This window comes from Ammodytes marinus (assembly GCF_949987685.1).
Source record: "Ammodytes marinus genome assembly, chromosome: 16".
Taxonomy (NCBI): Eukaryota; Metazoa; Chordata; class Actinopteri; order Uranoscopiformes; family Ammodytidae; genus Ammodytes; species Ammodytes marinus.
Genome location: NC_137220.1, coordinates 10178860 through 10323038, shown reverse-complemented (window position 1 = coordinate 10323038; position 144179 = coordinate 10178860). Strand labels below are relative to the sequence as shown.

The following is a 144179-nucleotide window of genomic DNA, read 5'->3' as shown; positions in this document are numbered from 1 at the left end:
TCCATGACGTAAAACCTCTGGGCGAGGCCTCTAAACTGAGAATATATAGGGGCGTGATAAGATTGTTTTCAGCCGCCGCATTTATCAATAATGGCCTGGCTACGCTGAGATTGGCGAGATACGACTGTTTGATAAATCCCACGCGATACCTGGCGTAGGGATAGCCTGGCTCCGCCCGCCAACCTACTTCCGCTCAATTTTCATTTCACTTCAGTAGTCAGTCTGGCGGTGGGGTGTGTTAGTGGGATTCTGCTCGTCCAAATTTTTGGCGGTCCAATCAGCGATTAGAGCGAGTGGCTGAGAACGATGACGTCGAAGTCGCGCTCCAGTTTCAGTTGAATGCTGCGTTCCTTTATACTCAGAACTCGGACATTTCCCACTTGGTAGTTCCGACCTGTCTGTGTTCCAGTGCTGCTGTCCTGACCTGTCTGTGTTCCATCTGCTCGGGAAAGTATGGACGCCTACAACCTTTCTCATCCAAATAACTAAACGTTAGGCTCTAGCAAGTTACCGTTGCCAGGTACCGGTAGATCCATAGACTACAATATAGTGAAGTCGGAAATTTCCTATTTCCCTGTACAACTGAAACGCACCGTGAGACGCCGGCTCATGACATACGTCTGACCAAACGTGATGTGATTGGTTTGCTAATCCAGAGTGGCACTGGGCAGATCCATAGTTTTAAACTTCAACAGACACCCACCTCCAAGTGAGTGAACGTTTGCCAATTACAGCACTTCCAGACCTTCTGTACAAATTAAATGAAGTACGTAGGGAGGTATTTGTGCCAGAATCTGCACCAGTTTCCACGCAAGTTTGATAAATGAGGGCCAATGAGAAATTGCTCTGTTTTGAAACCCTTGTGGCCACCTGGTGCAACTGCGATTTTTGTCACTTATGCATGCATCGGTGCTGGTAGAACTCGCTGTGGTTGGGGCTTGGTTTGAACAAAAGAGTCATTTTCACCATTTGTTAAGAGTGTTTATGGCACTTAATTGTTTGTTCTGACAAAGGCCCATCACAGTTTTCTAGTTGAGGGTGATGTCATCAAATCACAGTCCAAAATCCAAATACTCTATATTAAATTTAATATAACTGAAAACAAAGAAGAGCAAATCATTTTCAATACTAAATAATTAAACGACTATACTTGCAGCCCAAGTCAGTTTTCTTGTTTTGTCCAACCAACAGTCCAAAACCGGAAAGATATTCACTGTAAACAGGCAAATATGTTTACATTAAGAAGCTGAAACCAGAGAATGCTGGGCATAATGCTCCAAAAATAATCAATCCACTAACCGTTGCCGCACGAGTTGCTGCCCTAGTGTACTGTATGCTGAATAAGATTAATAAGGTAAGACTGTCTCTGCAGACAGTAACACACTGGAGTGCAATGAAGAAAAACACAAACAAAAGCTCTGTGTTTGCCTGCACGAGGTAAGACCTCACTCCTACCGAGCTGCATTTTATACAACAACTGTTTGTGGTTAACATGCTTACACACTGAACCACAGCAGACTACTAATGCAGGAAGGATCAACTTCAAATAAAGATACTCTTCCACCTCTCAGTGGAAATGCAAAAACCTCAAAAGGGCAAATAACTTAATGTCCTCAAACTTTTCGTTTCCATACTGACGATTCAATTGTCTATTGCATTGTGCTGAAAAAAAACAATAGTTAATTATAACCCAGTGAGCTAGAATGTATTTCTTAATTTGTGCAAGACTCAACTTTTATTAACCACAAATCACATCTTATGTCTCATGAAGGCTCAATTCACTTACCAAAATTATAATATTAATTGTGCATGCCAATATCTTCAATATAAGTGATCCAAACAGTGTTTTATTGTATATAGACTTATAAACACAACACACAAGTTCATAGGTTTACGCCAACATGAATGCTCATGATTATCTTTTCTCCCAGCAACGCTTCTAACTGTACCCATGGCTGATTTTCTCCCCTCAAAATGTGGCTTCATTGTTCTCAAGTTGCACTTGACACATCGACGAACCAAGTAAGCAGTTGTGCAATTTCAAAGACAACACCGGGGAGGAAACAAAACAATAAGTGCAAGTCCACAGTGGCTTCAGCAACCCTTTGCCGGCATCTTCCATTGCTTTGAAACAGAAGGTCTTAATGAAACTGGTAAAGTAAAAACTCCTCCTAGACTGCATGATGTATAAGAAAAATCGGAATATTTGTTTTAAGGCAAGTTTCAAAGAGTCAAAAAAATTAGTGACTGATGCTGGTAGGAGCCTGCATAACCTGAGCAGGCATCAGATATGGGCAGCCAGGGAAGCAATCTTATGCCTCGTTTCCACCGAGTAGAGCGGGTCGGGTCGGAGCGGTTCGGCCCGGGTATTTTGGCTTTTCATTTGCCAAAAGTTGGGTAGGGTACTGATATAAGCGCACCTAACCGCTCTAAGCCGCTCCTAATTTCGGTATTCCTCCGTTGGGGTACCAGCCGCCTGAAAGGTTGCCGAAAAGGCGGAGCAACACATGCCGTCCGTTTATTGGTCGAAAGAATAATTTCCGCCATATGTAGTCACCTCGCCAAGAGTAAAGAGAGTTTTGTGTTTTGGCGAAAATGTGAGCGCAGCACTGTTTATTGTGTGGTGTTTATTCCTCGTCATTAAATGAATCAGTTGGCTACACTGTGTCCCACTGCTGCGATGTCACGTAGCTGCCGCAGCCAGCGCTGTTCGCTCACTGTCTCTATCAGTTGCACCGAGCCATCTCTGTGCGTTTTACGCTCACAACAACACAGGGGGAATAAATAAAGAAGCGGCTGGTTTGACCAAGCAAAAACGAGAGACCGCTGGCTTGACCACAGTTGTTCCAGAGCCCGATAGTTTGACCCTTATTCTGGCGCCGGCTATCGCAGTCCAGCCTAAACCCTGGCCTACCAGTAAGGGTAGGGTCGGCAGTGGAAACACCACCGAGAACTGAGCTGTCCCGCTCTGAGCCGCTCAGACCCGACCCGCTCTACTCGGTGGAAACAAGGCATTATAGGGAATAAATGGATAATAAATAGTGTCTTCATATACCCTGGCCTATGACTTATCTCTGACACCACCAACCTGCACCACCTCCATTTAGAAATTACATGTCTGCATGTATTACTGAAAGGGCCCAGGGACATCCCAAGTGTAACACACACAGGTAAACCATAAAAAGGGACAAACTAAAGAACCACAGAAAATGGAAAACAACCTAGAAATTGGATAATATTTCAGCTTATATTGGCTTAAGGCAGATTTGAGGATAAAAATACCAAATATGTTTTAAAACAGTGCCACGGTTTGAAGTTTTTTTCACCAGAGAAAAGTGATACATTTTAACTGTAAAATGTACAGCACATTGCATTTCTTGGTCCGACTCCCTATTGTTGAAATAAATGAATAAATGACTGAATGATAGACAGCTACCCATTTTAGAGTATCTCTTTGGCAGTGTGAGGGAGTGGGCCCGGGCTGGACCAGTCATGCTGCCAAACCCTGGAGCTTCTCCGTGCAGCCCAAATAGCCAGTGAGTGCAACATATCTACTGCCATCTAGAAGGTGGAGTTAATATTTTACTATGATGGACTTAAGCGTCTTTTGGTGTGCCAAGAAGAAGCGCCCTGAACAAACAGCTAGCCAGCACAAACGCATCCACCAAACCAAGAGAAGAGCAGGCTGAAGGAGCCACACAGCCGCACCCACCTCTCTGCGGAGTGTGAAAGATCGGAGCTGAAGAAACACTGAAATCGTGAGCTACCCACGCAAAAACAAAACAAATGCAGGAAAATATACACAAACACCCATGCATCATACATAAAAATAAACAAGCATTTGCAGATGAGCGTGCACCAACACAGAGACAGACATTGTCAGACTGTCAGGACTGCTGCACTTTTAAACACCTGCTGGAAGCTTGATGTATGTCTGGCTGAACATAGCATGCATGCTCAATGAGGTTAATGCATTCTACAACATTTATCAGCGTAAAATAACTGGTAAGTGGGGTCATTTGGGATGTGGACCCATTTATCACAAAGGAGATAGCGTGATAGCATGTGCAATGCCTGAAGAAACTGTGAAGGTGTGGTTTTAAAGGAAAATTTTAAGCAAACACAATAAACTGACCAAATGTATTTAGTTTAAGAGGTGAGGAATTGAAGGAGATCATGTGTGAACTTGTGTGTACGTGCAATAAAACCTTATGTATTCACAGTCAGTGTGCAAGGCTTAAGTTTAAAATAGAGACTAGTGCAGCATTTGGTGTCAGTGCAATCATGTCAACAACATGATCGCATGATTTTTAATTTGTGTACAACATCTTGCATTAATATAGCGTAAAACCCAGAATAGTTTTGAAAAAGTCTTGTTAGCCCTTTTGCTGTCAGTCTGATTCCTCACTGCATCTCCACAGCCTCAAAAACCTGCTCTGTGAGCCTCTTGTTTCCTAGTAACTGTGGGAAGGATGCAGGGCTTGTTGAAGTGAGAGGCTTTTTTCATTGTCATGTATCTATCTATCTATCTATCTATCTATCTATCTATCTATCTATCTATCTATCTATCTATCTATCTATCTATCTATCTATCTATCTATCTATCTATCTATCTATCTATCTATCTACTGTATAAAGCAAGAAACGTCTGTCTGTCTGTCTGTCGTCTGTCTGTCTGTCTGTGTGTCTGTGGCTCGCATATCTCTCTGACTTTTAGTCAGATCGGACAGAGCCGGATATGGTTTGCGCATGGCACAAAGGTGTGCATCCTTAATTTTGAAGTTTTTTGGACCAACTATGTAGAAGTTATCATATTTATATTGTGCTGGTGGCGAATATGTGCGCACACTGAAGGCCACAGTCAAAACGGGCATGAAGTAATCCCAGAGTGAAACACGCCACCCTCTGATTTGATTGGCCGCTGTGACCAAAACTTACATTGACAAGTGGGAGTCGGGACACGGCAGGCACAGCCTTTTGTTACTGCCTCATTTCAAGTGAACAGTGACTGCCGGGATAACTTCTAAAACAAAACGTTCTTAAACCTTTCCACAGACATCACCAACACCTCACACCTGTCCGCTTTATTGTTAAAGATCGCACTTTACGCTTTTTTCACTGTAATACAGTTTTTGTATAGTTAAACACTACCGCAACAGTGATGCTAATTTCAGTTAGCATTAGGGCTGGCCCGAATGCCATTTTTCAGGCTTCGAATATTCGTTGGTTTTTCCGAGCGAATATTCGAATATTCGTTCCAGAAAAACACACCATCAAAAACAACATTAAAAAAAAATAAAATTAAAAAAAAATTAAAAAAAAACGTTAATAATCCCTATATACTCCCTGGAACCGATTTTGACAGTATCTGCATATTTTTGCGATTCTGCGATTTACGCGCTCGGAGGTGAAGTAATGGATGCGCTATGACACTTAGTGATGTAATATCCTCCTAAATGAGCAATACTACTACTACTACAATATTACTAACTTTTATATCCAAATATAAAATTATTTGATGACATTATATTGCAGTACTAGCTTCTTGCAAAAAATAATTTTGAAAAAAAATAATAATAATTATCCAAAAAAAAAAAAAAACAAAGCTCCGAACACTAATTTAAGCTCCGAATACTAATTTTCCGAACGAGTATTCGAATATTCGAATAATTCGGGCCAGCCCTAGTTAGCATGTCACTCACACACACACACACACACACACACACACACACATACACACACACTGCGTGTGTCACAGCTGACTGCCATTGACACGTTAACGTTATTTGACAGTTATCCAAACGCTTATCTTTTACATGTATTCTGTAGCTGGCAAATACACATAATCCATTCTCCTTGCTAATGTTGCATCCATCCAGCTTATTACAGAAAGACCAAAAGTGACTTTGACGAGCGATGCGACAGCCAGTTCAATGACTGTGTGACACTGTGTGCAGGCTACACCTGTTACTGTGTCCCACTTTCATATACAGGTTACATGTAAGTATGCATAAGCTAATAACTGCTTCCTACGGGCACTGCTAGTGATTTAAAAGCATGAATTTTTGTGGTAACATGGGGTTACATACTCAGTGGCTACGACATTATTAGGCTAATCTAAAACTAAAGAAGTCTAAAACAATAATCCTGCAATATATTCTATCCTCATGAGGTGTCATGCTACATCGTCAAAAATGTCCCTAAAGTTTAACCAACACCTCTCAACACCATGGTAACAAATGTATTTATTTATTTTTTTGTCATTGGCCTGTTTTTGCTTGTGGGGTCTGACCATGGCACATTGAGGGGAGAAGAAAGGAGAATAAATATTGGCTCTTATCTCCACATGGGGGAAGTATCTAGATGTTTCTTATTATTTTACTTTTTTCTTTCTCTATTATTATTATTATTATTATTATTATTATTATTATTATTGTTACTATTTTTATTTATTTTTTATGTCACCATGAAAACAATAATATGGAAGCCATGAAACATGAAATATGACTTTGTATTATGAATTTGTATTATGAATTTGTATTATGAATTTGTATCAGATGTCCCTGTATCTATGTGACCACCTGTGAACATTTAATAAATATGTGAATTACAAAAAAAAAAAAAAAAAAACCAACACCTCTCAACAACACAAAATTAACATTAGAATGCAAGATTTTTGTAGTAGAGTACAGTGAACATCATGATCCCTGGGAAAATTTGTCTTCGGCACAGCACAACTGTTTGTTCCTCTACAGCTGTACAAGTTGTTGTTGTAATGAATTGAACTGTTAACTTATGGCTACTGTTAAGCTAGTTGGTCATTTAATAAACGTGGAACTTGTTAAAGCTATTTATCAAAGTAATTAGCCAAATATTGTCTGGTTTCAGCTTCTCCAATGTGTGATTTTACAGTTTTTTATTCGTTTCATATGCAGATGTAAATGTTATTACTCTGGGCTGTGGACTTTTACTTGAATAAAACACGCAACGTTAAGCTACAGGATTTAAATTATGAAAAGTATGGGTAGTTAAAGCTATGAGAAATTTTATAAAACAAAATTAACAGAAGCCCAAAAAATAATATTTAACCACATCATAACAACCTTCACACATCCTTGTAACCTAATATCAGAGCTCAGGAGTTTGGCAGTGATTATCTCTGTGTGCGGTCCTTAAAAGAGCTCTTGCTATTGAACAAGGTCAAACATTAGAAAGCAACTCCTTACTGCTCATATTATGACTCACTGCCATGAGCCAACAATAACTTCTCCCCTCTTTCTATTTCTCGCACGCTGTTCGCTACAGGCAGAAAGCCAATCCATCTCAACACTTTCTCTGCTCATAATCTAAGAAAATCTCAGCACAGTGTTCATATATCTCCTGCCTGCCATGTACCTCTCTAGCACACTGGTCATGTTTCAAAGCTGCCAATGACATTGTCATACGCTGTGTTAGAGCCCTTGCTTTACCCGTTAATGCCGTGGACTGAGGAGATGGATGCCAGCCGGCTAATCGATCAGGACACATATAACACAGGCAGGATCGGATAAACCGGAGAGATGCAGGACGGTCTCCGGGGGTGGAGAGACAGAGCTGACCTTTTCATACTCGCTGCTCTAATAGTTTCTGGCAGTGGGTTTGGGTTCATCCATGGATTTCACATGCAATGTTTATGGCGGCAGCCCTTCTCTGATACAGAAAATCCATCTTTTAAGCTCGGCTCGACTGCTGGATGAATGCCAAGTCCGTATCAGCTTCCCAGCCGTTTATAAGGCATCACATGTATATAATTAGGGGGGGATAACGTGGAAATTGGTTTGCTTGTCAGCGGCTAGCTCGTAGTGGGCAAAATAGGGTAGGAATTGAAAAGTGATCCACAAGGTTGCAGCAATAGAGCACAGCCTTTCTTAAAGTCCCTGGAAAGCTGGTTTAAAATAGTACAGATCTATAAATGATATTATCAAAGTTGGGTGTTTCAATAAGCTTTTACAAAAATCTGAATGGAAATAAATGTTAATAAATAGGCCTATTATAAAACTTAGTTTAAAAAAAAGAAGAAGCTTTTTTACTGTCTAGACCGTTTGACAGGATGCCGTCTCCATCGCACAGTCATTGTTTTGAAAGAACGTTCTGGCAGAGAACGGCAGTGATTGGTTCAACATACTTAATGTGTCATACAAAACAGAGCATAGCCCTTCTCATGTAAACCGAATTACTGTAAAGTTTATCAAACTTAAATGACATTATCTTTCATTACAATTGATAAATATGCCTAACTCTTTTCAGATGCTTACTATCATGCAACTAACTCCCCAAATTACATAGTATGAAGGATTTTGTGAATTTGGGTTTATGGGGCCAAAGGCAAAGACTTGCAATGGAATGAAAAAGTGCAACACAGAATAAACAAACAAGGATGTGGACAGACTGAAATGATATAGTGATTTGAGAGATTGGGACTAGTACACAACTTAAAACCTGTTTAAATGTGGACTGGGATGGAGTAAAGATGGAAATCTAAATTGCAGCTGAGCCCTAAGGCAGTGCAGACTTATTTGATGTTTCAGTTCACAAAGTGATGCTAAATCTCTGGTTACAGTTTGATGAATCAACCTTTGGTCTGCGCGTACAGTGTCACGCAGAGAAAAGGGCAAAGACAGTTTTGGAAGGAGTCTATGGAGACCAGGTCCAGAATTAGATGAGGGATATTTGGATCCAGTAAGCAGCAGAAGGAGACTCATTTGCCCAAAATCATCAGAGCTTGCGCTGCCTGCTTTCTATTCCTGCCTGAGCATCTTGGGAATGAAAATGAGAAGTTATGGGAGGAGAGCGTAGGAGGAAACGGTCTGAGGGAGAAGAAAGTAGACTAATACTGCTTCTTCTAGCACTTCACTTGCACCACCAACTTCAGATTGTACTATGCTCCCCCTTTCTTCCTGCCTCTCTTTCTTCTGGGGAAGTTTTAAGAAAACGCGTGTTTCCCCCTTTCAGGTTTCACGCTTGCTTCCCAGCTCAGCACACTGTGTGAAGTAACATTAATACCAGAAATAAGTCTTTAGCCCAGAGGTATTTAAAACTGAAATGTAGGCTAAATCAGGCTCCTCCTGATATGAAATTCACCCCAACCTACACTCGGGAGCTGACATATTTGTAAGTGATTCAAATCAGCTCTCTGAACCCCTGTTAAGGCATTCACCTGGCTTTAAATGTTTAATAATAACCACCTAACATGTCCACGAAACAAAACACAACCTTGCGGGAAGAAGAGCAGTGCAACATGATCTTCATCTCCTATGTTTAGACTGCTGCTTTCCCGTGCAGATGTATTTGTATCAGACACTGTGTGCCCTATTTCGACTGAATATTAAACAGAAAGAGTATGCATGCTGCTATTTCAGGAATGACAAAGCACCAGGTGAGGCTCAAATGGATGTTAAAACTTGTTGTTCCACAAAAAAAATAGATACCATCTGGTTCTGGACTTGAAAATGTTGTACTATTGGAATGGAATCATGGAGAAAGTAGTATTTTGGCCTTGCCTTGTCCCTTTTAACTAAACTTAAATGCTTTATATTAGGAGGTATTGAGTTCAACCTTTTTAGTAAAACGCGTTTATTCACTTTAACCGAGAGTTAATGAGATGATTGCTAATGTGTGGTAAAAATGTAGTCAATTAGCATAACGTAGAATAACAATCTATTACGTTTTAGATGTCTAGAAGGCAGATTTTATTAGCTTTGGACAGAGCCAGTCTGTTTCCCCTCGTTTTCAGTGTTAATGCTAAGTTCAGACATGAGAGTGGTATCGATGTCTTCCTGAGCAAGAAAGTAAACAAGTGCATTACCCAAATTGTCAAGCTATTCCTTTGACATGGGTGAAGCTAAATTATTGATGACTAAACCATGAGTTATGTAGATAGTGACCAGAATGGCTTCAAGTCAGAAGGTGTGGTTATCTCCAGTTGAGAGCCTGTGTTTTTAGTACAGCAGGGCTGACTCAGGAGGATGATGTAGTGAATTAATGTTGAGACATAAGAATGTTTTCACAAAACTAAAATACACTGAGAACAAAATTTGCATGCAAACAAATACTTTTCTTCAATGATCCTCAAGTCTAAATTAATGGTGCCACAGGCAGACTAAATTCATGAGATTAAATAACAACCCACAGGTGAAATCTATATTTCAACATAAAATCTAAATATTTGCTATCTAACTGGTGCAGTTTCACCTGAAAGATCCCAAAAGGACCAAAAGTGTGTTTTTTAAATTAAGTTCTGAAGCCAACCAACTGTCTTTTGCCAACCATATTTTAATATGTACCTCATTATCTTAAAAAAATGCACAAATTGATCTGCAATGTACCAACTGTCACTAAAAGCAGAAAACAGCTGCTGCCTTCAAATACTGTCTGAGATACTGTCATCTTTTGAAAGAGAACATTTATACCAACTAATAAACTGTCAAATAGTCTAAACAATTCAGATATGGTTGAATTTTTGCATGCATCCTTAATATGGACATGGTCTCATTACATACAGTATAACACCACTTGCAAAATGTGGATATTTTCCTCCTATTGCTCCTGCTGCAGTACAAATTACCACTGTACCACTCTAGCTTTGAAACAGTCAGCAGAAAGCTACTTTTGATTTAGGGTCCATTTTGTTATGTCTCAATACAGAACACCTTAAAAACACGACAAGTTGTTTGTATGACTCACAGCCTGGAGCTCTCAAGGAGCACATTAGGTCAGCAAGACCTAATGTGGTAACATGTTATTCAGGCTGCAATATGAAGACAGTTTATGATCGTTTTCTGCCAATTTTGGAAATATAACTAACCAGCTTTGGTTGTTAAAGAGCACTTTGGGGGAAAGTGACAAACCGGTACTTTATTTATGTTAGAATGAGTTGAAAGCCATGCAAGGCTGTCGTATTAATGACTTACAACATGTTTTGTAAGAGAGTAACAAAAGCATCAGCCAATTCAACAAGTGCCACACAACAACCTACAGTACATTATATTCATGTGACAAAGCCCTCCAAGATGGGAGCAAGGGGGTAGACAGGTGATTTCATACAGCACATTTCACAGGTCATGGTGGGAGGTGACTGTTTCATGTCAACATTGTTTTGTTGTTGCTGTTTTAAGATGACCACAAACGTTTCCTGACATTAACTGCTTGGTTATTATAGTATCCATGATGACAAAGATACTGTAGCAAATTAGTCGTTTCAAACCAAAACCCAATCTTTTCTTAAATCTACGAATAACGTAAGTCCTTTTTGTGCCTTAACAAAACCTTAAAAATAGCATCGTCCCCGCTTGGGAGTCAGATCATAAAAAAACGTATTTGTGTCATTCTAGAAGGCAGATCGTATTTTGACCTTTAATTTGGAGGTACTATCAAACAAAGGTTTTTTTTTCATGTAACATGTTGGTTTCCCAATCACAATAGTGGCTCCATGACTCTGTTTAAACTTTAAAGGGATGCAACAATCTTTTAAAGAGCAGATTATTCAAGCATGACATGTGTTGCGTCATATTATTTTAGATAAGTACAAAAATAACTTTAGCATTTAACAGAGTGACCAGTGTGCTTGAAGGTAATTGGAATTCTGAAAAACACAGTTAAACTGATGAAAACAAGGAGCTTTGATAAATGTATGCAATATTTAATTGCTAGTTTAAATCATTTATGACCTTGGGAGCTAACTCGTGTGCTTACCAGTGCAACTCTTAGAAGCTCATCATATTGGCCACAAGCCACTGGAGTAAAAGCACAAACTATTCACAAAGAGTTTGATTTTTAACTTGCAAGCTCGGTGCAAAGGCTCTTGAATGAGATGTGGAGACAGTCCCAGCTCTGTCCTGATAATTATCCCAATTATGTTCCTTTGAAGCATGCACCCATTGATTTACTCCTAAAATGCCCAAATGTTGCATGTGTATCATCACTCCTCTGTGCATTAACACAACATGCATGTGCGTGCACATATGTGAACTCAAGCCCTGGTGCATTTACAACTAGCTGTGACAAGGACACTGCATGAAGCAAACCTAACATAAGGACAAACTTGCTGGTTTGAACAGGGAAGTCTGGCATTTTCCCCATCACACAATAATTATAAGCTCAGCCCCATTTAATGCATGAGAGGTTGAGCCCCAGAATGTGCAAAGTCAATATATCATGTTAATATTTTGTTTAACCAATTACCAGAACATCAGTACAACCCCAACAACACTATTCCCAGCAGGGTCAATTATTTCATAAATGCCCTCAAAACATGCAGCATGCTCCTCTCTGACATAAAGCATTGCATCATCATCAGCCAATCACAAGGCAGCATTCATGGGGCTTTGTGTGGCACAGACCTAGGGAATAAGCAGGTGCATAAGTACAAAACAATGATATACTGAGAGCCACACACAACTGCATAGTGGTGCTGTCAATAACAGATGCTTCAGTGCTTTGTGGATTTGGACATAGACAAACATTTTGACCAGAATCTCATATTACTTGTGATCTGATTCATATTTAATATATAGACTTCCACAAAGGCAAGAATATAGCATGGTTCAATTGAGCATCAACATGTTAGATAATTCTCAGGCAGGCACATAGGAACATGACCCGGTACAATGCACCTGTCATTTGCTGTCAGCATTGTCTTTCTGAAATTCAAGAAGAGTAAACAGATCAGTAGGGCTCAGCTGCTTTAAAACTAAATCTATTACGGTCAGTAAAGCCTTTATCTGCTTCTTTGTCTTAATGCCATCTCTGTGTAGATTATATAAGTATGGTACTTTGTACTGTAATATAAATATAAATACCACTACCACATTCTAACCACTACACCCCCATATTACTGCATACTTTCTTTCTTGACAAATCCAAACATCAACTTTATCATGTAAATCACAGCATTTAATCATACAGATACATCCTATTCTTCATCACATATTCATCTACACCCACGCCATGTTTATGTCTTTTCCAGTATTCTGCTTTCATACAGTAATTTATATCACTTCATGTAGAATAACAGCATATCAGTCACTGCAAGCTTCTGCCGGTTCTGGCTTTGCCTGGCTACAAAGGATCAGCAGATAGACAGACATGTGTGTTGACATAAACCTCAGCTAAACATACTAGGTATAACATGGAGGCATAAAGCTACCAGGATCTGCAGTCACAGCACAATGGCAACATTACGATAAGCATTAGCTCCTCTGCAGGCTAAGACTGGGTTTACTGCTTGACTCTACTTAATCTATTCTTCACGGTTTAGCCTAGCAGTGTGAACTGGTACAACTCTAATGGGCTTATAAAGAGGCTTCAATTTACCGGGATAGGCACTGATTAAACTGTGACTACCGAATGTAAATGGTTGGTATACTACTTAACCGGCCAACTTGGGGCAAAGCTTAGTCGGATCTGGGACATTTCTGGCTCACTGGTGGCTTGAATGCATGGCCTGAACACAAGCATGGCCTGTGGCAGTAATCACTGGCTGCATTAAGTTAATCTAGTTCACCGAATTGTCGACAACAGCAATGGTTATGCTGAACACTACAGGTCCATACAGCTAGAAATCTTCATTCCAGCATAATATTAAAAACACATTTGTTTCTATAAAAAAATGAAACTCATTGCTGTAACATTCAGTACTCAATTCTCTGTTTTCAGATAAATAGACACTGATGGCTCAGTATTCAGCCTAATCCATGGCAATCCTTCTGAGATATACACTGATTCCACACAGAACTCCAAGGACAAGCTTTATGGTGATAAAGAAAAATAATCCGAGAGACACACAGACCTCTGTCCAGTGCAAAAGGTCTCATGACACTGGAGCTTGTGTCTGCCTTCACCTGAGCCTCAAACCGCTTCCCTCTGCATTAAAGGGAGCCGATAACACCGTCTGACAAGAGAATTCTAAAATCAACTTGGATAAATGAGAAATGAGACCTTTCAAAGGTCATCCGACAAAAAAGCTTCGCAGAAAAGTTGAAGGCATCAATATTTTACACTGAACACATCTGAGAGGGAGCTCACAAGCAAACAGGTTCAAAGAGCTGTTTACTATTCTACTGTTGTTGAGCTTCAGTTGGCAATCATTCAAGTAATGACCTCATTTAAGCACTGTTAAAGAGAATTATGTCGCTGCGTTAGCCACCACAAGACCTCAGCACAGCAACTTACCTGTCCATCTAAGTGCCAGCCCCTGTTCTTTCAAACTTCCTCTTATTCTTTCCTCGTCTTTCAAGTCCTCTGTCTCTTGTTGCCCTAACTCTAACTATGAGACTGTCCCCGGGTGGGAAGGAAAGCAAGGGATGAAGAGGAGGGGACAAATATGTGATGGAGAATGTCGGAGTGAAATGAAGGATGGATGAATTCCTTGAACTGTACCGCATAACCCTTTTCTGTAAAAAGTCAGTGTTTGCCCCTTTCCTCTCTGTTTTACTTTGTGATTTCATAGTATACATTTTACCTCTGCTGCCTGTCAGAACAGCATGTCAATCCCAGGAGTGCCCCAGGTATATTTTCCACCAATTGTTTCTTACTTTAACACCCGTATCCTTTTGCACTCTTTATCATATTGTTTGTTACATTTACATTGCTTCTTCCTGAAAAACAGGTGTCACACATAGACACAAATGCATATATACAGCAGACTGCATCCAGAAATATAGTACGTACACATCTACGGGCAAAAATGCTTGCTCTCACCAGGAATCAGAAAGCTTCAGTTCAGCGTTTTTCTGTCAAACTGGGATTTTACAGAGGGGTTCGTAAAATGGTGAAATAGATAGATTAAAAGAAATACAGAGGGATTGAAATAAAGAGAAACAGAGATATAGAGGCCCAAAGGGAATAGAGAGAGAGAGCATCACATGAAGTGGTTGACCCACCCGATCATCCATTTACAATACCATCCCCCATCCTCACTCAAGGCAAAGCTGCCTAGGCTATTCCCCTCATTAAGATATCATTGCATCCACCAGGTATTTCATTGGTCTTGCTATTATTTGTTTCTTTCCATTATCTTGTTGTCTTTCACACACACACACACACACACACACACACACACACACACACACACACACACACACACACACACACCCCTTGGAGCACTTCAGTTCCCAGAGGTCGTCCATGTGGTTGACAGCGGCAGTTGCAACCACCAATCCAAACACACAATACACACACAGACAAGCAAAATCACACTTTCACACTTTGCACACAACTACACACATGACAAAAAAAACTCTCTCACTAGTCACCTTCCTCCCTCACACACACACGCACACACTGCTCACACCCTCCTTCACCACCTGCTTCACTGCCCATACTTCCAGTCTACACCAGCCCCCTCCCATTTCTTGTTGCTCCCACAAATGGTGCCTCCACCCAGTGTTTCCAGCACCTCATCCTTGTATTCAACATCCTTGCAAACCTCTCCCAAGGCGCCTCACTCCTAACCTATTAGCTATTTACTGACTGTACCTCACAGCATCGCTCTTCTAAAGCGTTTGCCGCGCACCGCGAGCCCCTCAGCTCAACCCCCATCCCCTTGCTGTCACAGAGAGTGACAGGAGGACAGGAGCCAGCTGGTTGGACAGCACAACACACAGAATCAGACAGATACCTGCTACACACACACACACATGTATGCAAAAGAGATAGGGTTGACATGCCTTGGGATGGTGCATTGCCCATGCTGCGACACAGACCGCTGCAGCTGAAAGTGATCGCGTTTCCTGTTTCCTCCTCCTTTTTTTCCCTCTCTCCTCCTCCCGCCTCCTGTCCCTGGCGTTCTGTTCTTCACAAAGCGCTGGGTCTCTCCGTCCCCGTGCCGGTGCCCGCGCTCCTATTCGCTCCTCTGCTTCTACCGTCCTCCTTCCCTTTGTCTCCCTCTCTCACTGTGGCTTTCTCTCGCCTCTGCTGGAACCTCCTTCTCGAGATGGCTGTGGTCCAGCAGCAGCGGCGGAGCTCCTGACAGCACTGCGCGTGTGTGTGACGGCGAGCACGTGCGTGTGTATGTGTGTGAAGGAGAGGTGGAGTGGGAGAGTCTGAGTGTGTGTGTGTGTGTGAGAGAGAGAGAGAGAGCGAGAGAGAGAGAGAGAGAGAGAGAGAGAGAGAGAGAGAGAGAGAGAGAGAGAGAGAGGGGCGTACTCTTCAGCAGTATGAGCCTTGAGACGGTGTGTGCATGCCGGTGCAGGGATGCTCAGCACACAGCAAATTAGGATGCAAAAATGTTGCCCATGATAGATTCACACTCCCTCATCCACTCTCTCTCACTTGCTCGCTCCATGTCTTATTTCCTCCACGTTACACATTATACTCTCTCTCTCTTAAAGACACAGGCTGCACGCTGCATTGCTACACGCCTAGGGCATCTCTCATGATATGGTAATAAAGGGGAGTCCAGGGACACGGTCATGTGTGGGGCTCGGCAGCTATAAGCAAGAAGGGGGGGGCGGGTGAAGAAATGCTTGAAGCATCTACTGTACTGGGAATGGGAGAGGATGGGGGAGGGTGTTGCTGGTGATGTGAGGAGAGAGAGAGAGAGAGAGAGAGAGAGAGAGGATGGGAGAGGCAAGAATGAACACTTGAAATATCCCCTAGTGACAACAGCAGCTAATGATGAGGCTGTGTTGGGCCAGAGGCAAAGTTGCTAAGGATTGGCATGGCAACCAGAGCGTAGTGGCAGGTGAGAGTGACGGGAAGGACGCCACAGGAGGGCAACCTTGGCATCATTGTTGCCTGTGGCTCTGCTCCGCTGGATGTTTGTATACAAGCATAAATTACAGCTTTTTTTAATCCTAGTGACGATAAACCTTCAATTCACCAATAACCACCGTCCAGAAGTAGGACAGAGTCTAGTGTTATGTCAGCTATTCAAGAATGCCCTTGAAGCACAATGGGGGGAAAATCCATACTGAAATCAATCATGAACAATACTGTATCAGATAGAGGACAAGAAAATAGCTACAAGTAGCTAAGAGAAGCAATAGACAGAGTTAAATCAAGGACACATAGTAAAAGACTGTGGGAGCTGAAGCCCTCGCAGACACTTGACGGAGTATGGCTGTCAAACAGAGAGAGGCTACCCTTTGCCTGGAGTAGCTAATGGGTTCTGATAAACTAAGAGAGTAAACGTGCGGTGAGAGAGAGAGGGAGAGAAAGTAAAATGCCAGGAGATGGGAGAGATAAAAGAGGAAGGAGGGCGATGATGAGAGGGATGAATAATGTATGGTCAGGCTGCACATGACTTACACAACACACTGGCCTGTCCGTCATGTCCAGCTGGCTCTCGGCTCACAGAGAGGATACATCAGCTTGTCAGCCGGCGCCTGTCCACATGAGCCAAACAGAGCCGACGAAACCCTGCAACAGCAAAAAGTTCAGTTAAAATTTAAAGGAAAAATTAAACTTGAGGTTACAGTAAGGGATGTTTTCCCAGACAGTAAGACTCTTTCCCAGATGTCAGTGTCTACTAAAGGCTATGCAAAGAGGAATATCCTTTTCAAGTGCCATGGAATGCATCAGGCGTACTGAAATGTCATCATATTTGGTTAAAACTGATTAAACACAGGCATAACAGCACAAAATCATGACCTTATCAATGGATGGATAATCTTAAATAAAACAAATAAGGTAATAGCCCAAAAATTATAATAATAATTCTGAACTTTTGACAAATGTCAGTACACAAATGACAACATTTGGACATAATATAAGATGTAATGTTATCCAAGTTACCAACAAGGTGAAAAGAAAAGAAAAACATTTAATGTATGCATGTATCCAGAGGAGCAAGGACATGAGTCATGACACACTAATGTACAATGTGCCTAACTTAATTTGGAAATATCTCATTTTAAACCCTGGTGTTCTGTGTGCTGGTGATGAAAAGGAAGGTGCTCATCAGGAGGTTTGGTACTATTTATAACAAAGAATCCCACAGAAAGACTGGAACATTTTCAGCATTAAATTAATTTTAAGGTGGCAACAAGTAAGATTGTACTCCCCCTAAAGCACAAAATGACATGGCTGCAGGGTGCTGATTAGTTTGGTACCAAGGTGATCAGTATCTTAATCACATAACAGGTGTTTTAATTTCAACAAATTATACTCCCAATGGCACCAAAACTCTAGAAATGGACTATCACAACTGGTGCAGGATGAGACGCTATGAATGTCAGGTCACCACTAAAAAACAGTAATTGTCCAGTAATGTGTGTGTGTGTGTGTGTGTGTGTGTGTGTGTGTGTGTGTGTGTGTGTGTGTGTGTGTGTGTGTGTGTGTGTGTGACTATATTAGATTTTTTTATACAACTAATAAATAAACAAACATGAACTGCAGTAGGTCTAATTCATTATCAGTCAAAGGCTGTTGTAGTCTTCATATTGAGTTATTATTAGCGATCTGTACCCTTTGTGCAACAGCTTACCTACTGTGTGAAACATTATTCAAGACATTTTTTTTCCATTTTTTTTTGTGCTGATGGCATATCTTGCCTCAGGGCTTCTATATAACCGAAGAGGGAAGCTGCTCACTGCAAAAGTGCAATTTGCTGAGTAAGTAGCTCTATGGAGATGATGAGCACGCTATGCCACTGTTCTCTAATAAAATGACATCTGCTGTCTTAATTCTTGGCTCCGGAACTGACCAAATTGCAGTGTGAAATACCAGGGCACTCCATCTTAAAACTATTTGGCTTTTGTAGTTATCATTTAACAAATTCTAAATTCTAAATTCATGTTCTTGAAATACATTTGTGGCTGTCCCTTCGGAGTGAGAAGGAACCTAGTTTGTCCTGGTTGCCCTCCTTCCTTCTTTCCATCTCAACTGCGTGAGCTCATCGACCCAGAAACCCTTCAGCACATTCTGTGGCACAATGGATCTGCCCTCGCTTCAGTGGAAACTAGCCATCTGAGGTTATTAGAGGGGGGGCTAGGGGGGAATGTCAATGACAGTGTGTGACTTGGATGCAGGGAGACAAGACAACCTGGAGAGACAGGAGGCAGAGGTGCTCTTACTGTATGTGAGAGACAAAAGGTAACTCATAACACATCAATCATCTTTCAACCTTCCCTTCACAACATGCAGAGACACTCCATATGCATGCACATGCACTTATGCACATAGTCTCATAGTAACCTTCAGGGCACCATCCAATGACACTGTACATTCAGAGCCACTGGTGCAGCGTGAAGCATCCCTGGGTACAAGGAGAACAGGAAAGACGAAGTATGGGCCTAAATGTCCACAAGGATGGATATCACTCACCTTCATGTCGGCATAACCTACAGTACACAGTGAACCCAGACTTTCCAATTACATGACAAACATTTTTCATTTAACCATTTTAAACTTTACAGAAATCCAGCAGTGTTTCTGCTGCTACAGCAATTGTGCCCCTTTGCCCAATGGGAACAATCAAGAAAAATGTTTATTGGATCCAATGAGCCACATTCAGTCAGCCAATTTACAAAGAACGATATAATACATGTCTAGTAAAAACTGCATTAGATACAGAGCCTGACACCAGCCATTATGTGGAATCTATTATGTGTGGGCTGGCCAGACTAGTGTGAGGGGGGACGGAGAGTATAAGGCTTCCACTTTCAGCACCTTATACTGTATGTGAGGAGCGGGCATCAGCTTCCCATTGAGATGATATGTACATCTTATGGCACTATCTATATGTTAAATTATTTCTAATACATCAAATGTTTTTGTGTTATAGAACATGGACATTACATAAATTATATCACAAGGATGACGGCATGTGAAGAAACTGCTCTCCTGTCTGGTAGTTTTCACATACAGTGCTCTTTAGTGCCTACCAGAAGGGAAAAGTTGTAACCAGTTGGGTTGAGGGTGTGGGGAGTCTCAATAATTGGAGGCCACCGTTTAGCTAAAGTATTTACTTAAAGTAAGTTCATGGCTAGGAGCAGACCACAAATGATAGGAATGAAAGAAACCATAGAATTGGCTGCGTGTCGGCCAACAAGTGTCCCGCAAGCTGGACATTTTAAAGATATTTAAAGGATGTTTTACATTTAAATAAAAGTTTTAAATAATTTTAAATACATTTTCGAATTAAAGGGAAATCTTAAATGACAATATTGGAAGTTCATGGTGATTTTTTGTTGTGTTTGTTGTCCATCTGTCTATTGTCTGTCGGCGTGCGGCCCTTAAATGTAATGTGAAGTGGAAAAGAATTTCCCCTTGGGGACAATAAAGTCTAAAGTCTAAAGATTTCCTAAGTAGGCCTATTCATTTTCTGCAAATGCATGCTTTTGAACAAATATATGTTCAGAGGGAAAATTTGTATCTGCAACTCTATTGCTTACTAGCTATTCATTCATATTTAACAGAAGAAAATATGATATACAAATTTGATTCCTTGTTGGAGATTAACCTGTCTAATAGTCCTTAACATTAGCTCAACCTGGACCAGCAGCAACCGAAATAAAATGCTGCTTACATGTTTATGCATGGGTACAAAATGATTTAAAAAAAAATCAAATATGACAAGGGCAATAAAACCGCATAGTGACAACTTTTTGTACTTTCACTGCATATTGCTGATAATTTCGTGATTCTGTTCAAGTGATATGCAGTTTTTACTAGTAATACTTGAATGCAGTAATGTAGCTCTTTCCACACTAACTATAATAAATGTTATAACAACTGATACAAAGGTAAGGTAGATAAAGGCAGCATTATAGCTTAAATGAGCTAGGCCTACTAGCCGATGTCAGCTAGCCAAAGCTAGCTGGTTTAGCCCGTGGAGGTTTAGCCCCATGGTTTAGCCATGCACTCTGTTAACACCATTATTTTTCATGCAGCACAATTAGTGAACTTACGTTGTGCAGGTAGTCTGCCATTTTACTTGAAGTGGGTTTTTCGCGGTTGGGATAAACAGCAAGAAGTTTTCACAGCTAGACCGCCTCATACTAAAAGGTGAGCTGGATACACACGACAAATGTCACGTCAGGTGAGATGGGGTACTCCTTTTCCCGCCTTTTTCGTTAACAAAAAGTTACAGGCACCTGTGTGTGTGTTTACGTTGTCCCGGTCAAAATAGAAAATTGACTGCATAGGCCTATAGATTTTTTCAACCTGAGCAACAGTAACATTATTTTTGTCTCAAGGGAGGCTAGCCTGCCACAGCAGGTGAAGTAGAAGTAAGAGTAGCTTTGCCTAGAAGTAGGTTCAAATTGAAATGCTTAATAATGTAGGCTAGGCTAGGCTACCTCGAAAAGGAATGCCTAATTAGGCCATGGACATATAAAGAGAATTAGGCCTATAGTTACTTTCTGCAACTAGGCTTACCAATGGCATTGTGATTGCCATGCAAAGTGCTGGCCTTCTCATTGGGAGGAATTTGGTATTCGGTGTCTTATTGCTCAAAGAAACATTTGGAGCTGGAGATTCCGCCCCTTACATGCCTTACGATTATTGAGCAACCATACTGTAGCCTTAGCCTATACACACAATATGATGCATTAAACCTCAACATCAGAAGATAAAATGAGAATAGAATTTAGATGTTATGAACACATATCCTACATTTTATAAACAAACCAAGAGCTTATAGTCCTGCAATACAGTGAGTGGTGGCAGAATTAAGCACTTTGGAAAAGCTTCATACATATTAAATTATCTAGTTTGTGTCATTTTTTCCCCCCACACACAGCAGACATCTTTCTTCACCTACTGGACCAAAGATTCAGCTGCATGGTGAAATCAAAGAGTTCTGCCTCAGCATCAGTCCACTGCCAATCAATTGGACAAATCCTGTGTTTCCATGGCGATGGGAAAGGCTAGGGATGAGATGACTGTCTTTACAGAAAGGTGCAGTTACAAGTGAACTCATTTTCCTTTGGCTTGTGTGTGGGTGGAGGGACAGGATTTAAAATGCCAGCCCAGCCACAGGCACACTGCTGAGCACCTTCTGTGACTTCTGCATGCCAATAAATCCAAGTGACCATAATGGTAGACAATACACATGCATGCATTGGTTATGTAGATGGCAAATGTTGTAGCCTAGTGGATAGAAAAGTATTGACCTGCTTTGTCGGGAGGGTAAATCACTGCAGTAACTAGGCTACTACATATTTTTATTGTATAATTCAAGTTCTTATGTGAGCATATATCTACATTTAGGCCTACATCAACCTTTTACACTTTTTTCTTTGTTTATTGTTGCTCAACATTCACACCAGGTATAGGCATAGGTGAAACTGAAATGTGATGCTGGATGTTGTTTGGGCCAATGTGTCTACTTCTTTATTTAGGCTACTCCGTCCCAAACTTTTACAATTTGGTGTAAAGCATTAAACATTCACATACATTATTCTGTGAACAAAATGCATATATAAAATGTGCTTAAACAACTCGGGAGTTCATGGGTAGGCCTATGTAGTAACTTTATTGGTGTATAGAGGGATGCAGAAGATTCTGCATCATGGTCGGGTGAGCGGGAGGGAAAAGTGCTTAATGTGAAACTACAGTGAGATGTCACACATCAAGGTGAGATTTAGTGGATCCCCCAGAGTGCACATGCTAAAGGTCAAGTGCTGCACGGTGTGTCTGAGTAAAGACTGTGATTCTTCATATCTTATTAGGATCATTTCAGCTTTATTTGATAGTCAGGGCGTGTGAGAGAATGAGGTAGGTTATGGCAGGATAAATGTACAAAGGAAAATCTGTTGAACCAGCAAAAGTAGTTCAGATACACAGTGCTGTAAGAAGATGATCTTGTCAGCTCAATGCAGGATCTCATGAAGAATCTTTGTAATTCCAATATAAAGGAAAACCGGCAGATAATCTAAGGTGAGGGATGGTTTGTCTACAAGGACGTGATCATAGACAACCCTCAGCTCAATTACATGGGACCTACATGCCCCATGCTTCTGCACCCCAGCATGTGCACTTCCTGTCTCACAGCCCATGCCGTGTCTCCTGCTATGCCCTCTTCATGTCTACACAGCAGCTCTCTATAAATACACAAGGTGCTGTTTCCAAGGTAACAACTCTATGGAGAATTGGCCACCTGAAATCTAGATGGAGTGGATAAAGGAGGGTGAACAGTGGTCTGCTGGCTCTTTCGATTGTCAGGAAAGACACTGTCATCTTCACTGCTTCACCATTGGTCCATCTCTGTCCTGTGGGACAGTCGGTCTGACCAATTATTACCTCATCCTATGCTATTCCTTAGACCTGTGAGGAAGAGGCATGTTTTAAAAAGGTTCCCCATTGGAGTTAGGATGTATTTAGTTGCCAAACTGTGTGTGCTTAATTTAGTATTAGTGGTAATATTACAACAGTTGCATCAGCATTGGTAATAGTTGTAGCTGTTTTAACAGCTTTCAGCTGTGGAGATCAGTCTACCTGCGAATACATGATGATAGTAGGCCTATATTAACACTCCATAAGTACCTGAATCGGTACCTTTTCACTTAATTGTTTTATGAAATATTATTCCATAAATGTGAGTATCTCCTCTCACAGTCTCGCAAAGCCAGACCAAACTACAGCAAGTAGTGACCTCTCACATAACCTAAGCGTATCACAATCGTTAGTGTTTACTGCCCTCTTGTGGTCAAAGCCAGGAAATGCAATATTACATTGCATTTCACAAAAAAAATAAAAAATTAAGGGGGAAAAAACAAAAGCACATTTCTGTGTCAAATTATTTTCTAAATGTTCTATGTGACTAAAAAATTATTATTATTATTTTAAAATTATTTTCACTGGAAAAATCATAAATGGCAAAAAAAAAAAAAAAAACTCCAGTTCCGAAGTTGAGGATTTGCTGCTTCCGTTTTACATGATGGTAAACTGAATATTGATTTTGATGGTGGACTGTTATTCAGACATAACTACATATTTGTCAATTTCACATTTGGCTTAAAGACATTTTGAGGCTGCAACATACCACAATTTCAATAATAATATCTTAAGCATTATTCTCTCATATGAAAACCTTCAAAAAATTCAAATTCAATTCAGGCCAGTAAGGAGATGTACAATAGAGATTCTCTTTATTATAGTGCATTTATCAGATGTTACAAGATGAGTTTAAAAAAGCGTAAAAGGTAGTTAAGAAATACATATGCACATACCTTGTCATTTGTACAGAAACAATCTTGATAATTAAAGCTTCACATCTGAACAAAGGTAGGCGAATGATGTCAAGTTTAAATACATGTTCTCAAAGAATATAATAAACATTTGTATTTCTTGCTGAATACCAGATGATGTCACTTATCCTATAACCTCTACAGATGTTTAGAAATACCAATACCAACAATGTCCGGACAAAGAAAGCCCAAAAGAATAGTTGATAAGTCACTGTTCAAGAAAATACCTAAAAATGTCCAGTTGTAGAAAAACACAAAAAAAAAATGGGAAAAATGAATTTCCCTTTAGAGGTCAGTGTGATATTATGACCTTAGCGTCATCCTCACTCAGAAGGGTCGTGCACAGTTCAAGATTGGTTTCTTAGTAATTGCAGGAACCTTTGGGATCAATGGTTTTGTGGGAAACTATTGTTACTGGGTTAACTGATGCACTTGCACATTTTATCTGTCTGCTGGTGTAGAGCAATGGGAATGGTTATTGTCTGTGAGTTAGTTGCAAAGGCTGATGGGTAAAATGCCGTCTTCACATAAGCCGGTGCAGGCTGATGGGGCCATGCAAATGGCATTAGAGACTTAAGGTAAATACCTCCAGGGGGAAGCGCCCAGGCTACATGCAGGAAAAACACCATAACGCCTGAAGCATTGAGGAAGCATTTACAGTGCTGAGTCATACAGCGGTCCAGTACAAACACTTCCAATTCAACTGTACCGTCTATTACAGCGCTGACAATTTGTTCAAGAGCATGTGTCCTCTGGAAAACAGGAGCGGGCGGCCAAACACAATGAGCCCTTTCTGAACTAATTGGTCCAATTTCACTCAAAAATACTGCACACCTGGTTACGACAGCTTATGCCAAAGTAAACCAGGTCATGCGTGCATCAACAATAACGTTAAAAAATAATAATATAATAATAATAAAATAGAAAACAGACCCTAAACCAAAGAACTACGTACAAAAGAAAATAAGACTATCAGTAAATAAAGAGCTAAGAGTAGGAGCAACTCTAAAAAGGCCTCGCTGTTCCAATGGACTGGATGTAGCTTAAACCCACACATCCACCAACGACATGGTAGCAATACTCAACACATCTCCACATACGTAAACAGGACACAATTATTGCCTTTTCTAGACCCAGTCAAGATGGATCTTTTAATCCTGTGGGTTTGAAAAACAAGGCCCCATGAAAACAAATATCCATCAGAGGGATATATTTCAGAGGTGGCACTGAATCAAATTTTTAAAAGCTAAAACAAAAAAGGGAAAAGGACCTATAGTATACAGACTTCAGAATTGCGACTCAAAATTCAGCTAAATTAAACAAAGACAATTATCCGGTGGTTTAACTGTAGCAGAGAAAACTCCTAATTATCAAAAGAATGAACTTATTTGAGGTGTCAGGTATTTTATTGTATCAAACAAGACATGGGTTACACTGTGGTATACGCTATGTCTTTTTAGGGTAATTTATTATTTGTTATATAAAAAGGCCTTATTGATAATATCAGATGTAAAACCTGTGGAGACCAGTGCCTTTGTGCTGACACTGAAGGAATGAGGTGCTTGAGAATCGACTGTTCAATGCACAGCAGGGTTGCTCCCACTCAGCTCTCTCTCACACACACACACACACACACACACACACACACACACACACACACACACACACACACACACACACACACACACACACACTTACTCATCCAAAAATACTTGTCCAAACACACCCATACAGTACACAGATGCAGGGGAGCACTGGGCTAAGGTCCAACGCTCCTGATGAAAGAGGGGAAAAACGAGACCGGGACCAGTGCAGTGTTTCCCATCACACTGCAGACCGAGATGACAGACAGGAGGTGGAGTGACGCTTCATTTTGCGTTCTTTAACTGGTTTGACAGCCAGTCGAGACCCTCGTAGAGACCATCTCCACTGGTGGCACACGTGGCCTGGATATACCAGTTACGTTGGCGCAGGGTGTGCAAGCCCAGCTTATCTGTGAGCTCAGCGGCATTCATCGCATTGGGCAAATCCTAAAAGAGCCGAAAAACACAACACTTAATTAACGAGTAGAGAAAAAGGCAACCAACATCCTCTGTTAAGGTTTGCACAGATCACTTTAAGACTACTTGCAAATCAGCAATTTCATTATTTAGGGTGGAGTAGGCCTGTAGGTCCACTGAAAAAAAATCTGGTATTTTACACAGCTTACGGCCTCCACACATATCCTGCGTCTACCTCTGGAGCGCGTCGCGTTACCTTACTGCTGCCTCTCTCGGACTTTTCTCGGACACACATGCAACGTCTCAGCAGTTGCTGCTGCTGCAGCGCTGCTTCTAAAAGCCCTATCTTTCTACATAGAGTTTTCATAGATAATTCCCATTAAAAATGAAGTTCTTTCATGTCATCTATGATGCATATGATTTATATTGAGTCTGGACAGTAATCCGTGCGCCCCATTGCCATTTTTTTTCTTTTTTTTGGCCATATTTTCGCTTGTTGGAAGTTTTATTTTGAAGGGGACACACCAGGAAATGGTGAAACTACAGCGAAAGATGCCAGTATGAAGTCAATGCGACTCTCAGCAGAGTATTTCAAAAATCACTTTACTGATTTATACGGGAGAGAGAGGGGGGTGTGGTCGGGGAAGAAGAAGGCCGTAGACACAGATAAAGCAACGGAAAACTGTTGCGCTCATCATGATCTTTTTTATTTCTTCACTATATTGGATCTCTATATGTGTCATTTATCCAAAAATGAAATGCCAGAACTAATTGAAAATTAGGTTTTAAATCCCTCGGATTTTGATTGCACAATTAAATCGTGAAATAAAGGGATTATTCGCGTATACGACTGAGGGATGTTTTATTTTGAAATAAACACACCGGGTAAACGTGTAACTAGAGTGAATGCTGCTGGTATGACTGTCAGCAGAGTATTTCTCTATCAGTTAAAGCAAAGAGACGCGAGAGAGACGCGCTGCTCTCAGAAAAAAATAGGCGAGCCTCCTGAGGTGAAGGGGAGCGTCGCTGCAGACGTGCCTCCGACGCGCCTCAGCAGTGCGTCTGAGGTTGGATGTGTGCTCGCTCTACGTTGATTTCACAGTCTGTGACAAAAAGTCAGACGCAGACGCGAGGTAGACGCGCAGTAGAGGTAGGATGTGTGTGGGGGCCGTTAGGCTGTGTAAACAGTATTGTTGCTAGCTACGGTGGGCCCTCTTTGTCTACTTATCAGTTTACAAAGCCTAGGCTGTGTATTAAAACTGGATTTTTTTTTTCTCTCCAGCACACAGTACAGATGGTTAGCGGATCGTGAAGAGATATTCAATGATTTTGACAAGCACTTTCAAGAACCAATGACTCCACCTTTAAATGGACAAAACACAGTAGAGTGCAGAAATAGTAGTAGTCAAATCCTGTGAACATAAACTAAAGGCCATTGAAGGGTTCCAGGGTTTCCCATGGTAATGATGCGCGATTATTTAAGGAGAGTCGCACAAATTCACCTGTTTGTTGGCGAACACAAGCAGCACGGCATCCCTCAACTCATCCTCAGCCAGCATTCGCATCAGCTCGTCCCTCGCTTCACCAGCTCGCTCCATGTCATTACTGTCTATTACAAAGATAAGGCCTGGAAATAGAAAGGAGGAGAGCTTTGTTTGAAGGAAGTGGATACAAATCTCTACATGTAACATAAGATGCAACCAACAGTGGGCTTAGCAGGGTACCCCAAGGAATCTCCAAGTTACTTATTTAAGACTTTGTAATGCCATTTAAATTGAAATCTTATGCCAACATCAAGGCCATACTGGCAAAAATAGGAAGAATATAATGGAAAATTCTGAGGCATTTAAGGTACTTTTACTCTTTACTGATATTAATATACTCACATTGATATACTGTACCAATAGCTTTGTGAAGTGTATGTATACTCTTAATAAGAACATGTAAAAGTGCTTTTTGTCACGTTACAACCTTTATCCAAGTATTTATTTCATCCTACAAAATGGGGCAATCAAAAATGTAAGACCTTTGTAAAGGATGTTCAATATTTTGTCAGTTAAATTCAATGCTTTTAAGGCCTGATTTTGAGAATATTATATTCAATGCTTTTTTAATGCTTTTTAACAGACTTCTGAGAAGCGTCAAGAAGACTCCCACCTTGTGTGTTTTGGTAGTAATGTCTCCACAGTGGCCTGATCTTGTCCTGACCGCCGACATCCCACACTGTGAAACAGATGTTCTTGTATTCTACCGTCTCAACATTAAAACCTGGGGATGGAGGGAAAAACAAAGAGATAGACAAAAGAAGAAAGAATGATTATTTGTTGTTGTTGTCACGCTGCATGGTCTTGCAAAGATATATGGCATTGTTGGTGGTAAGCTATGCATTTCTCATGCAGGAGAGGACTCACCAATGGTTGGGATTGTTGTAACAATTTCTCCCAGTTTGAGCTTGTACAGGATGGTGGTCTTTCCAGCCGCATCAAGTCCGACCATCAGAATCCTCATTTCTTTCTTGCCGAACAATTTAGAAAACAGACTACTGAAATTCCCCATTTTGGTTTACCTGCAGAAGGACAAACAGTATTGAGTGAGCACTATACAAAATGGGGATAACACATTGTAAACAATGGCACAGATATTATCAAAGGGTTAATGTTCCAGATTTTAAAGTTAATGTTGCCTGAACTGTGACTTAAAGATTTTAACTTTAAGTCTCACTGTGTTAGGAAAAGCTTGCAGTGTTGCTATAGACAGCAGGGGATTGAACCACCAAAGAGTGCCCTACTCGCTTAGCCACAGCCGCCCAGTGGCTAACTACAGTGTGAAGAGACTTTAACTCCTAATAACATCTTTATTTTGCAGAAGTGGTCAGTGAAGGGATCACATATAAGCTTTATGTCACAATTCTGTTATGTTTCTCAACCTAACACCACAGGCTTATAAAAGGTATTTAAAGATGTTTACACAATGTCTATTGTTGACATGCCTCAGCTTGTTCTTCTCATTTGTGTGTTAAATGTGCAGGTTAAGAGAGCAATAGAGATAAGCACCAGTAAAAAAAGAGAGTCATTTAGAAAGAGGAAGATGGTTACTAAGAGGACAAAATGTCCAACAGCGTTGGATACTGGACAATTGCATCTATGGTCAGTGAAAAAAATGTATATCACTGCCCTTCCTACAACTTCCGCTTGCATAATCTTGGCTGACAATGCAAAATGACCAGGCTTAAACTTCACTTGTTGAAGCTGTATAGGAAATGTTATCACAGTGTCCACTGTAGTGCAGAAACTAACAATGGATTTCTTTATCAATTAAAAATCAATTAGATAAACAATGTCTGCGGTAATAGCCATCATTCTGTGCATCAGAAATTTTTTGTTTTTGAAATCATCAAAATGACATTGTTGCAGACAATTAAAGAAAATGAATGAAGGCTGGTCCGATTATTTTATTTGAACTGAACTGCACAAGCAAGTTAAAATTGTGAAAGTTCCAACACATTTAACAAGTACACAACTGAACTAACAGTGTTTCCCCTAACATTATACAGGCCTGGCGGCCGAGACTCCCGCCAGGCCAACAGCAGCCTGACTTTTTTTATTTTATTTTTTTTATAAATCAATCTTTCATTGATTCCGTAATAATCATTTGCGCGCGTCTGCGCGGCACTGTCAGTCTACCCCTCCTGTGCGGCTGTCTTTACAACCTCTCGTTTGATCATCCCATCAGCTGATCTGTGTGTCTGCGCGCGGCGCGATGCACGTGTGCATTCGGTGCGCACTTGTTAAACACGGAAGCCAACGAGCAGGAGCATGACTAGCAAGCAAACGCTGAACTAGTGGCGAAAATAAAACCAGCGCCTGCGCTATGGAGATATTAAGGACTCAGTAACAGGGACGTTGAACAGGAAAAAGTGCTGAGCAAAACTTAGAAAGTTAAAATCGCTACGTCGCCATGGCAACACAACCAATCTGTATCAACAGCAGAGACAGAGCAGAAAAAAACGGCATGCACACGTTTCAGTAAGTTTACAGAAGTGCCACACTGCTACTGCCTTTGACATTCTCAGAGAGAAAAGCATTAATTTATTTTCGAGGGAAATATTTATTTATTGTTTAAACTGTTAAGTTATCTTGAAAACAGCAGGCTATTGTAGACCTACAAGCTTTATTTCTTTGTATTTTCAATTAGGGATGTCCATGGTTAACTGGTTAACCGTTAACCGTTAAGAAGATCTTTAACCGGTTAATACTAAAGGTTAAACGGTTAAAAAAATTAAATAATCTTAATTTCTCTGAAATCCGGACTCTTATTTTGATATCGCTAAACCGGATGTAAGAATGCCAACTGTCGGTAAAGAATGAAACGAGAAGTGTAGGCTACGCTCAACTTTATAATAGGTCCATATGGTACGCTCCCAGTCACGACTTATGGTCACATTACAACACTCCCGTGTCATATGTTTCTATAATTTAATTAACAGCGTGGGCTCCCGCTATCTTAACATAGCGCTAGCATTAGCCTTCTTGAGGTGGATGCTGTCCTGCATCTATCACCGTCTCAGTGAGTGTGTGAGGGAGTGACAGACAGCCAGACAGTGAGTGTCCGCCCCCTGCACAAACATAGGTCTGCCATGATTGTGTGCCAGGATCAATAGCGAAAATCTGTCATAAACAAAAGCGTTAAGGATCATTATGCAGTACTGATAACATCGGAGCTTATCAATATTACGGTCTTTCAAAATGTTGCCCCGTGCTCAGCACTACTTAGCACCGGGTTTCGGTGGGCTACCCATCCCCTAAGCCTGTGTGTGTGTGTGTGTGTAAATGTCCCTTTCAGTCTCTTATTGCACTTTCTGCTCCTACATTCGCATACTAGACCTCTTCTCACAACAGACAAAGGTGCCGTGTGAATGTCAAAATGTAGGCATTTAAATTGGCTACTGGTGCCTGAATTGTTTTTAAATTAATATGCCGGTCCTTGGAACAAAAAAAGGTCGGGAGCACTGCTATAATGCTTCATGTATTTCACTATAAATAGGCTACATTAAATCTTAACGGTTAACCGGTTAATAACTGTTAATTCTGGTGGTTAACCGGTTAAAGAAAAAATTCTAAATGGCCATCCCTATTTTCAATTCTACTTTATTTTTATGTTTTAAATTGAGGAATAGGCTAGATGAAATATAATGGTTGGAATAGGGAATTTGCCTTATGTAGCACACATGTTGATAGGCTAATCATGATGTGTAGCCTATGTTAATTAATTTATTTTCAACAAGGCTAATTGCCTAAAAAATAAATAAATAATTTTTTCGGTAGGCTAGCTTCAAGGTTAGGTGATTCAGATTATTCCAGAAATGAGTCCTAAGGACCTGTCTATATTAGATCTTAGTGTTTATTGTTTTTTATTGAAATCCACGTGTTTTTCTTCAATAGTTTACATGGCTTGTGTCTCCAAATTATTACAGGAAATAATTATAGGCAGGACATATGACATATGTTTATAGAGCACAACATTTATCAGATTTCGCCTCTCAAAGTGCACCAGATTGATGCATTTAACTTTAAAAGGATAAAGTTTTCTTCTGCAGGGGCATGCCCCCAGAACCCCCTAGAAGGTCCATTCTCACCCAGCAGGATTAGGGCCCTATGATTTCCGCGATAATGAAAACGCGGACGGAATCGGGCAATAAAAACGGAATCTGCTTGTTAACACGGAATGTCACGGAATTCGCCATTATTTTGGTGAAATTCAATTTCTAAGGCAAACAACACGGTTGAAATTAAAGCAGAACTAGGGAGGAATTTTGGTTTGGCGACATCTAAAGACCAAACTACTGCCGTGAAAAGTAGAGCCTGGCTGCAGGATCGCTAATCTGTCTATTCAATGTTTACTTATGAATGTATCCATGTACGTAACTCTGACATGTACATAACTTAATTTATTGTTAATAATATGGTCAGTTTATAAATTCGGCACATGATTAAAGCATCTAAAAGCACGTAATCATGTTAAACGTTTACTGTTTTTAAGTTATTAATGCCACTCGCTCCCGCAGATACACAGCACAGGGAGGTCTTATATTCAGCCATTGCTAAAGGGAGTGTTGTATTATGGAACGGCCGCTGTGGTACGAAATTCCAGTCTCAACAATGTTTCCTACACGCAATTATAACTCTAGCGTCTACAGCCCGTTGTTTTCATGTAGTGTAACTTGTGTAATGTGTTACATTATTCAGCTGTTGCCGTGATGTCGGCTAACGCTGATGCTAATGTTAACTAACTCTCCGTCGCACAATAGACTGTAGGTTGGTGTTGCAGCCCGCTGTTGGGTGAAGCGCTGTCCCACAGGTAAAAGCCATGGACTTATAGAGCCTTGTCCAATTTTCACTCAAGTCCAGCTTCTTGCAAAGTTAATAAGGATTTTATTATTTATGTAAAAATAATATTTAATGTTTCACTTGAAGCACAAAATGAATGGCTTTATTTTCTGTTATAGCCACATTTGTTTTTTCGCTTTTTTTAAGCACTAAAAACAGTGCAATGTTGTGATGTATTTTAAATTAAGCATTATATCTGATTAAATTGTTAGAATATTATTTGTTCGCAATAATTAGACACTCGTTCTGATGACGAAATGAGTGTTAATTGTAAAAAAACGGAAGTCATGAGATTAAAACGGAAAAAACGGAATTTGTGAAAATAAAACGGAATTTGGAAAAAAAATTAACGGATTTCCTAGGGCCCTACAGGATCTAAAAATCCTGTGAGAAACACCACACGTACTGAATGTGAAAGCATAACCCTATACCCTCATTCTTAACGGGCTGTCAAAAGAGGCTCATCCCAAATGGGGTTCGTTTTGGTCAATTTCTTCTAGAAATTTGATACGCACGCGGCGCGCATACTCTTCATCAGCTCTTACCACCGGGCCTAAAAAAAAATCTAGGGGAAACACTGACTAACTTGTAGGATCCACGGCTAGGACGGAGCATTGAGCATTATGTTATAATCTGAAGCAATTCAAAGGTTTTGAAGAGAAAAAAAGTCTAAAACAAAAGCATAGTCTGCTATTCTTGTTCCAACTTTCTGAACAGTGCAACTTATGCCCACCCTAGGTGGCAAGTAAAATACTGTCGTTATACAACCAAACTGACTCCACCCGAATTATACGTGGAGCACTCAACGTTTACCTCAACAGGGCTCACAGTGTGTCACTCACAATGCAAATTTTCATGGATTGATTGAATCCTTGTTCATTGTCAACTTCATACTTGGCAGTTGGCAGGCATTCAGACCTAAGATTCACCTCGCAATGAGACGCAGCTACAACTGCTCGCATCGAGCTGGCCTGGACGTTCTAAAACTGGACCTGACCTGCCGATTTGACATGTCAAATCTTTGGTGACTGCTTGCAACGCGCTGCAACGAGCAGTTCACTCTGCTTCGACTTCTCCCCCGCGACGTTCTAAAACCGTCTTTCAAACACAATGGTATCATTGCTGGCATTCCCCAGTAATTATTTGAAAGGAACAATATAAAAGGTCAACGATAGAGGGGAACAGAAAAAGAAAAGAGATCTTGGAAACTTTGACACAATACTTGTAAGCAGAAAGTGACTTTCTGAATAAATTAGAGAAAAAAAGTAATAATTTCTTCTGTTCACCTGAAAACAACTAAGGTCTTAATGAAGACAACATGTTATTCTCCTGCTACCTAGCATGCAGCGCCATTACCACGTAGTACCACAGCAATGAGACAAAATGAGAAATTTTAAGAAATTAATATATTTTAATCTATAATATTTTACAGTTTAGCCTCTTAAAGGGTTTTCTGAAAATGTGTTAAAGCAATATTTTGTTGTTTTATGACCTGCATTAATATTAGAATACATGTCTGTACTGGTACAATCCTAAAAAACTTATGGGTTAGGCTAGCCTCCAGTTTCAGACAAATGATGACATGCTGCTGTCAAATAATTGCTTCCGTTGTGATTAAACAGGAATGACAGGTTCCTTCATTCTGACACAGCAAGGCACAAGAGGCATTACTTAACGGTTTTAGGAAAATAAGGGAGAATGCAATATGGAAGAATATTTCTTTGGTTCAACATGTATTATCAATGAAATGTAAAATTGACAGGCTGATTTTGTTAAAAAATTGCACTATAGCTGGATTATAAGAGCAGATACCCACAGGTAATGCCAATTGACATATGGAGTTAATACAATAAAGGACATCATGTGTTTTGCAATGCACTAATCAGGGTTCCTACAGCGTAAGGCAAGTTAGATTTAAGACTTTCTAAGATGTAATAAAAACAAAGACTGATTGTACAATAAAACTGATTGCAGAGACAAATGATTGGTAATAATAATAATGTGACACATTAATGTCGCCATGTATAATAATGAGATCACGATCTGTGATGTTATTCGTTAATTATTTAAAAAATTAATTCTTAACAATTATTTCTGAACTTTTTAATGTTAAAGTGACGTCAGAAACAATGACTGTCATAGCATTTTTAAGAATTTTAAAGGATTGATTGAAGACATTTTAATACAAATGTAGGCCTTATTTTTAGATGAATGAATGACTTGTTATGTGTCCGTAAACAATTGACACGAAAATAGTAACGTTCGCGTGTTTACTATGTTCTTATTTTGAGTTGTCTGAATTCAATTGTACGGATATTCAAAGCGATCTTTGCTAAGTAAATAATTGAATAAATACTGATTATTAATGAGCTGACGTTAGCCATGAAGCAGGAAGGGGTGTTCGGCATTAGCCTGCTAGCCCGGCTATGTTTCAGGAATCATAGAAGATGAACACTAACTCTACAGCGCAAAGAAGAAAATAAACACAAAAGTCGAGCCTGACGGAAACATTCGCCGGCAAATATTAAGCAGGAGTTTATAGTCAGAGATAAAAATGTTTATACGTGTCATAAGCTAACATAGCCGTGCTAAATTTAAACTGCTAAGGAAACAGCTAGCGTACTAGGTCCAGGATTCAAGCATAGACAATTTACAACAAACTAACACTGAAGACGTTAACAGGTGCTTCCTCTACACCCGTATTGACATGAAAGTAAGACCTTTGACACACTGATGTTATATGTTTTTAAATAATTGCCGTACCTTTGCTTACGGTTCTCGTCCCTTTCTCACTGCTGCTGCTCCGAAAACAAAATGGCGTTTTTCCGGCGACGTCGTATTCTTCTTCGTCATCAGTTCTGCATCTTCTTCTTCATGGTATTTTATGGCGGTTTCAAATGTCGAAAGGTTGCATTGGCGCTGGCAAATAGTGTGGATAGGTTGCAAAAGTGCAGGGGTATCGAACAGGCTACTAAATAATAATAATAATAATAATAATAATAATAATAATAATAATAATAATAATAATAATAATAATAATAATAATAATAATAATAATAATAATAATAATAATAATAATAATAATAATAATAATGATAATAATAATAATAATCAGCTGAACTTCTCAGCAAAGTACCTTTAAATAATAATTGCTATCATTATGAAGTATTTGAGTTTGGGGGGTCATTCAAGCTGTAGGTTAATTATCATAGGCTATAATCGATATTTTATGAGAAAGTAGGCTACTTTCTGTGCATTTGATTTCAAGGTTCCGACAGAACAAACACGTGTAATGCCTTTTTTCATTGAACTTCTACCTATAGGACCTACTTACTATTCCTATAGGCTACTATAACCTACCTACTATACTTCAACTTCTTATAGGCCTATCTCATAGGTAGCTTACATATTTAATTAACTGCTTACAAAAGTGTCTTTGACCTGGATGTTTGGAAGATGGACAGTCACAGGGCACTGTCTTAATTATGGTCACAACGTGTCAGGCAAATCTTTTTGAATTTGATTAGCTGATCGTTAGAATTATTATCTCCAACTCATTTTTGTAATGGATTAGTCCTAATCGCTGTCAAAGTCATGCTGATACTCTGACTCCAATATCTAAATTGTGAGGATTTGCTGCCCATCTCTGCTTGATAACATAGTAGAGTGAATATATTTGGGTGTTAGTTAGAGCAAAACAAAATATTTGAATACATTTGGCCTTTTATCTATGATGTAGCCTATTTGTATAGACCAAATTATTAATAAAGCAAAACTCTTTAGATTCGTCCATAATGAATACAATCCATAGCTTTCACCCATAGGTACAAGTCTTGTGTATTCTTAATTGTAAATTTCTTCAGCCTTGATCTGACATTGTTTCACTCCATAGGCCTAAAATCCATTTGTGTTCCCAGATTGAATTTCTGTATTAAATCCACTAGATGGGGCTCCATTCATTATTGTTTTTTCCATTATGTTTGAAAGAACATGGGGTTTGTAGTCATTTTAGAATAGGCTACAGGGCGTTTCATAATATACAGGTTTACCTATGTCCTTTAATCTCAGACTTAATGGATCATTTACTTCTTGACTAAAGGGTTCTCTGTTTGGATTTTTTTTTTCAAAATCTAGCTGCCTAGGACTATAATTTTGCATTTTATTTTAGCATACTTCTCAAATAAAAACATTTTCTTTCTGCTTTCTCCTCTGTCAGGGACCACACCTGTTGGTCAAAGACACTTCAGAGTGGATGTATGCCACTGTGGGTTAAACTTGGGGTCTTCTTGGGACAATGCATAAATGATAGGCTATCTGAGTGGAAAGTATAGGCCTATTAGTGGATAGGCTACGAGTTGAGACCGACTGACAGACTGAAATAAGATATTTTTTTTCAAATGCCTGCAGTTTCCCTGAACAGGGCTCGAGCTGAGGTGTGGATTCCAGTTTGTAACCAGGGCGGCTGGGCACCTGGACATCCTTTTGATTGGAACCCAGGTCTATTCTCAATATTATGCCTTCATCAGGTAAACTCGCTCGTTTTGCAGCTCCGACCACCTGAGTGGTGTAACAGTGGGAGGGAACAGAAAATAACATTATTGAGAGAGAATCCAATGAGGGCGCAGCAGGATGATGATGCCCCCCCTCCTGCTCAAAGGGCCCTGCCTCCCAGCGGAGTGGACCACTGGGCCTGGTGCACTGGATTGAAAGTCTGCGTGCATGTAGGGCCCCTTAAAGAGATGCGCCGAGCAGACGGCACAGACTTTCTCCGTTGAAGAATCAGCGAGATGAAGAGCAGCACCAACCCGGCATCATGCGCTCCAGGCTCCCACGGACCGCCTGCCTATTGCGACTGATAGCCCTCAGCATCCTTCTCTCACACACTGCAGCTTATTTTGGGTCAGCCGATTTTCTTTTCACTTCTGCCAATCACATTCAATGATTGCATTTGTCCTATAATTTCAATACACCGCTATTCCACCAAAATTAGCAGGTAGGCCTAGGTCTTATTCGCGGGGTTTTAAACGCAGGTAAACCCGCGAAAAATAAGCGAGAAGAGATAATAACAACAACCTTTAACAATTTAAGTCAAACTTCGCACGCCTAATTGTGCACAAACTAATTATTTTACCTGGATTCTTTTTATGTTGCCTAACTTTAATTATTTAAAACGTTCTTCTTATAGCTTGTAGGCCTATTATTTATTGTTTAAAATGACTGACAGACGAAATAACATTTTCAGGTGGCAAGGATGAGTAAGGAAAAGTGTCCACTCGTAAATTTGGTAATTGTCACACATTTTTGTTAGGTCTAATGGCAGCAGCTTAATGGCTGGAGAACATTTCCCGTAATAGCCTGCGTAAATCTAGCCTTTAGACTCTAGACTCTAGAGCTAAGTTTATTTCATAGGAATAGGGTAGGCCTATAGCCTACATTCCCTTAGTCCACGGTTTAGGCTACTTAGTCTACAAAAGCAGCTCACCTGAATTTTCCTAAAGTTTTTTTCTTCCTTTTCACTCCCAGGCTGACAGGTCGTGAACCCTTGGTGTTTTTACCGGCTCCGTTTTCAAATGAAGCTCCGACAGGCAAGGCGCACCTGAAGCAGTGCGAGCAGATGACCCTGACGCGGCGGCAGAAGAGACTCTGTCGCAGGGAGCCTGGTTTGGCCGAAACGCTGCGGGAGTCGGTGCGCCTCAGCCTCCTGGAGTGCCGCTATCAGTTCAGGAATGAGCGCTGGAACTGCAGTATGGACGGCCGGGGAAGCCTCCTGAAAAGAGGTAAGCCATAACTTCAACTCTAGGGCTTTTTGCAGTTATAGCACCCAGGTGAGCAGTCATACAGAGAGCCCAGTGCAAGGTTCGAACCCGAGACTATCCTGCTATGCGTTTTTTAAATCTTTATTTCTCTGTATTCCTAGGTGAAACAGGTGCATATGCTGCCCGATTTTGTCTCATACTCACTTAGATGCATTATACGTTTGATGGGTGATTTGGTATCTATCTATCTATCTATCTATCTATCTATCTATCTATCTATCTATCTATCTATCTATCTATCTATCTATCGTTTATATTCAGTTAAGCTGTTACAAAAGTTATGGGCCAAGACTGGAGACAGTCATATATCATGATTCTGACTCAATCAATACAATCATCATATTGATAGTTTATTATTATTATTATTATTATTATTATTATTATTATTAATAATAATAATAATAATAATAATAATAATAATAATAATAATAATAGTAATAGTGAGATTCAAAATAGTATTTATTTTGTCAACAGTCTCACACAGGGATGTGATCAAATCTCTCACTTCTAAAGTAGCCAAATGTTTCAAACATACATTTTCATAAAATCATGTTAACTCCAATAAATATATGTTGTCAGTCTGTTTAAGTATAAAAAGCAAAATACATTTTAGACGTTTTATTTTTGTTTTTATTGGTCGTTACCGCCCTATAATCACAAAACCTTAAAGCAAATGTATCGAGTATTTCCTTGCCGCTTCACTGATTTTCCAAGATGGAAATGAGCTTTAACCAGTGTTTAGTCGTGCTGCATCTGGATGGCTGTGTGACGAATCGACTGTGCTCTATGTTGTTTAATGGCAGTCATTCCAGCAGCTGCATCATCAAAGCATTTGTGACAATGACACGAGGCGAAACTCCTTTCTCTTTAATTTTCTGTTAAATAAGATGTTCTGCCTTGTCCCTTTACGTAGCCTTATACATTGCCTGAAAAAAGTTTTCCAAAAGTTGTATACTTGGATACATTTTGTTGTTGTTGTTGTTACAACCATTGATTAGCTAAACTTAAAAAAAGGGTTAAACGATACTAAGTTACCTTATTGCATATAGTACCACGCAGGTCTGCTGTGCACAGAAAATGCTTTAGGATCCTCCTGGCTTTATGCATATGGATCTGTGTGTGGGTGAACACGAACAGGTCAGCATAGAGATAATGAGGGAGTAGAAAGCCCAAGAAATGTGGTGTGGTGCAGAGTGCTCAAGCCCCGTGGTTATTTTTATCTCGGGAAAGCGCCCATTCCCAGAGGAAAAGGGTGGCGGTGATTACCCACTTTCATCTGAGAAAATCCTTCCTAGTCAAAATAATAATTAATTGGATCAAAATATACCCTGGCGACGGCTCTGGGTGAAGCAAATAACAGTGTGTAACCAAAAGAAAAAGGTCAGAGGAGGAACTATGACACAAGAAAAACTTGCAGAATAATGCTGAGGTTGTAGTAAACCATGACAACGTAGTGAGCTCTTTGTAAACATTAAGCCCACAGTGGCGCAGGCAGAAGACATTTTGATGTTTAAAATGAGGAATTAATTCCCGAATCTAATCAAAAAGTATGCACTCACAACACATTGTATTTTATACCACAAATACTTCCTGCATTCAAAGCTGTATATACATCTCTTCCAGCATTCAAGGAGACTGCCTTCCTACTGGCGGTGTCCTCTGCGGCGCTGACCCACGCGCTCGCCAAGGCTTGCAGCTCGGGCCGAATGGAGAGGTGCACGTGTGACGACTCCCCCGGCATCCAGCACAGAGAAGCGTGGCAGTGGGGGGTCTGCGGTGACAACCTCAAGTACAGCACCAGGTTCCTCAAGAAGTTCCTCGGCCAGAAGAGGGTCAGCAAGGACCTGAGGGCCCAGATCGACGCACACAACATCAACGTCGGAATTCGGGTGAGTGTAGTAGACCCAAATAAAAGCAATAACATTATTATCAAACTCGCTGCATGACGAAGTTGCCACCCAGGCCCAAAGGCATCGAAACCAGCACCTACACCTAACACCTGAGCCACACTTTGCCCAATTAGATGGGCTGCAATTTTTCACAACACAATTACACCTCTCTGACACACTCCCGCGCCATCAAGAGGATACAGAAATTGTAATCCTCACCTGCATTTTTTTCTAACAGTGCCAGCCAGACAAACACAAACGCCCCCCTTATAACGCTGCCGTCGTTGGCCTTGGTGGATAATACGGAGGAATGGAGGGGGGTGAGGCAGTGTGGCGGGGAGAGACAAGGCGGCTGTGGGATCGTCGGGAGCCAGGTGTTCTCAGGCATGATAAAGCTTGCTGTGCGGGCCCAACAGAAAATTAAAGGTCTCTCACGTCGTAGAGAACGATTATAACCGTGGCCTCTTTTTTTTAATATACGAGCGAGCGTTTTTTTCCACTCAATGGATCGCTGCGTGCTCTTCATAAATCCACCTAATGTTCATAACCACCACTGTGTGTATGTGTGTGTGTGTGTGTGTGTGTAGCTCTGAAATAGCAGGCCCCAGGGTCCCACTCCTTGTAGCTCACACCTAGACAGAGCCAGAGACGGTGGAGACACAAAGAAAGAAAGAAAGAATAAAAGAAAAAAAAACGCAACAGGAAGAACTTAGAGAAACTATCTTATCTCATCTTTTACTGAGTTAAATGTTTCCTTCAGTTAACAACAATGTGGCCAAGAAAAAGACCACAAACCGCGTTAACAAAACATGAAGTGGTCGGCACCCCCACTCACCTCTCAATAATGGTGTTTGAAGCCCCTGAGGGGTTCATACCTGCAAAGGGAGGAACTGAGCAGAACTTTTCAACCCAGAAGTACCCTCTGGCTCCCTCTGTATGACCTGTCTCCGGCCCCGGCCAAGACAGCAGCTCTCAAGCTGAGTGATCGCGTATCTCATCACTGACCACCATCAAACCCGGTGAACTTTTAACCTGAATTAAAGGGGCACCATCACAAACCGCTGCTGCTTAATTTCTCTTGGCACTTCTTTCTTGCACATAAATTCTTATCAATGTTTTCCATGAGCAGGCATGTACAAAAACAGGGTGGAGAGATTCCACCGTCTGCACTGTTTGTCACCTCTGCCTCGGGCTTTAGGGAAGAGAGGCAGGAGAGAGAGGAGCAGACAGCAGAGCTAGTTTCAACACATTTTGGTGGGGGGGAGAGAAGAAAAAAAATTGCAAAGAGCTGTCCAAGTGAGAAATGGGAGGAAAATGAAATACGACATGCTGAACACTAGTCCCTCCTCCCCCCCCACCCCTCAATCCATTATGTCAAAAAGTTTTGACTGAGTTGGGCTAAAGGCACACTATCTGCAGCAGACCACCACCCCTAACCCCCCTATACCCACCCCTGTAGGAAACTGTCTTACTCCTGTCCAGATAGACCTCCCAGATAAGAGGGCCAGGTAATGAATCAAACTGAAGGAACTGACATCTCATCTTCTCCTTTTTTTTCTTCTCTCTCCTCTCTCAGGCAGTGAAGAGCGGGCTGAAAACCACCTGCAAGTGTCATGGCGTCTCGGGCTCTTGTGCTGTGCGGACTTGCTGGAAGCAGCTGTCTCCCTTCCACGACACCGGGCGGCTGCTGAAGTTCCGCTACGACACGGCGGTGCGCGTGCTGAGCGTCACCAACGCCGCCACCGGGGAGACGGAGCTGGCGGGGCCCCGTCGCCACGGCAACAGCCTGCGCACCACCGACCTGGTGTTCCTGGAGGACTCCCCCAGCTTCTGCAGGGCCTCGCGCTACTCGCCGGGCACGGGCGGACGCTCCTGCGCCAAAGACACCAGCTGCCAGAGTCTGTGCTGCGGCCGCGGCTACAACACCGCCATGCGTCTCACCAGCCTCTCCTGCCACTGCCAGGTGCGCTGGTGCTGCCACGTGGAGTGCCAGACGTGCGTCCGAGAGGAGGAGGTGTACACCTGCAAAAACACATAGCGAAATGGACCAGATAGGAGTAATACAGGGCAACTGTGCTCAACAGACCTGGGGATCACCTGACACATCTGACATGGCTGCACTGTAAGCGCCCATTGACAGTCCACTGAGGAATCTCCAACATCAAGAGAAAAGATCGCCCAGTCTGACCCCGCATGTTATTTTGGGGAGGAACCATACACTTGTAACATTATGATATTTGCTAGATGGTTATATGCTATAGTCATCGATTTACTTGCTGTAGATGAGGATGCTTTTTAAACTACTCCGCTTCTCTCTCGCTGGATGCACTGAAATGCCCACTCTGCTGTGGACGGAGGGAAATGAGCTCTTAAAAAAAAACTGGTACTGGACTGAACTGGATGTCGCCAGCAGTGCGACATCAAACCCCACGTTTGAGGGGGAGCAATGACTGCAACTTTATTGTATTATAATTGATTTGGCCCCTTTCCACTTGACTATTTATTGTATCAGTCATTGTGTCTGCCTGTCGTACTGCTGCTTTATACTTTAACCTTCCTTTAATGCAGTTTTGCCACTGAGGCTAAAAATGGCCTTGAAAGCAATCCACCTGTCTGTCTTTCTGTCTGCTGTGTTCAGTTCATTTTTGATTAAAAAAGCACTTAAGTTGCTCTTGCTACATATGATACAAAGCGTATAATTATTCATAGAAGTTAAAGAGACAAAGGTTATGTCTAAATATATGTTTAAATAGAATCACTGGAAGCTCTAAGGGGTGGTCGATGCCGCCGATATACATTGTAACTCTACATGCATTAACAGGGTTATTGTGTAAAGAAACAAGCTGGGTTTCAGTTGCTCTTATGGAAATGTCTATGGAAATGTCTACATGTAGCCTAATGTGTGCTCTACTGAACAAAAGGGAAACACCCCGGGATACTAGTGAGGGAAACACCAAACAATGTCTTTCAAAAGGCAAAGAATGAAAAACCCTTAATTTCCTAACATACCAGCCGTCCCCTTGTGTTTTGTTCTACTCATAGAAGCCCACACTATGTTATACTTTCAAGTTTCAAATTGCCCGATTGAACCATTTGGTATAATTTAGCCACATCTTTGTTCCGAGCCTTGCCTTTGAAGTAGGCTAATCGTTCTCCTTATTTTCCCAAATGGCTAATCAAAGAAAATCGCGATGTTTATTCCCTCATCCTTACATCTGAGACAACCCTTTAAGTGTCCATGTGTGCGGGTCGAAAGTGTACGTGGGACCCAAAAAGGTTATTTGTTTTGTTTGAGTGGTTCTGAACTGTACACAATATGCATATAACTCATGTCAGGGCTCCAGGCGCATGACAACGGGGAATCGGAATTTTTCTACCTCACTTAATCTTTTGGCAAATATCAGTAAGATTTATGAGCTGTGCAGAGTTATGTCCTATCCTTTTGTGTTTGTTTTAAAGATCATATGTTAAGATTGTTGTACAGTTCTTTTGAATTTGGTAATATATATATATATATCCATATTTCAAAAGCAAATGTGTTTGTTTTTGTTTGTTGCATTACGTTCTTATTTAAAATAAATAAGATTAATAAATGAACCCACATTTGTAAGAACTATGTGTTTTGTTGCGCCCTCACACACGTGCACACACACACACACACACACACACACACTCCACACGCAGGCGAGGGCAATGCACCTGCCTCTAAGCCCTGTGCCCTGCGTGTGTTGAGCAAAAATTAAAACCCACTTCCTGCTGATACTGCCCTGCCCTCCTTTTCATCTGAAAGGACTGTGGTCTCACTGCATCATCCCTAAACCGCCCCAGTAAAAGGCAAGGGCCGGGTGGGTGGAGGGCACGCTTACAGGTGTTGTGCCTCCAGCCAGTACACCAGACCGCATTTACAAATCATACTGACGACGATGACAAAAGTGATGACTCACAAGCGTGATGTGTATTACACAGAGTTTGACCCCCAATTCACCATAAAGAAAGCAACGAAGAAGAGCAGTTTACGTGCTATTATCCCTGAATCATAACTTTCCACTTATGTGCAAGGCATCAGTGATCCTACAGAGTACAGAGGTCCATTGTTTGAAGTATTTAGAATGTGTGTACCGCCGCTTTTGATGTTGCTCTCTAATTACCATGATTATACATTATTATTCCTTATTAGAACATCAACCAAAGAACCAAAGTATTCCAGTGAACTTATAGGACAATTTCAATTTTGTTTCTGTTTTTTCTCACAGGTTTAATGACCCTAAAAATAACCATAATGATTGTACAGCATGTGGTATAGGTGAAGCACATTATCTCTCAGTGTGATGAGTATCGCTGCATGCCTCGGGGACATAAATCTGCCAAATTGATTGCGAAAAAACTTTAACTTTCGGGGGCGACTGTGGCTCAGTTGGTAGAGAGGGTCAGCTGATGATCAAAGGGTTGGAGGTTCGATCCCCGCCCTGCCACCTGTGCCATGGTTGTTGTGTCCTTGGGCAAGACACTTCACCCACCTTGCCTCGTGTGAATGTCGATAGTTAGCCTGCTATCGGTGTATGAATGTGTGTGTGAATGGTAACGTGGGAAAGGAAAACAGGTCTCCCTTGTAAAACAGTCTTCGGTCTCAATGGGATTTACCTGTATAAATAAAGGTTTAAAAAAAATAAAAATAAATATGAGATGATCTGAATGTCACTCAATTTCAACCATATTCTTTCTTTCCACATTCATGTCTGTACCAAACATTTTCAATCATGTATAGAGAAATAGGGTTACTAAATTTAATAAATACTAAATAGTCCAACTTCTAAAGTCAAATAGGCCATTTAAAAACCCACTCGATTGGCTGAAAAGGACATGGACACAAACTGAGAACAGCTGTTTTTGAGATACATGCTTTTCACTGGATGGCAGCAATATGTTTTCGTCTGTCTTTTAACAACAACATATGACCAATATAAAACTTTGCTCATATCCCTTCGCTTGCATATGAATTTCCTTTCTTAGGCAATAAAGTTGAAACCTTAAGTTCAGCGATTCATAAATACCTCAGCCATTTTTCTGAGGTCAAACAAGTTAAACACGTTAAACCTCCTGACTCACAATATCAACTCGTCATAATATAATATTGTGGATAAATATGTAACTTTATTCAAGCTATATACATTTTTTTAAAGCCACCTTCTTCTCCGCAGAGCTACGGGATAAGGAATGGGTAAGAGGAGTGTGTCGCAGGGAGCAGGGTGGACCAGGGTTGAGATATTGAGGGACATAAAGGAGAAAGATGAGGATGGAGGGATGAGATGGGATAGTTTGTGGCCCCAGGAGGCCTATCCCCTGCTGCTGCTGTTGTTGTTTTATAATGAACTCCTAAAGCCTTCATTTCCCTCACTGCCCTGAGTAGAGGGGGTGCAGTGATGGGGGCTGCTGAGTCCACAGACGGATTCGCACGCACAAGCCCCGAGGGTGGCTGCTTTGAGCAGTGTGGGGGGTTGGACGGAGCAGGGGCGCAATATGCAAGCTCCTGTATGTGTGTATGTGTGTGTTTGAAAGAGTCCTGACAGCAGACAGGCGAGGGCAGAGAGGTTTTTTGCATATATGTGCGTGCATACTTGCCATGTGCACACCTGTGGTCACTTCAGGTGGGAGTGATATGTGAGTGCGTGTTTGTAGTCTGGGTAACCTGTGCGGTGCGGGCCGTTGTATGCTGTTGCTGTTGCTGCTGGAGCTTCCCCTCTGCCACCCCGACACACTGAATGACATAGATAATGTAGGGTGACGACGCTGGAGGTAACACTATCTCTTGAGTCTGCATTGGCCTGGTTCAGGTAAAGGTTACTATGCCGGTCCGGGCTGCAACCGTTCATTGTGCTCTGATAGATGAAGATGAATTGACGAACACTGTGGCCAGGGCGTCTCTTGAGATATGTATTATTATTTGCGTTGCCTAGCAGAAAGATATTATCAAAAGCGACTTACACAAATGAGTGATGTATAAACCTGAAAGCTATGTACGAATGGTAGATGTTAACTGAAGCGGTAAAAAGGCTTGGTAGATACTTTGCTCAAGGACACAAAACGCAGTCCCGTCCTGTAATAGGAACCTCTGTGGCCCGGGGTCAAACATCTAAACTCTACAAGACTTCCATCTCTGTGGAGAAAGTACTAAGATCAGCATCAGTGCTGAACCTTAATCCCCACACCCACACATTGGCAGAGAGAAAATGAAATTATAAAGAGGATGATGAGGGGAATGGATTTGGTGCAGTTAAAAAAAACGAGAGAGAGTTGTGAATACGGCATGGGGTAGGAATTTGGAATGTGAAATGACTAATGCCATTGCTCAACCCACAACAAGAACATGCACTGCCTAGAGCTATGACAAGGCTGAGTGCATACCTCTATGGGGGGGCCAAACTCTGCAGGGCTGAGGTGGACTGGGATGGTGGCTGAGTTCCTCACAATAGCTGATGAGACGCGCGGTTGTAGAGGAATGGTGTATACACTTGTGATGCTCAATTGAGCGGGCAGCAGGGCTGAATTGATGGATTTCACCTGAGAACAGAGGGAAAGATTAGAGAAGAGCAAATTATTACAGTATGAACAGTGGTAAAAATGTAAAGCACAAGATTAAAGCAGACATTGTCTTTGGATTGAGTTAACCATTTATCTGAACAATTAATAACTTTTTATTCATATTCTCTGTTACAATATGCATCCTATGTTGGGTCTTATTTAAGCAAAAATGCTTTAATTCTTCACTAATTTAATAGTGACCATCTTTCTTTCTCTTCTACGATATCTAGCAAAATATCACTTGGTTTAGGCTGCTGGTCACACAAAACAAGCACTTTCAATATGTTGAATTTGGACCTTCATGGTCCCCAGAGGATGATAATCCTATGCCTTTTGTGAATTTTCCTTTAGCGCCATCATCAGGTCAAAAGGTGAACTTGTCCAGACACTTATAAAATTACCAGCAGTCAAATCAGTCTCAGCTGAACTTTGTATAGGCTATTAACAAATGCGTGCATGCTAACATCCATCAGCATGTTAGCTTTGTATTTGTGGGCATGTTAGAATACCTGACATTAGCATTTCGCTCCAAGCATTGTTGTGCCTGATTACAGCCTCACAAGTTGAAAATAATTTGCAAGACCTTTCAACAAACAAGCATAAAGTGAAGCAAAGACAAAAACTGAAAGTGGGCTGGATGCTTGAAGATGTGGCTTACTGCTATGGCAGCAAGATAGAGCATGGCACAGAGGACAGGGCAGCATGCTGCACAAGAGTGTTTGTGAATTGATTTGACAAAGATGCCCTGCAAATATACTGGCACCCCCCCTTGACCAGTCCATGTTGCCCTCCCCACCCCCCACCGGGGAACTCCTGGGGGAGGTTGTTCCCATGCCACTCACAGAAACACCTGGAGCACTAACAGCAGGGTTTACATTGCAGCCACTGTGATAGGACGTGATAAGACCATGCACTTTCATAACCGACTCCCCCTTCTCAATATATGGTACTCCTCTGCCTTTCTCTCAGCTGCGCACACACACACACACACACACACACACACACACACACACACACATACACTCTGTCTCTCTCTCTCTCTGACCTCCATTACAAACAAAACAAAACCTTCCCAGATCAACAATGTCCACAAGAGCAAAACACAGATAAAGGGCAGAGCAATGTGTTCTCTCAACTAGCAACAACTCTAAGAAATAAGTCTGGAACATTGTTTGTGATGATTTGGAATATCTGCAGCTACACAATTATGCCATCTGTTGGCTTCATTTTTATTTCCACAAGTCAAGTGCTCTCACTTATTAAACCATCGCTGTCATTTAAGGATTCAGTTACACGATAATGTAACTTCAAAATCTATTATCTTCAGAGATGTGGGAACTGCTCACTTTGGTTATCTGACACATGCGACTTAATCATGAGCATGTGGTCGAGAGTGGGTGCATGACTGTGCACAGTAGGCTGTCAGGTAGGGGAAGTCCAGTGTATCGTGCTCCGTGCCATGGGGCTGTTTGTGTTCCCGTCCCAGCTGAGACGTCACCCAACCACAGAGGTTGGACAGCATCTCTGGGTGTCACAGGTGGTTAAGGCTGCAGGGCAGGGCAGGGTGTGTGTGTGTGTGTGTGTGTGCATGCGTGTGTGCGTTAAGAGACAGATTCAATTAATGTGGGCACAAAGACTAAGTTTTTGGTAATAATAAACTGCACAATAAATTAATAGTTACAATATTAAGTCTGCCATTTTGCATTTGTTTGTGGTGGTTTTGCATCACTTTGTGTAAATTTGATTCGAAATCTCTTTGGAGTCATTCCGTGCATCATTTTAAGTCTGTTTGTGTTCGTTTTGCATCAGTTTTTGTAGTTGTTTTGCATCTTTTTGTGGTAATTGTGAATTTCCTCGCTGTAATTTTATGCCTCTTTGGGGATGGTTTTGCCTATCTTCTTCATTCTGTGTATCTTCGGTTGTTCCATTGACTTGACAATGGACACTCTTTACAGACTCAACATCATTAACAGGCTCTGATACTAACAAGACAACTACATAACAACAATTGCTTGCGGGACCACCTCTCTGGCCCCACCTCTGGACCCCCATTCCCACCAGAACCCATTGAGACACTGGGAGCTTCTTCTGAGTTTCTCCTGTCATCTCTGACAGGCCCTCGTTTGCTTTCATTCAGCGTCTCATCAAGGCTTCAAAGACAGGGTGGCTCATCTCCCTCGGGGGGGTGAGTGAGAAGATCAGCGTGCCTTCAAAAAAAATGACTGGTATCCAAAAATTGTTGACCCGAGGCGATTTTTGCTCCTCGTAATTGGCTTCTTGGCTCTGTCTGTTTTTGGCAATCATTGGATTTATGATGTATTATATTGCCTGGAAAACACCATTAAGTACATGGCGTAGAAGTGATTCAATAACACTATATCACTTTCTTTTGATGAACAAAACAGTGTTATTGAAGGGGTTAGTCCCTGAGTGCTTCTTCTACCAAACATTCACTCTGCTGCCAAGTCGTCTAACCGGGACAGGGAGACTGATCCGGTGCTACATTTTGTTTGGTTCCGGCTCAAGCCCTAAAAAAAGAGAAAAAACATGGCGCCAGGAAATAGCATTCTTTGACGATCCAGTGAGGCGGCCACACACACACACACACACACACACACACACACACACACACACACACACACACACACACACACACACACACACACACACACACACACACACACACACACACACACACACACACACACACACACACACACACACACACACACACACACACACACACACACACACACACACACACACACACTACCTACATGAGATATTTTTACACAGCGGAATTATTGTTTTTAATTCAGTAAAGATCTTAATAATGTTCCACTGTATCACACTAATCCATGAGGAAAATCCATTCAATTGTTTAAAATGGTTTTGTTTTTTAAATAAACTGATGACAAACACACAAACAAATGGGACCTACCTATCATGTACCTTCCTCTGTGATAACTGCAGAACTTTGCAATGTGCAATCAACTACGGTAGTGACATTTCCACACTTAACTAGGTGAAGCCGAACGTGATCTCTCGGTCAGTCGGGGTGGTGTGATCGTGCTCCACACCTGGAGTCTGGATTCCAGTGTTTTGCGCCCGTGGTGCTCAGGTGTGGAGGAAAACCAGTAAGCTCATCTCATCCCATCCTCAGGGCTGAAAGATAAAGGACAGACAGACAGACAGACAGACAGACAGACAGAGAGAGAGAGAGAACCCCACGACCTGAGAGAGAGAGAGAGAGAGAGACAGAGTTGAATTTGCCTCACCTACTGTTTAGGAATGGTTTGAGCGTGGGGACGATTTCTACCTTTATCTCGCTTCTTCCTCTATTCTGAGCAACAGGTTAGAGCTGTGCACAAACCAACCGCTGCCCTGGGGATGTGTTATGACAACTGAAAACAGTGCAACAGCTAGAGCAAGAAGTGGCATGAACAGATCTCCAGGTTTCTTGACATGTGGGGGTGGGTGAAAAGGAGGACCTCTGTCGAGAAGTGCCTAGCCTGGAGATACAACCATCAACTCAAGTACCATCAGGCAGCCGCGGAAAAAACTGCATGGGCCCATCTCTTATTGCTGAGGTAAACAAACCCTGGCTGGCAAAAACGGGAGCTCCTAACAGCTCACTGCACATATTAGGGATGAAAGATGCTTACATTTTCCCAGTGTGTCACTGATTCCTCCCCCTCCCAGTTTAATAGGCGGCACAGCGATGGAAGGGGTTTGTAGCCAGGTGATTGATATTGTTAAGGTGCCAGGCATGGGCCTCGGGATGATTTGCCTGCCATTAAATCACCAAGGAACTATTGTGAAACGTTCCCTGCAACTTTCTGGGAAATCCAATCATGCCACGTTCACACAGTACTCACAGTACGTGACAAAGTTTCTCAACCTGTCTCCTTCCTCAGACAATCACAAAATCCTCTTTAAGTTGTTGTGTGCCATGTACCCTCACCTTGCCCCCATGCAAAGTTTGATATCATTAGTTTCTCCTCTGAGCCGAAGGCGAGAAGGAAGCCTCTGGATGGACAGACAGGAATATTCCGACACCTATCTGCTGGAAAAAAGAGGATAGCCTAATTAGAGCAAATCAGGGTGAGCTGACAAATGCTAGCCCTAGGACATGTCTGACAGAGCCCTTCCTGTCACATGTCTACATGTCAACACATTGTGCTACATGCTCCCACAGCTCGTCTTTGGTTAGGGGAAAAGATCCTCTGCCATCAAAGCTGTCAGCTATTATGTTAAAGAGAATATCAAATATAATGGGAAATATAGCCTACAGCCTTGATTTATGTTTGGGAAAGTTTAGCATCAATTGAATAACCTGAAGTGAAATGATGTTGACATGGCCATTGTTTGGGGATTGTTGTGAACCATCAAGGATTTATTCTGTATGTGCCTCACGTCACATTCACTGCTGCTGGCACAGAATGTCCTTGTTCATAACGGAGATGAACAATTCATAAGGTTGACTAAAGGAGGGAATTTGTATTTGGTTTCTTACCTGATTGTTTGCCACTGAATGGTAGCCTACAGACGCTAGGTGGTGTTTTTTTCAGCTTTCTGTGTGAGCCAAAGATCGCATATCACACGCAGTCAAAAAGAGGGAACGGTAGGCTTACGATGGGAAATAAGCCTTTCTCTGTAGGTCTACGTCTCACAAAAATATCAGAGATGCAGCTGCAGCCGAAGCAAATCCTAAAACAATCTCATCACATTTTCAACGGCGGTGAGCAGTGATCTAATGGACCTAAAAAGAGTGAGCCCTCTTTTTTCAATTTGCCTAACTTTATTGAAAGTTCAAATAGCCTTTACAAATATTAATATCAGACAGCTATAATACATACATGAATAAATGATATATATATAGGCTATTATCAATTAAATTAATAATATCAACGGAAAAAATATCTTCGGAAATATCAGTAGCCTAGATTAAAGTTTGGTTACTTTTATTTTTGTTTCAGTATTCTAATCGTTCTATAAATTCGTACAGGAAACCTTTAAAGTTGTGAGAAATATGTAGGCCTACATGTGCATAATTAAACATACATAGCCTAATTATTAAGTTCATTATAAAGTTAATGGTCTGTGTTCAAAGTAGAAGATGACATTTTTACATGTAATTTTAATAACATCTTTAATTTTACACAGTATATAATTTACTAGTCAAGCCCATAAAGTGGTTGAGTGTGTATACAAAAGAAAAATAAATGTGTGAAAGATTTTGGTTCCTCATTACAAAAGCTGCATTTGTTGTGGCAGAGTGAGCTCTCTTCGTTATTTTCATTCTCTGATGTGACGCAGCTCGGCTTCCGCTTTCCTATTTCCGTACACAAACGCAACACCGATGACGTGTACAGTCCGTACAGTCCAGTCCCGTTAGCTAGCTAGCTGCTAGCCTAGCCACCTGTCTCTCACTCAGAAGCAAGGTGTTTTAAAGTGAAGAGACGCTAAAAAGAAAACGGGGAAACACAGCGTCTCGGCACAACACGTAAGATGGAGGCGGTCTACCATCAGACGAACAGGTGGGTTTGTCTGTCCTGATCGCTCAGACTGTCACATCCAGCTAACAAGTTTAACTACATCAGCTATTCTAATCATCTGTCTGACTCTAGCAAACTTTATAATTTGGCTCTAAAAACCTGTTGATTCCCATCCAATAACGTTATCATGTTTATTCTGGATTAGGCAAATCCAAGAGGTGCAGTCTCTTATGGGCAATCTGGAGAGGACGGATCGTGAGTCAGTTCACTGTGAGTATTAACTCAATGAGCAGTAACTGCATGTCTGTGTGTTGATGATGGCAGTGCTTTTAGCCCATTCCTTTGAATGGCTTCTTTATTTCCATTCAGTACAGCCAGGCTCCTTGTTATGACTGCGTTGGTATAATAGCAGAGGGGGAGGGAGGGGGGAGGGAGGCTGGTGGTGGTGGTGGTGGTGGTGGTGTCTCCCTGGTTGATTGTTTGACTGTGGTGGGTGCCCCTGCCCAATCAGTGCTGAGCCAGGCTGGTGCCAGGACAGGAAGACGCGGGTGGATGGGTGGGTGCAGTGACAAAAAGCTGGGTGGGCTCCTTCTAGATAATGGTGGGAGCCAGGCTGTAGATGATGACATCAGCTTGTGTTTCAACCCAGAGGAGGATGTAGAATGGAACTGCAGCTTCCTCCTCTACTGCAGCTGTACAAAGTATAGAATGACCCCCATACCGAATACATCCATATGTAGCCTATGCAAGCAAAATATTTAAGATGTCCCGAAACATAAATGTCAAACGCAGTATCTAAGCCAAAACTCCCCGGATGCCCTAATATATCCAATTGCATCTAGGAGTATGCAAACCAGCATGCAGTATGTAGTAAAGTAAAAGAAAAAAGTATGTGATTTGGAACGCAGGGTGATAGTTGGGTCTGGGTCCTAACCATTGTTGTCAATCTTCTGCTGTTACAGTCTCCTCAACCTGAAACACAAATAAAGTTGTAAGTTGTAATACCTCATTTGAAACAAATGTGCAAATGTATTATATTTAGAAAGAGGATCAATTTTTGCTTCATCAGTTGGAATTGATTCACAAAGGAAATATGATGTAGTGTCTTCATACCAAATGAATCACCTTTTTTTGTATTCTCCCATTTCATTTCCCTTTTCTTCCCTTCTCGTTATATTCTAGTGGTTGAAAATGAGCTGCAGGCTAGAATCGACCAGATCTTCAATCATTTAGAACGGCTGGAGATCCTGGCCAGCAAGGAACCGCCGAACCGCCGCCAGAACGCCAAATTGTGAGTTTTTGGGAGTGAGTCAACCTATCCAAGGTTAGCCAAATGTAACTCATAGAGGGGTGAGGGGGATCAGGGTGTAGGAGATGAGACGGGCAGCCCTGTAGCGACGTGGATCTATGAAAACATTTCCCTTTGGACTCCCCCGTCATCACCCGCATTCCTGCTGCATTGGGCAAAAGATTTGGTCTTGAGCTGGGTAAACAGGCCTAAGGGGACACACACACACAGCCCACCGCATCTTACAGTACTCGTCTGATCTGTGGGGAAGGGGGGTGGACTGTGAGACACTCTTCATTCCTACCGCATGACATTTGAGGGGAAAAGAAGCATTTACCACAGACCAGGACCATTACGAATACTTACAAACTAACGTATGAGATCAGGTGCAATCATTTTAGCATTTAGTCTTGCAAATACGTCAAGGGCTCTGAGCAGGTGTGTCTGTATTTTGTTTAGCCCACGTCACAACAAAGATTAATCAAGTCTACTGTGTTTGTTTGCTTTCCCCAGGCGAGTGGACCAGCTCAAGTATGACGTCCAGCACATTCGCTCCGCCCTGCAAAACTTCCAGCACCGACGCTACGCCAGAGAGGCCCAGGATAGAGAGAGGGAAGAACTCATGAGCCGCACCTTCACGACCAACGTACGTCAAATCATGTATCATAAAAAACATAGTGGAAGGTAAAGCCGGATATTACTGTTGTTTGCAGACCAGCACAGCACAGCACAGGTCAGGGCTAGGGATGTTGGCAGTCACTTTCTTGGGGCATTCAGAGGTTTAAGTCTTCCGACTAAAGAGGTTGAATTGGTAAAAGTGTTCCATGAACTTTTTTTTGTTTGCTCGGAGACATCTCATGTCCTTAGTGTAGGTTTTAGGGTTGCTGAATTGGGGGCGCCCTTAGCTCAGTTGGTACGGCGTCCCCCCCGGCCGGGCCCAGCAGCAGACCTGGGTTCGATTCCTGCCCGCGGTCGCTCTCTGCATGTCACTCCCCTCTCTGCCCCATTTCACCTCTGTCTCTCTGCACTATCAATAAAGCATAAAAATGCCCAAAAAATATCTTAAAAAATAAATTAAAAAATAGGGTTGCTGAATTGTATAGAATTAATTGTTTTATGTTTGTTGTTTATGATGCTGTCTTACTGTCTAGACCTGTATAACATCATGGACCACAATGGAAATAAGTGACTGTATTGTGTAGGTCAATGACGGACTCTCCAAATGAATCTAAAAGCTGTGTTTATGTATTTTTTTCCAACTGCTAAACTGATAGCAGTTCCAACTGATAAAATCAGTGTAACATACAAATGTCTCAAACTGAATCATTCAAATACATTTTTTCTTGCATTCTCATTCAACAGGACGCAGATACCTCCATCCCCATAGATGAGACACTGCACTTAAACAGCAACTTGCACAACGCACACAGAGGCATGGATGACCTTCTGGGCAGCGGCTCTGGCATCCTCAACGGCCTCCGAGATCAAAGATCTACACTCAAGGTGTGGTGCATATGATTTATACATGATCTTAAAAAAGAAAGATTTACTATCTTTAGCAGGACCTGTGACTTTTTTTGTTTTTGCATTTGAGTTTTTTTGTAGAAAAGATACACAGGTTAAAAATGACGTTCCCATTGATAACAATAGTCTCATTGTTAAGTGTGTATATGCTCGGCTCAAGGGTGAGTGTGTTTCCTGGCTTCAAAGTGTTATCAGGGCGTGTCTGCTGATCGGCACTCATAGCCCGGTTGTCTAGCCGTGAGAAACATCTGACGGAGTGGCGCGTCAGGGAGGGGCGTTGGCTCCCAAAATTAGATGAATTAGTGTGGATAATGACAAAGTTGTCACGGAACGCCGGGATTTTTTTCAAATCATATTTTGTACAGGTACATCTTAAAATATTAAATATCAAAACAGCTTTCATTTCACTTTGTGTAATGAATCTAGAATAGATTTTTTAAATTAAATTAAGGAACAAAATTCACTTTTTCTTTCAGATGCACCTGTACATACACATGGCTGTCATAGCCTAATCAAACACACGTGATCATTACTGTTTAACATGGTCCTGTTTGGGCTCTATGCAGGGGACCCATAAGAAGATGCTGGATGTGGCCAACATGTTGGGGCTGTCCAACACAGTGATGAGAATAATAGAAAGGCGAGCCACCCAAGATAAATTCATCATGATCGGAGGCATGCTGGCCACCTGCGTCTTCATGTTCCTGGTCATCAGATACCTGGGCTGACCACCATCCATCCACAGCAGCGGTTATTGGACATTTCTGCAGCCCATCATCCCTCATGATATGAAACGTGGCAGAACTGAATTTTTAACAGCAGACTTTAGTAAAAATGTTTCACCATAAATTGTGCCATTATAGTTTATCCACGATTGAAATTATTTTTGGCATGTGTTAAATGAAAAGGTTGATTACATACAGTATTTAATTGCGCTTAAAGTTCCAAGATAGCATTGGAGTATGATAATATAAGTCTGCTGTCTCTCAGATTATTGCCATACTTCTATCATTTTCTCTTTCTGATCACAACCACTCAAACTGTAAATCACTCCTGTGACTGCCCAAATGGCTTTTGTAACGATACTTCAAGCAGATATTTATACTCATCTAACTGCCTCCACTGAAAAGCTATTTTGTTTTTTAATCTTTGTGTCATTTTGCCTTTTTCAACATGCTTCTTGGAGAAGTACCATTGTGAAAATATACTCATGCTACATGTTTCATTACATTACAACTGTTTTCTGTGTTGTGATTTACATGTAGCTATACAAAAGAGATAAACAGAACGGCAAAAAGGATTTAGAAGCAGCAAAATATATTTTGTAATTGTTATACACTTTCTGCTAATTCATGTTTGAGGCTAGTCTCACTATGTGAGTGATTCTGTTCTCCTAATAGAATAAAAGATGTTTAATTTATTTGATTTCATCAAATGACTCTTGCTAATAACGCAAACAAATTTCAGTTAAAATTTACTTGTGGCAGGTTACGCATAGCTTTACTTTCACTTTAAGCAGCATTACTGGGAGGTGGGGTTAACATATTTTAAAAAGATTTACTGCTTTCACAAGTCTATTATAGGTAACTAGCGCACCATCTAGTGTTTCATTGTCGACACCGACCTCTGCAGGGAGCTGATGCCTGTGGTTTCATTCTTGTTGTGACTGCTGAGTGAATTTAAATGTGAATTTCTATCAACCTACATATTATGGCAAAAGACACATGAACTCAAGGTTTTATTTGCAGCAACGGTAAGTTTTTAGAAAATACAGAGTTGCTACTGTTTGACAGATCACTATTCCTTTGCCATCCTTACCCAGGCCCACTTAGAAACAACCTTGACATTTTGCTTTTACTGATACCAGTCTCAAACCTCTCCATGTTTTAAGGTTAATCTACAGCAATTTTATTTACAAAATTACACAAAAGCAAAACACAGCCCTTCTTTTGAAGAGCATCTGGAAAATAATTTAAAAACAGAAAAATACAATTATTGCAGTATACTACAATCTTATTGTTACATGATGCACACGCATCGTCTCGATGTACAGGTTTCAGTGCAATTCATTCAGGTGTACCCTGACCACAGGGAACGTGAGCTTTGCCTCAGAGCATCAGTGATGTCGATCCCCTACATCACATTTCCCCCTTGCTCAGAGAAGGGATTCTTATGCGACTATGTCATACAGGTTTGGACACCATAGCTGTAATTTCACATGGTCATCATTGGTGGGATTCTTCACATTACACACTGATATATGTACAAGTTTCTGCATTACAAATTATTTGAGACCAAGGATCCAATAGAAAGCAAGTAGTCATATGAGAACATTAACAGAGTATCAGTAATTATGCAGTTATCAACCACTGAAGGTTATGTGACAGAATCAAAGAAGTTTATCTTTAGAACAACACCACTTAGTCCTTCTCTTGCTAACATGATTCTGCCTACAGTTTGAGGCATTATATTTCTGCCAAAATAATATTTTTATGTGAAAAACAAAAAAAAACATAATGTTTTTGGAAAAAATAAAAAAATCTCCAGTGGGTGGTGTTAACATACCTCAAGTTGGAATATAAACCAATGTCTTGAGGAAGTATCTTTAAATCTACACCCTGTTTAAAAATTCAGGGCAATACATGAAAAATGGAAAGCCCACATGAGCCACAAGAAAATGTTAGGTGTCAATTTTGAAACCAACACAGGCAGCACCACTTTGTGGCTACAACTTGCTGCACTGTGTTGGCCAGTCAAACGGTTGTTTATCGACAGCTTCCTGTGTTACTGTCTGTATGCCTGCAAAGACTTCATCTCAAAACCGTAAACCAGGCCAGTTTAGGTTAAGTCTTTCTTCCAGTGGCTGGGTGCTGTGACTACACTCCTTCACTTGCATCATTTCTCAAGAGCCGTGGTTAGGTGGGTGCTGGAGGTCCTGCCCTGAGAAGATTGGGTGTAGCAGTGGGTGGAGCTGGAGAGCTGCTGCTGCCGCAGCTTGTGAGGGCCGTTGTGTGAACAGTGTGGGGTGGTAGAGGGCTGTGTGTGGAACGTGGTGGAAAGCTAAGGGCGAGTGGTGAAGTGCAGAAGCTGGGATGATATGTATAGGCTGACCAGAGAGGTGACCAGAGAGGAAGGCTGTCGGGTGGCCATGGATCAGACCAGCATGTCCTAGTTGATGTCCTAGAGAGTGACCGAGGGAATGGCCCAGATGGGACAGGGAGATGGGGGTGAGGTGGTGCTGGGGAATGTGGTGAACCTGGGCCAGCTGGGCGTGTGCAGGGTGTGGGTGGTGGTGGTGCTGCTGATGATGCGCTGGGTGGATGCCCATGGCTGCAGCATTGGCAGCATGGTGCTGCAGGATGGCGTGTTGTATGGTGGTGATGGATGTGCCTTGGGCGACAGACACAGTGGGCTGCTGGATGTGGATCTGCTGCAGGGCTTGGGGAGGGTGAGCAGGGGCCATGTTGGCGGCGGCAGCAGCAGCTGCGGCTGCATGGGCGGCAGCTGCGGGAAACGCTTTGACCTGCTTTGCCATGAGCTGCTGCTGGATGTGCTGCTGTGCTGCCTGCTGCAGCTTGCCGTATTTCTCCATCTCCTCTGGTGTGAACGTTATAGGCTGACTCTCCAAAGGAGCCAGCCCGTCCTCCTCTGCCTCCAGGCACTCCTCCTCAAGGCTGGGAGGTGGGTAAGCAGGGTATGCATGCATTTGTGGTTGCTGCTGCATTTCTGGCATAAGGGACTCCATCATGGGGTTCTGAGAAGGGTCCTGTCCCGTTTCTCCTTGGTACGGGACCATCATCATGGAGGGATCCTGTTCAAACAACGGCCGGGGTTCTTGGTGCACTGGGGCTTCTGTAGTGGGGAACTGCATTTCCTCTTGCACCACTGTGATCTGCGGGGCCTCCTCAACCTTCTGGACCGGTGGGGCTGGAGGTGGTGGTGGAGGGGGGAACTCCCTTATCTGTTCTACCAGGATAACCTCTGTATCAGTATCTGAGCCCTTCCCTGCTCCTGACTTCTGACCCTCACTAGGTCTGGTTAGGGGAATCAATGGTTTCTTCCCTGCCTGCAACTTCCCAAATAGCGGCAGCATGGCTTTGCTTCCATGGGTCGGGGGTAGTTTGGGACCAAAGTAACCCTGTGGTGGGTCCTTGATCTTACCCCCAGACTTTGTTCCTGTGGCAGAATCATCAGAGCTCTTTTTAGACTGAACCCTCTCCAGCAGCTGGCGTGCAGTGAGGCTGTTCTTCTGATCCCCTGCGTCCCGGGAAGCCCCTGGCCTCAGAGCCTGCGAGCTGGATGAATGGGAGTTGCGGTTAAGGGCTCGTGAACGTGGAGACTGGGAGCGGTAGATGCGAGAGCGGTTGAAATCTCTGCGTTGAGGGTCGCTGTCTGCCCGAGCTCTGGTGGGGGCTCGCCGGCGAGAGGAGCCTTTGGTAGAACTGGAGGAGCGGCTGGCAGAGCTGTGGCTTCGGCTGTAGCTGCGTCTCCAGGATCTGGCGCTGGTGCTGCGGCTCCAGCTAGTAGAGCTACGCGAGCTGCTCCGCTGGTGGCGCCGGGGCCTCTTCCGGTTGCGGTTGTAGCTGCGAGAACGTGAGCGGGATTCTTCAGACGAGGAAGAGGAATACTGGTGTCTCCTGGATCGTCTGTGTCCTCCTCGGCTTCCCCTCCGCTCGTACTCAGAGTCCGACGAGCGCTTGGAGCGCCTGCGTCTGCGACCCTCGGTGCTGTAGTCGCTGTAGCTGTCAGAGTAGCTGCGGCTGCGGTGGCTGTATGCGCTGCTGCCTGCAGAGGAACGCTCAGAGCTGCTGGAATACGAGTGACTGCGGGAGGTTTGGCCTCGGTGACGTCGTCGACTGCTGCCCCGTCGTTCCCCTCCTCGTCTTGAAGAGCGGCTGCAGGACCGTCTGGACTCCTCACTGTGGTGGCGGCGTTGCTCTCGAGGACTTGACCTATGGTGACGCGAGCGCTGAGTGTTAGAGCCCCCTTCTTCTTCACTCTCGCTGCTTGGAGGTCGACCGGGACCGGGACTCTTCTGGGCTGAGGTGGAGCAAGAGGCACTTTGAGGTGCATTGGACTCAGTCTTTCTTCGCTTAGCGCCGCTGTGCTCCTCTGAGGAGTTGGCCTTGTCGGCATCTGCTTTCGCGGCTCCTCCTTCCTCCGCTCCAGACTTGGAAGGCACTTCCTTAACCGAACGTTTCCTCTTCCCCGGTTCAGTTCCTCCATTTCCAGAAGCCCCTCCCCCTCCAGTCGTCAGCTGTACAGATGAGGCGACAGCTTTATCTTCCGACTTTGGTTTTGCTTTTTCCTTTTCCTGTTCCTCACCTGTCGCCTCATTCTGTTCTGGAACCTTGTTTTTACTCTTCTTCCGTTTGTGTTTTTTCTTCTTCTTGGGTTTGTCTTGCGTTGTCTCGGTCTCTCCCTCCACCTCTTCTTTTGCACCCTTTTCTTTTGCTTTGCGTTTTGAATGCTTGGCAGACTTCTTGTGCTTCTTCTTTTTCTTTTTCTTCTTGCCACTACTGCTGCCAGCAGCAGGATTTTGCTCATCACCTACTGATTGTCCCGTCTCTCCCTTCGTTGCTGGCTTGTCTTTGTCAGTGCTGCTCCCAGATTTTGTAGGCGTTTCTACTTCAGCTGTTAAGGAGGCCTTCTCTTTGCCCTTGTCGTCAGACCCTTCAGAAGTCTTCGGGGATTTTGCCGCCTTTCCACCACGCACACCTTTGTTGCGGGACAGCTTGAAGTCAAAGTAGAGGGGGTTACAGCTGTACGAAAGGGAAGGCTGAGCTTTGGTAAATTCGAGGAGCTCAGAGGGCCACTGCAGTGTAGTACTCTCATCTTTGCTCAGAACAGGGAAGAAGGGACCTGTAGGGATTTTAGGACCTGGGTTGGTATCCGGAGTATCCTGTGTGCTCTCCACTTTTTGTATAGGGGAAGCGGTCGCCATGGTAGCCGTGTCCACTGCACATGAGGGGATTTCCTCGGTCTTGGTTTCAGGCGATGGAGGAGTTGGCTCTGGGTCAGGAGTTGGGGTGTCATTACCTTGTTCTTTTTCAGTGGTGCACTCTGTAACATTGGGCTCTGTCTGATCAGAACTATCTTCAACCTTTTTGTCCTCCTGCCCGTCTTCCTCATCCTCCTCTTCCTCTTTGCTGGAACACTGATCAGTCGCCTTCATAAACAGCAAAAATTGGAAGTGAGGCTTTACTTTGCAGTGAACTGGAGGCATGTAGTGATAGTACTCGGGCTCCTGTCCGGCATATCCTTCCTCTTTCTTCATCATCATCTTCAGTTTGTTGAGAGTTGAGGCTAAAGAGGCTCCTTCGTCAGCTGGCGGAGCCTCTTCTGTCACTGCCACACTACAATCCTCTCCTCCTCCTCCTCCGTCACCTCCTCCTGACTCGCCCTTAGGACTTTCTATAATGCAGACAGACGTCTCCTCTGGCACTGCAGCTTTCTCTCCCTCCTGGCCCTCCTCTTCCTCCATAGCTTCCTCTCCAAGATCAGCAAACACTGCTGCAGCCGTCTCCAGTTTGACTGGGGCTTTCTTGGCAAAAGAGAAGGACACACTAACTTTGGACCCACCACTCTGGGTTGGCGAGGAGGAGGAGTTGTTGTTATTGTTTTTCCCCAAAGAGAAGCTGAAGGTTGGGCCTGGCTTTGGGGAGGCTTGCTCAGGTTTATCTGCCACGGTTGCTTCCAGGGCACAGTCTGGCAGCGCAGGGTTTTCAGGCGTTGTGCTGTCACTATCTTCTATCTCTCCATCCACAGACACTGTGGTAGTTTTGAACATGGGACCAATCCCCGGAGTACTGAAACACAAAAGCACAATGACAATATGATTAAAGGTGTTGAAGTTCCTCAATTATAAAACAGGGTGTAGATTTCAGACCGCGATGCGAACGTGAAAGATGCCAAGACACAGCATAATCGATTGTTTGCTGCCAACACTAAACATTAGACTGACATACTAACATTGAATATTTGGTCTAGGCTGAAGGGACAATAAAGTTAAGACTAGGGATGTAACGATATGAAATTTTGAGTACGATACGATTATTGCGATTGATATCATGGTACGATATTAAGCGCGGAATTCATTTCTACCCCCTCAAATTAAATGGTGTAACGCTGATTTAAATAAAACATAAATACAAGAATAATTAAATTTTTTTATATCTTATTATTAAGAAGAGATTTCTGAGAGGAGATTTAAACACCTTATCACCAAAACAAAGACACTGCTTCTCTACAGCTTTACACCTATATTTTTAAAACTGAAATAGGAATTTTAAATCTATACTTAATTTAGTCACTTGTCTGTAACTGTAAAAGTATGTATAAAATAAAAATTATTTAAATAGTGTGGTAATTTCCCCATTTATTTATGTTTTATTTGCTTATCAACTCTATTTTTACAAGCCATGTTTTTACCTTAAAAGGCCTACATTATGACAGGCACAATGAACTCTGTAAAATATTTATTTATGATTTTTATTTGTTATTAACTTAAATTGCAGTCTCAAAATCAATGTTTTTGCAGTGCACTCCTCTCCCCCCTCCCTTCCTCACACTTTCGCAACGTCACCTACATTTAACCAAAGTAGTGTCACCTAAGTTTGACATAGTAGGGATTCCATAGTATTGCGCAACATGCTGGTATAGCTTTTATATACTGTCTATGCTAGTTCACGTGAAGTTGTGATGAACATATCAAGGATCTTTGGACTGACTTACTTCCTTCATCTGCCTTTCACGGAAGCTCGCCGACTTTACCGGGGATTTAACGCGCGGTCGCGGTGGATTCGATTCTATTCTATTCTATTTCCTCATGTTCACCTGGATTTATAATGATATAATTGACCCGCGAGCAACTTTCTCTTCAGTCTGGTAAGCTACTCTGTCGATCTTTTTCTCTATCTCTCCCTTTTCTCTTTCTCTCTTCTTCTTTGCTGCTGCATGACTCAATGTTGTAAAGCTGCACGCGCTGCTCTGCATAGTGTATACAACGGCCCACGTGAGACGTGACTGTTCAGTTTAAAGTTAGAAGTCATGTTTCAGTGATAAGATGTTGTGTCAATGTGTTATTGTTTGGTTTCCAATGTTGGTGTGGCCCATACAGTGTTAGATTGAGTGCTATGTTGCTCACGAGACTCTCCAAAATGACGGAGCGCATTTAACATGCAAGCTCGCCTGTAATACCTTAACACGGTATTACAAGAAAAAACTTACGGTTGACATTCGTGGCCTTTTCATATCGCGAACGACCGTTTTGCGTTATACCGTTACATCCCTAGTTAAGACCGGAAGCAACGTGACTTTCATGCCCAGGGGAAAACATAGTTTTTCCTATGGGGCGAAACTTGGTATTTTAAAAGAGGTAATTTCTCCCATTGCTGTCTGAGCTTGTGCTAATAAAATACTGCGCTTACACACCGAAACCAACTGCTGCTCAAACGGCAGCTAGTGGGGCCCTGATTGTATTCAGTATCATAATTTAGTTTTATCAACAGAAAAATTAAATATTCTACGAATTAAGAAGCTGTTGACATTTCTGTTTTCACTTCTGGAAATGTGTCTTCCAGAAAAGTCTAAAAATGTAATTCTGGAATGTTTTGACCTACTTAAAAAGCAAAATATATTTAAGTAATTAATGAATGGGATCCTTGTTTGGTGGCACAATGATCCTTCAAAACACAATACACATGCAAACCAACTGATAAATTCAGCCAGCAGGGGGCACTCCGAGAAAGAAATTCTTACAGGTCCTGTTGTTTTCTCTGTTCAGCCAGCTCATGCAATCGGCGCAGCATCTTTTCATGCTTCTTTCCACCTTTCCGGGAACGGGATGACACATTACGAGCAAACTCTCTCTGCTTTAGCTCCTTAAGCCTCTGGAGTACAAGAAAGTGAGACAACAACAAGACAGTGAGAACCAAAGCACATCAGGATCTCTTCTCTCTGCTCTCACGGGAAAAAGACAAGACACTTGTTTTAATGTAAAGCATTTCTCCATTAAGAGTTCAAGACTTGATTATCACAAGTACCTGCTTGTGAGCGTGGTCATAGGAGTTAATGTGGTTATCAAATTCCTGGTGTTTGGTGTACTGTTTGTCACAGAGCTCACAGTAGAAATTGGCTCTCAGGTCTTCCAGTGCCTTTGCAATAGCTTTCTCCTTCTCCACTTGGTCCTGTTGCGATATGAAATACAGTTGAGTGAGTGAATCTTAAGCCACATTTCCGCCAAAAGTACCAGGAACCTTTTAAGTGCTCTTTAAGGAAATTAAAGGTTCCTGTGGTAAATTCTTGTCTGCGTTTCCACCGCGGTCCCTGGAGGATTAATTTTGATATAATTATTTAATATTGAGTTTCGACAGAAATCGGTGTGCCTAATTGTATAAAAAAATTATATATATTTGCACATCATGAGCTGACGTGTTGTGCCACTGTGGACGCACGTGAGAAGTGCCTGGTTGCTGCTCTAATCTGTTAACCAGGGGGCTGGGGAAAAAAGGCGGACAAGCAAATAGGGCCGCACATAGAATGTGTGGCACGGGTGTAAGCATAGATTTTCTGTTGCTTCATTAAATCCAATAAAGAAAGGAGATGAGCGCGTGTAGCAAGCCGCGTTTTGTGTGCAATAAAACACTGCGAGTGCTTGACCAATCATAATTCTTCAGCACCCAATGTTCCTTAAGTACTACCCCCAGAGCAGGGACTTTTCCTGAGGGTAAATCAAGAAACACAGGAACTTTATTAAGACCCTGGTTCCTGCGGTCGAAAGGTTGAGTTCCTATAAATGTTGCTAGTTCCTGGGGAAAGTTCCTACGGTGGAAATGTGGCTTTAGAATTGTGTTCAAAGAGTAGAGAAAGAAATATAATTACTGAATCAATAGGACTTGTCTTCTTTCTTTCTTTCAGATGTATTTTACCACAGCAGCTGTACTAGTACAGGTTATAGAACACAAATTAAACAAGGGACTCACCTTGTATTTCTGCCGCAGTTCTTCTGTGTCCTCCTTCTCCACTTCCAGCACTCTTCTCTTCTCTGTGGCATCCTCGGCATAGTCCAGCTGAAAAGAACAAACACAGCAGTTACACTTTACTGTTACTGTATTTTCTGCTTTAAAGCCTGTCCGTCTCAACGTTTTGATGGGTTCAAGGTCCAGACTTTTTTGCATAGCAGCCAAGAGCTCTATCAGAGATTACCACAGAATCATGCAGTATGTCACACAGTGCTGTAGCGTTGAGACTTCCCCTCAATTGACCTAAAGAACCTAAACCAAACCACAAATCGTTGTCTAGAGACCTATTTGCAGGGCTGTACGCATTTTTTTAGGTGGTAGCACTGGTGCTAGCAAGCAAAAAAATTCAGTAGCACAAAAATAAATTTGGTAGCACACAAAGTATGATCGAAAACTTGCATAACCTTAACCCTTGCATTTCGCTCTAATTAGGCCTACCTTTGAGCATGTTATCTTGGTCTCATTTGAGATTCTCAATTAATATTATATCCTAGTGTGTGCAGTAATAATTATGGAAAAATTAATAGGGGTGCACTGATTGCAATTTAGACAAAAGAATCTAACCTGCCCATTGCAATTTTATGCTGATTCAGAATTATTATTATTATTATAATGTCCTTCTGTTAATTAAAACCAAACTTTAAAACATTAAAAATAGCCTATTAATAAAAGTAAAAAAAAAAAAAAAAAAAAAAAACAGAAAGGGGAGTATTAAGGTTTTGCTGGTTACGATCATTGATTGTTTCACTTGTACTGTTTTTTATTTTCAGTAATCAACAACAAGAAATAACTTGTAAACAATGTTTTGATGTATGCAATACTCTATAAAAAAAAAAAAAAAAAAAAAAAAAAATAGCCTATTAAATAAATAAGTATACATATTGGTACAATTTAGGATAAATTAAATAGGTTGTTGTGAATGTGTTGGGAGTAACTTTTCAGTGGCTTATTTAAAACTTTGTTTAAATAGACTAGGCTACTGTTGACTGCTCGCTGCAGCTGAAGGAGTTGCCTTTCAAGCTAGAAAAAAGCGCTAACTTCCTGTTCTTACCGGCTTCAAAATAAAAGTCAACTCACGTTTGGCTAGTAACAGGCTTTTAATGTGAAGGCGCACAGGAAATGTTCTGTTTGTACACGCGCTAACTTAACTGCGGTAATGTGCCTTCTCCTTCTGGTAATTACCGTTGGTGAAGTTTTTATACCTAGAATCGCTGCACGAGCACAGATCCCGAGGACTTATATCTTTCACCAGCCAAAGTGGAGGGTGGACTCAATAACTTACTTGCCTAAGTCTACACTTACCCCCATTTGGAGTGTTAATGTAGAGCCCTCTAAGCAGTGTTGTGCATCTCTCTGTGTTTCAAAGACAGCCTCTCCTCATTAGCAGCCTGTCGCACGAGTGCGAATGGATTTGTATTCAACATCGCACGTGATCAATTTCAGTAGCAAATGCGATCAAAACTGTCGCACTGTACAGCCCTGCTATTTGTATTTTGAGCCTGTTCATTCGTTGGGGTAATGTCTCCTGGCACCAACTACACTCAGGTTTGTCTGCCAGACTGCCAGTCGGTGAAGCGTGATTGATAACTACAGAGAATGTTATTCGCTGCTCAGTGAAATGCTGCTGTCATTTACACGACTCCAGCTGAAACCTGGCCCTTGTCTCTTGGCTTACTGCCAAGGAAATTATTTGAAGCACCCAATGAGACTGTTTGGAAGTCAGCAGTGAGCTTTGAAACTGAGGACAGGTTCAACCGATTTAAATATAAATATATACATTTAAAATATATATATTTAATATATATATATATATATATATATATATATATATATTTAATATATATATATATATAGCTTTAATACATATGTATATATGTGTTATAAGCTTAAGCCTTTGGTAATCCTTTCCTGTGACCTTGAGTCGCAAAGTGGCCCGAAACTTGAAGCTTAACTGCTGTTTTTGTTTTTCACTGACCAGTATATGAGCGAACCTTTCTCCAGGGTGGCTTAACAAGGGTAGAACGTTGAAAAATAACCTGTTCTTCCTCAGTGCCATGGTGATTTAAATATTGCCTGATGCTTCAACTATCCAAAATAAAATAAAAGTGAAACATCCTCTTAATGAGAACACCATATTAACAGGTGATGTGTAAATAAATAGCATCTTACCTCCATCTCCATCCGTCCCATCCCCATGACATCATATTTGAGGGTGATTGGCACAGGGTCGGTGCGTCCTGAGGGAGAAGAGACAGAGAGAGGACCAGGTGAGTGTTTGACTCTGGGACAGTGGGCCAGCTCGGAGACAGCCTGCTTTTAGAGCATAGGGTGCTGGGGTTAGAGAATTTTGCCTTGAAGTGCAAAGAGACCAGAAAGCTACAGTGAACCAAACACCAGCCATTCTCACAGCTTACTGCAGCCACCAGGTATAAATCAATGTATCTAGCCTTCCTGTTACATTTGAACCTGGGCTGACATTTGCATTTTGAATGAGTCAAATTAGCTGCAATTATTGTATTAAATGAAGTCAAGGACATCAGGGTTATTCAGACAGTGTGTCTTACTAAAGAAAGTACACTTCAAACAAGACCATCAGCTTTAAGCCAATTTGTTTCTATATATTTTCATTGTAGTGTCACCACCCCCTCCTCCACCCGTTCATTGCAGCAGTCCTGTTAAACCAGAATGCCAAGTTTATCAAGGACACTACAGCTTGAGGGTGGGTGGGTGGGTGTGTGTGTGTGTGTGTGTGTGTGTGTGTGTGTGTGTCTGTGGAGGGAGTTGCAACAGGCCTGCACAGCTGCTGCCACTGCGACATCCTCTCTGAGGGGAACAAATCGGCCTAATATTATCAAAGGCCCACTGCATCATTTTTTTCTGATATATCTGCAGGCTGGCTGACCCTTGCAAGCCCCCTCACACTGTCCTAACGTCCAAATCTGTTCCCTTGTCCAAGGCCCCCTTCCTCATCATGACTGAAGCTGAAGGTTATTTTCCTCTGTAAACTATGTAAGCTGTGAAAAGAGCTAGATCGGAAGGAAATTAACTGTAGAAAAATAAACAAACCAAAGACAACCAAAAAAACAAACAGAATGAAACATTAACGATATAAAATATATAAAAATCAAAACTACTTTGGAGATTGACACAGAATTGCTTAATCCACTCATAATCAGCCAAACAAAGCAGAGAGAAAGACAGAGTAAAAATTAAAAAAAGGACACAAGCACTGAACTACAGCAGAGTGATGTCACAGGCCAGGTATCGCCATGGTGACAGTGCAAGGGATGGGGATACTTACCTGGTAAAACATGGGTATGGGTAGGAGAAGGAAGGGGAGGACAGACAGACAGATAGATAGACAGGGGAATCTCAACACAAAAGGCATACAAATAATTTGGACTAGTCTGCTGCTCCTGTTGCCAGCCAGATACAATAATCGATCTTACTGATAGTGATCATCAATTCAGTTTGGTTTCAGTTTTTTCCTCCCACATATTCAAATTTTTCTCACAAATCAATTGTGATATGTATACCATTGGGCATATGGAATATGTTTTATTGTTATGATGTCGCAAATACATCAGGTGGTTTAAATTTCTCAGAAATTTTACTCAAAATTAAGGCTAATTCCACTGTCATGCTAAAATAATAGTTTGAGCCAAAATAGCCCACAGCCAAAATATATAAATGCACTAATAATATAATAACTTGAAATGGGGCTAATTCCTAGAAAATGTTTACCTTTCTGGTTAGAGAAAGGTAACATTATTTGATGTTAATATCTGTGTCATTCCCGTGCTTTCCTTGAGTAATTTAGTCATCACAGCCCAATGACATATTAATTCTGAAATCATAGATGCATGGGCATTGTAACATAATGGCCTGCCTGGACTCTCAGCCCCACTGCAGTGTCTGGCAGCTGGGTGGGCTTTAAGCTGAAATTCTCACTCTGATTGCATTATAGTGGAAGCTGTTTTTCCACTGATGAAGCCAGAGAAGAGGAGTGATTGTGTGATGTCTAGATCACAAGACTAGGTAATGATAAACAAACATGTGTGTGCTCACGCTCTTTAACCTACAGCGGTCGAGAAGTGAAACCAGAAAATGGGGAGTTGGTCGGATAGCCAGCCACTGCAGTGGACACTGTCTGAATGGAGTCGCAAGCCAGGCCCAGAATTAAAGATTTATGAACAATTACAATCATCCCAAACTATCACCAATCTTTAAACACAGTGACAATACTTCCACATTACCCATTCCAGTGGAAAAGAAAGGGACCAGACAAAAACAATGTGCATCTAAACCACAGGGTGTGAATCACAAGGTTTGAAAAAAAAACTGAAAACAAACAAAATGACAATGTTCTAAGAGTAATACATATGCATGATAATATACAAGCAGCAGAATGAGGACTATTACAGAGAGAATTGAAAGCCTATGTAGCATTGGTGCTCTGATGAGAGGAAAACAAAAAAATGGGAGAAATTAAAACAAAATAAAAACAATTCAATTTGGGGAAAAAATAACATTTACCACTAAGTTTACCATCAGCACAACATGGGCAGGATCAAATCGCTGTAAAAAAGAAACACCAATTGGTTAAGCAGGAAGATTGAGGCACATAGAGAAGGGAGGGTGGGGTTGGGAGTGTGGTTGTGGGGTTTATTACCAGAGGGGTATCAGTGTGCCACCCCCCTTATCCCTTCACTCAGGGCTAGGTGCTTACAGGGATTAGCTCTCACCACGCACTCCCAACCACTCGTCCCAGTCCCCAGGCTCCTAGACTGGCGTCATTTTGCTCTCTCAACCAGAATATGCCCCCAAAGGTACAAAACTACGTCCCTTAAAAATAGACAAAAATGCCGGTATGCCCGTGACATTTACTATTTAACCGTTGCAGAGCAAAAAAACTACAAACCCCATCAGATAAGTACTTGGGTGAAGGAATTATATATAAAAAAGAGCCTAGTCTGATAGAATATTAACTACGACAGGTAAAGGAAGAAAGGAAGTTGTGAATCAAACGGAGCTTTTCCATTACATGGTACCAGCTCTAATCTACTTTACTCCTCTTTTTTGGATCCAACGTAACTTTATCCAAAAAAACAAAATGTGCAAATAATCGCCCTGATCCAGACTGAGTAAAAAACATATTTACTTCTCAAAATTGCTATGAAGACCAGCTACACAGAGGCGGTAGAGTACAGTAGAGACCATGTAATGGAAAACCGCTAAAAAGTTACATTTACTTAAAGAGTTTCTGCTAAAGGAAAATGACTGTTCCCCTTTTACTATATTATACTTGTCGAATATCTAGTCTGAGTTGATAAGATGCCTTTAGGGACGACCACCATTTCCCCCCCTTTGAGTTTTTTGCCTGGCAGACGCTTGTCAACCCAGATTGCAAAATCTCCCTGAGATTCTTTCCTTTCCCTCGCTAGCTTACAGCCAGCAAGCTTGTTTTGGGATGTGCTTAACCCCGGAACATGTGAACACATGACACACATAGAATGTACCTGAGGAAAGAGCCAGCAAGGCTTTGAGCAGTGCTTAGAGTGGGTTCTGCATTGCCATGTAGCCGCAGTTTTACCAAAGTACACTTTATAATGTAAACCGTACACCTATCTCGGTTGTTCCACTTCACTCCATTATGTGAAAGTAGTAGATGAGAATTTTAACCTCCAACACTGCTTAAAGCCCCAGGTAGGTGTGACAGTTTGAGGCAGGCAGGAGTGCACCCCTGGGACAAACATGCTGTGCAGGAGGGGCAAAGAAACGGGGAGAGGACGGGAGCATGTAACCATGGGGACAGAGACATTCGGGGTGTAGAAGGGTGGTGAGGTTTTCCCTGTAAGTTGACTCTATGGCCCGGTCAGTAACAGACACACTTGCACACATATCTCAGTCCCACATAATGACCAAAAAACATCCACACAAGTTTCACAGGTTTGGAGGTAGAAAAACAGGCAAACAAGCAGAGGGGTGGGGGAAACTTGTCTACTCTGCAAGCCATTCAAAGTCTGAGCCGTGGTTACAGCCAATCAGATTCCCGACAGCAGCAACGGAAACTCAAAGAGGAAATTTAAAAAATCTAACATACGTGGTGATGATGATTCTAAGGGATGTGATGGAATCATGGCTTCCTAAATCTATCTTGATTTCGAATGGATTTTTGTTCTTTGTTCAAATCGAAGCACATTACGCTTGTGCAGATTGAAATAAAGGTTTAGTGATTATGAAGCAAAAAGGAGGAAGCTGACAGAGGCCATTAGCCTACAGTACACTGTAAAAGGGTTGTTACATTGAGGTCAACTGCAGAGTGGGAGAAAGAAAACACACCCACACACACACACATACTGACATACAGAGGGGATCCAACAAACCTTACCTAAAAAGGGGCAAAAGGACAAAAGAAGAATAAGAACAAAGTCAATACAGTGAAAAACTTAAAAAAAGGGGACACAATGCTTTCACTTCAAACTTTAAAAACCTTCTCTTCCGGTGAGGAGGACAGGAAAGGAGAGGAAAATTATGATGATTATCCAGCAGACTTCAATGTGAAGCAAGGGTGTGATTGTGTTGAGTGAGCCTACTCCTAAATGCATTAGCAAATTTGAACAAGAGATAATGGGCTCCAACACAGGGCCATTAATTCCTACACAACAACTGGACACTTTGCCGCAGTCTCATCTGCCCACAAAGTAGGATGCTTATATAACCACGCATCAGTGGTGCCAGCGGCAAAGACAAGAGCACAGTCAGCCCCTGCAACTTGTTCTCTCCTTTACAGAATGCACTCATCCTTATCACATCTAATTAGAATGTTATTCAGCTATCTGGGGCCATTTTGTCAGACCAAATGCTAATGACGCTGCTGTTGTCGCTTTTATCCATACTCTTGTCAACCTGCCCAACATAAAGCAGTGTCCTGGTCTACTCTGGTCCATGGCCATTGTCTGGCAGTGAATACCTATGAGACAACACAGGGAACCAAGTCCATATATGTACATGAACAAGAGTTGCTACTCAAGCAGCCACGACAGTCTTCAGATCGGTGTGTTTCTGGAAGCACACCAATACACACAATCAACATTAAATGTCTAAACTTCAGACCACGACATATTATGGCTGTTCAATCAGACACAAACCAATGTACACAGATATAAACAGAGATGCAACTGATTTAAAGCTATAGCTGCCTTTATGACTATTTCCACACTGAGGCAAAATAATAATCACCAATTATAGGTGAACATGACTTCTCAGAGAATACCTTATTACTAGAAAACGGAACACATTTCTTTAACAACAAAATCAAACAACACAGCAATAATCTGGTGAAGTATAAGAACAACCATAGTCTGTTTACTCTGACAAGTATTAGCATGGTAAACCTTGGTTTTGTCATTATCTGCTCCAAATAAGCAACTATACACTGGTGCATGTTTCAATATACTCAAGATGAAAATTCCACAAACACAGGGAAGACAATAATCTAACTATGCTGCCTACAAATCCAATTATGCAGCACAAGATGGATGACTTTCAGTGACTTGTGTATTTTGCTAGCTCTGCACAGGCCCCAATATGTTCAGGCTATAACTTGTATACAGTCTGGCCATGTACTGGAGACTTCATTGTGCATAATGGGTTGTGATTCTCATTAGAAATCCTGATATTTCTGCCTGGTTACAAGAAGAGCGATGCACCTGATCAAGAGTTGCAATGAAGTAGACGGAATAGACTGCATGAGAGTTATGTTGGCTATGTTAGGTAGATTAAAATGGTATGGACTAAGAGGATAGAAAACTTGTTTGGTGGAGGGGTTACACAAAATGACATGCCAGAAATGATGTGAGAAAAAAAAAAGCTCCATTCTTTGCAGACTGAAAGGACTCATTTTGCCTGCCAGAGATGACATCACTCATTGACAATGTTACACATCATCCTTTTTGGAAAAAGAGCAGGAAAGGGTGAGGCGATGAAGAGAGAGTTAAGAAATGACTGAAGATAGAGTAAGTAAGATACTGATGAGGAGAGGAGGAAAGAGTGAGAAGAGACAAGAGGCGCGTTGGAAACATGCCAGGCCTCTGCACCACTGCCTCTGAGCCAATGAGCACAGCAGGGTTAGGCTAATGAGGAGCTGACGTATTAGCCAAGAACCGGCCCACACTCTCAGCTCTGCTCAGCCTGCTCCCTCCTACAGCAAGTCAATATCAACTAGGCCATCCAATTACAGCTGTCTTCAGAAAGTGAACCTCTTTTAACGCAGCGTTCTAGTAGAATGCTTTTTACATCCACATGCTCCTTTAAATCAATGTGCAGAGCTTACAGAGCATTTGTGGTATTGCTTTCACCACACTCAATAAGTAAGCATCCTTTATCTTAAAACAAAAGAACGCTTAAGAGTGCAGATATGATGTTTCTACATTTTCAAAAGAGTATGCTATACAGACAATGTTAGACTTTCAATGTCTAACATGTCTCAAACTATGGTCTGTATGGCATTCACATATCTTCACTAGTTTGTGTCTCCAGAGTCAACTATGTGCTCTTTGTTATCATTTCTGTGTCGCTGCCTTGAAAGAAAACAAACTAGGACATACACCTGCTCAGAGGATAGTTGCTTTTAATCAGGAGTTCAAAGTAAGATCTGGACTAAATACAAGACTTTCATGTCGGCACATCAGCAATCTATAACCACATTTTTTTCAAAGCTGGTTGGCTAATACAACTGTATGTATACAAAACGGCATCCAATTAAACTGGTATTTTGAGTGAGAACTAAATGCATCACTTGACGACAAATAAACACTTGCCTTCCTAACCCCAAGGGGTCCCCCCTGCCCTCTGTCTTAATCCTTTACAAGGCCTCGACAACATTCTTCTCAGCAGCATGAGAGCGACAGGAACAACTGGTATGACGGATGAGTAAATAAAAATCCATTTATCCAGCAACGGACACATAGGGAGAGATCAAGAGAAATAATTTAAAGAAAAGAAAAACTTGCCGATAAAAAAAATAATAATAAAAAGAAACAAACATGAAAACCTGTAATTGTGAGGGAGGAAAAAAACAGCTTAAGGTAGTGATCCAGTACCACCGGCATACATTGAACATAGGTGTAAGTAAAGAGGAGGGAGTCCTTACCCTGCATGGTCTTGCCAAGGCCTTGCCCCAACTTCCAGCCATGTTTCTGAAGCAGCCGGTGCCCGATGTTATCCTAGAAGAGAGAAGAGAGGAGAAAAAAACCAAAAATATTCCAATAATAAGAGGAGCTTGAATTAGTTGTCACTGGTCAAAAAACAAACAAACATAAATCATTCAGATCACGCTATCATCATCAGCACAACCACCACCACCATCAATAGTACCATCCACATCACCTACAGCATGTAACATCAGTGTCTTCCAGCACAAGGAGTGGTAAGGGCAGTTGGGGGTTTGTGGGGGGGAGGGAGGCTGAGAGGAAGGGTAGGTTTTCCACTATGATGAATACATGAGGCTATGTGAAGCCTGTAAACTACACAATTACTTCCTACAGTGGGGGTGCAGTTTAAAAACCTTTTTTGAAAGGCGGAGAAATTGTGCATGAGAATTTCTATTTATTTTATTGTATGATACAAATAAAAAAATCAAGTCACATCCACTAACTGATAAATTAAGGAGGAGAAGGAGAAGGGAGAGGGCAATATACTGTATGTATCACACGCATACATATATGAACCACTACAGAGCAAGATCTTAGTACACAAAGAAAAGTGACACAGAACAGGTATGGAAATCTTGCAAAACAAAGACCAGAAAACTCCAAGCTTGCTGTGATTCTGTAAATATGACAAGGGGGAGCACTATGAAACATATATACAGCTGTCACAAAAATATATAGCGAGAGGAAGAGACAGAAGTGGAGCTAGTGGGCCTTGGATTACCATTACAAGGCCCAGGGTGGAAAGAATGTGCATGTGTGAAGGGATATGTGGGTGTGCAGGTGAAGACAGGGGGACATTGTGTGCATGGAGCCACATTATATATACAAGAAATAGCTATTGTGCATGTTTTTGGAAATCTCCAGCATCTCTGGTTTGTTATCAATGGTCTGGTCCAAACCACTTTCAACAATTTAAAAAAAATATATAATTAAGTCTGTTGTTAGCATGCCTCTAATTTGATTGGTTTTGTAGATATTATTAAAAAACACTAGAAGAAGCATACCTTGATGGCCAAACATGTTCTTACAGAGGCTTCACAACAATCTGAGAGACAGTTGTCTCACAGTGAACTCCAACAATAATGCAACAACTGCAATTAATTTTCACTTTTTCTTAATACTTATGGTTGCTATGACAAAGTAAACAAAAACCTTTGTGGAGAAGATCAGGCAACTGATAATAAATCAAAGAGGCTAGAGAGGAGTGCAACATACACAACAGGAATTCCTAGCACACTCTGGGGTAAATTGGGCATGTCTGAGAACGTTATATCACTAGTTTGGGTCAGCAAGAAAACAAAAACATTAAGTGAAATGCAAGACCATCCCATCACTACACACTACAGAACATCCTCAAGCACAAATTAACAGTTAACAATGAGATTTCTTAATAAGCGGTGTGTTTTTATCTGTTGTGATTATAACTATTCCAAGCTTGTCTAACATTCACCAGAGTGCTGCATTCTACAAAAAAAAACATACAAACCAAACAAAATGGATATTTATAATCACAAAGAGATAGACATCAACTTTCACAAACAGAAAGTGAAGGGAGATGGGACAAAACCGCATGCAGCTTTTTGTTAAAGAGTTTTAACAAAAATAATCGTCGGTGTTAGTAGCGCACTGTGAATGGTACACATACAGAGAGGGGTGGGGCGGGTTAACAAAAGTCCAAGTGTGTTAGTCTCAGGTGGAGCAGGCACACAGAGGAAGGTGATGGCTCAATTAGTTCTCTTTGAAAAAGAGGAAGTCGGGACGGGGGGGGGGGGCAAAACAGAGCAGGCTGAGCCATGGTGGGGTTGAGTTTCTAAGGTGGTGGAAGTGAGCTGGGTTTGTATGGGTTAGTGCATGTGAAGGGGAGTGGTAGTCACACACACAGCACACACTGCATCTCCGCCCACAAGGTCTCATTTGGGATATATTTGGTCGTAATCCGTTTGTCGTCCACTATTGGTATTTCAAAGCAAACAGTGGCCTACATTTGCCCTATTCAAAAAATAAATATAAATAAATGCCGGTTGTTAAACTGAACAATGTTATATCAATACAATATATATATCCAAAACATTTGGCTGATGTCCCAATACCCAAAAGAGATAACCTAAACTGCTTCACTTCCTGTTTCTGTTTGGCGTTTGCTTCCTCCATTTCATGGATGTATGAGCGTGCTTACTCTGTATGACTGTCAGATCCCTTCTGCTGTGGGATGAGATAAGAGAGGAATCTGTGTTGCCTGGGCCCCACATGGTGGGAGGAGAACGGGAGACAGCCTGCCTGAATCAACTCATATCTGGGACATTAAAAGTGCCATCGCTGTGATTAAGATGTCCCTGCCTTGCCGTTTACTAGACATGTCATAACATACACAGAGTTAGAGGCTGTAAGGCCCTAGAGTGTGTTGCCTTCTCCCTGGTGGATAACGTTTCCCCTGACTTCACTGAGTAGGAAAACACTACAGAGTATGCTGCAGTGAACACCTCCCCTCTAACCGACATTGAGTATGCTTCTGTCATTTGCTGCAGTATTATGGCGCAGTAACACTCTACACATGAACACGTATATTGATTTAGAGAATTAGCTGGTCTATGAGGCTCATAAACATAAACTACAAGCCTGAGAAATGCTTAGCCTCTAATGCAATCCCTGTTAGCTGACCTGTTTATTTTTCATCACAAAAGTCTGACCAGGGGCTGCACAATGAAATGTAAACCTATGAAAGCTCATAGAGCATATTGCCTTACCTTATTTATTTATTATCCCAGTGAGATTTAAAACATAACAAAAACAAGAAGGGCAGGTTGGATGAGGCAACTGCTGATAGTTGTGTTTGAAAATGGGCTCAGAAAAGGTTAGAGGGCGGAGATGAGGCGCAGACTGCGTGCTGAACAACAGATGAGTGCACCAAAAGAAAAGACAGACAGACGGATGAAGGCAACGACGGCGAGTCCAACAGCAGTGCAAGTGGAGTGAAGGCATTTCCATACGAACCTGGCTTTAAAATACTGGGCTGTCAAAAAAACAGTCACACGTGACACAACGTAAGAAACCGGCCAACGCTTTCAACTGCAAATTCTGCTAGCTTCTCTAATTCGTAAAAATGCAAATCTCTCTCTACTTTTAAACAAACATAATACTGTATACAAACAGAAAAAGGAAGGCATGTCAATAAAATCCACCAACTGACTGTTAATACAGGAGAAAGAAAAAATAGAAAATGTTATCCAAACAAGAGATCTACAAGAGGGGGTGCTTTTAAAAGGGTGTGCACTGTGCTGTCATTGGCACAGTGCATGGTAAAATAGATGGTTTAGGGAAGTGATATGCAGGGGACCCCACCTAGAGACCTCAGAGTAATTATACGTTTATACGTGTACATTATGGATAGGTTTGTGTGTCCCGATATTGCCCTGGCTCAGATAACCAATGAGGATGTAACACAGAACAGGCATTCAAATTCACACATAGTGAGTCACTTAACCAAAATGAACCCAAATTATATCATTTTCTTTGGGTGACCTTTTAAGACCCTTTAGGGATCTGTCGTGCAAAACATGAGCTGCTGATACTCATCACCCTCTCTGGCGTCCCTGAGGAATGTATTTTGGCACGAGGACAGGACCTAGTGTCTGCTATTCCTCATAAACTCTAGCAGCTCCCTTGTGTTTGGTGCTTTGTACATTCCCGGTCCATCTCAGCAACTGCAGGTGTGACTAAATGGAAACAACTGTCCGAGGGCATCAAGAGCCAAATGACTACAACAGACAGATCCGGCTTCCCAGTAAGTTGGAAGCATGTTGTGCAGATACGGCAGATTGTGAGAAGATTAAATATTTTATTATCTCAGGGATGGGAAAGCATAGTCCAATTAATTTAAATGTTATATATATATATATATATATATATATATATATATATATATATATATATATCAATTTGAAAATACCTACTTACCTCATAATTCCGTGGGAACAATTCATCAACTAGAAGTTTTTCAAAGTGTAGTTGAGTTAAAAACATGTAGTTGAGTTAAAAACACTGAAGGCCACTACTACTCCAATGTTTTTAAACACAGACTCTGTAAATGTGATCGGACTGGTTAACTGACAAATGGCTTTGGATGTTTTTTTATATCTCCACTCTTACTGCAATGCTGACTTAAAGTGTTAAAATAAAATAAAAATTGGTCAGGTCTTATACCAAAGTCCTGTCAGTATATTACAGATATTTTGTGATGACTAAAACTTGGATAGAAAGAAAACTACATAATAAACGATTTACCAAGAAGGTGAATCTCCCTGTGGCCGGTACACATGTGTTTCTTAGATTTGTGGTGTGTATGTGTGGTTTCTGTGGCTCTGAGGCTGCCCGCTGCATATCGCTCTGGGACAGGGTCAGGTGGGGGAGGGGTGGGGTTTTTGGAGGGACTGGTAGGGGCAGGAGATGAGGGAGGAATGATTCTGGGGGAGATAATTGTAGTAGTGATTAGGACAGAGTGTTGAGAGAAAATTGTACTTAATGCTACCAAGTTAAACACATGCAATGCAAAAACAACGTTAGAGAGAAAGAGAAAAGACCAAAAGGGAAAGGAAGAAAGAGAAAAAAGATCCCAATAAAGTACCACAGACCTCTAGCTGCCTATAGATCACACACAATAAGTGGCAAGGGAGGGGCTCCGAGAAGCTGGGCCGACGCATTCACTAACAGATCATTGACACACCTGTATACCCAACAACATGGTTACTTGTTTCTTGTCTTCTACTGACATTTTGAGTTGCTGGGAGCCATTTGGCTGGTATGTTGGGACATTTTGCCTTTCAAAATAGGAAATGTGTCATTTGTACTATGAAAGCAAAGCTGATATAACAACAGGTGTCACCAATCCTCTAGTAATACCAGGTTTAATTGGTGGCAAACCTTTTATGATTACTTGCCTGCGGATAAAAAGTCTGCCACCTTCATCTTTGGGGATGCACTTTCCAAAGGGCATATGTCAGGTGTGCAACTTTAATTATTGGTGAATAAATTACTCTGATGTGGTCATTTTTTCTCAGCTGTGTTAAGAACTGTGTGATGCTGCAGCGCAGCCCTCAGGGCCCCTCCACAAATAATAGCGCAGTAGCAACAGAGCCACTAAAGCCAGGTGAGCAGGCCACCTCTCTCCCTTCTTTATTCCCTCTCCAAAGCCCACACACCATGGAATGTTTGTATGCCCGTGAGAAAATACGTCATACATAAAACTGAACCAGGATATTACGTTTTAATGTTCTTGGTTCACTAGCTATGGAAAACATTATGTGCAGGCTACATTAGTTTTTTTTTCCAGTTGAATTTACTTGGGCTTATTCATTATTCAAATTTTCAATTTACACATTTATCAAAAAGGCCACGGCAGTTGTTTAAATATAGCTTTCATCAAGGAAGAAACTTTCTATTGTATAAGCTTTTAATAATTAATAAATTATAATTATTGAAACAGTTGCCTGCTCCTACAGGATTCATTTTTTTATATTGTATGCCTAATGGTTATTTTTATCTGGCTGCTGATCCCTTTCGATTGGCTCAAATAGCAAATCAATGATGCTGAGGCGAGGTGACCCGACAGTGTAGTTTAGAGGAGTTTGGGCCTGCTCACCACAGGGCTTCAGAGACAGAAAGGATGGAGAGAGTGAAAAAGACAGAAAGAACATTGCTGCCTGCGCTATTATCCATGTGCCTCTTCAGCGAAAAAATGCAGTCCCAGTTGCACAAGCACCATGCCAGCACAGAATGACAGAGGGTACTGTACACCGAATCACTGTGTAGTAGGGAGGGAGCGAGAGAGGTAGAGAGAGAATAGATATAGTCGAGTGTGATAGTAGTGAAACAGAGAGAGAGAAAGACAGTCAGAGAAGCGTTACAAGGACCCTAAAGATAGGATATAAGAAAGCAGAGCGTGCAAATACAAACCGGGTCATTGCTGCTTAGCTAATAGGGGGCCAATTCGCTGCAGGAGAGAAATGTCGAACACCCCAAGTTGTGTACAATAAGATAACTGTCCTATAGACACAAACACATCAATTCTAAAGCTACATTTAAAAACACACTCATTCAAACACAAATGAAGCCATTCACACCATCTGATCTGCACTCTCTAAGTTGCTAAATGAAGTGGAATAAGCACTGCCCACTTTTTATTAACGAACTAATTCTAACCACTGCAAAATCCAGATATTCAAATTGTAAACTCTTAACTAATTTGGCTGTAATCTGCCCTGCAACATGTTTGTTTTTGTTTAAGAGGGTCTCATTTAGGGTCAACCTTCCTCTGACTACATTTAAACCACAGAGCGGTAAATTATGTCAATCACAAATGGCTCATAGAAAGAAAAAAAAACTAAACTAAAAGGCAGTAAATCATGAACCAAATAGTCTGTTCATTACTTACAAACTACACAAGATAGTTTAAAACGGATGAACTACAACTTTTCAAAGCATTCATAAATGGCAGTGCTTTATCCACTCCAAGCTTTCAGACTCATCTCATCTCATAGTGCTAAGATGACTAACAATGGGTGACTGATTCAAAAAGCAAACGTATATCTGAAAGCTCTAGATAAGACAGGAAGATCTAGCATTTATTTATTTATTCTAAATGTCACACAGGAAATGGAGTAGGCAGAGGACATGGGAAGTGGAAGGGGATTTAAGGGCATTAATGGACATGAGACAAGTGATTCTACAGGTTAGATGTCAAATGTGTTCAAGAAAACACTGGATGCATCTACATGGACAGGAATGAATGGAGTAAAAAAAAGGTGTGGTTCTTATTCCTCCCTGGACCAATCATCCACTCTCACAGCGGGTCCAATGGTGCGGGATGAAAGATTGCAGCCTTACCGATTCGATGGGCTTGTCCAGGGACGCCTGCTCCAGCTCCAAGTGGCCCTCTTCATAGGCGTCAAAGTGATTCCCACCCTGAGTGACACACGTAGAAAAGCTCATTTTAGATTTGTATATAATTATGACCTGCTTGGGTTGGTGGTAAGAGTTGACACAATTAGTCAATTGACAGAATAGCAGATTCATTTGGAATGAAAAATAATCATTAGTCCAAGCCCTAATTAGTAGCAATCACAGAAAGCGAAAGGATCCACATTAAACACTTACCTACACCAGCAAAATCAGCATTTTACAACAAGACACTAACCGAGTTTATTTTTCAAAACAATTTGACAGCACTGTGCAAGAAGGTGTGCACACTGCCTATCATTTGCAAAGGGTAATAGTAATTCAAGCTGATTCAGACAATCACACAAACTGAATAGTAGAACTGGGACTTTGTAGCAGGTATATTACCCACAACTCAAGATAGTGTTGTATTTGGGAGCCAAGAACTCTCAACAAGAGATTAAAAGTACTGTTTGTGTCACCCAATCTATTTGTGAAGTAGAAATGTTGGTTTTATCATGCCATATCTTGGACAAATTATAAACATATCTATTATTATAATAATCTTTATTAAGGACTCAGATGGTCCACTCACATCCAACATACACACACACATTATTGATGAAAGCAAACCACAATTTACCTGAACCATGTGTGGAACGCATAAGGTATTTATGAATACACAATGTTTAAAAGATACACAGAGAAACATTTGCTTAAGTGCAGCATAGATGCAAAGCTCCATGCACCAGAAGAGAAAAGTACACACAGCAGGTATATGCTACGACCGGAAATACAAAAGAAAAAACTATGTTAGTCCCTTAGTTTGTTTTTTACCTTTATTCATACACGTAATCTCAGTGAGACACGTGGTCTTATTCTCAAGAGAAACCTGGTCAGACAACAACAATACACAACACAAAGTTACAGGCAGACAAGACATTAAGTACAGACTGAACGAATAAAGTTGTTGTCTCTGTAAAACATATATATATATATTAGGTAAACCTTAATTTTCAGATTATCGGCATTTGGTGATCCCTGCTGTCAAGAGACCGCAGGGATCAAATAATGTCCGCAGACACTGCAGGCAGCCTCAACGGTGTGGCTGCTGTGGAGCAATGTTAGCGCTTTTTTCATTTTATACCCACATTTTTACCTTGTATATTTTATTTTAATAATTACAGACCATTAACTCGTCATAACCCATCCCATTTTGCACCCCCCCCCCCCCATTTAATATAGCCTTCAATATGAAGATTAGATTACAATTTATGTTTGTCAAATTCATTAAGCATATATGGTTCATACCTTGCCCTGGTTGGGACAGAGAGTGAGTAATGAGCTTGCTACCTAAACCAAAAGGAGTGTGTTTATATAGTAGAGCAGTTGCTGCCCTGAGACAGATGGCTTCCTCTCTTTAGCAGCAGAGGGGAGAAGAAGGTCATGTTTGTGTGCTTGTTTTCTAGTGACCTTCACGCAAGCAAAAATCTGAGAGATTCCAAAAATAGTTGACAGCTCATATATGTTCTAGTTGTTGACAGCTGCTTATAATAGGTCATGTGTAGACAACTAAGTCTTATATAACTACACAGAAAATATACGACTTCCTGAGGTTTCATTTCACCGTTTCAGGTCTATTTGTGGGACTGGACACGCACTGCAGGATATTTACTTTGCCTCTCTCTATCATTGAGGACTTCTTTTATACAGTACAGCGACAGAATGAGCAGAAAACAGATGTAACATGGGCTGAGCCATGCAGGAGAATGAAACCCCCACACTCTCTACGGGAATCTGGATTTACAGCGATAGGCAACTGCTCAAATCAGCCCACAATAACCAGGTGATTTGATGCCACACTGGCAGCCCTTAATTCAGACGAAACAGGAGCCGTCATCAGCATGAGTGAAGCTGGGGATTATGTGAGGGGAGATGCGGAGAGGAAGAGTAAAGTAATTATTTACGAACAAATCGATGGCTCCCTGCTCCCACCACTGCTCAGCACATTTAGGGACAGTTTCGCAGACATGGATTGCTTACCTCTGGACTACCTTGTACTTTTCGATGGAAAATCTCCATTCAAATTCCATTTAGTCCGGGAGTAGGCATAAATCATCTCTGCGAAACTGGCCCAGTTCAGTACAACCCAAACCTTTTTTTAACTGCTGCTTGCTTCCTCATTCCCTCTGCATGCTACAAAAATGCTGCAAGAATTATCTTCACTTCAGTACATTTCCATTTGTACTACAACATTACAAAGGAAAGGATGATCCATTGCACCCCACATTGGACATGTTAGAACTTCTGCTGGCCAGCTCTGGGGAGTTTCAATTGCCTGGTTGTGGTGTGTTTCTGCAACTTAACATAAGCAGCATTCTATTGTTACGACAACAATCTAAATCAATAGAGTGAAGAGAGCTGTTGGACTGGTTGGGCTGTAGATATTTAGGTAGACAATCTGTGGTTGTTTCCTGCACCCTGTTGCTTGGCAGCAGGATTTAAGTCCAGGGAGGGAAACTTTCTGAATACTGAACATATGAATGTGTTCACAGCAGAACTCACACACAGACATTCACTGTGCTGAGCTGGAGCTGCCTTCAACAGGCTCATTCAGACCACACAGCAATTCACCTCTTACTGACAAAACAGCAGAATACTGAGTTCCCGGTGGACACCAACACAGCAAGTGTGGAGGAAAAACACAAGCAATTTCACAAACTTTTTCACAAAATATGCATAGACATACAAAGGATTTTATGGCATGTCTGATCATTTGCCTAATATTTTACCACATCACTGCTACAGCTACTGACTACTTTGAAAACAAACTGCTGCAGTAATTGTAGCCAAGTTAAGGGACTATCCTATACAATATTTCATAAACCAAAAAGACCCAAAACCAAGTCGGATCACTGGGGTGACTGTGCTTGCCATGTTTCTCTAAATTGGGACATTAATGACAGAACAAAAGTGTATGGAAGAGCAGCTGGGTTGGTGTTATTGTAAACCCTCTCTCTGTTCATAGAGCGACTCTCCTCTTCCTTCACACATCACTGGGGGGAAAATGATAGTAATGTCTATGTTTATACAATAACATGATGACATCAGTACTTTTCCAATGGAGCAATGTGATGTAGGAAAAATAGCTCCTGGAGTAAATATTTTGAAGCTGCTCAATAAATGACACCCGTGCTGTGCATAATCGGGTATCATCCCCTATGCATTTTTTAACCTTTTTACAGAAATTTGAGGTTGGTTGTTGATAAAAAACACTTCAAAACTACTGCAATGTTTTTTTTAAGAAGGGAAGGAATTTGATTCATTCACCTTCTTCTGGAGACAAGATGTCAAGCAGAATGACATCTGGTTACAGAGATAGCAGATCATTCAAAAAACAATTATGCCAAAGAATTAAAAACCTATTAGGTGGCTTGAAAATGTGGAAAGATACAAGGTATGACTGATGCTGGGTAAAGCAGGGAGATGAATTATTATGTAATCTGAGGGATTTGATAGAAAATAAATTAGATTAATAACAAAGAAACTGGAAAATATGGCTTAAAATGATTTTATAGTTTTGTCTATATTGTGTTAGGACTTGACTGGGTGTGGTCTTAGATCACAGATAGGCAAATGGAAGAAACAGCTCATACAAGCATTGTGCAATTCAGCAACTCAGCTCTGGAATGAATTGGAATATACAGTTGAAATAACGCCATGTTATTCACTGTTGAATATTAGTATTATTAATGCAAAATAAAAACCCATTGTGTGTTCAGCTTAGCCTAGGCTACTTAGCTTCCAGTCAAAAACACAATTAAATAACAATTAGGCCTATAAATATACAAGAAACAACATTTTCAACAAAAACACCTTCGGTAATACAATATATTCTTTATAGAAGGAAAGACACAGGTTAAAAACCGAATTATTTAGTGATTATGAGCAAATTAGGACATGTTGTTAAACTAAAATCAATCGATAACAATGCCCCACACTTCAACTGCATGTGCATTTAAGTCGTTAGATAAATGTGACAACTAATTTTACGTAATGTCATAAAATTACTGGAATAACAGATAGTTGGCTTAATGTACATTTGTGCTAGGAAGCTGCGTTGATCGTAAACAAGATGTCAAAATGATACGGCCATTTTTTTTTGCTAGTGCTAAAATAGCCCTATGTGCGTACGAGATAGCTATCTGCGAGTTAGCTACCAAATGTTAGCGTGTCGATAAATAACCAAGGTCACTAACAAGCTAGTTGACTTCAATATCTGTTTTGGTGATGCATGGTTGGTAGTGTTACGCAGTATGCACAATGTGGCATCGATGATAGGAGTTAAATACAATAGCCAAACAAACACTAAGGCGTAAGGGAAGTTAAATTCAAACGCCGCAGTGCAATGGACGTTAGCTTAGCTTGCAGTGCTAGCGAGCGACATCTAGACCCGAAATGCACGATGCAGTTTGTGATAACTCTCAACCGTCTGTGATGTTTTGTTCCGTGTTGGTACGCTTAATCGTCTGGACACGATGGGATAAATGTAAATTGGCAGTATGTCTAACATGCATTACCTTGAAATCACGCTCTTCGTTGAACCTGGAAAATCTGTCGGCCATTTTCTGAACGCAGCAGCTTCTCCTCTCGCGTTCCGTCTGTGTCTGACACAAGCTGTGGTGATGCTGCTCACTCCGCAAACCATTCACTCTGAATTGACCTGTCACAACAACTAGGCTACCTCATTCATCAAACTGTATTAAAATGGGTAGGCCTATTTCGTTTAGCTGCATCATGCATAGTGGTCATGACATTGTTATTGCTATTTAAAAGCTGTTTTCTTGTAAATTCATAGTCTATGTAAACACAATTCAAACTAGGCTATATATTATTTTATTATTTGGTTTGTTAAAAATATAATAACCTACTTCTGTTGAAAATGTGTGTCCATATGTTCCATGCATTATAGACCTATATGCTTCTATGTTTCTAACATTAGTCCTATAAAAGGCCTGTATAGGCTATTTTATTTTACATAGGCCTTGGCCTAATATCCCTTTATTAATTGTACTAGGCCTACTTATAACATACATAGGCCTATATCGAAAAATTATTTGGAAAATATTGGTCAAGAGGCTCAATAGCAACTTTTTGTAATAGGACCCAACATAGTCTGTCTGGCTATAGCAATCACTAAATAGGCACATTTGTGGTAATGATCTCTTAATTAGCCTATAAGAGTTAGGGAATTTTGCAATATCCTTAGGACATGTTGTAGCCTATATGTCCCCATTTACAACATGACCAATCATGCAGATTAAACTATAACCTTTCCACACATGACACCATTTCCACTGTATAGGCCTATGATGATGCCAAATACTTTAAAGGGAACTCTTGTATTATAAGGTCATATTGCATAGGTTGGTCCTCTGTTCAGATGGTATAGCCTCCTGTCAGTTTGCAGACATGCAGAAAAAAAACTTTAGTAGTCTTTTCTCAAACATGCTTCGCAGAAGCAATGGCAACGTGATCCACTATTTTGTTTCCCAAGCTCAAACAAAAATACTTGACTTTCCTCTTCTTTGGGCTCTGTTGACAGACTCAGATGTTGCATGAACTGGATTTATTGATCTAAGAAAAGGAGATCTATTTTAGTAAGCCCACAGTGTTTCATGCCTGTCTAGTCCATACTTAATGATTTAATGATAAGCAAAGCCTGTTTTAAAACCATGGGATTGTGATACATAGTCAGGTTATATGTATAGGCCCGTCTATTTTTTGGTCAGATTAAGTAAATCTGCAATTTTTTATTAAATGACTAGTATGTGGGCTATATATCAAAAGTTTCACTGGTGTGAGTTGCAGTCAATATTTTGGTCATATCCGACATCAAAATCACAGTTACATCATCATCAACTGACTTTTAAAATGATTGAGAATTAAATACACTACACTAATTCTTGGTATTATTAATAACATTTTATTGCAGTAGCCAATAACCTCCTACAAATACCTGGGAGTCTGGATTGACAGCATCCTCTCCTTCACTGAACATCTGTCCTTTCTGCAGTCGAAAGTAAAAGCCAGACTCAGCTTCCTCTCGCAACCGCTCCTCATTCACTGCCTCTGTCAAACGCTCCCTGGTTCAGCTTACTGTCCTTCCACTATTCGATTACAGCGATGTCATCTACAGGTCCGCCCGTAAAGGAGCACTTGAGCGGCTTAACGTCCTCTATCACTCGGCCATTCGTTTTGCAACCAACAAACAGGACCACTGTGACCTCTACACCTTGCAAACTGGCCACCCCTGGACATCAGGCGCAACATCCACTGGCTGATGCTGGTTTTTAAAACTCTTCTAGGTCTCACTCCTCCCTATCTAACTCAGATTCTTCACCTGCGCCCCCACCCTACACACAACACCCGTTCTGCCCCCCTCATTCTGTTAAATGCTCCTAGGGCATACTCCTCCCTGGGGCTGTTCTTCCTTCCAGTTTGCGGCCGCTGACAGCTGGAACCAACTTCAAAAATCCCTACAGTTACAATCCTTTACCATAGACTCTTCAAACAGGCCCTAACAAAATGTGTAGCTGCTTCAGTCTAAGCTCACCGTGATCTACATCTATCTACTGCTATGCTGTATGTTACTGATGTTTGTCTAACTTATGTTGCTATGTTGAATATGTTATTGTTGTCTATGTGTGATTTTACTGGTTATATTTCATTGTTGTCTTGTTCTCTCCCTCTCCCCTTTCCCCCCAGGAGGTCATTCACCTCCTACCAGGCCATTGCTTAAATAAGACATTGTTTCTTAGCAATTTTTGCCTGTTTAAATAAAGGTTGGTGATGATAGCCTACTTCCCCTTAGATTGCACACCATGCAGCCTATAATGTACACAATAAAAATAGACAATGACGCTTGCACTGGAGCAGAAATACTTTTAAAGTCGTTAACGCCATCTTGTGGTGAATCAGTATCAGTACAGATAGCCCAATCATATTTAGAAGAGGTAGGCCTATAGCTTTAAAATGCAAATAAAAGGTGTAGCCTATTTTTTATTAATTTATTTTTTACTTTTCTCTCGTTTACTTATTAGCAGGGATTAGATATTTAGCTATTTTTCTTCTAGGCCTATATGTCTGTTATGAAAAAAAAGTAGCCTAGAAAAAAAGATGGCATTGTGTAAAATATAGGCCAACAAGATGCTACAAAAAGAATAAAGAAATAGCCTAGTGTTGCTTGAAAAGTCAAATCACTTTTTTACGTGACCATTTCCTGCTCTGCTTCTTCAGGAACTGTTTCAAATTGAGAACAGGCACATAGGTCTACAGGAACTACAAACATTTCAGCTTCAAATTAAAAGCATAATAGTCACACAGAAAAAGCTAATATATTGGCTACTATGGCGCAAACAGCAACACAAAGTACCTAAAACAATTATTTGATAAGCAGAGTAGGCCCAGATGACGAATAGTATTAGCCTATTGTCAAATTAAGGGAATATAAAAGCTAAATTTAAATGTATAAACGGAAGTCAATGTTGCAGTTAGACAGAAGGCTGATCGCCATCGGCCGACGCCTACTAGCTCGGTAGCTTGGTAAGATAATCATTTTTTACATAATAATTGAATGAATTGTTCAACCATTTAGACAGGTTATCTGTGTCTTCCGTCAACGTTTTCTTATTTTAAAATGGTGTCTTCTTAACGAACGGTAGAAACATTTCGCTTTAAATTTCCTGTAAACCCGTCCGTGAATGAGGCTCGAAGGAAGTTTATTATTATTTTAGTACATCGTTAATAGAACTAAGGCCCATACGCTCCGGATTTTTTGTTTTGTAAATATAAACCTAGGCCCAAAGCATATGATTTATGGTTGTGAGATTATAGGCTATTCGTAGTAATAAATCCGATGCTGTTACTGTAAATTTGACGTTACAGGTCACCAAACTTTTTCCAACCCACAATGCGCCTGCTGTGGCCAGATGTCTATGATTAAAACAATTGGTGTACTCCGGCTTGTACTTTTTCCACTGCTGCTGGCTTGTTGTTAGGTGGTTTTGTTTGTTATAGAAGTATTATGACGTGATCTATTCAGGCCTATAGGCTAGCTTATCATTGGGCCTACCTGAAAGAAAATAAATAGGCTAAGACATTGAAAAAATACACATACAAGAAGCTTGTAAGCGGAGACGGATATAGGCCTGCTACATTTAGAGCCTTGATACACATAGGCCTACATCATTTAAAAATCACTCCTTAATTGCTCTACCTGGAAGTGCACATACAAATACCTTGGCCTATTATGTTAATTTCATGTTGTCCAATATAGGCTATGCTATTTGATGTTATTCAATTTGCTTATCTTTTCTACATGTTATATTAAACGTTAAGGTGCCCATATCTACCACATACATTCATTGTAAACATTACAATCCACAGTGTATGTTGATTCCAAGTTCTGTGTATCCCTATACTGCACAAATACATGCTGAATCAATCTTAGCCAAGTCAAACAGACACAGCCAAGCAGCCCATGGCCTGGGTCCATCCTTCAATGAGAAACCAATTGTGTTCTGTCACTGCAAAATTTGGGTGCAAAAAAGTTATACCTTCTGGAGTTAGACAATGCCACAGTGTTACTGCTCTGACCTTCACCATCACTCATGGAATACATGTGAATCTTTCAGTCCACTTGTTCAGTTGATGTGTTTCTGAGCATTACTCCGTAAGAGAAATGTAACATGGTGTAAATCCCCACATTTACAAAAGTGATATTGGCGAGGAATAATTAGGCAAACTCTAAATTTAGCTGCATCTAATGATTATTATGACTATTGATTAATCTGCAGATTACTTTCTAGATTGATTGACTGATTTTATAATCTATAAACTGTAAGTGAAATAAGTCTATTATTATAACTTCCAAAAGTTCAAGGTGACTTCGGATTTCTTTTGTTTTGTTTGACCAACAGTTCAAAGCTATCTTCTTCATTGTAGTCAATTGTGATAAAGCATTAGGAAATAGGGGAAGTTTTTAGAAGAGACACTGAGAGGGGCGACTGAATATTGGGAGAAGAACTCAGAAGCATAATGGATTTCGTGAATGCTCCGGACATGTTAGGTCGCCCTTGTGTGGGCCATTTTTCTTCCAAGCAGCCGGCTTTTGCCTTAAGGATTGCTTGGCTGTGTGAGTTCTGAGGCCAACTTCAGGTTGAGTCCCCTTTCACTGTCCTTACTAAAGGCTTTGGAATTTCATTAATCTGTGTGGGTGTAGAGCAGGAGTCCGCTCAATATAGCAACTCACTGTATACTATGTGAAATCAGCTCAGGATCTAGCTGCAAAACTAGATGACAATAAATTGTAACACTATCTATTAAGTTTTTATTAGGTATACCTGTACTTCTCATGTACTCCAATACAACATCCTATAATAACTCTTCCCCTCTCTGCTTGGGGAGGTTTGTGTTCAATTACTTGTTGATAAACAATTTTCAGTATTCAAAATAGGAACAGAGGATGTTGTATCAATCAATCATTCAATCAATAACCTTTATTTTCACTAGAAAGACACCGAGGTTTCCCTCATTTACAGTGACGACGAGCAGTATGCTTTACAGATTGGAAACCCTCCTGAAGCATGTAGTGGTTTGTGATATTGACTTTTTTATAGATCAAAACTAGAGCATGTTCTAATGTTTATTTACGTGATTGATTTCTCGACCCAGTTAATCAACTGATCGTTTAGCCTTTTACTTTTAGAAAGCTCATACTCACTTACTTGCTCCAAATTCTCTGTGGAAAATATTTTCCTTAAGATTAAATACTTGCATCTTTACAGGCAGAAGTGTTTTTCTTGTTGTTAGTTTTACTGGCATGGCATAATATGGTGGACAGAGTGTGTGTGGGCGTGTGACATTACATGTATGTTAAGCTGGCCACATGCTCATTTGGTTGGTTATCAGAGAACAGGAAAGGTCATGAAACTCTTTATATTTCATTTAGTGTTGTTGTGGGTGTGTGGTGAAGGACAGATGCTAATCCCAAATAACATCATGGACAGAGCATTGTCACTGTTATGGCGTATTTCATGATTTTAAAGGTGGAGTCAGTGATTCTGAAGAACGCTTGTTTTCAAAATAACTATTTTCTTAAGATCAGTGAATATCTCCTCAATATCCGCTACCTGTCCATACTGTGTGTGCACTGTGCACTGTAAAACAATCTGTTATAAATGCAAAGCCTATAGGCTCTGCAATCGGGTATTTAAACAATATGTAAACAAAAGGGCCCCGCCATAGCAAAATGCCCATTTACAGAGCCTAGGCTGCATTAACACTGGATTTTTCTCAGCGCACACACAGTAAAGACAGGTTGAGATATTTCTACAACAAACATTCTCCAAAATTGCGTACTCTCGACCATTTAACATCTTTAAACATTCCATTTAACCTTGATGCTGTGCTGTAATGGTCCCATCCGTTTATCAGTTTTTTTCTCAGAGTAAAACCTGAGCATGTCTTGGTGGGCGGTGGCCACAGAGAGCCGGTGTTGTTTATGCGTGTTGGCACAGTCCATAGTTCATAGTCTTCAGTCATCAAAAGCATAGCCAAACACGTTCGCTATCCTTTCATCTAGTCGGAGGGAAGAGCGAGTATAGCCTGCCCCGTTGGAGGGAGGGGGGAATATGGGGAAGAGGAGATGCATTTCCAATAAGTCATCGTCAGCCAGCTCCTCCCCCCTGACTGGCCCAGTGCCAGCATCAAGCGAAGCAGCAGAGAGCTTTGAGCCCACAGAGAATCAGAGCATGACAGACCAGGCACACACAACGCTGCAACCCAAACTCTCACCAATGTAGATGTTCAGCAGTGGTTACTTATTACGCGGGAGAGATACAGCAGTTCAGACTGGCATCTGTGGGTATGTCTCCTCGCCCCAGCTTGGTCTCACTCTCACACACACACACACACACACACACACACACACACACACAGTTGCTTTTGTGGTTGTGTTGTTTACTGCTGTGGGTTTTTCTCTATTTCCTTTCCACGTAAATTCATTGGGTGTGGTGTTGCGCCTCGCGTTCAGAGCACCGGTGCAACGTCTCAAGGAGGAAGTGACAGTTGAATTGCTTTGTTCGAGATAGTTCTTGATAGTCTTTGCAGTGCATGCAGTCGGCACACAAGGTAATGACGCCACTAAACTTAAAACAGCTTTCATTTGAGTTTTCATGCCAGTTTTTCACGAGTATGACTTTCTGTATTAGTGCTGTGTTTGTGCTGTAGTCTATTGGTATTGTCCAGAGCAAGAATATGCAAAACATTACTCGCGTATTATTTGTTGCCATTGTTTCAGTAAAGCTGGGACGATCCTGTTATGATCGCTATTAAAAATATCTATATGTCTAAGTGCAGAAAGAGTCAGATGTTGGTTCACAGGGAGAAGCTTCAGCTTAGTGCAATACACACGCTGAGGACTGGGACGACAGTTGCAGCATGTTGCATCAGTTCTGTGCCCTTTAAGCCGCATTTAATGCATAAACCCATGAGAGGAGATGAAAGGAGTGTGTCTGGATCTGATGATTTTACAGTCATGCATGTTTTGACCATTATAACCTCCCAAGGCAACGGCAGTCATCACGCAAATCTTTATTGGAAATTCAGCCCGGGCTGTGCCTTAACACGCTGTAGTGTAGCCTACTTCCTCTGAGTGCTCGCATGAAAGACGCAGTTGCAACTGTCAAAACAAGGCCAGGGTTTGAGTTTCCTGTCTCATCTGCCCACCAACGCAAAGCTTTCAAAGTTTCACTTGGTTCCCGAACAAAGCAATCATCACAACCCTGATCTTACTCGACGCTGACAGAAATGTTCAACCTTTAAACGAGATATAAAGAAGCAGATTTATATAATACTGTAGCCCACTTAACCACAATACAAAGCCTGTTATTGTTGATTTGAAGAAGTTTGTGCATTTTTCTGTTGACAGAAGAGTAAACATCTCATCTTAAGTTGATTCAAGTTTATGAGCTCTTCTGCTTTGCCTGATTACAACCGGTGACCCTGGAAATAAAAGACTTAACTGTTTAGGACTGGTGTTTATTTGGTTATTAGCAAACAAATAAGTCAAAGTTAATAAAAGCTTTAACTTGAACTAACACATAGTTTGGTGGTGCCTATCCAGTTTTCCCCTTTAAAGCACCATCACTCTCACATTAGCAGATAGTAAAAATCCTTTGTCACATTATGAGGAAACAGTATATAAAGGTCAGTCAATCGCGCGATGATAGGCAGGAGGAACTGCATGATTTACAGACATGACGCGGTAACAAGGTGTTGGATTGCAGTTGTTCAACATGTTCAACAAAGTCAGTTTTTAATGTAAGAATCAATTAAAAGGGCAGTTTGTCGAGGAGATAAATGTATCGCCATTGCATTTCAGTCTGTGTAAAATTTCAACAAAATTCTTTTAGAAAAAAAACATGGTTAAAGAAAACAATCGTCGGATTAATTGCAGCCACATTAGCTGCAGCCCTATTATAAACTTAATTTAAAGGCGCTCCAAGGAACTTTCAGTTTTTGTTAATTCTTGCAGCCACAAGAGTAGTGTTTTTTACTAGCTGGAGTTCCTGGGTTATCGTATCGATGCCAAAGGCATTAAGAAAAAGGATATAAAAATAGCATTCTCTGCACTGATGGTCTTGTTTGTTGTTTTATGTCATTTATGATCATCATAGGAAAAATTAGACTGTTTCAGATATACAGAAAAGTTCCTCGTAGCACCTTTAACCGTTTTGCTTGTGGTTTCCTCTGTCTCTAGATCCAACAGATGAAATGGCGGTGAGGCAAAGGATCTTTAACTCCACTTCGCCGTTCTCCGGGTCGTCCCAAGCCGAGCTGAAGGGCTCGTACCCGTCCTGCCCGGCCGCCGACCAGGAGACGGAGGAGGAGGAAGATGAGGGGAAGGACAGCAAAGTGGCCTACATAGCCCAGTGTTTCAGCCCTTCAGTCAAGAAACTCATGACACATGGCACTGCAGAGCAAGTGGGAGAAATGCCATTGAAGACCTCGACAGTCATCGCCCAAGCTACATGTAATTATACCTTTTTGATAGTTTTTGTATAATGAATCAAATAACTTTGCATGGATGGACAGAGAGTTGACCATGACCACTGTTATCTTCTCTCTTCCTCAGGTGAAGCCAACACAGAGTTCAGTCCATCCGGTTATGAACTTTCCGAACGTTCCTTTGTTGCCTCCCCCAACTGTTTCGACAGCAGGTATGACATTACCATGACATTTCACACTTCATACGCAAGGCATGTCTGAATTATTTTAATGTCTGGAATTGACCTTGTTGTCATGCTTCTGCTTCAGTTCTCCCTCGGAGCACAACAATGTGGCGTGCCCCATCACAGCCTCCGTCCAGGAGCCGAGCAGCCTGTCAGCACAGCTCACGCCCAAAAAGAAATCCAGGAAGAGACAGAAACGCAGGGGCAAGAAGAAAGTGGAGAAGAGGAAGGAGAAGCAGCAGCGACACAGACACCGAGTGCCTTCAGGAGTCCCAGAACAGGAGAGTGGACGTCCTCTGGTCCGGATCCTGGTAAGCACTTTGGGTTGATCGTCTCACATCTCATTGACTTACATATGAAAAGCTACCGAAAGCTGCTATTAAGAAAGAGGCTGGAACATTTGTATACTCTTTGTGTTTCTTGAAAGAACTTGCAGTGTTTTCCTTGTGAATCATCGTCAAGGATAACATTTGCCACATTCTTTGGCAGTCGGAGGCTCCATTTCTAGACATTCCTGTGCAAACATTAGCTGTGTTGTGTGGAAGTGAATCACCGAAATCACACAAAGGTGCCTCTCATGGCCTTGAACGTTCGGCCCCCCCGGCAAACTCATCTTAGAAAGTAAACATCGCCTATAGTCTGAAAAAAAACAAACGTGCTGTCTTTATCTCCCGTAGGAGGAGTCGTCTCTCGGAGGGAGAAGCGACATCAGCACTTCTTCTTGCTGTAGCAGCGTTGAGAGCTCGGGGGAGCAGGACAGAGGACCCTCCGTCTACAGCCAACAGATCTACAACACAGGCTCCAGCTGCTCCCCGCTCAACTGGAGGGAGCAGGTCTGCGGCCCCCTCTTCAGTCTGCGGTCCTACGGGCAGGACAGTGACTCTGACTCCCTGAGCAGTCTGGGAGACACTTCCCTAGCCCTCGCCGGCCTCAGGGGCAGCGTCAGTCAGGGGGACCCGTGCTACGCCGGGCCCTTCTTCAAAGACGTGGAGAGGGACGCAAGAGAAGAGGAAGATGAGCTGTCGCAAGATGACTCCATCCGCAATGAGGGAATCATCTTTTACAATGAAGTACGTTTTTGCTACCAGTGTTTCCCACAGGTAGAGTGTGATGGTGCAGGGTTGTGATGGGCAGGTTCAGTAATAAGCTAGTTCCCTTGAAAGATAACTATAACGTTAACACATTAAACACACAACAAAGCATTCTTTTTTGAGGCATCCAATACAGAAAACTGCTACCAACACCAACCTGTTTCTCTCTTATTCTATCAGAAAATCCAGCCTGTTGACTCTGAATACAAAGAAGGGAGGGAATATGTCCTCACTGAGTTTCTCAAGGAAGGCTCCTATGGTGAAGTACACAGTGCTGAAGATGTCAACACAGGCTTCCAGTTTGCTATCAAAAAGGTAACACAGTGCATATCGGGCTCTTTCTTGTTGTTTTTTCCCCACTTTGTATGTTTTGAGTGCTCACTCTTTTGTTCCATCCTTCTTCTCACAGATCGCCCTGAAGAGGTTCAGCAGTGAGGAGGTGGGTGCGTGGAGTGCCCTCAGATCTCCTCGTGTGGTGGAACTCTTTGGAGCGGTCAGAGAGGGGCCGAATGTCGTCCTTTTCATGGACCACAAATCAGGTAAACAAGCCTTTCTTCAACACTGCACATTCTACCTGTACTCACCGATTGCTGTTGAGATTGAGGTTTGGAAGGTTGGAAATGGTCGAGTGAGATGTGATGAATAAAGTGCAAATGACAGAAATACAGATGTGATCAGGGTGGAAGTGGGTGGTTCTGGGATGCCAGAAATGACTGTTGAGCTTCCTTGAAGTGTTTTGGTCCAGATTACTTTGAACGTCTATGATGGGAGATTAACAACACAATGACACATATCACACTCTTCCTTTGTCATCAAATTCCTATTGCTATAAACTAAGGAACAGTTGCATAGGAGACTGTGTATTGGTAAATATTAACAAGATATGGTATTCATCCGGGTCTGACTGTATCTGTTATTGTATTGTTATTGCAGGCTCCCTGGGCCAGCTGATAGCGGACTGTGGCCGGCTGCCAGAAGACCTAAGTCTTCACTACCACTCGCAAGTCTTAACAGCGCTGGAGTACTTAGGGAAGAAGAAAGTAGTGCATCTAGACATTAAAGGTATGTTATTTAAAAGGCTGTTTTGCCACTTTCATCTCACATATTTACAACAGTTAAAGAAAAGTTCCAGTCTGGTCTCATCCGCGTTGTACTAACACGTCAATCGCTCAAGTCATCGTTAGTTTATTCAAGACAATTATCTTTGGAGCTTATCAATTTAACAAGTACGTGAGTTATTGTCACTATTTTATATTAACTTATTTGCTTTATGGTGCAAGGGAAAAGTGGTTTTGTGAAATTCAACAAAAGCAACCAAAAGAAAGCGCCCAAATGTGTGGGTGAAATTAAATATTTAATTTAAGTCTTCAATTTAATAAATCCTCAGCTTAATAATAAATAGTACCATTTGTGCTCTTTCATATTGACAATTGTTGATCTTGTAAATGTTGTTTTCAGACAGTCCGCCTCCTTCTCCAGAGTAATGAGTTATCTATAATATGAATGCAAATGATAAGACTAAAAAAGTGATTACATCAAAACACCATATATTGGCATTGGCCCATAAACACTTTCAAGATGAATTGTAACAGCGTTTATTGTACAGTTCAAAGTAGCACAGTAATAACAGTAAAACTAAATGTGTCAGCTTGACTTTTACTTTGTTGTTGTGGTGGTACCTAGTGGAAAACAAAAATATACAGAGTAGAGTAAGTCAGATTTTTCTAATTAGTTCTCGTCGGAGGATTTAGCGTCTTTGTGCAGCTGTTGCGTGGAACACAAGTGTCATAGATACAAGTCGAGGTTTGATCCTCAGCACCTGTGTTAGGAAACCAGACTACCACAGCGAAGGCGACGGGCTGGGAATTTCCCACAGTGTGACTCACCGCTGCTCTTTAGAAATGGCGCATGTGCACAGAATCAGGAGAGCCAGAAAGAAAGGGAGAACGAAACAGAGAATGGTGGGGGGAGGGGGGAGATGGGTCGAGGAGCAGGAAGTAGCTAGTGAGAGACAAGAGAGAGAATACGTGCAAAAACAGAAAGAAGGAAGAATATGAAGTAAAAAGAAGAACAAAAAAAGGAGGAAAAGAGAAAAACAGATAGGGAACTAAGTTAGAGGAAGATCTAAAAACAAACTTAAAGCTATAGAGGACAGACAAACAGCATGATTGGGCTGTTGCAGCTCAGGCGCCACCTGGTGTCGGTAATGGTGTCTGTAAATCTCTTTATCTGCTGACTGTTTGTTAGCAGGCTCCAACATCATCCCATGTTAAAGGTGGGGTCAGCAACTCTGGAGAATGCTTGTTAAAATAATTGTTTGTCAAAATCAGTGGACATCTCCTCAAGATCCACTACCTGTCCATCCAGAGTTAATTCACAGTCTAGGCTCTGTAAATGGGCATGTTGCTAGCTACGGTGGGCCCCTTTTAGTTTATATAACCTTTGTTTACATTTACTGTCATCCAAGAAGCTACAAAGCTCAAGCAGTGGATAATTGACCCTTCTGGTTTCCCGCAGCTGACAACGTGTTGCTGTCGGAGGACGGTAGAGACACCTTCCTGTGTGACTTTGGACATGCAGAGAGACTTGACAGTCAGGGACAGAGCCTCAGTGGGTCCAAAGGTAAGCACTAGCGTGTAACATAAGTGATTCAGTTAAGAAGATATGTCATTTATCCCCTTCCTGGTCTTAATTCAATGTTTTCCCAATGTAATCCAATGCAGATCTTAAGGGCACAGAGACCCACATGGCCCCTGAAATCGTTAAAGGGGAACCCCGCGGCGCCAAAGCAGATGTGTGGAGCAGCTGCTGCATGTTACTGCACATGCTCAACGGGTGTCAACCCTGGACACGATACTACACCTGTAGACTTTACCTGAAGGTATAACTTGACACAGCAGCGACACACAAACACTACACCTTTGCCGTTAAATGGCAGACGTTCAGCCCTTTGAGCCAGTCGCTTGTTGTGATGGTTACAGATCGCTAACGAGCCTCCGCCTCTGAGAGAGATCCCTCCTGACTGCAGCGCCCTCACCGCTGACCTTCTCAAGGCAGGACTTCAGAAGGACCCATCCAAGAGAGCATCTGCATCTAGCCTGAAAGAAAAAACTGCTAGAGCCCTGAAAGAAGGTAACTAATTAAACCTGCACTGCACTGCCTTTTTGTTGTTGTTGCAGTGTTAAGCGATGCATCCAGGGGCATAGTTTGTTTTCAGAAATTCAAGACCTAATAACATTATGATGAATATTTTCTGTACTGTCTTGTCTTAGACTGATTGTCGATTCCAGCATCTATGTAGGATAGACTATTTCACTGAGAAAATTGTTGGCTGCACCTTTTCCTCCCTGAGTAGTGCCTACAGGTATTCATTTGATGTAAAGACAGTCTTCAAAACCTTCACTAATATGATAGAGCAGCCTTAGTGTTACAACTGAGGGCTTTTTTATTTATTTTTACTTAGACTATAAAAGAAAAGTACACTGTGCCATCATCCACAGTTTGTAAAGACATGTATTGTGTTTGTGTAATTGCAGTGGGTGGACTGACCAGTCCAGTGAAGGGGCCATACACAGAGCCCTTGTATATTGCAGACACACCTCCTGGCTCGCTGCAGTTCATCAATGGCAGCCTTGACTCGGAGGATGAGGAAGAACGTCAGGAGTCCATTGAGAAAGTGATCCTAGCAGGGAGGAAGACGAAGGAGCTGGACGATGACTATGACGCTGATTCTAATTGGTCAAAGCGAGGCTCGACTTTCTCTCCACAACCGCTGATTTCTGAGCCAAGTCCCAAGAGGAGCGAAAAGGTCACCACTGTGCCTGAACTTGAGCTACGTAAACTGGAGCGAGGTGAGGCTTCTCAAAGTGTGTCTGCTTATTTTAGTTTTTATGTGTTTTTAAACGTTATGAATCCTACTCATTGTTTTTCCTGCTTTGCTTGCAGATTTCTACCTGAGCAGTCTGTCTCAGCTTCACCCCGCCGAGATGCAGGAGCAGCTCTTGTCTTGCCTCAGCACTGAGCCTTATTCCAATTGGGAACCATGGGACAAAAAGGTAACTAAAAAAAATCACAATAGAGTACATTTACATCGCATTGAATATGTGAGTTATCAATCACAGCGCCGAGTCATCACTTTGTCAACACACTTTTTGAATCCCGTAATATATCATATTTTTAAAGCCCTGTAGCGATAATTGCCAGCTTGATAACTTTATGGACTTGCGTTATTGCAGGACTCTGGCCGCTGGTCCCTGAGCCCAGGAGACGACTTCAGCTCCGGTGTCTTCTCCTACAACAGCCAGCCAGATGTGCAGGTTTTCAGTGTGGATTTGCTGATTCCCACACAGCTGCCACCACCCTGCTGCTCTGAAGGTGAGATATAAAACATTAACGTCTGTTCTTCTTTTAAATGATTTGAACCAAACTTCAACTTGTAACGCCCACGTGTATCTCTCTGCTGTGTGATTGGCCCTTAGGCGTGGACGTGGACATCAGAGACTTCGACGGGGAAAGCATTCGCATCAGGGAGAAGCGGCGGGTGAAGGTGGGTCACATCGCCACTGGAATCAGCGATCAGGTGAGGGCTAGCAGCAAGCCTTGCGCGCTCATGTGTTGGGACAGCTTTTCACGTTTTGTTGTTTCTTATAGAGCATGATTACCCTTGTTTTAATGCTTAATGCGTGTGTCTCCCTTTTCTAGATCTCTAAGAGGGTGTTCACCTTGGAAACCCAGCAGGGCCAGCAGGTTGCTCACGATAACGAGGTGCAGGATTCGGGTCTGGAGCTCTGCTGTGTTCCCGCTCCAGACTTCAGCTCTACCTGGAGGTGGAGGATCAGAGACGGAGTTCTTGAGACCAGATAAGAGCCCACTGGATGTCTCCTGCCACCGGCCGCAGTGTCATTTGAACTGTTGAATTGTCTCAATGTGCAACAATCATTAATTATATATAAAAAAAAATAACTCCACTAGAGTTGCCTTTTAAATTTTTTTTTAAAACAAACGTGTCTTTTATTAAGTGCTCATTATTCTGTCAAAGCGCTGAACTTTTTGGAACCACTGTGATGTTAAATGGTACATAGTTCTGTATCACGTGTTTACATTAAGTCAATAAACAGAATATGAACTATGAAGAGTGTCTGATATGTTATTGATATCACTAATTTACAATCCAGTCTGTAATTCCACACAGCAACTATGCACATTGCTGCTTTATTGTAGTAACTTTAAGTGTGATTTTTTTTGTCTCTTCACTAAATTATTTAAAGTTAGAACTAAATGCTGTTTGAACAAACTGGTGCTGGTGGCAGTGCCCAAACGATGTATATATTAGTCAGGTGGTCTGTCCAAACATCTCCATAAGTCCACAGCAAGACAACTATTAGTCTGATTGTTATTATATTTGGTAAAGAAAATCATAGTCCCAAGAGAATAATTTGTATTGATTCGATGACCCTCTCACCTTTCTTCAGTTACCTCCATGCGATAAAAAATCCCCTGGAACAAAAAAAGTATTTTTCAAAACACTGCCACAAATGCCTGGGTTTCCATGACCTTTGCAGTGGACAGTCATGAGCCATTGAGGTTGAATAGCTGTGGTTTTGGTGAACCTGTGATATTTCCTCATGCCCTGTTTTCTGCTTGTGCATGAGCATTATCAACACCTAACACAGAGATAACCAGGATATTTTCGATCCCCATAGTATGAAGCCTGTCTACTTGGAAGACTATAAATATGTTTGCCCCTGTGCTCCCTTGAGGTTAAACAAGCACATTTGCACTAACAAAATCTGTACAATCAAACTTCCATTTAACAATGTCATTTGAGTAAAAAATCATCACATCATTTGATATCCTATCCTTCAATTCGTCACTGAAGGCACATTTTAGATTTTTATCGCCCCACTACTAATGCAGTAAAACAAAACCAAGTCTGCAGCCATGCTAGCAGCACTGTGACGCTGTAGTTTTGCACTGAAGGCACTAAATGACGTGACATAACATTAGCATACTGACATGCACACAATAGTAATCCTTAAATGCTTACACTAGGTGTAGAGTTTACCAAGTATGCAGTGCAAATAATGAGCTTTAAAGCAAAGTCAATCATCTTCATGAGGAAGACATCATGACTGTGCACAAAATGTCCTTGTTTCAGCTCGCTTTATGTGTTTAACAACCAGAGGCACAGCAAGAGTTAAAAGATTTATTTCCATATTACAACATACAAAGTCACTGCAAAAAGATTTTCAGGGAGACTGGAAACTCATTTCAGCATTACAAATGTGATAGAAAAAAGGTGAAAATTGAGAATATCAAAGTGATTTTATAGTACAAAAGAAGAAAAAAAAACAAGGCACTGACCCAACAAGGAAAATGTATAAATGTATAAAAAGCCATTCGCTGTGTAGATAAGATTGCAGTTTGAAATGATTCCTCTTGAAAAATACAGTACTTTGAACATTTGTAAAGTGAGGTAATTATCTGTGAGCAATCCAGGGCTTTCTGTGTCTGCCACAGGACACATCAGTTCAACACATGTGACTCCATTTATAACACAGATGTTATGATAATAGTCAGGATTTGGAGTTGGAGCCACAGCAGCCACAATGCTGGTAACATATGATTACACGTTACAAAACGTAGCGATTGCATTTTCATTTCATGTGACTTTTAAGCCATGTGATGATTAATGTTGAATGTAAACATAACCTTGTACCAAAGTCCCCGCTGTGGCACTTTTTGTTAACTAAATTGAGGTTGAGCTGTGCATTCAAGGGGAGAAATGATTTGGAGTTGTAATTTATCTCCGTCTGAGTTACCTTCATGCTAGATCTAATAATTGTATAATGGGTTTTTTACTTTTTGACATGTTGTGACCTCCCCGCAGCACCTTTATTGCCAGCAGATCAATACAGAGTTACACCAGAGAAAACTCACAAATACATATGAAGATGGATTCTCTAGAATACAGACACCATTATGAGATGGATGGAGAGAGTGAGAAGGTCAGAAATGCCATCCGAGTGGAACAAAACATTTTTTAAATGAAAATAATGCAGAGAGGAAAACTAGGCCTCAACAATTTTCAGCCCATGTATCTTTTAGGTCAAAAAACATATTGCAGTGACTTTTTTCTTTCTTTATACTTGTACCAAGTAAAAAATAAATTACTTAAAATGCATTCCCTTTTCTAAGTCTGACAAACTCTCCACCCCCCTTCCATTTTGTGCACGTTATCATGCAAAGCTCACGTCCTCAGTGGCATAGTGATCATGGATACTACAGTGCATTCAGTCTTACTCCCAATTCCTTGGAAAATAAAGGGAGGCAGAAAAGTACGTGTCCAAAAAAAGGCTCTTCCTGTTCAGATTCATTCACGCCATAACCTTCTTCTGTACTCTTTCAGGTATTCCGTCGTGTTCTTGTCCCCTTTTCCTTTAGCTGTAGTTCTGCCCATCTTTCAGCCGTCTGCTCTTCGTGAAACCCCTCACAACTTGCGTATGACAAGTACAGTGGTAAGAACACCAGCCAAGAAAACCCCCAATGTCTGCCACGTGGGTGTGCCAAAGTGGGAACGAATACCCTCCTAAAAATAATTTTAAAATAAAAACATAGAAATTAGTCTACAAGCAATCAGGAGCAGAGGCTTGGTTACTAATAAACGATGAGTTTAAACTGGATATGCCAGCCAGCTCCTTACCCAGCCACCTTGATCCCTGATCCAGTTGATGACATGTTCCCGGAGGTAGTCCATGGTCCAGCTGATTATTGTTCTGATGATATCAGGAACGTGGGTCACGAGAGCCTAAGAAGATGTGAATGAGAGATGCTTCAGACTTAAAGTAGCTACGAGGAATTTTAAGTTTGGATAAAAGAGCTAGTTTTATTTCTCACAACAAAAGTGAATACGCCCATTAAGAGAGACTGCAGATGGGTCCTGATGAGGTTATGCATTTATATGTGACTTTGTAAGATTTATAATGGTAATATGAAGACAGTGAAACAGATAAAACTTGCATTTAGTAACATTTGGGAAACATAAGCTGTTCCAGTCTGCCTGCCGTAAATCGTTCCCGGGAAAAATCGGACCAGCAGTGCAAATGCATTTATAATAACTATATATATAAATAGCTTTGTTTTCACTTATGGTCTAGTGTGCTGTTCCAGTTAAATTATGAGCATCAGAGGAAAAATTTGATAGTTTAATTAACATTGAAAAGTACCTCGTAGGAGGTTTAAGGTCTCTGTCATTTCATTATAACTCAATAATACAGATCTGTGTTACTTTTATTCATTTTTTTTATGATGAGCCGAGCTTCTGAACTAACCTTGATGACGAGTCGACAGGCAAAGTAGAAGAGCGCAACCACCCTCCCCCAGTTGAATTTTCCATCTGAAAAAATCTCAACGGCAACTTTCAGGAACATGTCCTTTGTGGGACTAATTGAGGAGTTGTTTATCAACCTGGGGGAAACAACATTCAGCAGTTAGAGACAAGCTAATTATACCATTAGAAAAAGTACAACCTTGTATTTCATAAATTCTCCAGGCCTGATATTCTATGGACACACAGATAGGTAGCCCACCTTTGGAGCTCCATATGTCCATCCAGCTCATCCCCAATCTGCTGCAGGCACTGGGCCAGCTTCTTTTGGTTTGGGTCACACAGATCTCCTCCACCCAGCTGATCCCTGGTAACAACAGTATTGTCTCCATGCCGCCGGACCCGCTCAAAGATGAAACTACACAGGGAGACATGGACAGCTGGTAAGAAGCAACATCTGACTATTTCCCAAGTTCAATAATGAGAAGACAAATGGTGTCGTGTATACTCACTCTTTTAACAAAACAGCTCCTACTTCCAGTATCTGATCTCTACCATTGCCTGAAAGACAAAGGTCAGTGTCATATCAACCAAATGCTGATACAGATACTGTTTTAACAACCACTTCTCATATAAGCAATAAATTGGTGAAAGACTGTGCTCGTATGACTGTAATGTGTATGTTTACTTTCACTTCATTCTGAACTAGATGGAACCTTTAATTCTGGGATATGGTGCTTCTGTAAAGTAACAGATGACTGAAGCTTTTCTTAGGATCCGGTATCTTATACAGTGACGGATGAAAAATGATTTGAGAGTTTTCAATTTACTAACTCTATATATTAAACTTTAATAGTAATATTTTACCGTTTGTACATTTATAAGTGACGTAAACTGTTCAAAGGAATTTAGAAAATTCAAAATTTTAATTTACCACTTTCGATTAATATATTTCAATATTTTCTTTAGATTATTTAGATCTTGTGAGCAGCCACTTATCTACAGGCATGCTACATGATTGTAAACAAATAAAAGTGAAAATTAATATAGACAACAAGCAAACGGCAGGCAGACAGGTAATTTCAGGGTCATGTGGGTGCTGCTGCTATGTCTGTGTTTCCAAACTCGTTTCAGAATAAGCCATCAGTAAAAAGCTTAATCTCACATTATCAGACCTGTAGGCCTACATCTTTTTCTTCTTGAGCTGCCCGGGGAGACAGGAATTAAAGGATCAAAGTATGTAATGCAATAATTTAAAAAAACAAAACAGTTGGAACTTAAGTTCACAGCAATTGAGCAGAAAGACCACACTTCGCAGTGACTTGACAAGGATCAGCCACACTTAAATAACGAATGACTAAACATCACCCTTATATGTTGATTATCTGTCCTGTACATGTATATTTACCCCTGAACTTTACTCGTTATATCCACAGTATCTGAGTTTAAAATTACCCAATGAAAGACACTCATTATGTAAAAAGGCAGAACAAATTCCGACAGTGAGTTAGTTGTTAGAAAAGTTAATTAGGCTTAATTCCATTGCCGAAGTTGGCCACTGTTGTGGCTAAATACTATTTATTGTTCATTTTGAACTTGGACATTTATCGAGGAATAACGATGTGCTATGTTTCGGTTTTGTTTAAACAAACTAGCTAACTTGCTGTTGTTCAGCTATCTTAGCAGCTAACCGGTAAGGTTAAAAGTGCTAAAATTAGCTAACGCACGGCTAACGTATAGGTTAGCTACAATGCTAACCTCAGTTCAACTTATGTTACTGGTGTCAAGCTAACGAGCTACAACCACAAAAACAAGACTTCGTTGTTAAAGTGTCAGTGTATCTGTGTGTACCACACTGTTTGCAACACTGTCACAGTCAATTTAATGTTATAATATCGCTGATGCTAACTGGTACCTTGATCGCCTCCTCCCGGGTGTGATGATGCCATCTTGTTGTTTGGCTCGCGCGAGCACTTCCGCAACTAACACGTGACGCTGTATTCGTGCTTTTGAGCCAGAGCATAGATCATGGACATAGATGAGCCAGAGCCGTTGAAAAGAGGCCGTTTGCAAATCTCGATCAGAATGTTTCGGATTTTGAAATAACTTTATTTTGCCATCTAGGATCGGGTAATCCATTGTAGTTTTGTACAACATTGGACTGGATCACTCCGATCCAGATACAATTATTATTTTTTTTTCCAAAATGAACAAGAGGCCAGCCTCGGGTAATTTGAACTGTCGTCTTTTAGCCTATTTATTTGAAGAGACAGAAACCAATACAAACATCCTCATCCATATATGATTTATTTTAAAATCCTTACATTTTAGAATAATAACAACAAACCACTTATTTATAACATTGTGGATATTTTGAAATCCACAATGATCAATTAGGCTAGCCTAGGGTCCCATGGTTAACAATATATTTTATAGGCCTATATATATCTCTAAAAAGTCATTTATTTATAAACAGTAGTGTGTGTATATATACACACACACACACACACACACACACATACACTGTTATTTGTTTTACTTTACTGTACAGAAAGCCTTAGTTATCCTAATGCCTGCTTTGTCTACATCATCACTGGAACAGTTAAACTAAGGTCATGTAACTAAATAAATGGTTTTACTACACGAAAACAATTTAAATTACCAATGTTAAAGATGTTGTACCTTTTGTTCCCTAAATTCACCCAAATCCTTCAGCTTGGATCAAGATAGTAATTTTTTTTTCAAACTTTCCCTGGATCTAGTCAAATGTTTTGAACAACCCATTTTCAAGACCTGATCCAATCCAATAGTAGAAATCTAATCAGATTACTTTCGAACAACTGGGCCCAGTTCAGGTGCTCAGATCATGGACCTCTTAACATCTGAAGCTCCTTAAACCCTATTTAAGAGGTTTGGATGTGCTGATCTTCATTCAGGCTGATGGGACTGACGCGCTGACGTCATTTCATAACATTAAATAAGCGGCGGTGAGACCGGTGAGACCATCCAAAGTTCACTGTGTTTTCTATATCTGATCACTGCACGCGACACTTGATGCACCACCTATTAATACAACTATGGCGAAGATTTGAGTTCAATTTAACAATTAACAATTTAAAGGCTGTTTTTATACCATTCACTATGTATATTAGGTGTTATTTTCATGAAACAATTAAAAATAAAATGTAAGCTTCGCAGACGTCATTTCCCGTCACTCGTCCTCTTCCGTGCGTCGCGCGCATTCACAGGCCTCTTTACGACTCGGCTGGCGAAGATGGCGGACGCACAAGTATGTCTAGAAAAGCGGCGTGGTGAATTTAAATCGATGTTTTTACATTTTGAATAACACATTAATCAGACTTTATTAAGTACTCACCTCAATAGTGTCTTCTTGCACCACATTGAGCTATTTCTGACCACATTTGGGCTTATATTTTTGATATTTGTCGCCGTTCTGCATACCCTCGTGTAACGATAAACTAGCTAGAATGCTAACTGTTAGCATAGCTTGCCATCGTTTAACACTTCACGAACAGCACCTTGTTTTGTATACACTACAAGCGGTCTCTAGGCATATAAACAGTTTCCCCGCGTATCGAATAATACATAGGTGACGTTTAGGGAAATCTTAGCCCTTCACAAGAAGAATAATGTTGGATTAATTGTCGTGGCCGGGCGGCGTCATGTCTTCCCGGTGTAGGAAAATGTGGATGGCTAACTTTTGGTTGTTCTGTAGAAAACTGGTAAACTCATCCAAGCCAGCCACATTTCTGCACTTTTGGGGCACTGGTGCTTTGATCGTACACAAAATAATAGGTTTTCCTTTCCCACAGCACTATGGATAGCTTCGCATCAAACTCTATGTAATTGCACGGGTTCTTCCTTTATGGACAATTAACCAGTTTCTAAAGGTGTTAAACCTACTTAAAAAAACAAATGCGCTATATTGTAATCGTTCCATTAAATATCAGTGATTTAATGATGCAAATATAATCCGCTGATTTATAAAATGCTGCAAATGATGTTTTCTCACGATGGTCTTCCAAGCTCAAGAAGCTCTGACGAAACTGCCTATGGCAAACACTGATGCAGCTCGTCTTTTCATCTCCTACTCAAACAATTTATCTTAATTATTTTACCTGCTGGTTTGCTGTAAAGGGCGTAGGGCTATATAACTTTGTTTTAAGTTGTATGTTACATGTCCTCAACCTGTTCTCTTGTTCCACAGACCGAGCGGGCTTATCAAAAACAGCCCACCATCTTCCAGAACAAGAAGCGTGTTCTGGTTGCTGATGGTGGCAAGGAGGTCAAGGAGAAGCTCCCACGCTACCACAAGAGTGTTGGCCTTGGCTTCAAAACCCCAAGAGAGGTAAGATGAGTTGTCCAACAAAGTATTAAAACTACTACAGTAAACTAGAGATATTTACTAGTGTTTTAACTGCAAATGATGTTTTCTCACGATGGTCTTCCAAGCCCGCAGGGTTCTGACGATAGTGCCTATTGGCAATACTGATGCAGACACCAGTTATAAATTACCTGATCAATTGCTGATAAAGTAATATTTAGAGTGATGACACAAACGATTCCCCTTATTTTCACCAGGCTATTGACGGAACTTACATTGATAAGAAATGCCCCTTCACCGGAAATGTCTCCATCCGTGGTCGTATCCTCTCTGGTAAGTTTACTCCCTAACATTACACCTTAACAGCAGCCCATTTAAACTGTTCAGATGCTCCTACCTTGTGTACCAATCGACATTTATTAATCTTGAACGGCTCAACGTGGCCCATGACTCAAAAGTAAACAATTGTTCTATAATGGGGGTTCAGTGTTTCTCTCACTATCCAGAAATATGCAATTGACAATTTCAAAAACACCTATACATATGTAAGTGAAGCAACCAATTCCAGAATCTGCCTATACAGGCTCTTGACCACATTGTTTTTATTTTTCTTGTCACTGACCTGCAAATGATGTTTTCTCACGATGGTCTTCCAAACCCATTGGGTTCTGACGAAAATGCCTAATGGCAATGCTGATGTAATTTAGTGACAATCTTATCAATAAAGAAAACAAAGCTAGCAACTCTTGTTTTTACTTGTTAAAGGTGAGGTCAGTGTTCTGGAGAATTCTTATGGAAAAAAAATCACTTTTTCAATCAGTGAATATCTCTTTAACGGTCCGCTACCTGTCTGTACTCTGCACTGGGGAAAAAATCTGCCGTTTATACACAGCCTAAACTCTGTAGACTGGTATGTAAACAGAGGAGCCCACCGTAACTAGCAACATACCCGTTTACAGAGCATAGGCTGTGAATTAACACTGGATTTTTTTTACAGCGCACAGTCACTACAGGTAGCTGATCGTGAGGAGATATTCACTGATTTTGACAACAAGCAATCGCCAGAATTGCTGACTCCACCGTAAGTGTTCACTGCAATGTCCATAGACACGCCTTTTTTAATTCGGCAATTTAAATTATGTTTGGTCTACAGGTGTGGTGACCAAAATGAAGATGCAGAGGACCATCGTTATCAGACGTGACTACCTGCATTACATCCGCAAGTACAACCGTTTTGAGAAGAGGCACAAGAACATCTCTGTCCATCTGTCACCTGCCTTCAGGTAATACACCCCTCACACTGTTTATTCAGGGTTCCTGCAGTCGTAACAAACACAGAACAGTCATGTTTTTGGTTTTGAACTACGATAGTTTGAAAGATGAATGCTAAAAGTCTGAAATGTTGCAGTCATCTGTTAACAGTTGATTCATTTGTTTAAATATCAGTGTTGATAAAATATAATCTGCCAATTCATAATTGGCTGCAAATGATGTTTTCTCACGATGGTCTTCCAAGCTCAAGAAGCTCTGACGAAAACTGCCTTTGGCAAAAACTGATGCAGCTTGTCTTTAAATCTCCTGTTAAAATATTCAAAGTTCTAATTAGTTTTGTCTTGTACAGATGTAAACCAAGCCCCTATGTTAAATGTCTTGCTTGTGGTGTTTTTCTACAGAGACGTCTCGGTTGGAGACAATGTAACTGTTGGAGAGTGCCGACCACTCAGCAAGACTGTCAGGTTCAACGTCCTGAAAGTGACAAAGGCTGCAGGAGCCAAGAAGCAGTTCCAGAAGTTTTAAGTTTGACACAAAGTCTGATGGCCAACTTTCTCACTGTCAAATAAAAAAAACATTGTTTAAATCTCCTTTTCTATTTGTCTCATTAACCCTTTTGTATTTTGAACTTAATACAACATGTTTGACCTTTGCAGTCATTTGATTGTCAGATGTTGTGGTTCACTGCAGATGACCATTTAGGGGCTATGAAGGTTTTATCGTTAGCTTCTGTTTAAATACAGGAAATAGATGTCTAAAGATGGTTTTGAACATGGCTGAAAATGGATTCCAATTTAATATCTGGTCTGAACATTTGGAAAATGAAAGCTTGAATTTGTCTGATTAGAACCCTTTTTTCTTTTGCCGATGTTAAAGAGTATGGGACACTTGTATAAAGGTATTCCTGTCTATTAAATAGTAAGACATCTGAAAATGCAATTTCGGTAACGCTAGTAAAGGTGTTGTGGCAGCTCAAATGAATTGGGGTTTTCCTCTTCCCTGTAATGTCATTTTAACTAGCAATTTCCAGAGTCCAAAATGACTCAATTCTGCAACAACAACAAAAAAGCATGATCAGTATACAGACGGTATTGGATACAGTGAAGCCAAAAATTAGCAAGTAAAGACAAGTGCACCAAAATTAATGTATGTATACTAACTTGAAAATATGAAAATATAAAATTGTAACTTTTGTGATGTATTCCAGTGCTGAATATGGTTAAAAACTAAAATACCAAATGTACAAAATTTGGTCAAATATATGTAGGACTTGCAATGTGTACAAGTCATCTTCAAATTAATATATATATATATATATAGTGATGGAACAAAATAATTGCACTTCACAAATGTAACTGACAAGAGTCTACTGGAGTGTCTGCGATAAAGTGGATAAGCCAGAGACGATAGTGGATATAATGTTTAGTTTTCTCATTAGTAAGTCATATACAGATATATCCATTTTCATTAAACCTTTATTTATTTATAGTCATTGAGGGGTGACCCTCATTTCCAATGACGTCATACATATAGAAAATACACATCGCATGTCAATTTAAATTGATGTATGACGGTTGTGGTTTACATGTTTCAGCTTGTATTACAATTCAAGTAGTTGATCCAATGACACAGTTTTGTAGTTTAGGCCTACTTACATTCAACATTGACCTTTTTTCAACATACAGGTGCACAGCAGCGCCTCCCAATCTTTAACAAATTCGTAACATGTAGTTTACATTGAGGGAATGTGTCCAGCAGATGGCGACATATAACTGTTTGATAATAGAAAACAACCAGGACTAAAAAGAAAAGAAAAAAAGAACACGATGAATCAGCAGAGGCGCCACTGAGGAGCTACTTGTTGATCCTTTTGGGTAAGAAGTAAAAATTAAACCCCTCCGACAAAGTCCTCCAGTGTTACATTAGATAGACACCAAATAACATTATATAACTATTATAACTCGTATAGGCCCTCTGCAGGTATTACATGATCTAAATCTTGGTCTTTGTTAATGTGATAACCATGTTTCGTTTGTGACAGAGTTGCCACAATATGAATTAACCAAAAAGTTGGAATTACATGACTTGATTTCCAACCAACTAACTTATTAACTGTCAATTCAGGAACGTGATTAAATGTCCATCATGTGTGACATAAACCTGCTGGTTTCAATAAGTAAGAGGAATTTGTTCTCCTGAGATCCTCTTTATGGTGTTGTAATTCTTTTAATTAAGGTCAGACAAATTTAATTTCAGTGTCAATGAAAACTTGGCAAAGACTCATGTACTATATGTTAAGAAGTGCACAATGCAGACTTTCACAGTGTTTACAGTACAAAATAACTGTGAACCTAGTAAGAAGTAATTTAAATTTCCTCAGTTTCTGGAAACAGGATGATCAATACCTCACTGTTATCGGACTGCATCAGCATCAATCTGATGACGCCGTATTCAAAGACATGACCTCCTTCCTTTGTGCATTTACAGCCGTGATGATGCTCAACAGTGTCTGAGATTCATATAAACAAGTACAGATCTGAGTGTATTCATGGCCTGGTCTGCATCAGCTGAGCCATTTGCATGTGCCCTTATTTCTGCCTGAGAAGATGACAGCTTTTCTGTATGGGAAGCCCCCTCCACCCTCCAACCCTCTCCCTCCATCCTCCACTCAGTCTGTCTGCTGAGTGCCACCATTAACATAATGATGCTGTGGATTTTCTATTTGCCCAAAGCTCCAGTGAATGTGGACCATATGGCGATGACGTGAAGAGGAGAAAGTGGTTCATGTGAGCTCAGCCGTGTAAGTAGTTCCATCATTGAATGATTAGCAGTGCAAGCCGTCGTCTGAGAGCTTGTTTTGAAATTGCCAAACATTTTCCTTCAATTACAGTTTTTTGTTGTTGTACTTACAAAAATCACAGCTTCTCCTCCCTCCCATGCTACAATATTGACCTAAACAGCAGCGTCTAACCACAAATTGTCCCTTTTAGTACCGGGGGCTTTCCCAGATCCCTGTCTCCATGGGCTCAGGCACTACAGGAGGGTGGGAGGGCCCCAGGATGTGCTCTGAATATAACAGGCCCTCTCATGAGCAGACACCCCAGGGAGCAAGACGGCCCAGCAGGCCACCCAGCCCACATACATGCTCCCAAAGAGTGTTTGTTTGAGGGCAGAGGTCTAAACTTCTCAAAAAGTCTGCGCAAGCATAATAAACCCAAACTGACAGTGATAAACTGTGATAGATATGTGCAGTTAGAGAGGCATGTTGTGTAGCCAAGGTTATCTGATGATCTTTGTGTGTTTTTGAACTTTTACTTGCCGAGATAAGGAGGTCAAGATAAGACCGTTTGACCCAATTCAGCTGCAGGAACCAGTTTTCGGTATTACTGAAAGATACATCATAGTTTTATATCACAGACAAATACATTTGGTTCAAAAGTGATGTAAGAGTTTGAGTTCCAGTGTTGAACAGAAACAGTAGAGTTACCAGGCAATAAAACAACTACTTGCCTCCAGTAAATCTTAGCTGTTGTGTCACGGTGGCTCTGTTACACAAGCCGCAGAATTTCTTTATACTATTTATGACCCTTTGATTTTCTTCCACCTCAAATAAAAACCACCTGCCAGAAAGAGGTTCCATTGCATGTTATCATAGATCATAAATCGGTGCTTCGAATACAAAAGAGGAGGGAATGCTTTTTTGCTTTTGGCTTGTAGGTTTATTGCTGGATTTTTTCAAAAAGCACACTTCCGCCCTCAACTTGAAAGACGAAAACCATGCAATTCTCCTGGTGGTGATCTGAGTTTCAATGATGGAGAACCCAGTTCATGATACTTCTTAATAGCTCTTCATTTTCCATTTGAAGGCATTGCCATGAGGGGAAGGTGAACGGTGTAGAACGAGGTTCAGTGCTCCATCCTTCACATGCCGATGATCATGGCCCACCCAGGCAAGTGACGGCTGAGCTGGCCCTCTGTATGTGAAACCAATGTGTAAAGAAAGACAGAAAAACACACCTACACACACACACACACACACACACACACACACACACACACACAAACACCAAAGCAGATATTTATAGCAGATCTTGATGGACGTCTCTTGTCAGACTGTGGCAGCAGACACACAGCCGTTTGAACCGTCTGGCTTCACATTCCTCCAGTTTACCAACATGTTTACCCAGTGTCATGGAGCGTACTGGCAGTCGTGCTTACTTGTGTATCTAATGGCAGGGATGTTAGCTCAGAGGGTCAGCTCAATGAGGGTAATGGCCACTATCAAAACAGAGGCCTTCTGGTGACCCAGCAGGAGGTGAGGCATAGGGAAGATGTGTGTTTATGTGTGTGTGTGTGTGTGTGTGTGTGTGTGTGTGTACGTCGTAAAATCCCATGCTGGACCCTTGTTCTGGGTTTTGTTTGGAGGCTGTCAGCAGCATCCGAACTGTTTTCCAGCAAAGTAGCAGCAGTAGCAGACCTGATGGGCTGAACAGATGGAGGCTATGTTATACACAGAGGAGCCTGAGCTCTAATAGATAAAGCCCTTCATCCTCTGGTCTATTCTCTCAGCACTGACCAAACAGGCCTCATCTTTACCATTAGGTTTTTGCAGAAAGGCACATTTTTAAAATTTGTTTACATTTTATCTTTGTATCTTTCTCATGACAGGAGGAAGGATGTACTCAGATCTTTATCTTAAGTAAAAGAAGCAATACCACAGTGTAGACATACTCTTAAAAGTTCAAGTCTTGCATTCGGCATTTAGTGGTGCAGAAGTACTACTACAGGAGGTGCTTTAAGTACCAAGCTGAGAGTCCCATTTCAGAATTATAATATTGTCTTATGTATTGATTATAATTTGTATTAATCATTTATAAGTAATAATGAAACTTTCAAATTATATGCACCCTTGCTTTTGAAATGTGGCGGAGTAGAATTATAGATAACATAAAAGGGAATGATTTAAGTATAGGGGCCTTAGACATTTAGGCAAATAAATAAATAAATAAATAAATAAATAAATAAATAAATAAATAAATAAATAAATAAATAAATAAATAAATAAATAAATAAATAAATAAATAAATAAATAAATAAATAAATAAATGTGCTTTGTTAACTTTCCACCACTATTGTCTGATTGCAATTAATTCTTGTTAAAAGGTAATCTTTAATACCTTTTTGGAGGTGTAATCTTATGTACTGCAATATAATATGCAACCATTATAAACCCATCAGTAGCCAGCATCTCACCGCTGGGGTGCACAACAGGGACACTGTGGACTTCACTTGAGGGTCAGTGCTAGGTCACTCTACACATCTGGACATGTCATCAACCGGCCATCCAAAGCTGCACAAAGACACCCACTGTCCTCCCAACAAAGACAAACTGGTGTCTGTCCCTTCGAAAGATGTGTGCCAGTTTTATCGATTCCCAAATAAATAATCATGTGTATGAGCTGCAAACTGTACGTACACATAATAATAAATCAGTGTAACATCAGTATGGCCTATACTGTTGGGGTTTTGTTCAAATCAGTGAAAGTGGATAGGGTGGATAATGAGCATGTCAAGATCTATTGCTCTCAGGTTAGAGGTTCTGGTCACAGTTGTCAGTATCTGATATCTGCGGCAGCACCTTGAGCTTCTTAACTGATTTTTTAAGTGATTTACCAGATGTGGCTCAGGCTATTCACCTTTGATCTCATCAAGATGGGCAGAGTTGTGTCCAGGATGATGTGTCTGTCGGGGCTTCATTAAAAACTTAGACTGCTGATTTTTATTTACATGCAAGCGGAAACAATCTGAGGGATCAACTTGCCGGTTGATTCCTGCAGAGCTCCAAAGAGGATGTATTACAAAACCCCCTGATTGATAGTCCTTCACCTGGCCCTGTCTTGTAAGCCGAGAGCCGTGCAACACATCCTACATTTTTGCACGACAGCTAATTCAATATTCTCATGTTCGGCCGTGTTCATGCCTGCCTGTAAGACAGACTGCATGTCTGACATGTGTGGAGTGCAAACGTGGGCATCTCCAATTTAACAGCATGTTGTCAGATCAAAGCTGGGGCCTGGCGCTGGTGGGGCACAGGCTGGGGTGTTTGCGTGCAGCAGCGCTCTCGGGTAATGTGTGAACCATCCAGCATAGCTGTCATCGGAGCATCCCTAGGGTGTGCTCTCTCGCTGACTGATGGCCTCAACATTGGAGCCCCGAAACCTACCATCCAGAAAAACAGCCAGGATGTGGGCTACATATCTAACAAGGGGTTATTTTCAGTGCGTCATGGATGATGCCAGGTGATTTAGGCCTGCATATGGAATACATTTGTACATGCAGACCAGCACTGTTTTGGATACAAAAAGCAGAATTAGAAATTTAAATGTAGAGTTTCAGGACATTGGGGTTTATTTTAATTTGTTTGAATATGCAGTTTGCTAACAAAACATATTTTCTCTACATAGCTACTGTATAATATATAGCAATGAAATTCTATCATCATAAATCAAAACAAAATTATTTGGAGGCATCCGGAACCACAGTGAAGACTACAATAAGTTTGTAGACAAAACTGTGAGCCCCGCTGCTGTAAACAACAACAGAGAAAAGGTAACTTTCCAGTTCGCTTTCTAACTTCAAACACAGTTTCAGGGATCCAATTTTCCTGTGAAAAAAGTTTTTTTATTCAGTTTTGAGAATATCTTAAAAAATGTTCACTTCTCTGAGATTGCAGCGAGTAGAACATGACGTAAGACGTGTTTCACTCAGCTCCATTTTAAACCTTTTGACGTTGGCAAAGAAGGCATAAAGCTCTTAAGGATGGGAAAGACCAAGAGGGAGAGCCCAAGGAATCACACTGCCCCGTCCACACAGCATCTGAGGGAGTCCTTGGAGAGCGAAATAGGAGTAGAAATTTAAGAAGATGGTTGGGCTCAGTGTCTTCGCAGCATACACTCTTGCTCGATCAACTCAAGGCACCAATTAATTCAATACTGTATAAGGTTGTACATCGGCTAAACTTTTCGCGTGTCAAATTACATTCATTCTATCCCTCCTCCTCAGCATTAGGTGCAAGCACTCTGATGGAACCCTGGCTGGCTCATATGTTTTGATTCTGTCCCAGACTCCGCAATTTCTGGTCGAGCGTTTTTTTTTGTTCGCCATTCTAGGCTCGTCACAACAACTAGAGACTTTAGCTCGTACGAAAGCTTTGTCGATCCAGAATGGGATGGTAATCACAAAAAAAAATATTCTTAAGGTTTGGAATAAGGAGAAAGCCCCCTGCTTTGATATGTGGCTCATGGAGTTCTCTAGAACTCTATACATGGAAAAAATCCGTTATGAGATTTCAGGGAAAGCAGAAAAATGTAAACAGATATGGCAGCCTTTCCTTGACTTTATAGCAGCGCTGTAGTGATCTTCATGACACCTTATTGTCTTTATTTTTTTGCTAAACAGTTTAAACAATGTCCTTAGAAACCTGTAAAGTAGAGTACGCCATGTTGTTTTTTTTCTGTCTTTTGTTTGTGTGTTCACTTTTTCAGTTGTGTGTTTGTGTTCTTTAAAAAAACCAAAAACCAAAATAAAGTATTTAAAAAAAAAAGATTATTGATGAACACACACATGTTCCGTGTGAGAGGGAAGAGCCTGAGGACAAACTAACTGATCAAAGATTATGTTACCATGGCAACATCACAATCTATCACAACACATGCAGGAGTGAGTGTTGCACAACTCTATATTTTGAATTGATCAGATATCAGTGTTTGAGACACTTGCTGTAACTCCTGTCCGTCTGAATCCAGCACTAACTTACATACTGTTTAGATCAAAGGACTCTACAGTAATAGGCTGATATTGATTTCACAATCTGCAATGTTTCATGATTTATTAGGAGAAGTTCCATGTAAAAATCAGACATTCACCACACAGAGGCAACATACGAGGATGTCCACTCTCTCCTTCACCATTTGCTCTCTTCGTAGAGCCATTAGCAGCTAAAACAACAATATCACTGGTATCATTACAAATAAAATACACGTAAAATCAGACTTTATACGGACGATATACTAATATTTGTTCAAAATCCAAGTAAATCATTCACAGAAATGATAAAAACATACTCTTACATTTACGCTTGCAGGATTACTATGCTGTAGGTTTGGTAAATGATTAGTGTGTTTGTGCTTCATAGTAACTAGCATGCACTCAGGCCACATTGTGACTACAATACACCGCTGGGCCTGTATCTGTAAGATGTGGTCAGATAAAGTTAGAGCTACTTGAATCTGTTCCAAGAAGCTGCTCATGTGTCAGCTGATGACCAGATGAAATAACGTTGTATTATCAGAGGAACAGACATTGAGTTGGACAGAGGACAGGAGACGGTCAACCTGGACATGGATCACCTTCCGCTGCTGCTGCTGCTGTGGTGCTCAGGACTCCGGGCTGAAGAGCAACACAACCAGACAAGTGCTCAGTGTGAAACCACAGAGAAAGCTGACATTGTGATGTTGTTGGTTGACCGCTTCTCACGCATTAGACTGGATGAGTTTCAAATCATGAAGTCCTTTGTTGCTGGAATAGTCAGTGCCTTCAACATCGGCCCAGACACAGTCCAGATTGGTCTGGATCAGGACAATGGTGAACTAAAGACTGAGTGGCACTTGAACACCCACCAGTCCAAACAATCTCTGCTGGACGCCATAGACAAGCTGAGACAGGAAGGAGGATACATGTTTCCAGGCCCTAGAGGAGCACTGGAGTACGCCCGCCATCACTACTTTAATGACAGTGTCGGAATGCAAACAGACTCCAAAAACATTCTAGTCCTGATCACTGAAGAACATTTCTCTCTTGTCCGGGACGATGTCTACTCCTGGCGTAGGCTGAAGAACAGTGGCGTTGAGATTTACGTTATTTGTGTGGGGCGTACTAATGGGATAAAACTGAGGCTTACTGCCTCCCAGCCTACAGAAACTCACAGTTTTACTGTCAGTGACTTCCATTCCCTTCTTCCCATCACCAACCTCGTCACCATCAACCTCTGTAACAGCATAAAGAGTTTGGACTCTGTCAGGTTGGTGAATGGGCCCAGTCTGTGTTCAGGTAGCCTGGAGGTGAAGTCCAACCAGTCGTGGTCCTCAGTGTGTGAAGATGACTTTGACCAGCGGGATGCAGAGGTGGTCTGCAGGGAGCTTGACTGTGGGGCTCCTTCAGTCCTCCAGGGGGCGCTCTATGGAGAAGTGGAGGCTCCAATGTGGACCAAAGAGTTCCAGTGTGAGGGCAATGAGTCTGCTCTCATGGACTGTAGAAGCTCAGGTTCAGCTAGAAACACCTGCTCACCTGGCAAAGCTGTTGGACTCACCTGTTCAGAGCCTGTCAGGTTGGTGGGAGGATCCAGTCGCTGTGCAGGAACACTGGAGCTGAAACTGGTAGAGTGGAAACCAGTTTATTTCACTGACTGGATGGGAGCTGCAGTCTGCATTCAGCTGAACTGTGGCGATTTTGTTTCAAGTAGAGGCAGGAACGAGTCTTCACCTAAATCTGCATTGGGGATCGATCATGAATGTGGGTCAAAATACACGCTTAAGGAGTGTGCATCTCCATATTCCTATTCTTCCATCATTCAGCCCATCTGCTCAGAGCCTGTCAGGTTGGTCGGAGGATCCAGTCGCTGTGCAGGAACACTGGAGGTGAAACGAGGAGAGTGGAGACCAGGTTATGGCAATGACTGGACCCTTAAGTCAGCAGCCGCAGTCTGCAGAGCACTGGACTGTGGCTCTGTTGTTTCTACACAAAGGAGACAAGACTCCTCTATAACATCTGCATGGAAGATCTTTTCTAGATGTCTTGAGTCTGAATCTGCCATGAGTGACTGTTTCCTGTCAGACTCCTCTTCCTACATCACAGAGCTCACCTGCTCAGAATCTGTCAGGCTAGTGAATGGGACCAGTCTGTGTTCAGGTAGACTGGAGGTGAAGTCCAACCAGTCGTGGTCCTCAGTATGTGAAGATGACTTTGACCAGCGGGATGCAGAGGTGGTCTGCAGGGAGCTTGACTGTGGGGCTCCTTCAGTCCTCCAGGGGGCGCTCTATGGAGAAGTGGAGGCTCCAATGTGGACCAAAGAGTTCCAGTGTGAAGGCAATGAGGCTGCTCTCAAGGACTGTAGAAGCTCAGGTTCAGCTAGAAACACCTGCTCACCTGGCAAAGCTGTTGGACTCACCTGCTCAGAGCCTGTCAGGTTGGTGGGAGGATCCAGTCGCTGTGCAGGAACACTGGAGGTGAAACGAGGAGAGTGGAGACCAGTACATGACTTCTCCATGACGACAGCAGCTGCCGTCTGCAGAGAGCTGGACTGTGGCTCTGCTGTTTCTACACGAACCAGACAGGATTCTTCAAACAGATCTACATGGGAGATCAGTTCATACTGCTTTCAGTCTGGGTTGGCTCTGAAGGATTGTGTATCATCAGCCTCCTCTTCCTCCATCATGGAGCTCACCTGTTCAGATCCAGTGGTTTTCTTCATCAGACTGGTCCTGGTGCTGCTGGCCTTGCTGTTGTTCATCTCTCTCATCTGCTACAGCTATAAGGCTGGGGGGCGGCAGCCAGCCCCACAGGAGAACATAGAGATGGATTATTATAACCTGGGAGTTAGTGGAGCCGAGGGAGGGCTGGCTGAAGGGGCAGCAGAGGAGGAACCACAAACAGCTCCACTCACATCCACATGAATGTATAACCGTCCATCAACTCAGACAAGGACATGTTACCCAGATATTCCCTGTAAACTATGACTGAAATCACAATAGAAGACAGTCAGAAAGAGGGAAAATAGTTTAGGCGAATAGGGGAACATTTTAAACGTATAGATATCATCATTAAACTTTGCCAGTTAATTATTGACATTAAAGCATTTTTTAGTTTTAATTTTTTTCCTAAAATGAATTATTATGCAAATGTGGCAATATCAAATTAATTATGTGTAAATTTGCATGTCTTTAAAAACTAAAAAAATAGATGTTGGATAAAGCCAGAGTTAAAATCTTTATTTCATTGTTACAACAAATTAGTGGGCAAGTTTTGATTTATACAATAATGAAAGAAGACATGTTAAGGAAAAAAAATTGTCAAAAATTGTAATATTGACCACTGCTTGAAAAAACTATGGTTCTGCCTGCAGTGTCTCTCTTAAGTGCCTAAATCGTATGCTTTTTATCTTAGCATGTATCCTGCATGCTTATGTATGTGTTCAGTTAGCCTGTGGTTCATATTATATCTATTTTATAATATATGTCTATATTATATATATATCATATCATATATACTAAACTTGAACAAATTTATCAAAGCATGCCTTTATTTTGTACTTTAAAGTTGCATGTTGTGGAAGATAGATATGAGGTTTGACGGAGGGTACTGTCTGTGTGCTTACAACAGGATACACAGCTTCCTCCTAGCTATAAATAGATAATGTGGTTATAGATGTTAATCACAGTGCATCTGCAGGAGGGGAGAGAGAAGAAGAAGAAGAAGAAAAAAATATGTGTATGCTGTATATGACATAGAACCAATACATTGCTTGTTTTTCATTTTACTGAAAGGGTGATGTGATGGTAAATTGCACTTCCTCGGATTTTGGGCTCTGTGGACGATAGGGTCCACCATTAGTCCTTTGACTTTTATTTTTTATTTTTTAATGTACTCTTTTGAATAATTGACTCTTGTTAGAATACGTTGTGTATATGTTTGCTAAGCTTGCTGAATAAAACCAGGTAGATCTTTGATCTACTGAAAAGGCAAACATAAAAATAACAATGTTCACTTCTCTGACACATCCAAAGTTACATAGTGCACCTTTAAAGCACAGCAGATGAACCAGATAGTTCTAAAAAGAAAAGAAAATGTTATAATTACTACACAAATACCACAAGTTTCACTCCTTTGTTTGCAAAGGTTTCTTGCATTCTTTCAGCTTGTGTTTTTGAAACGGTAACAAAGGCACCATAAAATGTTACACTTCAGTATATGAAAGGTAAGAGGAGAAACTCAAAGCAACACCCCACAGCAACAGTTTGTGCTGCTATTGAGCGGCTCCTCTCCAGCAGGAGGAATTCAGCGTGGCAGATGGCTGAGGCCGAGGCCCCCGAGGCCCCAGGCAATGCTACACCCTGGGACCCGGATACCTAATCGTGCCCTGTTGAGCCTCTCACCTGCTTCTGCTCCGCTCACAATGTTATCTCATCTCCCTGACCTATTGTGGCTCCCATCGGTGATTATGATAGCTGAGAGACCCACGCAGAGGCTGGCTCTCCCTGGAGAGAGGCAGAATCATGGGAAACCTCGGAGTAATCGATCTCTCCATCTCGCCTCCTCTGGTGGATCTTATTTCTTATCATCAATGGTGGGCAGCTAATGTGTTGTTTTGTGTTTAAGGCACAGATTGCTTTGATTTTCAATTTCAAGGCAGTCATTCTTAGAGATTATAGATTAAGGGTAGTTGGTCACTCTACCGCTTTGTCCTTATACACTGAAGTGAATGTAAACAGGACGTGACTTTGACAGCGGATGACTTTTGTTTATGATGTATAATGACTGTATTTAAGAAGGATTTTCTTTCTCAGACAGCAGAACAAAGCAGTGCAGTGTAAATCTGACACTAATCCGCCATCAAAAATGACTTTTTATTTGTTTTTGTTCTGTGGTGATATTTCTCTGGGGTGTAATTTAACAATGAGAGAACAATTCAACTCTTTCGCCCTCTCTTTCTCTCCATCCGAGTTCATAAACTTTCAGAGCAATAACCGGCTGCCCTGGTTAACCACAGTTGGTTGAATTTTTTCTGGTTGTTGACGTCGTCTTTTTTCTTTCTTTTTTAATTTTCGCTTTGTCATTTTCCCTGAGAAGGCACCATCCAGTTCTAACGTGACCTCGGTTCCCACCAGCTCAGTCAGATACTGGCACAGTGGCCCAGTTCTCACTCAGCTCCGCCTGATTAATTAGACTTTCCCTGCTTTAGCCTGAATGTGCAGCTCGTCATCATCACGCAGCATAATAGATTACAGTATTAAGAAAAAAATGACATGCTTTGTCCTCATGTCCTCAGGAAATCACTACATCTTGTGAGCATTTGGAGCTACTAGGCAAAATGTTCTGCTCTTCTGTCTGCGTGGAGATTACAGTACTATCCTATTAACAAAGCAGGCACAGAGAAGACGAAGGAATCCTATGTCATACGGAAAGATTATGAAAAAAAAACACATTTAACATGTTTGAAGTCCCATAGCAGTGCACTGCATTTTCTGTGTTGTTTTGAGTTGGCTGAATATGAGACAATGCACTCTTTAGATTAATGTTCTCCTAATCAGGGTCAACATAATCAATTTCTCCTAATAATTTATCCTTACCTTAAAGGGGTCATCCAGTGATTTGGTAGGAGACCTAAAAATGATTACTAAAGTTGAAGCAGCAGAGGCCAAGATATTCTGACTTGTAGTGGCCTAGTATCCCGTATTCTATATTTCCCACAATGCAATTCAGTTGCATGTATTATTTGAACCTTCTAGCAACATTAATGGTTACTTAAAGGGGTACTCCAGCAATTTGGTATTGCACATAAAAACTATGACCATAGTTGAAGCAGCAAAGGCCAAGATATCCTGACCTGACTTTCAATTGCTTAGTATTCTGTATCCTACATTACACACAAAGCAATTCAGTAGCATTTTTCTTTTGATCGTTCTTGCTTCCTTAATGCCGATTTATCAAACTCAACACCTACAGTTTGTAATGCAGGATTATATAAACACTGATAGCATCAGTTCGGTTATTTTTTCAGACTTTTTAAAGCTCCTTTCAGAGCCGCAGAAGATATTGTAGAGCTGTCAGAAGATGTATTTCAAACCCCGTTGTGCTACTGTATTGCAAAACATAAAGGGACGGAAGTGAAGGAAGTTTCACAATGATCTTTTTCATTACCAGTTTCTAAATACAGAAGAAAGAAAAAGAGTATCTTCTTGCGTTTGTAAATTGCAGCTGTTGAGAGAACAAACGGGATCAGCTGGTAAAGTGCACGCCCAATCACTGTCTGAGCCACTTAAACTGCATTCCCTTTGTGGTCACACAATCAATATGTAACCAAGAGAAAAGAATGGAGTTCCTTTACATCGCAGACAATGCAAAAGCAAACAGTGTGTTTGGTTTTCACATAAGATCTCTTACAGGTTTGACCTCTTTTAACATTAAGGTCACTTTACTGTCAACGATTCCACTTCAGCTTTAAGAAGGATGTGAAACTTATTCAAATCTGACACAGTTTAACATCAAAACAGACTTTGGAATTCACTGTAGGAACTTTGGGATTCAGGAAATCTGGAAGATATTTTGTGCCTTTCCAGCTTGGCAGAACAACACTACAATGTTAAAAATCTGTCTGTCATCATGAGATTACAGATATATTTCAGTTTGGACATGGCTCAAATGTATATAGGCTCAGAAAACAAAGACTGCTGATGCCGGTGAAATCTTTCAAATTCTTCCCTGACAGAACAATGAGAACTGAATTTTACGGACATATATAATAGATTTTCAGTTTATTACAAGTAAAACTGTAAAAAGGGATTATTTACTCCTGATGCCTCCAATGCGTCTTCTAAAGAGGTTGTTGATGTAGAATGGTGAAGTTATTGAGCATAATTTTCTCACTATAAAGGTAATCAACATATGAAGTAACAGATTGCCATTAGAAGTCTAAATACAAGTACTTGAAATACTTGTAGGATCTAAATGGTGTGTTTTTTGCAAAAAAAATTGATACGGAGACTTCCACTCAAATATATTGAGGTCATGACCTCAATGTCCTCAGTGGACGTTATGTATGGAGCTACCATGCCTTTTTCTGCAGGCGAAACACATTTTGGAGCAGGACACCCTCCCTGAGAAACAGGAGGAGGAGGATTCACAGCGAGAGAAGCCCAAGAAGAAGTGACACAGCTGATAACCTTGTGCCATTGTGTGCCTGGCTGCCAGAACATCTCCCTTTCACTGCCACGTGTTGGAGATAACAGCAAATCCCAAACATTCTCCAACAGAAAAAAACAAATCAGACATTTTTCTACCACTAAAGCAAACAGAACAAATCTCCTCATCTCGAGATTGATTGCCTCTGTGGAGTAGGCCACCACAATTCAAAGAGTGGAAAGTTTGATGTTTTGTAACGTAATGCTTTTGTGGGGACATAATGGCATTTTGTAACTTGTACAAAAATATACTGATGGACTGATAATGTGTTTGAGGGCTTAATGCAGCAGAACCGTGTTACACTGCTAGTATGCTGATATTAATCTAAACAATGTGACATACTCTGTTTTCTATTGCCACACACACAGCGAGTATTTGACCAGATTCAGCATCTCTCTGAAAATAAAACATGGAGAGATTAAGCTCTGTAATGGACACAAATGCACTGTCAAGCGTAGAATCATGAAACACCTTAGAAATACTGATACACCAAAACCCGTCTGCATCTCTTGTGGGTACTGTAAGTCATCTTTAATACAGTTTCCTAAACCCCAACCTCCCATAGTTACTGTTGCTACTTTAGCTTTCAGTTCTGTTCCCTCACACATGGGCAGTTTACAATAACAAAAGTGTCACATATACCACTTGGAATTTGTATTGATTTGTGAAACAATAGATCCTTAAGTTCAGACAGACATAGACAAAAGCATGGAACCATATCAGTTCAACAACAACAGCCACATTTTTAACTGGATCTGCTTTGGCCGAGCACCCCTATTTAAGCTAACCATAGCTCCATTAGCAGCTTAAATGTAAGCCTATTTCATCCTCACCTTTTGCTAGATTTTCTTTTTTTAAAGCATTTTTGACAAAATTCAGATTCATTTGATCTGTTATATGTCCTGCCATAGGAACTGCATTTGATTGGTCAAAGTTATGCTAATTTGACTAGTTGCCTAAATGTTCAGACTTGAAACTGGGTCAAACTTTTATATTCTCTTAGAGTAATGTTTAGTATGCACACTGGACCTACTATAGACAAAGAGGTGATTTCAGTGAGTGTCCTCTTGTTACATAAGCTGACCTACTGTCCAAACTCAGAATCAGTGTAATCGTTGCAGTAATGACAATAAGTTGCCTCAGCTCTGGAATGACAACACTAAAGTAACAGAGGAGGTTTCCCTATGGTCAAACCCATCCCTGTGGTTTATCCAAGAGCCACATCCTGCGCTCCATCACTAACAACTGAATCAGTTTGTTTGCTTTTCACTTATCACGTGGGGGAAAAAAGCGACTCATTTAATGACACACACATGGAAAGAGAAAAAAAATCAAAGCAGCTCTACATCCTAGCGAGGTGGCCCCAACATAAACAGGGATCTGTGGAGTTGGGGTAAACTTCCTTTGCTTGCACTGGTGCACACACTTCCTGAGGGGATTGAGCAATGCATCAGATCAGAGCCTGATCTCCATAAATGCTGGAAGTGTTTCACGCTGCTGTCGAATGGGCCAGCCAGACAAATTCAAGCCACATGCTAATCTCCTGGGTCTCCATGTTCTAAATGTTGCTGTATATAAAAACAAAAATCAAAATGGATGTATAATCTGTTCAGACTATTGAAAAAAAAACATACAAAAAATAACAGTGTGTTTTTTTGTTTCTTATAAAAAAAACATCTGCAGTTAGCCGGTGCTGCCTGTCCCTTAGGTTACTTTGGTCCAGGCTCAAATATCTCAATTACTATCAGATCGATTGCCATGAAATTTGATATGGATATTCATATCCCTACAGGAAACATACTAATGGCTTTGGTGATCATCTGACATTTACAAATGCACCACCACCAGGTCAATATGTTTTTATTCAGTTCATCTACTTGAAGGCTTGGCATGATTTTGTACAGACATCTATGTTTATGTGACATATTCTAATGACTTTGGTGTTCACTGTTCAGAGTACCAAACATGAGGTTGCCATTTTTTCCCTTATTGGAATATCCCAACAATGAGGAATTGACGTGAATCTTGGTATGAATAATAAACAGTTAGCATGTGTTTTTGTCACATTTTATTTCATGATCAAATAGCCTAACTGCAAAGCTGGCGTTCCCATCAGCCTGTAATTGATGTTAAATGCTAATTAGTGAATGCCACTTTGCTAACACAATAAACTGAGATGGTGAACAATGGCAAAATTAAACTTGCTCGACATCAACATGCTAGCATAATCATTGTTAGCATGTTACATGCTGATGTTAGCATTTATGGTAGGATACAGACTCTTTCGCATTACAGTCTTGGGACATTTTCAAGCTAATATGCAGCAGTCACATGGAAAGCTAACTTGTTGTAGATTTTCTTTAGGCATCCTTTAATTTCTAGATGATCTCAGTACTAAGATGTTTTCTGAGAAACATGGCTGTTGCTTTTGTTATGGAGAAAGTGGATTATCAGCTAATGTCTCTGCTAATTCAGTGTGTTCTACTGCTTATTTTTGATTTCCTGCTCCATGGCCGCAGATAGATATCTCCGGTGGCAGCAGCCCAACTTCAACAAACCTCTCGATCACGAGGGTCCCTAACCTCGGCACCCTGAGAAACACTGGTCTGAGAATGCATAGCACCGTATAATTGCAGACATGATTGGGGCACTGTAGATATGTGTGAGTTTTAGCGGCCCCGGGGGGAGTCCCACCCAGGGAGACTGGAGAGGAAACTGTGCAGATGGAGGTCAGGGTTGGGCTGCTCACATCCTACTCTCTATTTGTCCTGTTATTCCACTGTCCGCCAACACACACAAAGGATTGAAGATAATGTCCAGGGAATCATCTCATAAAAGGCATTAAAAAATTCTCTGCTCCACGAGAGATATTTAAAGTTAACCAACTCATGAACATGAAAGCATGACATGACACTTAGTAAGCCACAGAATTTTAATAAGACTTGTAAAATGTGGTCATTGTGGTAAACTTGCCACAATGCCTTGTAAAAGTCACATAAATCAGTATAATGAGACTTTTTTTTGTTATACTGTCATCTACAAAAAACATCTTTAAAGGGTTTGAAGACCCTCCAACTGACAATCATCATTTCCATCCATGACTTCCCTCTGTGATTTATTTGCAGGACTTGTATTTGTATGGTGTTATTTCGAGGCAGAAGCTAAAGCTGGCCGATGTCATGTTTTTCATGGCTAAAACAGGAAAAAGCCCATCCTCAGATGTTAAATATATCAAAACAGTGCCTACATGGGAACAAGATTTGTCAAAAAACTGTAATGACGAACAGGTCACCAAACAGATATATACTTTTACCTGAACACAGATTTTGCCACGATATGTCATTGTAACCCAAAAGTATTTTGGTAAAGTTACAGGAAAAAATATCCAGGACGGTAGCTTGAGACACGCAAAACAACAAAGGCTAAATCACAATGAGGGACCCTTCCTGGAGATGTTACTTTGTTGGCGCTGTCTCGACAGAGGTCACAGCGAGCCACGTCAAAAGCAAAGCTTTGGCCAAGACCAATGAAGCAGCGGCGATGACCTGGGAAATCAGGATCCTTTCCGTCAATACTACAGAGACAAAGAGATGTCAGAGGACGACAGGCCCTTTCCTGCTAATCAGAGGGGAGATACGTGGAGAGGAAAGGACTCCTCCCTTCACCTCTGCTCAGCCAGTGATGAGGTTTCCATGTTTGTGTTGGCGTGTGGAGGTATGACGTTACCTGTATCCTTTTTGGCAGGAGACAGGGATACAGAGACTTAGAAAAAAAAGGATCTCTAAGGATTCATCAGTCAAGTTTGTTTATCATCCACCTACATTTTGAGTGAATTTCCTTTCTGTCCGGAGGGGTTCGATTTGTTTAGGCAGTGCGCTCAAATAGTTGTCTAGTGTATAATGAGTGCGATAATAATTTGGTTTCCTTTCACATTGTTTTGCCCACATTCTTGTATAATATTGTCCATTAGTAAAGTTCTTGTAAACCAAAGTGACCTACGCTTACACAAGCAATCCACTCCCAAGTCTACCTGTTTTCCATGTAATTTGCTCTACTGTGTTTTGCCTCATTGGCATTGTGAATATTTGGGATTAGCAGGTTTCTGATTTCAATATTTTTCTATTTGCACTCAATATATTTGCACTCTTCTTACAATTTCCCTGGGGGATACATTAAGTTATATCTTGTAGTATCTTATATCTTACCTTGTTGGCACATCATGGCACAAGTTATTACTTTAGTGACATATTGACAACTATTGAATGGACAAACATTCATGGCATGACATTAACTTTATGCTTATTGTTGGCATGTTAACCTTTTAAACTAAGATGTTTACATGGTGAATGTTAGAACTGCAAAACACCAGCATGTTAGGAGTGTCATTTTGAGTGTGTTAGCATGCTCATATACTTTTGTATGCCTTGATAGATTTACTGATATGATATGAAACTCTTTGTGTCCTCCTGAGTCGTTCCTTCATCTCCTCCAACAATTGCTCTATAGAGAGATGACAAGGGACTCTGAGGAGGAGCTTTTTTTTCAAACATAAGGGCCAGCCATTGGCTGAAGATGCATATCTAAGTGTGATTTGACCTGTTGCTTTCTTCATGGCGGCTGGAGTTCAAGATTTGTCCAGAGCCATGACCGACTTTCTTTCATTCTTCCTTGACCGTCTTGACCGTGGGCTGTGACCCCGGTAATGTTATACAAATGTCATGTCACAGGACTGACAGCTCCCATATCACAGACGAGCATTCGGCCTGTGAGCATTGTCGCAGAGTGGGCCCTTTGTAGTGACCCACGCAGAGAGCCCTGGCAAAAATGAACAATGGAGCGTCACAGATAAGGTCAGGCAGAAATAAAACACAAAGCCTGAAGGGCGACGTCTGTCTGTTCTCAAACTCGTCTTAGAAGTGCAGAATGTTCTGTGGTCTTTGTTCTTTCCCTCAAGCTGAAGTTATCTCTTCTTATTTCACAATGGCGCAAAGTTCTGTGTGTTGCAGGGTGGTGTAGTTTATTCAATGTAACACTGTAAGCGTATTCCGGATCACATGCCCATTATGGACCATTTATTATTTCAGACTTTAATGCTCAAGGTCAGATTTTGAAAAGATGTACTTGTGTGAATCTCAGGTGGATACATTGTCTTTGAACAATCAAAGGTGACTTATCCAGTGTGGATTTCAGCTACAGTGTAATGCATACAAACTACCCTTCATGCCCTCCTAACATTTCGTGGCAATAAGGATGTGCCCAGCTCACCACAATCAGTCCTTCAGCCAATTGAAGGGAATAGTTTATTGCCCATTGTCCTGTTCTTACTGAGATAACCCGATGCATGCCAGGCTTTGATCAAAGACATTAGAAGAAAGTCACATTCCTCTGCAGCTGTCACCTCAAAGGAAATGATTCACAGGCCGGCTACAGTAAACAGCTTGGACAATAAGCTTTGCCTTTTTATCTCCATATCATGTCTGTTGCAAGCAGTGGCTTTGAAGCTCCGCAGCTCAGACAGTCCCCAGACATTCAACTTTCTTATTATAGTCACTGTTTATTGGTCAAGTTTGAGTATTGTGTGTGTGTGTGTGTGTGTGTGTGTGTGTGTGTGTGTGTGTGTGCAGAAAAGTATAACTATTTGAGCAAGGAATGAAGGATATGATGCGCAAATATTGTTCTTAAAAATACTATATGTCAATGTATTTAAGTCCTACTCTTAAATACAATTTAATATTATTATACTTTGCTTGAGGATTTCCTTTGTATTTTGCTTATACTTAATACAAAGCATAGCAAATGATTGTGCTTTGTTGAATGTAACTAACTCATTTTAAAATGTATTCCTGAAACTTGTTGCTTGTTTGTTTGTCATTGAACCAACCTCATTATCAGGACAAATATTTTTTTTAACTTGCAAATGTCATAAAACTATGGAGTCTGAATCAAGACCATATTCTGGAGGTTTTATTTTGCTTTCAGAGGCAGAATAAAGACTTGTTTTGTCAGTGATCCCATGAGCCCAAAGTCATATTTTATGTCCTAGAGACAGACGGCTTAGTGATGCAGCAAGCTGCCATGGAAACCAGAGTTGTGTGTTGTGTTGGCTGTGTCAGAGATCCGCCCCTTTTGCCCTGACCCTTTCCCTCCATGGCGGCACACTTTCCCCGGGGGGATTTCACACACACAACATCTGCCCTGTCTTCCAACCCCCCGACCCACCCACTGAAAAAGCCACAGAGCTTTTGGACCAGGCTTTTCTCAATAAAGGCCATCCACACACACCTGCTGAGAGGGTCAGGGGTCATCACCCACGCTATCATGGCCTGGCAGGGCTCCCTCTGGCCTGCATCACATTCTCATACAACATAACAGAGAAGAACATTTTCATTCTATTCTATTCTTCATGCACAGAGATAGAAAAAAATCAAGCTTTTTTAGTTTGTAGAAAAGTGTTAATGGTGTTCTTTCTCCATTAATTGTTGCATTTCCAGTTATTTATTTATTTGTGTGCACACATTTGATATGTGACTGTTAATGTGTTTGTCTTGTGCTGGTTGCTATGTATCTGAGTGTGTTTAATTTAGTGTCTGTGTTAGCCATTTGTCAGCAGGACAGGAAGCCTGGAGAAAAAGAAGGGAAAAAAGATACAACAAGTTTATCTGTACTATTCCACTTTGTCATTCGAAAAATAAACTGTGGGCAAAAAAAAAATACTTTTATTGGAACATCTGCTGAGAACTCAGCTGACCTGCATTCTTTCTAAAACATGACATCAGCTTCTCAAAGCACTTTCCCTTTTAGGTTTTTCCAGATTGTGTGTAGCGTATGGCGGCTCTGTCTGTATGTGGAGACAGAAGGAGAGGGGGTTCCATGTAGTGTCTGCTTGGTGGGGCTCGCTGCTCTGCCTGCTGCTTCACCACCATGGCCCTAAAGGAATCGCCCATCTCTCATCAATCTGCCTCCACATTCCACAATAGCTGACAAAGGGACTCCACTCTCTCCATGCCAGATGGCTTCGCCTGGGGCTGTCCACGCCAAGCATCCTTTGTTTAGGCTCCAGGGTTTTGATGCAGGGACCTTTGCTCCTCCTCCCTCAGTGTCATAGGAGGAATCCCGGGGTGCACAACTTGAAATAAAACCTCACTGTGCTTGAGCGAAATCAATAAAAATATCTAATACCTTTTGTTTGTTTTTTATGCAACGTGCAGTGCATGTTGCAAAATATACAAGGATAGTTTAACTTTGAATACATTGGGTAGATAACATAGACTTTTGTGCTCCAGGACAAAAAAGCTGTGATCTTCTTGGATTATCTTGATTCCCACAGGAATACAGGAGGTTAGCGTGGCCCCAGCTGCAGCCGAACAGCAACACGCTCTCACAGTTCACTATCGCATACTGGAAGCCATGTTTTCTTTTGTTGTCTGCCACCAAGAAACATCGAGTCAAAATACAGCAATGCTGAAGAACCATGCAGCAGAAATACATTTGAAGTTAGGGTGGGAGATTACACTAAATTTGGTTGTAATGTGATGACAAGTAAACCCACCTCTAGATATTCAGACTTTAAATATGTAACTTTGATTTAATGTAAAAGGGCAGAAAATCATTTGATTACAATTTCTTGGTGGTCAAAAGTGATAAAGTTATTTTACCCACTACTTTAATTTGACCTCATACCGACAGTCATTGCTTAAGTAATGTTGTAGATTCACATCCATAGTGCCAGCACTGCAGACATCTTGCTAGCTTATCATTACGTTTTAAATGTCTAACTTACTATTTAATATAGCTCAACTAGATCAGAAAGTAAAATGCTTCTAACACATGCAATTTTGTATGGTAAATCATTTTTTATGTTGGATCCTTTGATGACATTTTGCCGATGACACTTTAAATAATGGAGCCAAGGACAGTATTTAACATCAGATGGATTCATAGTGTGAAATCATAATATTGATTGATTCACCAGTATCGATTGTTTGATCGATCTGCCTAATCCGAAGTAAAAATAACCCAGACATCTTGGGTGAAAGGTCCTATTTTAGTTTAACATGGGGATGAAGTTACACTTTGAGGTTTTCATGAGGATGCAGTTTCGATTATAGGTCTCGTAACAACTTTATGGCCTTTTTCTTCTTTGCAACTTTGCCTCCTGAAAGTGTAGGGACGGGAAGTCTGCTTTGTGATCTAGGATTCCTCCTTCAACGTGCTCACCCAGAGCACGCAGAAGCTTTTCCTGAGTCCATTCAGCAATTAACATAAAGCTGCCTCTCCATTAGAGAGCATGCAGCCCCAGCTTTCTGGGCTTTTTGTGAGCGACCTGGCTGTGTTTAACACATCTGTTGTCTCCCAATGTCTGAGCAAATCCACAGACAGGTCTGTTCACAGTGATCCTTTCATGGAGCATTGAAAGGGCCTATAGGGGCTCCTGATAGATGGCCTTCATTCCAATGAAAATCGCAAGCCGGATAATGGAAAGAATAGGGAAACCACCGCTCCCGCACACCCCCGGCTCCAAGCCCCTAAAGATTCTATTATAAAGGTTCCTCTTAAACAGTCTGAAGCTGAGCCTAATCATGTTGAAGAGAGAAACCATGTACGGCAAGTTTTAATTTCCCGCGTCCGGAGCTGGTGCTTCCTTTGTAACATCTCTACGAATTCAGAGAAAATGATGACAGAGGAAAAGTGTGCAACAAGAAAAGTTGAGAGAAAATGTTCCATTAAAATTTATTGTGTTTTTCTTTAATTGATACACCAACATCTCTGAGTCTCTGACTCAGCCAAGCACCAACAATTGTATTTTTATATTGTTTTTATGTCCAATGTATTTAATCTCCCCCTTCCCTTCCCCTAAGTGGCTTTTGTTGCTTGTCAGTCCGCCATTGTAAATAAGAACTTGAACCTGTCAAAATAAAGTGAAAAGATAAAACTGTTTTAATTCATGAAAACCTTGAGAACTTGGTGAGTAAGTTAAAATGAATGTCTCCATTCTCTCATTTGTATTTTAAAAACTATTAGCAAAACACACATTGTATATCTTCACCTCTGGATGGTTATCTGAACTTCCAAGCAAAGCTTTTTGGCACATTCCTCAAACATAGAGGCCTGGATAGTGTAGTTGAGGATTAGGAACATGAGGTCAGAGTTTTCTAATCCGTGTGGAGTGGAGGGTTAGGGGGGTCAGAGGATGTTTACTGCAATGCTTCAGCATCAGTGATCAGGACAGCACATGATGGAAAGACAATAGACAAAACAATGTCCTATTTAGAGATGGGCCACTGCTATTTATAAAACCAGCAAAGAGGCCTGAGGAGGTGGGATGGAACGTGAAGACATTTCACACTCTCTGTCCAAGACAATGTTTGGTTTATTCTGGTGCATTCACCGCTTCCCTCTGTCTCTCTTTCTCTCTCTTTCTCTCTCTCTCTCTCTCTCTCTCTCTCTCTCTCTCTCTCTCTCTCTCTCTCTCTCTCTCTCTCTCTCTCTATAAATAGGATTAGATTCAACATTCAGGTGATCTCATGACAGTTATTGGGCCCGCTGTGCTGGCCTCCTCTTACTAATGACCACTCTAACGCTGGGATCAGAGTAGATCCGGCGGTCTCATCCATTTATCACGCTAAGCTCTTATTTTGACATCCCTAAGAGGCCCAGTATAGATTGCTACACCAGTTAAAAACAGAGATAAGATCAACCTGTCAAAACAGTTAACAGAGGGCATTACTCTGGCAGCTCAGGGCATATCTACTTCTTTGATATCAATTGTGGTTCTTTTCTGATGTTGCAATAAAGCATGTGGTGTCTCTTAACTCCAGGAAGATGCTGACACACGCTGTGGTTGTTCATTCTGCTGGTGTGCAGTCCTGAACCAAACCTGCTATCCTGTGTTATTCCCTGCCATTAGAGATGTGCCCCTTCCCATTGTCTATATCTATCTGCTTGTGAGATCTCCTTTTAAATCAAAATAGACACTTGCGGCCGGACACAATGGGAGTCATTGTTGCCCCGTGAAAGGAGAGCATGTGCTTTGCTAATACCGCACTCGCAGCAGCCAACCTCCGGGACAACTTCTACATTCAGCCTTTGATTAAGGAGCAGAGTTTTGCATGGATGACTTCCTCCAAGGTGCCTGGAGGTTGTGGGAAAGGGCCAGTGTGAGTAAGCGTGGCCTCAATCCCTGCCTCGCTCAATGGACCCCACAGACTTTAATCATACTGGGCAGATTCCAGCTGAGCAAGAGGGGGCTCACTGTACAAGACTGTCCAAAACCTAATGGGACAGACATAACTCTGTGTGTGTGTGTGTGTGTGTGTGTGTGTGTGTGTGTGTGTGTGTGTGTGTGTGTGTGTGTGTGTGTGTGTGTGTGTGGTTTCCAGCAGCCATGTAACCTAACTGCCAAGCCCATTCAAGTAACACACATCACAGTTGGATGCGTGTTTGGCTCTTCATTGAGCTCTGAATCATCAGAGGTTTTAAGGCATCTCAAGATATTCATTGTTTTTTCAAAAACTAAAACGTTAGGAGGGAAAGTCTCAGGAAAGTCTTAAAAAAAAGTCCCCTATCAAATGAAATGTGATCTAGATGAGGACCAAGCCAAGATTCCCCCTAAAACATTCACATAAAAATCACAAGGCAATCAAAAGTTTTGAAAACTCTCTCACTTCTTTCTTTCTCTCTTTTTTGAAAGGCTCCACACTTCTTTTTCACTTTGCAATGAGAGACACATTTTTCAGATTGGAGTGGATTTATGAAGTCAAAATCACTGAAACACAGTGGACGGAAAGGTTAAATGGAAATAAAAGGTGCATTCTGTTTCATCCATTGTATGTGATCTGGCCTTTAAAGCTATGCAGTGGTGGACTCCAGTTGTCTGGATACACAAAATGAGACAAAATGAGTTATGCAGCATTTAATGCCTTACTGTTTGTTTCTAACGTACAAAGATGTATCAGGTGCTTCAGAGCTGATCAACAAGTTGCATGTGACAAGAAAGTTCTGCAATTTATTTTCACAGTTAAACATTCAGCCTTTTGCCCTCAGAGAATTCTTATTCCTTCTCTATATAATCTTTATTTATCCTAGTATATGTGCCGCTACATGATCATTGCAAGGAAACTTGACAGGATGTCACTTCTCTAGCTATGAGCTACAGGGCTAAATGGTTGTTAGGTGTTGGAGCATTTCAGCAGCATGGAGAGGGATTCTCTGTTCTTCTTTTCCATTACAATGCAATTTAACCACTTTCCAAATGAAGTCCCCTCGTTTTACTGTTAGGTAAAGATAGAGGACCGGGGACCTCTTGATCTGCAGTCAAATACTCTACCACTGAGCTATACCCCCTGATGGTTCAGAGGCATTACAGTAGAACAATGACTCTCAACAGCATCCTCCTTTAGACAGTCGGTGCATATTCCAAAAGCTCCCTCAAGTCAAATTTCACTCCCATTCAATTCAAATTCACCACTGAAGCTTGTTATCACTCGGATCTCTTTCTTGACGTGAAACCATTCTCCTGGTGTCAAACTGGGCACACACATCATTCTACACAGGAGAGCTCAAACATCCAAGTGAAGTTAAAATAGGCAGGATACTTTTTGGAGTGGAAGGGAGGACTTAATAGAACCTTTTAATTCATTTTGGAGCCAAAGAAAAATGCATATTCAGGAGTATCACATTAGTCTTAGCTTGAGTAGGCTTCCTGCTGACATTCAATCCGAAACTAATTTACTGATAGCTGCTGCAACATCATTTAAAAAGATATCCACTAAAGCTGTTGGACGGACAGACCAACACCAGCTTAACAGTGCAGGCTCTGGCCTTGGAGCATGGACAGGGGGCTGATCTGGGGTCAGGGCTATTTGTGCTATGCGTGTGTGTGTGTGTGTGTGTGTGTGTGTGGTGTGAGGACTCTGCCACAGACGGCCTCCCATTAAACAGCGTGATTAGTGTGGCGCCCGTATGGACGCCTGTGAGGGTGAGGGGTCGGCTGCCTTCTGAGGGAGATTAATATTGGAGCGAAGGGTGAGAAGGAGCACCTGCTATCTGTCTACTCAAAGACCGGCACGGCACTAGACCTAACACTATCTGTGTTTGAAGTGCAGACTTCATGCAAGGCGTTTAATGATTTACACATTCTTGGTGAGGTGCTGCAAAACGAGAGCAGTGAAGTTCTGGCTAAAGGTGTCTGGAAATATAATGCAGTTTAGTGAGGAGCTGATGCTCACGGTGAGCCCCATACACACCCTTTATGTGTTTTTTCCTTATAGATTGCAACATGATCTCTTCTTTCCCGATCACAACATGATCCCAACCTAACCTGCTCCTGTCATGGAAGTCTCCCGTGGGAAATCAAAAAGCTCGTAAGCAGCAGCGCTAATGCAACAGTTTCCCACGGATACTACAAGAGCTAAACCCCGTCTGATACTCCGAGAGGGCCTGCTACGAATCATGTTTCTAAACCGTGGTGTGCAGAAATGTTTTTTCAATTCACTCATTGCAGACGCCCCGTTGTGAGCAGTCCAGTCAAGAGGATCACTACTGAATGGCATGATTTACATTTACAGTTTGAAATGTTGTCAGACAAAAATGCCAACATGCTTAAATCCCTGCTCTTTTTCATGAGCTCCTGACACTAGAACAAGGCATCATGCTAATCCATTTAATATGAGAGGATCAGCCCACTTGGACCCACCACGAGGGATAAACTGCTGCTCTGTGGGATGGAAGCCGCTCTCTTGTTCCCCCTGGCTGGAGCTGGCTCAAGGCTAGTGCCAGAAATTAATCCTGCTAACGAACAGAATGGATTCCCCCCTCAGCTGACCAGGTTGGTCAACAGTATTTGGAAAAAAAGAGTGTGTGATTTGTGGAGTCTGTAATGATGCAGGACTTACTGACAGGTGGTATGTTCAATATATGCCATGTGGTAAAGCCCCTGCTTGGCCCTGATACCCGTTATCCTTTAATACTGAGTCCTCCCATGTTGTCATTTAACACCAATTCCTTAATATTAATAGCAATTAACGGATAATGAAATAAATAAACAGCTCATGAAGCTGGAAAATTGATGAGAGAGATCACAGAGAAAGGACAAAATTATGTCTTTATAAAATGTGAAAGACAATATGTGTTTGTGACTCAGAACAGAACTGAGAAAAGGGAAAAAAAACACAACAACAACACAACTCTTCCAACTTGTATACACATTATATTAAGCCTCGTATGTTCGACCAATTACCAGGGTGTCTTCTTCAATTGGCTGGCATTTACTATACCGTCTCTCACTGTCTTCACATGGCAATAAAGCAATTTAACCACCCTACAGTCACATCTGCTTTCCATTGTCATGGCTCCTCAATTTGTCTGGCCTCCCGGGTCGCTGTATATCACCCTGTACTCCCTGTGGAGAGAGCGCACTCTCCGTAAACACCAAGCCATGACTGAACTTTGCCACTCTGCATTTACAAAAACATGAACTAACATCCACACGAGTCATTAAAACAACAAGTGAATGGCTGAAATCTTGCAGACTGTGAAATTGAAGGTGGGTAATTAACCTCCATCCCCTGACGATGATCAATCTTTTACTGGTTTCAAATGGACCAATGGCTGCAGAGCAAACATTTTAAAATCCTAAATAGATACAGATGGAGTATAATATATTGTAGAGATGATGTCCCATCTATCATAGTTCTCTCCGTTGCAATATCAGAATAGAGTATTGTGTTAAAGCTCAGGGGGGAAGCAAGCATCTGAGGAATAGTTGGGCCTTTCCTGATTTGCAGTATAGTTTCCATTCAGCCTGCAGGGAGAAACCACAAAGCCCAGAGGCCCGGGAAAGTGGGGAGGTTGGAGAGAAGAGGCTCTTTCTAAAACAGATTGAATAACAGGATGCTCTGAAGTGAAAGACCCAAGGGAGTCACCTCACCTCTTTACCTGTGGTCACATGGCCGCCAGTGGAATAAATGGAAGGATACACAAAAGGAGCTTTATGCAGCATTTGGCGCATTACTTTCCGTCTTTTCTGAAGACCAAAGTTCTATCAAGTGCTCCGGAGCTGATCAACAAGTTGCATGTGACAAGAAAGCTCTTTATTTTAAGTTCATATATGACATTCAGCCTTTTGCCCTCAGAGAATCCCTGTTCTTTCTCTATATAATCTTTATTCATTCAGTAATTCCTTGTATTTTGTTTCACAAGTGGACTTCCTTATGATCACTGCCTGAAAACTTGCCATGATGTCAATTATCTCCAGCAACGGTTGTTTGGTGTCATTTTTCATTTAATTTTTTTTCATTTTCCTTTATTTATTCTCGAAAGATCAATTGAGGTTACCCTCTTTTACAATGACGTCGAGATAGATACACAATATACAATGAGAATACACAACAAGCTTACAAAGAGACAACAACAATTAAAACATTCAGATCAATTGAATAAAACAGAACAATAGCCTAATTAAAACAGTTACAAGTGGAGTGGGGCTGATTTAAAATAATAACTTTAAATTGGTTAACAGTTATGAGTGTATTTATTTTAATTTGATGTTGTAGGCTGTTCCAGGAGTCAGGGGCACTGTGGCTAAAAGCAGTCTTACCAAGGTCAGACTATTGTCATACTATTCAGCAGCATGTAGAGGAATTCTCTAGTTTTTTCTTTACCATATTTTCGGAATTAAGTGATTTTTTATAAACCTTTGACAGTGAATTAAAGGGAAGGGGGCATCCGGATTTGAACCAGAGACCTCTTGATCTGCAGTCAAATGCTCTACCACTGAGCTATACCCCCTTTCACATGGAGACTAGTACAGGAAGTCAACCAAAGACTCTACTTTAGGATGACCGGACTGATCCTTCACTTAAACCCCTTTCATCCAAGAAATGGTGAACCCCACATGCTTGTTGTAGCTACTCGGATCGGTCTCCCTGGTCAAAAAAACAGACAGACATTACACAATGAGTGTGTGACACATACATAACACCACTGGAGTGAAGCCTCAGCAGTTTACCAGTCTCACACTGCCTGCCGTCCCGTGAGAGTCTGCCCCACCAGACCGCTCGCTCATTTCCACATGTATCAGATCCCACAGCCCCATTCTTCCACCGTATAATACACACACACACACGCACACACACACACACACACACACACACACACACACACACACACACACACACACACACACACACACACACACACACACACACACACACACACACACACACACACACACACACACACACACAAAGATCACGTCTCTGACTGCACCTCTTAGTGTTCCACAACAGAGGGCCCTCAATGACAAAAGAGACAACAAATAGGAATCAGTGCCAATCCCATCCCCATCATTCATAATTGGGGCCGTCCACATTGAATACATTTCTGTTTTGGAGCCACAGTTGTGACTGAGGCCGTAAAAAGAGACCAGACCATACAGCAACAAGAGCCCAGGCACAAAAGAGACAGTGCTGGGAAGCATTAGGCTGACAGAGTGGAAGTAGGGCAGGAGCTGGGGGGTGACGGAGCAGGTCTGAACAGTTATGCAAATAGCTTGAGTGTTCGCCTGGTTATAGAGAGGAGAGAGTGAAAGGGGAACAATTATGACGGGAGGGGGGGGGGGGGCTTTAAAATAGGACATCAACCACCACCACCACCGGCAGAGAGCTTCCTGTTTTCATTGGATGTGCAGAGTCGTGTTTTTCTCCTCCGCTGCAAAGATCTCGCTGGCCTTGGATCCCTGTGCTTTGTTTGTTTCAGTATACACTTTATTGCTAATGATACATCCCCCCCCCCCAAATCTTAAGTCAACTAACTGTGATTTTGCATTTACAAACAAACCTTTCTGGCCAGTGATTAGAGTGAAAAACAATTCTGATTATGAGCAGCACCTCTCACACATTAGATATATTTGAATGAGAAAGGGGCCAAGGAGAGGACACCACAAGCTATTAAAAAGTACCTCAAAAGACTCCACTGTTTTCTCTTTGTCTGCTGGACCTCCCATTGTACGTCCCAGCAAGGTATAGCTACAGGCCCACAGACAAAGAAAATGACCATTTAACCCAACACAAGGGGCCTTTTTCACAGGCTTTTCTTTATTTGCATGTAGAGCATTAAACCAATAACCTCCAATTACCTCTTAAAATTCACATTCTGATATGGAAATAACTCAAAGTTGTCAACAGCTTTTAGAGGTCCCCTGAGCACTTGGTGGAAATATGAACCTGGAGGGTCTCCAGCGAATATCTTGTTCCAGTAACAACACGTGGGTGTGTACAGTGTGGAGAAAGAACCATGCCGTTGTGAAACAAAGAATATTGGTATATGTGACAAAAATGGATGTGATTTAAACAGGATAATGTTTCTGAGCGGTTCAGAGATGATGAGGATAATTAAAGATGGTTTAAAGGTCTTATTTTTTAACACAAGAAATTATGGTTCATCATTTCCAGGGGGACATTTTGTTTGTTATGAGCACTTTTATTTTGTTACTTAGTGTACATTTTGTTGCTCATTCTCACTGTCACTGAGCTCCATGGCATAACAGTTGTTTGGTGTTTTAGCATCACAGCAGCATGTTGGGTGATTGTCTGTACTGATGTTCTCTTTTTCCATACTGTCCTTTACTGAAGGGATGTCTACAAACATTTGTCAGGTAAAGCGAAGGAGGCATTTGGAATTGAACCGCAGAGCTCTTGATGCATTCCAAAGCTCTACCACTGGGCTAAACCCCATTTGACTGATCAGAACAGGAAGAAGAAGAATGACTCTGATGGAGGAAACATAAAGGAATAATATATACACGATATAATTGCATGATAACACTCAAAGGGGGCCAATTTGTTTATCACAAGTACTTTTATTTTGATACATTGAGTAAAAATAATTCTCACTTAAAATAGATTAAAAAAATAAATCAATGCAGCTTCTTTTATTTTAGTAAAATATTCCAATACTTCCTCCACCATAGCATGTTACTATAAAATAGTATGCCAGTATTTATGCTCATGATACAAATAAGAACATTTGTGTAGCCCTTCGCTCTCAGTGCAAAGGATCCAGTCTTATGCCCTGCTCCACCGGTTCCTTGTGTTAACCCTTGATGTCCAATCAGATGTATGGGAACTCTCTCTCTGCAGATCAATAAGTAAAGGGCTTGTATTTATTTGTCTGTCGAGAGGATGAAGTATTCTCGGCCGTTGGTCCTTGGAGAGTTTCCTCTGATGTTGCTTGAGAAGGAAAACTGAAACCGAGTTCTGAGAGGAGGAATCCCAGTCGCTCTGGCTCTCACTTCTGGTGTGACCTGTAATCCCATCAGAGCTAGTGTGTGTCCATACTGGGATAAAATAAACAGAAAAAAAATACCAATCCCAGCCACTGATCTTAGTCGGCCTGCAGTCATATTCCATTTATACTTTTTGTAATAGCTTAAATGCTAACCTTTAGTCGCTGTTGGTGCCGTGGAAGTTGTGAGCTTACGAAGGAAACGACATGTAAGGCGACAAAGGATATGATCCAGGATTCTGAGTCTAGTGTGCAGGACATCTGAGACTTAATAGCTATCTGACCTTGCCCAGCAGCATCTGAGATTACAATGTGAGAGACTGGAATTAAGTGGCCACATATTTGAATCAGTAACTAATAAACAAAAAGCTTTTGAAACGGCAGAGACATCCAGGGAACCGTGCCGAGGAATGTTAAACAACATGTGAAGCATTATGAGTTGAAAAGAAAGATGTGGCTTAGAGCTAATGCCTTCCATGTTGTGTTTTTTCTTTCTTCTCTCCAACAAGTTGGCTCTATACGCTATCCTGAGTATCAAGTTATATACAGTTTATATATAGTCTGCACATGTGTTTTTCAGACAGAAAAATGAGAGGTACTTAGTGCAGTAATGAAGTTTTCGGGGAAGTTGTGGGACATTGGGCACACTCTGGTCACAGTGAATGCTGTGATTCTTTACCTGCTGTATGTGAATCAAGGGGAAATCGTCTCTGTCGAAAAGCAGGATCTATAAATAGCAGCCCTTTCATTTCACCATCCGGCGGAGGCTCCTCATGGCCGCTCAGATCCCCCAACATGCTGATACCATCAGGGGGAAAATCAAGCCAATTGTGGTGTCTCTCTTTGGGTTTGTGGTCACTATGGTGAGGAAGTGGGCCTGTCAGAAGAAACTGATTCAACCCCACTGGTATTCAGCAGTAATGTTAAACTGGGGGGGGGGGGGGTCCAAGATGAGGTGGAGTTTTGGGGTGATTTCAAAGCGCTTTTTCTTTTCTGTCAGGGAGAAAAAAGACTTTGAGCCGAGCAGGAGGCTGGAGCTAATACAACTGGAGAACTTTACTCTTTCACTTGCCATCCTAACAACTGACATTGTTTTGCACAGGTTCCAGAAGGACCCAAAAGAGTTTTGGCCGAGTTGGGACGGATGCCCTGCAAGCCCTTCATAAAGAAGTGGTTGATGGGAGAAGAATGAAGGCCACAGAGACAGCCCCCTTTAAGCCTGTTTTCTTATACATGCTTTTAAAGGCCTTTCGGTGAACACTTTTTAAAGGTGAACAAAAGGAGCCTTGTCAAGGAGCAACAAAGCTGAGAGGTAACTCATGTCCTGTGTGTTCCAGCATTTAAAAGAATGAAACACCTGCAGGAGAGAATTTAGTTTTTGTCTTGCAAAAGATTTAAAAAAAAAACCCAACAACAAATAAACAATAACAAAGTAGGCCTATGTCTCTGCTTGTGCAACAGCAAGTAAAAACTATGGATTTAACTGGAGAAGCAGGATATGTTGCTTCATACACACCAACAATGACTTTTTAGGAGTTTATCCCAAAGTTGATCTTACTTACTGAATGTAAGGAGTGAGAGCATAATCATTTGTGTTTATTGAGCTGCCTCAAAGGGTTAATTATCTTCAACCTTTGGTTTTCAAAAAAGATGCAAAAATTGTCCGGAAGGATCTTGGCACCAAAATTTGAGGATCGGAGCGTTATTGAGGCTCCACCAGCTGCATGTTTGGTCGAAATGGAACTCATGTCTTTTGGTCAGCGTCCCAGCACCAGACGGCACTCAGATGTGAGAGCCAGAATTTGAATAACAAGTGTTCAGGAATGGCCAACTGCTAAAAGTAACCCCGCAAGGTCAGAGAAGAACAATGGAGGCAGTTTCTCTGCTGAAAAACCCTGTTCACACTTGGCTAAATTCAAACAACGCCACTGCTTTAAAGCCTGGTTTTTGCAAATTCGGATCAAAACTTTTCTCTTTTCTTAGTCAATGTATAGTGAATAATGACACAATACTGTGTGGATCATCCTGGTGCAGTTTGAAACACACCTAGGCTATCCCTTTCCTCGTGACCACCTGCACTGTGGTCTTTAGGGTCAATCTTTTACTTGTATTATCTGAAGTCAGTCACGCACACAACCACACACACTCACACGCACATGCGCGCGCACACACAGACAGACAGACAGACAGACAGACAGACAGACAGACACAGACACAGACACAGACACAGACACA

The 144179-nt window shown here is 41.4% G+C and overlaps 7 protein-coding genes across 17 annotated transcripts; 4 read left to right on the top strand and 3 right to left on the bottom strand.

The window, feature by feature from the left end:
• Positions 1-24054: 24054 nt before the first annotated feature.
• arf2a (ARF GTPase 2a) lies at positions 24055-35389 on the bottom strand. The gene is made up of 5 exons (XM_080044079.1): positions 35320-35389; positions 28582-28736; positions 28328-28438; positions 27673-27797; positions 24055-26200 (listed from the first exon to the last, which is right to left on the bottom strand). The coding sequence occupies exons 2-5, from the start codon at positions 28724-28726 to the stop codon at positions 26039-26041; spliced, it is 543 nt and encodes a 180-aa protein (XP_079900205.1). The 5' UTR covers positions 28727-28736; positions 35320-35389; the 3' UTR covers positions 24055-26038.
• A 1866-nt stretch (positions 35390-37255) lies between these two features.
• Positions 37256-43856, top strand: wnt9b (wingless-type MMTV integration site family, member 9B). The gene is made up of 4 exons (XM_080043535.1): positions 37256-37455; positions 38080-38333; positions 39996-40261; positions 41838-43856. Exons 1-4 carry the CDS (start codon positions 37370-37372, stop codon positions 42297-42299), a joined length of 1068 nt encoding a protein of 355 aa, XP_079899661.1. The 5' UTR covers positions 37256-37369; the 3' UTR covers positions 42300-43856.
• A 7621-nt stretch (positions 43857-51477) lies between these two features.
• On the top strand, positions 51478-56505 carry gosr2 (golgi SNAP receptor complex member 2). 2 transcript variants are annotated; one of them, XM_080044513.1, is made up of 6 exons: positions 51478-51611; positions 52544-52608; positions 53521-53629; positions 54140-54272; positions 54989-55129; positions 55717-56505. In XM_080044513.1, the coding sequence occupies exons 2-6, from the start codon at positions 52569-52571 to the stop codon at positions 55876-55878; spliced, it is 585 nt and encodes a 194-aa protein (XP_079900639.1). In that variant the 5' UTR covers positions 51478-51611; positions 52544-52568; the 3' UTR covers positions 55879-56505. The 2 variants fall into 2 exon arrangements, with proteins under 2 accessions (XP_079900639.1, XP_079900638.1); XM_080044512.1 differs by lacking the exon at positions 51478-51611 and adding an exon at positions 52204-52380.
• Positions 56506-56885: 380 nt separating this feature from the next.
• On the bottom strand, positions 56886-86010 carry gpatch8 (G patch domain containing 8). Of its 8 annotated transcripts, XM_080044307.1 has the most exons (12): positions 85898-85983; positions 82155-82209; positions 81267-81344; positions 80337-80373; positions 77379-77397; positions 74327-74399; positions 69709-69750; positions 67342-67409; positions 65134-65220; positions 64195-64338; positions 63911-64041; positions 56886-61959 (listed from the first exon to the last, which is right to left on the bottom strand). In XM_080044307.1, the coding sequence occupies exons 8-12, from the start codon at positions 67366-67368 to the stop codon at positions 58053-58055; spliced, it is 4296 nt and encodes a 1431-aa protein (XP_079900433.1). In that variant the 5' UTR covers positions 67369-67409; positions 69709-69750; positions 74327-74399; positions 77379-77397; positions 80337-80373; positions 81267-81344; positions 82155-82209; positions 85898-85983; the 3' UTR covers positions 56886-58052. The 8 variants fall into 8 exon arrangements, with proteins under 8 accessions (XP_079900433.1, XP_079900434.1, XP_079900432.1 ...); XM_080044308.1 differs by having other exon boundaries at positions 69709-71563; positions 74327-77397; XM_080044306.1 differs by having other exon boundaries at positions 74327-77397.
• Positions 86011-88875: 2865 nt separating this feature from the next.
• map3k14a (mitogen-activated protein kinase kinase kinase 14a) lies at positions 88876-100823 on the top strand. 3 transcript variants are annotated; one of them, XM_080044677.1, is made up of 16 exons: positions 88876-88922; positions 94141-94413; positions 94516-94600; positions 94698-94923; positions 95290-95682; positions 95884-96018; positions 96113-96242; positions 96637-96765; positions 98221-98325; positions 98427-98584; positions 98685-98835; positions 99240-99554; positions 99649-99758; positions 99939-100077; positions 100182-100282; positions 100405-100823. In XM_080044677.1, the coding sequence occupies exons 2-16, from the start codon at positions 94155-94157 to the stop codon at positions 100564-100566; spliced, it is 2598 nt and encodes an 865-aa protein (XP_079900803.1). In that variant the 5' UTR covers positions 88876-88922; positions 94141-94154; the 3' UTR covers positions 100567-100823. The 3 variants fall into 3 exon arrangements, with proteins under 3 accessions (XP_079900803.1, XP_079900802.1, XP_079900804.1); XM_080044676.1 differs by lacking the exon at positions 88876-88922 and adding an exon at positions 92145-92244; XM_080044678.1 differs by lacking the exon at positions 88876-88922 and adding an exon at positions 92494-92510.
• A 1071-nt stretch (positions 100824-101894) lies between these two features.
• Positions 101895-105978, bottom strand: LOC307263011 (apoptosis regulator BAX-like; the record flags this gene model as incomplete). The annotated part of the gene is made up of 6 exons (XM_080044030.1): positions 101895-103291; positions 103406-103510; positions 104034-104169; positions 104292-104447; positions 104542-104590; positions 105945-105978. 6 exons carry the CDS (start codon positions 105976-105978, stop codon positions 103193-103195), a joined length of 579 nt encoding a protein of 192 aa, XP_079900156.1. The 3' UTR covers positions 101895-103192.
• Positions 105979-107260: 1282 nt separating this feature from the next.
• rps11 (ribosomal protein S11) lies at positions 107261-110236 on the top strand. The gene is made up of 5 exons (XM_080043674.1): positions 107261-107318; positions 108258-108398; positions 108632-108707; positions 109528-109657; positions 110048-110236. Exons 1-5 carry the CDS (start codon positions 107304-107306, stop codon positions 110169-110171), a joined length of 486 nt encoding a protein of 161 aa, XP_079899800.1. The 5' UTR covers positions 107261-107303; the 3' UTR covers positions 110172-110236.
• The last annotated feature ends 33943 nt before the right edge of the window (positions 110237-144179 follow it).

What these genes read in the sequence shown, in the direction of transcription:
- arf2a (XM_080044079.1), bottom strand. Translation starts at nt 28,726, where the DNA reads ATGGGGAATTTCAGTAGTCTGTTTTCTAAATTGTTCGGCAAGAAAGAA. An exon ending in TACAACAATCCCAACCATTG is followed by an intron (nt 28,439 to 28,581) that starts GTGAGTCCTCTC and finishes CTCCATCCCCAG; the next exon opens with GTTTTAATGTTGAGACGGTA. An exon ending in TTGTGTTCGCCAACAAACAG is followed by an intron (nt 26,201 to 27,672) that starts GTGAATTTGTGC and finishes CGGCTCTTTTAG; the next exon opens with GATTTGCCCAATGCGATGAA.
- wnt9b (XM_080043535.1), top strand. Translation starts at nt 37,370, where the DNA reads ATGCGCTCCAGGCTCCCACGGACCGCCTGCCTATTGCGACTGATAGCC. An exon ending in CACACTGCAGCTTATTTTGG is followed by an intron (nt 37,456 to 38,079) that starts GTCAGCCGATTT and finishes TTTCACTCCCAG; the next exon opens with GCTGACAGGTCGTGAACCCT. An exon ending in GGGAAGCCTCCTGAAAAGAG is followed by an intron (nt 38,334 to 39,995) that starts GTAAGCCATAAC and finishes CATCTCTTCCAG; the next exon opens with CATTCAAGGAGACTGCCTTC.
- map3k14a (XM_080044677.1), top strand. Translation starts at nt 94,155, where the DNA reads ATGGCGGTGAGGCAAAGGATCTTTAACTCCACTTCGCCGTTCTCCGGG. An exon ending in AGTGCATCTAGACATTAAAG is followed by an intron (nt 96,766 to 98,220) that starts GTATGTTATTTA and finishes GGTTTCCCGCAG; the next exon opens with CTGACAACGTGTTGCTGTCG. An exon ending in GAGCCTCAGTGGGTCCAAAG is followed by an intron (nt 98,326 to 98,426) that starts GTAAGCACTAGC and finishes AATCCAATGCAG; the next exon opens with ATCTTAAGGGCACAGAGACC.
- gosr2 (XM_080044512.1), top strand. Translation starts at nt 52,352, where the DNA reads ATGGAGGCGGTCTACCATCAGACGAACAG. An exon ending in GTCTACCATCAGACGAACAG is followed by an intron (nt 52,381 to 52,543) that starts GTGGGTTTGTCT and finishes ATTCTGGATTAG; the next exon opens with GCAAATCCAAGAGGTGCAGT. An exon ending in ATCAAAGATCTACACTCAAG is followed by an intron (nt 55,130 to 55,716) that starts GTGTGGTGCATA and finishes GGCTCTATGCAG; the next exon opens with GGGACCCATAAGAAGATGCT.
- rps11 (XM_080043674.1), top strand. An exon ending in CCGTGGTCGTATCCTCTCTG is followed by an intron (nt 108,708 to 109,527) that starts GTAAGTTTACTC and finishes TTTGGTCTACAG; the next exon opens with GTGTGGTGACCAAAATGAAG. An exon ending in CATCTGTCACCTGCCTTCAG is followed by an intron (nt 109,658 to 110,047) that starts GTAATACACCCC and finishes GTTTTTCTACAG; the next exon opens with AGACGTCTCGGTTGGAGACA.
- gpatch8 (XM_080044302.1), bottom strand. Translation starts at nt 85,942, where the DNA reads ATGGCCGACAGATTTTCCAGGTTCAACGAAGAGCGTGATTTCAAG. An exon ending in CCTTGGCAAGACCATGCAGG is followed by an intron (nt 67,410 to 74,326) that starts GTAAGGACTCCC and finishes CTTCTCCCTCAG; the next exon opens with GACGCACCGACCCTGTGCCA. An exon ending in CAGAGAAAACAACAGGACCT is followed by an intron (nt 61,960 to 63,910) that starts GTAAGAATTTCT and finishes TTTGTGTTTCAG; the next exon opens with TACTCCGGGGATTGGTCCCA.